At 41.1% G+C, this 128,624-nt stretch overlaps 2 protein-coding genes across 6 annotated transcripts; both read right to left on the bottom strand.

Moving 5' to 3' along the window:
- Positions 1–6,929: 6,929 nt before the first annotated feature.
- LOC125392867 (transmembrane protein 45A-like) lies at positions 6,930–84,063 on the bottom strand. 5 transcript variants are annotated; one of them, XM_087899920.1, is made up of 6 exons: positions 39,656–39,812; positions 28,115–28,307; positions 26,735–26,941; positions 25,595–25,779; positions 11,680–11,825; positions 6,930–7,445 (listed from the first exon to the last, which is right to left on the bottom strand). In XM_087899920.1, exons 2-6 carry the CDS (start codon positions 28,302–28,304, stop codon positions 7,352–7,354), a joined length of 822 nt encoding a protein of 273 aa, XP_087756046.1. In that variant the 5' UTR covers positions 28,305–28,307; positions 39,656–39,812; the 3' UTR covers positions 6,930–7,351. The 5 variants fall into 5 exon arrangements, with proteins under 5 accessions (XP_087756046.1, XP_048278806.3, XP_048278809.3 ...); XM_048422849.3 differs by lacking the exons at positions 6,930–7,445; positions 39,656–39,812 and adding exons at positions 7,452–10,195; positions 83,741–84,063; XM_048422852.3 differs by lacking the exons at positions 6,930–7,445; positions 39,656–39,812 and adding exons at positions 7,452–10,195; positions 83,478–83,694.
- Positions 84,064–105,423: 21,360 nt separating this feature from the next.
- Lnp1 (leukemia NUP98 fusion partner 1) lies at positions 105,424–123,484 on the bottom strand. Its single transcript, XM_048422555.3, has 3 exons — positions 123,028–123,484; positions 108,418–108,648; positions 105,424–105,831 (listed from the first exon to the last, which is right to left on the bottom strand). The coding sequence occupies exons 1-3, from the start codon at positions 123,181–123,183 to the stop codon at positions 105,682–105,684; spliced, it is 537 nt and encodes a 178-aa protein (XP_048278512.3). The 5' UTR covers positions 123,184–123,484; the 3' UTR covers positions 105,424–105,681.
- Positions 123,485–128,624: the final 5,140 nt, after the last annotated feature.

Raw genomic sequence — 128,624 nt, 5'->3', positions numbered from 1 at the left:
CCCTAAGAAGTAGCAGCCATCATAATTCACTAGGATCCTTGGAAGTGGAAGAGCGCCCCCTTCTGATGTCAGAAGATGTTTCCTCCTGTGAGCATGGGAGGCTGAGAGATTTTGAACCATCATCAACACTAATTCTGGGGTTCTTTCCTGAAGGCTAGTGGCTGTTGGTGAATGCCACGTGTGATGTTTAGACTTATTTAAGGAGGGAGGGGAACCCTTCCTTGTCTCAGGTCCCAGCGTGTTTAAGTGTCCTCTAAACCTCCCTGTTCTAGGATACGATGAACCCTTAACTCTGTGGACAAACAGCTAAGGATTTTAAAACATTGTGCTATTCGCATATGCACCCCCTTTCCCCGCGAAACGATCAGGATAGAGGGCCCTGCACCTTGCCTGGGCAAAACAGTAGGGTTGTCGCTGACCGTATGAGCTAGGGGACCCCGATCTGAGGGCTGGAGATCAGGAGCACTGCCCCACTCCTTGTAGGCTGCATTGGGTGAGCTAACTAACCAAGCTGTGCCCGAGAGTTCAATTGGGTGGTGACAATGAGGGAAAGCCAATGAGCTGACCAGCACAGCTACCACTTAGGTTCAGAACCAGGGCTATGAGCTGGGCCACCCCAACAGCCACCGAATCTATGAACTGGTGAAGCAGCCAAAATAGCAGGATCTCCATGACACAGGACGACAACAGGGTATCCGAGAGGAGCCGCAGTGAGAGCCCCATTATCTGTGGGGTGGTGTAGCAGAAATTAGAGGCCTCGAGCCAGACCGATGTGTGGCAACTAACACTTGCAAGTAAAGATGAGAGGACTCAAGGGTAAACTGTGTGTCTCAACGGGCCACACTACAGTTTCCACAATAAGAGTCTTCTTTTGTTGTTCTTGTTTTGTCTTGTTTCTTTGTTTTGTTTTTTTCTTTTAACTTTGGTTTTCTTTGGGGGTGTTGCAAGGGCAGAGGAGGCGCTCGAGGAGACAGGGACATAAGTGGGATCGGAATGCATTACGTAAAATCCATAAAGAAGCAATAAAAAGTAAAATAAAACAAACAAACAAACAAAAACCCTACTGTGTCCTTGAGAATGGCGGAAAGGAGATACTCTTTCGAAAAGAGATTGCTCTTGTCTGTCCCGACCCGTGGCATTAAAGAAACCCACAGAGGTGAGCAAACAGAACCTCACTCATAAGAAAAAAACCTCTCTGTTGGGACCTCCAGCTGAGTGTCTCAATGATACATTGATACACAATACACAATGATACATAGTGCTTTTCTGTGGGCTGTTATAAGCTCCCGATATAATAATGCCACCTCTGTTTGCAACAGTCTTTGTCACATGCTGCCACCTGACTTGATGTTTTGCAATAGCTGCTGCCTTTGTCCGTAGGACAATATTTGTTCTTTCTCTCTTATGTCTGCTCTTTGTTTACTGAGTGCACACTTTCCAAAGTGGAAATACGGATATCACATACCATTTTCTGGACCACAGGGAGCATGAGCTTTTCGGGGCCACCTTCTCTTCTATGCCCCATAGGGCCTCTCCACTGTGGCAGTGGGCAGAAGATTCCTTAGTTGAAAGAGTGGAGAGGGAGAGTATGGTCTTCTTCAGCCCTACAGAGTCGTGACAGGGAGCATTTTATTTCCAATGACAGAGGTTGCAAAGCATGCGACCCAGTGTTGGCTTAGTCTCTGGGCTTTGGAGATAGTGACAGGAGAAGGGAGTCTGAGGTAGCAGGGGAAATATTGTGAACACAGCCTTAAAGAACCTTCAAAACCAACCAGAGGCGGATGGCAGGAGGGTGGCTAATAAAATACAGATAAGGAATTAACATGGTCGTTGTTAGGTTTGGAGTCCAATATAAGGCATAGTTGTACATCTAATTACAAATCGGGCTAAGACAATTTAATTTTAGTTCTGAGAGTCAAAACTTTGAGTGTTGTGCTAATGGACTTAGGCTCTCTCTAAGAGACAAAGCAAACATGAAGCTATTTCTAAGCAGGGAATAAGTTGCTCCATCCTAAATTGCTATGGCCTACTGTTAGTTTCACGACCATATCCCCTGCATGTTTTGGATTCAATGTATTTTGCCTTCAGACCTAATCCGCAAATAGGGAATGGCTTTACCTCCACTTCTAGATATTTGTCAAGCCTTCCTCCACACCCTTTCAGGACATTTGATAACAGGCTAGTAGACTCGAAATGAGGGGATGAAAAACATAAGGAGCAATTTATTATTTTCATTTTGATATTTGTTTAGTTATAGGTTCTCTTCTGTAAGTCACATACAGCCTCCACACATATGTTAGACACCGCTTCAAGCTGTAACCAGTGAGAGCCAGCCTCCTCACTGGAGAATTCAAAGGAGAGTGCATCACAAGTCATCGAGATATATCACTTTAATAGATGAGAAGTTAGCGGTCCTATCAGACAGGATATGTACATGTGGAGAATGCAGGATTACATCAAGTCTTTATACCTCAAAGATGGTACATTTAAATCTCATGTTTAGATACATGTCTGTAATTGTGACGTTTTCCCAGTCATCTCAATTCCGGGTGCTTTGTGCGCTGCGACATTCTGAGAGAACACTCTCTGTGTGTGTCCTCCTGTAGCCTGCCAGAGAATCCCAGAGCAGCTAACACGTAAAGGTCCCATTAACCATTATACCCACCATCACCCCTTGAGCATGTGATATCCACAGAGCAGGAGATGAGAGTTGGGACCAGGCTCTCCTTGTAGCTCCTCTTGCCTTCTGTGTAGGAAGAAGGAGGAAGGGCTTCTGCCTAAGTCTGTTCTCAGGGAAGCTTGTCACCTTTAGGCCTAAAATTAGTGGCTAAGCAATAATGGAATCTCAAGTGTCGTGAAAGCCTGCAGGACTGGACTGAACAGTACACTCCCTATACACAGAGGGTTGGGACACAAGCTGTGTGAAGGATTTGACACTTGGCACAAACAGAATTCAGGTTATGTGCTATGAGACTCACTGTTAAAGGCCCTGTCCAGCTCGCTACCCTTGGTTTTAGTAGCTCACAGACATTGTCTGCCATAAACAAACTCATTTCTTCACAAATCCATTTTAACATAGAAAAGCCATAGAATAAAGAACAGAAGTAAAGGGATCACAACCATGACATTGGTGCCTTGTGTTAAAGGATTGTCAAAGACATGTGCAAAATTGTAGATGCCTATAATTTTAAAATAATTAACTAAAATGTTAACAAGGCAGAGGGAATTTGCTCAGTGCAGAGCTGGGATTATGGTTTGTTGGTACAGTGCTTGCTGAAAACACTAAAGGCCTCCCATGGGGAGTCAAGAGAGTTTGTCACATCACTTCAGGCAGGACCAAGGCCCTCCCCCCATCTGACACCCCCTTCCCCTGTATCTAGGCTGAGCAACATATCCCTCCATATGGAATGGGCTCCAAAGAGCCAATTCATGCACTAAGGATAAATTCTGGTCCTAATGCTAGTGGACTCAAAAACTGCCCAAACCACACAATAGGGGGTGGGGTGGGGAGAAGGTGGGGGGAGCGGGAGGACAGGACATGAGGAAGAGGGAATTGGGATTGGTATATAACATACGATTGTTTTTTTAAAAAATAATTAATTAAAAATACTAGAGACCTTGAAAAAAATAATTTTGTCTGTTCAGATTTATAAAGAGTTTACAGATGTACAATTGATTACTAAATTTTGGATCATAGTTCTACAAAATCATACCAGGTCCATAACACTATTGGAATATTCAGAAAGACTTAAATTTCTTCAATTTTACTAATAAGTTTAACAAACTAGGTCTGTAAAAACAATAAAGGCTTAGGAAAATTTGTTGGTGAAAATAAAGATATGTAAAATATTTAGTTGGTCACTACAAATGAATTTGAAGGTTTAAAGAAAAGTCTATTATTTAAGTCTCAAAGTAAGCCACTTAAAACTTGGGGGTTAAAATTTTCTGTGTTTAAAATTGGAGCAGCGGATATTGGGAGTGTCAGGCTACTGCCCTTACCGAGCATGGGAAAGGCTCCAAGTTGGATCCTTACCAATGCAACACTTAAATAGAAACAGATGTTTTCAAATTTAATTTAAAAGGACTCCATTTTGAGATTTTTTAAAGTAGGTGAATCTAGAAACCTAATTATTCAACCCATTAAACAGCTCTTGAAAGCCCACATCCCTCTACATATAAAGCAATACTACCTTTCCCTTGACATTGGTTTTGTGGAAGTTCGGATTGTTGTATATCTGTCCTCTATTCTTTTTCTTTTCTTTATCCGACTTTAACAGAATACAAACTTTTGGGGTCTATTCCCCATGTATATTAACTTTTCTTTTATCTATTCTAGCAATCATTTACTTGTGTTTAGGAGAGATCTGTCCTTACTTTGATTTCTGGTTTTTCCTAATTAATTAATTAACACCTCACCTAATTAAGTCACATTCAAAGGAGAATCTGCACCTTGATAATCTCCTATAGTGATGGGGTGACATCAAGGTTAATAAAAGTACAGTCAGGATCTGGCCCCCTATTTCAAGATACATTGCTAGGGTGAGGAAATTGGGAATCAGAAAAAGCGTGGAAGAGCTGGTGCCCCGCCAACAGTGAAGGTAACCGCTCCCCTTGCTCACAGTGCTGCCGGCAGTCAGTGCATCATTCCTGCTGACTGATTTCAAGGGTTTCTTCTCTGGTTTATGGTGATGTAGCCTGAGATACTAGTGAAGGAGGTACAGCAGAACTTCAGAAACTGACCCTTCAGGTTTGAGACAGCTAAGACAATGCAGACAATGCAGAGGGGTGTTTCCATCTCTGTCCTGTCTTTGATGAAGTCTTGTCCTGGCACAGTCTAATCCTTTGGAAATGTACACACCATAACTTCACATAAAGATGGAACATGGGTGCCATTTTTCTTCATAAAAAGACCTTTGGGGAAGGTCCCTTGGGAAAATGTCAGCCATGCACCTCCCCATTCTGGGTTCTCCTTACCAGATTTATCTTTCTTCACGACACTCATTGCCTTGATTTGTATGTAGTTTTCCATCTTACTTAGTTGTTGCCTGGTTCTCCCCCAGGATTTGTAGTTTTCCATCTTACTTAGTTGTTGCCTGGTTCTCCCCCAGGAATCTATGTCTGATGGAGACAGCAACTCTGGCTTGAGCATCGTTCTGTTCTTAGTTTACTGAACAACTTCCTAGCATTTGGAAATGGAATAATAACCACCTGTTGAATGAATGACCCCATTTCTATCCACTCCACAGGCTGATAAGCGTGACAGAGCTGCCCTTCCTCATCTCACCCTGTCATCTAGAGTAGAAACTCTTAATAGTTTTGTTATATTTGTCATTATTTTGGACAACTTACTGAAATAGATTTTTCGGATAAACCAAAATCTTTATAGCTTCTACGAATGGACTGAGACTTACTGGCACAAGATGAAGGAAATACATAAAAAAACTTTCCTATTTGAGATTCCAGTTTACTAGATTTTTCATGCTGTTCCAAAAACAGTATACCTCAACAGTATGGTCATACAATTTCAAGAAAAGTTTATTTCAGGAGCTGTACGAAAACATCCCCAAACGGGTCTAGGATCCAGGTGTTTTGGGAACTCTGGGTTATATCTTACTCATAGTCTCTGGGCTGGAGCCTGGAGAAGCAGTGGTCTCTGCACCTAGATATCAGTGACTTCTGTCACTGCAGCACTGTAACTGCAACTGACTGTTGACTTGTTGATCTGAAACTCAAATGTGACAGTCACAGAGGGTTGTTAGACTAGAAAAGGACCCTTAACTCTGGACACACATGGGTAGAACATGATTCCCAGAGGACCATGACACATTGGCACCTCATACTTCAAAGTGCTCAAGACATATCTCTGGGCACTTACATCAGTCACTTAAAAAGCTGTGTAACAAAATGAATACTCCCAGTTTGTGGGCCTGAAGAATATGATGGGGCAGCTTCTAGGCTTGTTGGAGTTCTGGAATGCCAGGGAGCCTGCTGGGTTTCATTATCTGTGTTTCAGCTCTGTGGGCACAGAGGCCATGCCACTTCCTCCAAATTTAGCTCATCTCTCAGGATTCCTGCATCTTTCCTTCTTGCATTACAGCAGGGCTTTCTGTGTAACATTGTGTTAAGTTAGTTCTCCACTTGCTGACATTTGAGATTTATAAAATGTGATATTAAGAAAGGGTCCCTGTGTTTATTAAGTAAATTTTACTCCTTGCTTTAGAATGGAGAATCATCTTTTTGGCCTTTTGATTATGGCCAAATGTAGAGAGGAAGATATATTTGTTTATTAGAGATGTGGAGAGGGGTTAAGAGTAGAGTCAGAATTATATGAATATATAATATTCATATGTATATGAATGTATATATATATATGTATATGTATATTACTCACTACTGGGAGATTCTTGGCCTGCATGGCACAAGGCTCTGACTTTTTAGCCTAGGATTATATGCAGTGGTTCCTAACCTTCCTACTGCTGTAACCCTTAATGCAGTTTCTCATGTTGTGGTGACCCTGATTGTAAAATTATTTTCATTGCTATTTCATAACTGTAATTTTACTATTGCTATGAATCATAACGTGAATATCTATGTTTTCTGATGGTCTTTTGGGGGTCATAACTCACACATTGAGAACCACTGGTATAAATGCATGTTGTTTAATCCTTTATCTGTTTAACAGAGCAAATGGCATGGTGATTGATCATGCTAGGCTATGCTAATACCACAATGCCCCTTTCCTAGTCTCCAACATCTTTGAAACCATGTATCTTAATGTCATTCACTTTTAGAAAGCTCGCAGGAAGACTTCTGATCTACCTTTTGCATCAAGTTTTCCATATCGAAATGTCTAAAAGAAAGGGACTTCTGTACATGCAGGTTTTTCTGTATCATGTAAAGGTGAGACAAACGTCAATAAAAGATGAGGATTCGAGGTTTTTGCACAAAGGTGCGTGCATTCGTTTATTTTTTCATTGTGACAACAAGATAAACAAATGCAACATTTAATGAGTTACAAGCGATGACAAGGCGATGACTCTTTAAGGTTTCCATCAGGAAAATAAAACAAATTTCATAGTATGAACATGAAGCTATGCATAACTTTGGAAAAATGATTGCTCTTGAACACCATGGCATGCACACTATGCAAACTGAATTTATCACCCAAAGTACTTTCAAAGATGTCAGAAAGTGAGACATTTATAAGTCCAACACTTTAACAAAACTGGAAATACAAACGACATGGAGTCAGCCTCAGACAGCTGTTCTTCAGACAAAGGTCAAGAAAGAAAGCCATGAACAAAGGCGATGCAACAAGAGAAGACTTATTTAGAATGGGTGCCCATCAAAATCACACTTCTTCTTCAGATTCGTGTTCACGTTCAGTATTTTTCAGCAGTCCAACCTCTGAGGTGCAGCCCTTCCTAAGTCTAGATTTAATTAACCTGAAGAAGAAGAAAATCATCTCTGGTTATATGATATCAAGGGTCAAAACTTTACAGCAATATGCAGATTATTCCCACAATGAGTAGAGGCAGCCCCTAAAGTGAAATGATTTCTATGTATCTTGGAGACACCCAAAAATGTGTATTGATTACAATAATGTCTAGGTAAAAAGAAAAGATGTGTCTCTCAAACGTGTTATGAGATTGCTTAACTATGCACAACTGTTTGTTTATAAGACCAGAAGGAGACTCTATTGACTGTGACAAATGAGATATTGGTGGAACATCTACATCAAATCCACAACTACCTATGGATTGCAAAGAGACGTCATCTCCTTTAAGGAAGCACATGACCTTTCCCTAGAGTGACAGATCAAGTGAAGTCACGTATCAAGCCTGGGTTGAATTTCTCTTTATGAAAAATTTCTTCAGCCTGTTTACATTCTGATTTTTACCGTCCCTCTTTCTTTTTTCCAATCAAGTTCTATTCTAGCCTGTTCTCTTCATACACTAGGTCACTCCTGTGCTCTGGATCCCGCACAAGAGCTTCACTGACTCCATCCCATTTGTTAGCGTAACCCTAGCCAGAGTCAGAAGTGATCCTAACCTATTACACTGACACATTTGACACAGCACTGACAGGAAATGTGACTCATCTATGAACAGAGGCTGCCAGCTCTTCTGCTACTGCCAACTGACACTAACACATCTAATAAACGGCAACGGGACAGAACCAACCACTTCTGGTGGCTCAACAGCCAAGAAAAACTGTTTGGTTGTTTGCCTCAACTGTTGACTATTGGTTTTGTTCATAGGTTCGGAACACTCCATGCCACCTCCTCTTTGGAAGGCTGATTAAGGGTTGGAGAGCATTTGTGTGATCTTACAAAGGCCCACACATTCTTTCCACATAGCCCAACATCAGTCCATGTAAGATGAAAGGGATTAATCAGTTATGTTCATTTCTGAAGACTCGTGTGGAAAACGCATGACTCGTGGCTGCTCACTGGAAATGAAATGTTAACAAAGACCCAATCACTCCCACTGTCTCCTGTTCTTTCTCTCTGGGTTGTAGCTGCTGTGTTGTGAGCCATGAAGTTCAGACACATTCACACCTTTATAGGGTACTAGGCATCTGTAGCCCACATGCAGAAATGTATCTGTGAGGCGGGGTGAGAGCTGGGGTAAGGAACTGAAGCCTGACATAGTCTCACACACCTTTAAACCACCACTCAGGAGGCAGAGGCAGGTGGATCTCTGTGAGTCGAGGCCAGCCTGGTCTACATTGAAAATTCTAGACCAGTCAAAACCACACAGTGAGACTCTGTCTTAAAAGCAAAATAAATCCCCCTCAAAACAACACCTGCCCCAATAATAACACAAAAGAAATACCCAGACATAATTGCCAGTTACTATAATGGGGGAAATTTGGGGAATCAAAATCAAGGTGTGTTTCTACTCTTGCTTCATGTTCTCATAAATTACTGTGAAAAAGAGCAGACCTGACACAAGAAACTTGTGTGCTTGGTGTGTTAACAAGCCCTGCTTTGTCCTTCACAATGGCTTACGTGACTCACAGCTTGGTAAGCCCATCTGAAAATAGGCAATGCTTCCTTACTCATAGGCAATGGCTATTGAAATAGTTATTTGCAACAGAAATATATGTGTGTATGACACATTAAATATGCAACAATATTTCCAAACAGGTTTCATCTACAAGCTTGCATAATCAAGGCTGCAGGCAGAGACTAGAATGTGGCAATCTTGAACCACTATTTTGCAAAACTGGGACATTTTGCATCATCTTTCAAGGATTTGAGGAGGAGAATTCCATAACTTAGATGTGCTTGTGTGCCAATTATTGTCCTGTGTCAAACAACTTGGATATAATGTCTGAATTTAATGACTTGTGGATAAGAAACTGCTTCATAGTCGAACCCTGAATAAAGGAGTTTCAATCCTTCTTATTCTCAAAGTTAGTACCTGAATTAGTTTTCCATGTGATCTCACTGAAAGACAATATTGAGTCTTTGTGGTATTTTAAAACTGTTGCTTAAATATATATCACAACAGTTCAGGGAAAGTTAAACTCTTGGATCTTATCTTTTTAAAATCAGTATTAAAGGAAAATCAAGAAACATATAAAATACAATTTCCAAACAAATGAAGTTTGTATTTAAATGTCTTTGAAATGGAGATCTACTAAACAGCTAACAAATGTTACCTGAGCCCTTACTATATGTCTGGTAATGTGCCAGTTGGTATGGGATACGAAAAAGATTGCTTTCACATGGGAATACAATCTAGCTGGCAGGGAGGGCTAACGGGCAAGTAGTCAACATCTCAATTGATATATAATAATATTTAAAGTGTCTAGTGCAAACGAAATACTTTGGGAGCTCAGGAAACACACATCAATATGGGCCAGAGGAATTATAGGAGGTCTCAAAGAAGAGATAGGTATTTAGTGTGAATATACCAGGTAAAGGGAACTGTCTGGTCAAAGAGATTAGAATAACATACGGTGGGGATTGGGAGAGGGTAAAAAATAAAACTGGCGTTTCTTGTTTCTAGGGACCCGTAAGTGGCAAGCCATTCATTAGGCATCTGAAGGCTTTTGGTACAGGAAGAGACAGTAGTCTTCTGTTGGCTCTGCAGGGGAGCTGACACGAAGTAGAGTTTGTCCTTGCATCCTGCGACTGTTCCTGAAGAGGCCCCAGCCCCTAAGAAGATGAGGCCCAGATGTCAGCCTGGAACAACAGGGGAAGAGAGCAAGACTCAGTAGCCCAGCCAGCCTTACCAACGTGCTGATGCGCATGCTCTGGGGGAGTGGGCCAGAAACACCCTGAAGGAGGAAGAAAGCATCTGCAGAGCAAAGTGAGCTGCTCCAAAGCCCAAGAGGGACATCCGGGAGCTGAACAATGCGATAGTTCGTGTTACAACTGCTCCAGCGTCAAACGCAGAGGAGGAGGGCTGATCTGGAGCCCAGGTCCAGAGGTTGCGAAGCTGGTTGCAGTAGAAGTCGACAAAACATGGTGCCTAAAAATAGCTACTACATTCTAAGGATCTGGAGAAGCTGCAAGGTGTGCAATACTATCTAGAGTTTCATATTTGAATCAGTTGAAATTAATATGGACCATGTCACATTAGATGTTCTTGGGAGCTGGTGTCCACCATACTGAACACTAGATACACATTACTGCCGTTGTAGAGTATTTTACTCAACGTATTAGTCTGAAGAATTGAGTGCTGGAGTCTGTATGTCCAGTAATTAGGATCAGTCAAGCCCACTGTGCATTGGCACTAAGCACCCCGGGAGCCACGATCATCCCCTTTCCTTCTTGCTCATCTTTTGAGCTCACATAATTTTCAATATGTAAGGAGCCTTCCTCGAGCTCCTTCTTCTCTCTACGACTTCCACACACTGTTCTCTTATTTTTATTGTCTATCTCTCTAATTTGCCCTGGTTACAGGACAGAACCATTTCCCATGGAATGGTCTCCACCTCATATTTTTATACCAAATAAAGAGGAAGAGGAGGATAAAACAGACAAGAAGACAAGAAAACTTGCTGAGTTTTCACATCTTCAGGAACACAAATATACACTCTCATTTAGCTTCTATTATCTCTATGTAGTAAAAAATAAGATTCATACTTAATGTGGCTGAGTAATGAGTCTGAAGTCATAACCAATGGGCAATAGAACTAGGAATATGTGTTCTCAGCAATCTGCTATGTTGCTCCTCACTTGCTCAGAAAGTTAGATCAGGATTCTTATATAAAAGGATGCATTATTCAACTTTTGGAAAATTAGAGTTACTGCCTTATTTAATTTGATTTATATACATTTGTCAAAAGAAAGTCCTAATGTTATGAAATGGGACAATTAAAGTATCTGCCCCTAAGTAAGTGGAGGTCTCACTGTACATAGGGGAACTGGCCATCCAGAATAGACGACTGTATTTGTGAAGAGAAAGAGGTTCAGAGAGTATACTATAGGGTAGGGCATGGGTCAGAGGCACTGCTAAACTATTATAAATTTAAGTCAACATCTACATTTTTGCTAGCCATTTCTTTCTGTAGAAATAATTTCCTAATGCCCTAGTCCATCTAATTAAAAGACAAGAGTAAAATCTCCCTTTTGAATTTGAAGTGCAACACTGCCAAATCTTGATGGACATATGCAAAGCAATGGACCATACATATTTTTTTTTAAAAAAACCACTAACTTACCAGGTGATAAAAGCATAATTTAATCCAATGATGATAAAGGTTGATGCATAATGCCACGTAAAGCACATGGTGAGAAACATTTTATTCTCAATATCTGACAGATTCCATGCAGGACTTCCACTGAGAGGATACAGGACAAAAGCAATCTGTAATTCAAAACAAGTGCACATCAGAATAACCAGCCACATTCTCAAAGAAAGCTCATTTCAAAATGTTGACTAACTAAGACGGCTCCCTTTAGCTGAGATGTCACAAACACAACACCAGGTTATTCTGTAGTCACTCTCCACTAAGGAATATTTTGGAAAAATAATTTTAAGTATATTTAATAATTAAAATTTTAAACATTCGTAGTGGTCCCTCTGGTCTTGGGTTCATTTCCAAATCTCTGGAGCTCTACACTGCACAGCCTAACTCCTAAATTTTAAGTTAGACTGAAAATACGTTTTTAAATAAATAAAAACCCATAGATAATGCTATGCTAAGTGGCAAAAGGTTGGAACTTTCTCCTCAGGATCAGGTACAACACAAAGATATTTTCTATTATCACTCTGTTGAGCATTGTACTGAAAATTCTAGTTAGGCAAGAAAATTAGGCAAGAAAAGTAAAAGACATTCATTTTGGAAAAGAAATTTTAAAATGATCTATATATACATATAATATGATCTCAATTATAGAAAATCATAAAGAACCAACCCTCCATTAGCAAAACTAATGAAGGAATTTCACATATTTGAAAACTAAAAATCAAGACAAAACCATCACATATATTTTTACACACAAGTATTGAAAACCCTACACTATAGTTTTTAAAAATGTACTTAAACTAACTCTGAACAAAGTGAAGAACTTAAGAACAAGACTGGAAATATAGCTCCATGGTAAAACATCTTACTAATATTTAGAAGGCACTGGTGTAGATGCCAGGCACCACAACCACACACATGCAGGTACACACATGAACATACACAACTATACACGCGCATGCAGGTACACACAGAAACACACACCAGTTGAAGATCTTTAAAATTTATATGCCAGAAGCTGCACAAGGTTGGTGAAAGAAATCAAGGACCCAAGAAAATGGAAAACCATTTCAAATAATGGACTAGATGTCTCAACATTATTGACACGGCAAAACACCCAGGGCAACCTGCAGAACCAAAATAACAGTTATTAATGCTCCAGTAGTGTTTTTCACAGACATTTCATAAAGACTGATCATAAAATTGATACAAAATTGCCCAGTATCCATTATTACCTTGGAAAAAGCATGGGAAACTATTATTAAAGTAGTAGGACCCAAACATTGTCAGGGTTTCTGTATACCTTTGTCTTTGTTGACTGAGTTTTCTGTACTGCCTGGTTTCCACAATCATTAAGTCCCCCCAAAAACACACAGAGGCCTACACTAGTTATAAATTGATTGGCCCATTAGTTCAGGCTTGTTATTAACTCTTATAACTTATATTAGCCCATTATTCTTGCCTATGTTAGCCACATGGCTTGGTACCTTATTCAGTGGGGCAGTCACATCTTGCTTCTTCTGTGATCAGGTCAGGTCTACAGAGGAATGGGCTTCCTCCTTTCTAGAATTCTCCTGTTCTCCTTGACCCACCTCTACTTCCTGTCTGGTTGTCCTGCCTATCCTTCCTGCCTGGCTACTGGCCAATCAGCGTGTATTTAAAATACAATTGACAGAATACAGACTATTGTCCCACACCACCCACAGCTTTAAATTTAAAGCTTTTTGGAGTTCATCAGAGGTGGTGCACTCACAGCATGGTGGAAATGATAAACATCACCGAATTATGTAATTTAAAATGGCTGTTTCCATGTGTGGTGTTTGGAATGGGAATGTTCACCATCGGCTCATGCATTTGAAATGCTCCGCCATTAGAGAGTGCATTACTTGGCAGAGATTAGGAGAATTTATGGTCTTTTAGGAATAGGCATGGCCTTAATTGGAGAAGTGTGTCACCAGGGGTAGGCTTTGGAGTTTCAAATGCTCAAACCAGGCTCAGTGTCTCTCTCCTCCTGCTGCCTGTGGATCTGAATGTAGAACCTCAAACTACTTCTCCAGCACCATGATTGTCTGCATACCACCATGCTTGTTGTCATGATGACCATGGACTGAAACTGTAAGCAAGCCCCAGTAAAATGCTTTCCTTTATTTTTTCATGATCATGGTGTCTTTTTATAGTACTTGAACACTAAGACACCATGTTATATGAATTTTATCCCAATAAGAAATAAGTAATGTTTCATAGACATACACATATGATATAGATAGACAGACAGACAGACAGACAGACAGATAGAAGACAGATGGTAGGTAGTAGAGAACAGGACAGGGTCATGTAGTACTTCATTTTCCTGTTCTTAAAATCAATAACAAACACACCCTGTATCTTGGAATATAAAGAAATCCATAAAAAGTTATTCAGAAGCATCTTTCTAGTTTTAACTGGCATAATATTCTAGGAGGAAAACTCATGACCATGAACTGGCTGATAAATGGGCATAGGACCAAGATGGGAACAGAAACTTTGATCTGCCTCTCTACTTTATCAGGGGCTGATGCAAATGATGAATTGATGGGGTATGTTTCCACCCACGACTGCCACTTTGGAATACAGACCTAACACTGCCAGATATTTCTGTTCTATGTTAAAAAACAGCTAAGAAAATAAATGCTTTAGAGATGTTTCCTACGTTTCAAGCATTGGCAGCTAACTCAGAATGTAATCATTACAGATTATATGTTGCTCAGGGCCTGTTAGTCTGAAATGTGTATTTTTCAGGACATTTTGTTGTTGTTTGTTTACATTTTTATTCTTTTCTTTTTCTGGGACAGGGTTTCCATGAATTACCCTGATTGGCCTTAAACTCACAGCCTTAGCATCTTGTCTTAGCCTCCCAAGTAGCCAGGGTATAGTTGCACCCTCATCTTGCCTGCTATAATCTATATTTATTATATTATATTATATTGTATTAGCACAGTGCTGTATTTTCATAATACCAGCTTCTACCTTGGTTCTGATTGTTTCCATCACAGAGCCCCTTTGTGGCTCAGCCCACCATCCTGACATTGTCCTGGGTGGAAGGCTTTGTAGTGAAAGGGAGCATGGATAGAAGAAAATGGAGGTTTTGGAAACTGGCACACTTTTTAGAATCCTACCTTTCAGCAGTTTTGAATATTGAGAAATTATTAACATTTATGTATAAACCCCAGTCGTCCCTTTAGTAATATGGGATATAATGAGTCATCTTATAGGAATTGTTTTTGAGACAAAGGATTATTGTAAAATTAAGCACATGAGTGAAGGTAAAGTGTGGCACCAGAGGGTCACCTTATGCATCAATCCAAGTGGTCGTTCTTTTCCTAACCATAAGCAATCTATACACTTGGATGCGTGATTAAGGCACAAATCTTACCGTTCTGACTTAGACTATTTGAAATCTCAATCAAAAGTTAGATATGTTACTATCATTATCATCCAGACAATTGGACTGTTCAACAGTTTGTTCGCAATTACACATTTAAATGCAGTCTTACAGAAAAATAGAAGTATTCTAAGATACTGAGTGAAGTCCTTGATCTCATTTCTTACTTCAAACTTGCTTGGAGAAAACTTAGGGCATTGTAAATGGGGCTTAATGAGAAATTCTTTGGGGGAACATAGGAGATCAGAATGCTGATTGAGATATGGAGAACACAAGGCTTTAATGATGAAGTCTCAAATATAACTGGATTGACTGCTGGATTATATAGAATAGAGGCCAAAAACTTGAGAAATTTAATAAATAAATGCCATCAAAAGAGAACTGTGGGAGCCCACAGATGCGAGCTCTGTTCTACCTTGACTAAAGATCATAGAGTTTGTATGCAGCTCTCCCTGACAGGTGTCCCACAACCCTGGCATCTCTACCACTTTAGGGTTTCCAAGGCAACCAGGCTTCACAGCTTCACTCAATGGCCTCTCTGGTCCTCCATGCAAGGACAACACTGACACACACCTGACCTCAGCGGCTTTCATTAGCCATGGAGGGAGATTTCGCAACCCCCTTCTTCTATCCTATACTCTAAAACCAGAACTTGGCTCCTCATTCAATTACATTTGCATCAGATGGTGAAGCTCCATTGCTTAAGTTTTCCTTTCATTCCCGCACCCCCACCCCCAAGTTGGAAGCTCAGCTGGGTGAGGTCTTGCCCAGAGGCCACCACACCACACCCTATATCCTATTTAGCAGCAGGCTTTTCTTTAAACTTTTTATCTCCTTGATCAGGGAAATTAGCTCCATTATACTTCCTGGTGCTCAGTGTAATCGAATGAGGGAGCCAAGTTCCAGCCCCAACAAACAGCAGAACCTGGCAACTGTGGTCATGTGGTTTCGGCTTTAGAGTAGAGGACAGAAGAAAGAGTTTATGGGGCCAGATGGCTTTTCTCCTCAAACTGTACATTCTTAAATTTCTCTTTGTCCAATGCTTCTTTCCATTATAGATCTGCATATGAGTGATTATTAATAACCACGAGACAGTCAATATGAGGCTGTCTTGAGATCTCTGTCAATGCTGTTAATCTAAAATTCTTCAATTTAGCCTCAGGGAGATTTCTAGGACAAGGGCAAAAAGCAGATACATTCTTGCCAAAATATCACAAGAATGGTCCCTAAAACACTTACTACTACTCTTCTCTCTGAAATTTGGTGAGCTGGGCCCCCACTGTTCAAACTCTCCTGAGCACTGTCTTCTAGGCTCCTAGTAGGAGGGCCCAGTAAAACTTGCTTCAAGTATGCAACTGCTTTTCTAGTCCAAAGTATCAAAGTCCTCCAAATTCCTTCAAAAAACAGCACGGTCAGGCCTGTCAGAGCAATACCTCAGTCCCTCACACCAATGTCTGTCTTAGTCACCATTCTATTGCTGTGGAAAGACACCATGATGAAGACAATTCTCTTTTTTTTGCATTTATTATTATTATTATTTTTCAAAGTTTATTAAATTATGAAAGTTTCCATTTCCGCCCCTCCTCCCAACACCCTCCCACTCCACCCCTCCCCCTCCTCCTCCCTCTCCATCCCTAAGAGCACAATTCTTATAAAGGAAGCATTTAATTGGGGCTTTTGTACAGTTTTAGAGGTTAGTCTATTATCATCACGGCAGGGAACAAGGCACTGGAGCAGCAGCTGGGAGCTTTAGGTCCTGATCTGCAGGCAGGCAGGGAGAGATACTCAGCCTGACTTGGGTTTTTGAAGTCTCCAAGTTTACCCTCAGTGACTACTTCTCCAACAAGGCCAAACCTCCTCAACAAGGCCACACCTCCTAATTCTTCAAATTTGTTCAAACAGTTCCACTCTCTGACAAATAATCATTCAAATATGTGAGCCCATAGGGGAGGAACATTCTTATTCAATTCTCCTATGAATATTCAATCCCTCCTATACCTACCTTGTTCACTATGAAAGGCCCCCCCCATACTTGAAAGACTCCCATGTCCACATACTATGTTAAACTCTGCTGAAACTTAACTGAGTCATAGAAAGAAAGCCCCCAACCTCAGCTAATGACTCTGCGAAATTTAGCTGGGTCATAGAAGGAAAGTCCCCCCAGCCCAGCTGATGCTAAAACAGGGTATCTATGGGTTGCAGACTCGCTGACTAGGCTGAGGAGAGGGAGTACCCTACCCCCGAGGCATTCTATCAAAACTGTCAACTTGCTGCAGTGTTCTCTATCTAGCTTTGTGGTTTTTCGGGGAAATTCGAGAATAGACATGCATGGGGGCCATTCCCGGGATGAGCTAAGCCCGCCAATTTGGGAACCGATGAAATGCTTGTTGCTATGTAGACTCTTATGTAACTCTTAAATCCCTATAAATACATAATGTGCCTTCAGCCCGGCATGCTCAGTCAGCTACGCTGCTGAAGCATCCGCAGGCGCCTGTGTATTCAATAAACTGCCTCTTGCTCTTGCATCCAGTGGACTGGTTCTTAGACAGAGGGTTCCAAGTGAGACCCCCTGATATTTGGGGTCTTTCAACTAGATGGTGTCCTTCTGGTCACAGACAGACCTAGGCAAGATTCCTGGACAAATGTAGCCCCTCCTTTCTCAGGTTCCCATGGAGTTAGTAGCCCCCAAATTGGGAAGTAGATCCTTCTTAGGCTACTCATTTCAGTGTGCCCACAGAAGAATCTCAGCCTTAAGGACCCTGTCACACTTGTGGCTTCATCTGCACAACCTAAGTGACTCCATGTTTCCCCATTCAAAGTACCTTCAGCCCTGTCATGTCTTTGCAGCCTGGCCTGTCTCTTCCAGATCACTGACCCTGTAGCAAGGAGTCCAGAAAAAGAAAACCACTCCTAGGTACTAAACAGTGAAAGGTGTGTGCTGAGGTTGGCGACTGGCTGCTGGGGTTTTCTAGCTACTTCTTCACTGAAATCTTCTGCAGGCTTATTTCCTTCCTCTTCATCTCACTCAGCTAGGGACAGAGTCCCGTATTTTAACCTGGCTCCTCTCTTTTGCAGGATCTTACAGATCTGGGTTCTATTTTACTATCTTACCTAGAAGCTACAGTTGCTTTTAGAAACTTCCAAAATGAACTGTCTCAAGTAAACTTCAGTTGTCATCCTTTAAAAAAAATAAATTAAAAACTACTATTTTACAAAATTATTTTGTTGTTATTTTATATCAGAACGAGGGCACATTTGAGTGCTTCTTACTGACTAGTTTGCTGGAATCGTGCCCACTAATGTTCGAAAGCTATGTATTTGACTAAAGGTCAAGATGGAGTCCATGAGCAAGGGCCATGAAGGGCTACTGTGGAAGCCAAGAGATGTTCTATCCTTTAAGATAAACTCAAGCAAATTAAGAATACATAACTAAGGACCAGAACTAACAAACTCATTACGTCATCTTTAAAAATGAATAACTACACTTTTATCAGCTGCTCTAATTTATTTTCTACTAGAACATTATAAAAGACCTATAAAAGAATTATTCCTACTATATTTTGTATACTACCCCCCAAAACAAAACAAATAAACAAATAAACAAAAAATATGTTTTGATTGGTTTAAGCCTCAGTACTATTAGGTTTCAACTGTAGTTATCAGTTAACTTTCTTTTCCAATAAGGAATAAGCCAGAGACTCATTTTTTATAGTTTGCGGTGTGAATTTTATATTGCTGTATGTTTTATTATTGTCATTTACTTCAATATTATAAGTACAAACACATGTTTTATTTACAATAGCAGTCTTTAGAGTACTACTGTGAGTGACTTTTCCATTTTGGAATGGACTTTCATTTTAAATATATATTTTTTATTTTCTTTTATTTAATGTGTATAAGTAGTTACCTGCATGCATGTATGAATACCACTTGCATGTCTGATACCCAAGACAGGGGTTACAGAAGGTCGTAGGCCACCATGCAGATGATGCAAACTGAACCTGGGTGTTCAGCTAGAGCAGCATGTGCTCTCAACTGCCATTTTGTTTTTCTTAATGTCCAGATGAGGATGCATTACAGTTTGGATGCAGCATCTGGGCAGCTGTCCTGTGAGCAGTCTCTGGGATGTAAGGACAAAGGGAGCTAGAGCATACACAGGAAACAATTGTCCAAAGTGACGAGAAGCAAAGCCACAAGAGCAGCTCCCCCTGCCTGACTGTCCCTCACTCTGAGGAAGAAGAGGAGAAGCAGAGGAAGAAAGAAGTATGAAGTGGACCTCTGGTGTGGGAGAATTGTCTGTATTCTGTCAACAATCATGTTTTAAATAAACACTGATTGGCCAGGCAGGAAGTATAGGCGGGAAAATCAGACAGGAAGTAGAAATGATGCAATGAGAACAGGAGAATTCTGGGAAGGAGGAAGTTGATTCCTCCCACTCCTGCCCAGATCACTGAAGCAGCAGGATGTGACCTGCCAGCTGACAAAGGTACAGAGCCATATGGCTAACATAGATAAGAATAATGGGTTAATATAAGTCATAAGAGCTAATAAGAAACCTGAGCTAATGGACCAATCAGCTTTATAACTTATAGAGATCTCTGTGTGATTTTTCTTTGGGGCTAAACAGCCATGGGAACCGGGCAGGACAGAAAATCCCAACAAGCCAGCCCATCATGTTACAGACCTCTGAGTTGCTCTCCCACAGGGAGACCAGGAAAAGACTGCCATGAAATGAAGGGCACAGGGAGTTTGTTTTCTTTCTTAAATTACACAAAATGGTTTAGTCATGAAATAAACATGTTTTAATTGCCATGTGGTTCAGAAAAATAACTTTTTATAGGTTAGGAGAGGAATTTCTCTTCTATATGCATATTATACACCGATTTCAATGGTTCATACATTTCCCTGATTCAGTTCTCATCTCCGTACATAGGGTTTCAAGAGTCCAAGTGACATTGCACTAGTCATTTGCACCAGTGTCAGCCATTTGTGGAGACAAGGTGAAAGACAAAAGTGATAAAATGCAAATCACAACACAATGTCATTATCTCAGGGAAGAGATTTGCTCCAGTAACAGAAAGATAACATAGAACCTAAAACTGAGCAAAGAAGTGATATACACTGCTATGGGATAATGTCCTTGTATACTGTAAAGATTTGTCACTCACCTTAGTTTAATAAAATGCTGACTGGCCAGTAGCCAGACAGGAAGTATAGGTGGGGAAACCAGATTAGGAGAATTCTGGGAAGAAGAAAGGCAGAGGTGCAGTCACCAGCTAAATACAGAAGAAGCAAGATGAGAATGCCTTACTGAGAAAAGGTACCAAGTCACATGGCAAAATACAGATAAGTATTGTGGGTTAATTTAAGTTGTAAGAGATAGTTAACAATAAACCTGAAAAATAGGTCAAACAGTTTATAATATAATATAATATAATATAAGCCCTTGTGTGTTTCTTTGGAGTTGACCAGGTGTGACAGAAACTTATATCAACAAATGACATTCAAATGTTTGGCAAGAATTTCCACATATGATGTGGAATGTATGCTGTAAATGTGTTTTGTTAATGAATAAGGCTACGTTGGGCCTATTGCAGCACAGAATAAGGCAAGGTGGGAATTCCAAGCAGATAGAGAAGGAGAGAGTTGGCAGAATCAAAGGAAGCCATGTGACCACCGAAGGAGAAAGAAGCCCACCCCAGAACCTTACCAGTAAACCACGAACCTCATAGTAAAATATAAAATAATAGAAATGTGTTAATTTAATATGTAAGAGCTATCTAGAAACAGACTTAAGATATTGGCAAAGCAGTGTTGTAATTAATACAGTTTCTGTGTGGTTATTTTGGATCTTGGTGGCCAGGAAATGAATGAGCAATCTCTGCCAACACACATAAAGCCTGAGAAAGTGTTTTTAAAAAAGGATTCTAGACAGACAAGAATAGAATAAAGGGCAGCTTCTTGGTAACCATCTTTTCTCCAGTAGGCTCTGTTTGCTGGTGGTGAGCAGACACAGCTTCTTTAAGAAAGACTTCCTGAGTCAGCATTAGTGGTAAAAACCTCACAGACCTTTTAAGATGCTCTGCTACCAAACACTTAAATGGTGTTTATGAGCAGCTTGTATCAGACTTCTTGATGGTGGCATAGACCTAGAAACTCCACAGAGTTGTGGCAATAAATGTGGCCCCATCCAGTACCTTAGTCATTAATCTAGACTCTCAAAAGTTAAGGAATGGGGTGGAGCCAGCCACCAAAGTCAGTTTTAGTCATAGCCACATTGCTTAACAGATTAAAGAAGCATATGATCAGAAAAAGATAGAGATATACAGTAAAGATATATTCAGACAAACAAAATCAAAAACAAACCCCTGAAAGATTACAGTTTGTTTAAAAATATATATAGGCTTGGAATTGCTGTGGGACAATGGTTTTACCCTGTAAACATTTATTTCTTGTACTTGTTTAATAAAATGCTGATTGGCTGGTAGCCAGGTAGGAAGTAGAGGTAGGGCAATGAGAACAGGAGAATTCTGGGAGGATTCTGCAGTCTGCAGGCATGACCCAGACATAGAGCAAGTAAGATGTTACTGCTTCACCGAAAAAGGTACCAAGCCACATGGCTAACACAGACAAGAATTATGGGCTAATATAAGTTATAAGAGTTAATAAGAAGTCTAAGCTACTAGGCCAATCAGTTTATAACTAATGTAAACCTCTGTGTGATTTCTTTGGGACTTAACGACTGCGGGAACTGGGCAGGACAGAAACATCAGACAACAGTTTGGGAGAGTAAAGAGAAAATCCTTTAAAAAAAAAAAAAGAAATAGAGTAGTCAGGTGGTGGTGGAGCACACCTTTAATCCCAGCATTTAGGAGGCAGAGATAGGCAGATCTATGTGAATTCAAGGCCAGCCAGGTCTACAGAGTGGGTTCTGGGACAACCAAAGATACATAGAGAAACTCTGTCTCAAAAAAACAAAAAAAAATTAAAAAAATAAAATAGAGTGGAAAAAAGCCACATAGAGATGGAAAATACAAAAAGAATGTGGATATTGTATGTTATTGTCTTGTCTTTGAATTATTTGATTGCTGAGAAAGGAACAACAGCTGCTAAAAGTTATTTGATTGTAAATGATGCTGGATTAATTCAACCTATATATTTTGGAAATGCCTTGACTTCAAAGTTTAAGTCAAAAGATATGTTACTTTGGAGAAGAGGTTTTGATTTGTTTCCACAGGAAATGAGAGGCTGTAGATTCATTCTGGGTTAAGAAAAATAAGGTTTGAGCAAAGAAGACCCCCTAAAAAGTCTCTGATAGGTGTGAATGGCCCAGATGATCCGATATTTTAGAGCACCTCTGTTGCAGTTTCCTCTGAGCTCTATATTCAGAACAGCTTCACGTCTGCTGACTGAGATGATCCAGCCTGACAGAATACTCCAGTCAAGACTTGACCATAAACCTAAATTCTTCTGGATCCCTATAAGACTATCAGTGCTCCAAAATAGCAAGAAGTAGCCTAGAAAACTATACTCATATTCCCAAAAAGTGGATTCTAGATGTTTGTCTTTGTTTAGTATGTTGGTTACAAACTGTTATGGATAATGGTCAGGAAAAAGATAAACAAAAGAAATTAGATTCAGGATCTTGTTTTGAAAAGAAAAATGGGGAAATATGGTAGGAAAATGCTCTTGTACATTTTAAAATTTGTCACTTGCATTGGTTTAATAAAATGCTCATTGACCAGTAGCCAAGCAGTAAGTATAGGTGCAGCAACCAGACTAGGAGAATTCTGGGAAGAGAAAGGCAGAGATGCAGTCACCAGCCAGATGCAGAGGAAGCAAGGTGAGAACGCCTCACTGAGAAAAGGTAGCCCATCACATGACTAAGCACAGCCTTCAGAATTATGGGTTAATTTAAGTTGTAAGAGATAGTTAATAAAAAGCCTGAGCTAATAGGCTAAATAGTTTATAATTAATATAAGCATCTGTGTGTTTCTTTGGGACTGAATGGGTGGCTCCAGGCAGGACAGAAACTTCCATCTACAATATGCCTTTTCAAACACACAGAGAATTCATACTGACATTAAGTTCTGTCCCAAAGGAAGTGTCAGCACCCTTCAAGAAAAACCACATTCTTTGCTCACAATACAATTAACTGGAATGAGTGATTCTTAGAAAAGAAATACTCTGAAATTTAAAATTGTGTTCCTAGACATGGACCTACAACTCAATTATAGTTGGTAAGAAGTAAGCAGATTTAACTTAAGGCCATGGTTTTAGTCCCCAGTGCCATTTTAAAAAAAGAAATCATGAATTAAAGATGAAAACACACTAGAAATGTAACATTAAAAATTACAGTTAAAATAATGTCTAGACTTAAAAGTGGCTTTTAAACAGAAAAGTTTGAAAATAAATGAAATTATCACTTAACCCCACCCCCAAAACAAAACCAGAGAAAAGGGATTGAAAGGCAACCTCACAACAGAGGAAAAGTGGAAACAGGAATTCGGTAAATCCATTCTAGTAACATAAAATTTCAAGAAATCACAATGAAGATGATCATAGATACAAAATACGTACACAGCAGAAAATGTTACAAGAGCCTGGCTTTCCCCCAACAGCTTCCATCACTGTCTGTCTGCCCTGGTCTAGCAGCAGCAGGCTTCCAGCTCAGCACTTCTCCAGGCTTGCTCCTCTGTGCTGCTTTTGACCCATAAGTCTGTATGCTCTGTTTTTGTCTTTTACCTGAATGCGGTTAGAGGTTTTCTATTTTTTTCTGTATTTCTTTTAAAATTTCTTTTTTATTTTCAAATTGCTGTAAGCATTTATCTGTCTTATCTGTCATTGTTATTTGTTCAGAGCAGAGAATATTCACTGAAGCATAGGCTCATGGTGTCAATTTAACCAGAAGTTTTCTCTTGGAAAAACATCTTTCCTTTTGACGACTAAACATAAGCACAAGGGAAAGCAGTGCAATGCAGTGCACACTAGTTCTTTACGTACCATTGTCTTTACTCCATAGAGGTTCCTTTGGAGGGTTTTTATTCTACCTAAGGTGGCTGTAGTCAGCAATTAATTGATTGATTACCTTACAGGGTATTTATAATATTTTTCAATAAAGCATACTTCAAACTGGTACACAAACGAAGTCCCACCTTGCTGGTCTCTGCATCACAAGGTCTTCTCACCCTGTGTGCGGATACCGCGTCATCAAACCCCGTTTAAACCACTGCACTTCTTTCACTATTACCTGCCAATTCTTTATTAGTGCTTACGGGAAATTCGAGCCCCTGACATAACCACATCACCCCAAATCCTGACTCTCTGGTGACTAAAAAATCTGTTCTTCAAAGCCTGACCTAATCAAACCATATCCTCACCTCATTCTAGACTTTGTTTACGTCTATATTTGATGTGATTGTGACTTGGTACTCTCAAAAAGTATGTGTTCCCTGTTTGAATTCATGCTCTCAAGAGCATGGCAAGTGTAGAGAGCTGATGATGTTGTAAAATGGGAAATGTCTGGGATCTGGGATTAGAGACGTCTAAATTTAGATCCTAGATATATTACTGTTTGAACATGAGAAAATATCTTGTCTTGCCGAAGATACCTATAGGCAAATTAGAGGTTGTAACCTAGCCTCTGGATCATTGTGAGGACACGGGATACAGTAAAACTAGAAGGGCTCTACCTCTGAGCCACGCCCCTAGCCCCTCACTGGGGAATTCTAGGCAGGGGTTCTAGCCCTGACCAGGTACCATCTGATGCCAGAGATGCTGAACCCCTGGAGTTGGTGTTACAGGAGTTTATGAGCCATGAGTGCTAAGAACAAAAGCTGACAAGCACTGTTCAGCACGGAGCCATCTTGTTAGCCCCACACTATTTCACAGACTCCCAAGCTCCATGGTGCAGGTCTGCATCACACACACAACACAGGACTTGTTAATCCCCTTCCCTCTCCTGTTCTGCCCTTCCTCCTACTGGGTCTCCCCGTATGGCCCCCTCCCTCACTGTGTTTTCATGATTTTTCACACCTAGATTTTATGTACAAGGTAGAACCTAAGATAATTGCTTTCTGATGAAAGAAAGATAAAATTAAGATGTACATAAAACCCATATGGTGGCCATCCCAGAGCTGTTTCTCAGTGTTTACTCTCTCTTTGGTCTCTCACATAGTTCATGAGCTTGTGGACCATTATTCTATAGGTTGCTCTAGTACTAGGAATCCCTTATAACCGTAATCATCAACTCAGAATTCCTACATAAAGGATACGTGAATCCATAACGAGGAATTACACTACCCTGCTTCCTTCAGGGCTGCTCTAATAGTAATCTCACCAGAACCACCAAGCCACTCCGAGAACATCAAATCTTTGATGCTCATAGAAGGGAAGTATTAAAATTGATTAAGAAGAGAATTTACAGATACTTGACACCAGGTGTATTAGCTCCAAGTCCCAACTCACCTGCCAGAACCAGGTCCCTTGTAGTATGACGAGGCTTGACCGTAGGAGCTCCAGAAGTACATTGTTCTTGGTGAGGAATTCCATGAAGGTAACCAGACCCGCCAGAATGGTGGTAAAGACCAGAAGCTGGTGCACAAACACATCTATCATTTCCCGACCATGAGTGTGGTTGTAGAAGATAAACGCTAATGGAGGGGGCAAAACACATGTTCTGATAAAAACCAAAGGCTTCCTATGGTACCACCCTCTCGCCATAGAATTTGAGACAAGCATAAGATTGTCCCAAAGAGGAAATCCCCACTGAGGCTCATAGCAATGCATTTTTACTTTGGGAAGAGTAAACATTTTCTATTACTTAGGAAGAGAGTCTTTGAATTCTAATCCCACTTTTCCCTTCTTTGCACCTTTGTTCTCTCATCTAACATACCATAAAAATCTCAACTCTTGTTCAAAGCATTATCTATGTAGGATAATGTTTAATAAACATGACTAGGGTAGGAAGCTAGAATCAATAAATTAGCTGAAGTCAAAGTCTCACTTTAAGGAATTCAGCAAACGCATACATAAATTATAACAAAATATTAAACACTTGCTTTATCCTCCCCTTATGATAACTGAGAAATCAACTAAAAAAAACCCATCCTGTTATTTTCATTAACCTCTCAAAATAGGAAGTCATTTTTTTAGACACTTATACCGCATTTTAGCAGAGTTTCTGATATTTGAAAAGCTTATTAGAGATTGCGAGCTATTTTCTATTGTGAGTGGTTGCCCTATTTCAAGTAATTCATGCACTATTATGCTGAGTTCAGTTTTCACTGTTAGAAGAAAAAAGAAAAACAAGCTCCACCATAACCAAGAGATAAGCACCCGCGGTAGATGATTTCTAAAGACAGATATGAAGTGTCAACAAAGCTTTTGAGTGACTGTCTGCCCAGATCTATTAAATTAGTCTATAAAGATGAAAGAAGGGAAGACTATAGGTATCTTCTCTAGGACAACCATATATTCAACTTTTGCCCAAACAGATAGCCCTGCTAATCAAGGTGATATAGAGAAACAAAAGGCATGTTATTAAAAGCACTATGCCAATGCCTACTGATAGCAAAAGAGCAGAAAATGTATTTCCCTCATACTTACACTCCACAAAGAAGGCATTTGATAACATTAACTTGCTTAAAGAAATGGGAACTAAGTTGGTAGTGAAACATAAGATTTGGGCTATCCCCATTAGCCCAAAGAAGAAGTACATGGTTGTGTGATGCCAGCCCAGAAGCTGGTTCCACTGGCCGTCTTTATACAGGTTCAGGTATGGTCCGCCTGTGATAAACTGCTCCCCAGCCATACCTGTGGAGGAACACACCACAGTTTTAGCAACCCTTCTCCTAACTCTCCTTAGTGTGAAGACACAGGGGCATGTGGTCATTGCTTATTCGATCTAAGCTTGTGGTGTCAATTGCTCCCTCTGAGCTTTCCACTAAAAACCTAGCAGTAGTGATTTAGACTTGATTCCAAAGTTCAGCTGTTGATTTGGATAATCAGTTTTATCTCCATATAGACAAATGAGCCAAACAATTGTTTAGTATCCTTAACACTGGTAATTTATTTCAACAACTGGTTCTAATTTAATGACTAAAATCCAGGGTGACATGGAGGTTTGGATTTATAATATGTGCCATACAAAGAATGTTTACTTCCTTCCTAGATATTGTACCCTTAGGCAGCTGTTACAAAGTAGGGTGTTGACAAAACTGATATAGAATTTAGATATTTTCCCCAATTAAGAAGAATAGAGATGATTCATGCAGACTCTACACATGGTTAATTATTCATGTAAACAGGTTTGTTGTTTTCTGGACACTGCCTTGTTAGACTCTAGAATGAGCAGGGAAATTCTTCTCCTTGGAAATGGTTACTTTGCAATGTGACAATCATAACAACGTCCTAGTTACATGAATGAAAAGAATCAGTAGAAAAATTAGAAGTGTTGCCATTTACAAAGGAGCAGCTACAGCCTTACCGTAAAACTGCTGTCTTTTATGGAATGTTCAATAACAATGAGAAGTTATTGAAGTTAAAAGTTACCTGGACTCTGCCCAACTCAGGAAACAAAGTGCATGGACATGGAGATTCAGGCCTGATTCCCTCTATCATTTCTCAAAAATAATTTGTTATTGAAGATTTTTCACAATCACTTATTAATGGTATCTTATAGAGTGTACTCTTTGAGGGATCAGAACAACTTGTGTCTAACTATTCAATAGGCTCCAACTCATGATTCAAAGGAAATTCACTTGGTTGGATGGGCAAATTAAATACTATGACTCATTAAGGATTAGGCTTTTGTATAATTATGAAATATCATTTTCCTAGGATTACATCAGTTATAAACTTTAATTAGGATAAGTACTAAGAAATATATTTGTAGAAAATTCATTTAGTATATACCAATCTTGTATTGACATTTTTCCCTCACTCATGAAATTCTCAAAAGGAGAAAACAGAACACAGCCAACTTACCAGTAAAAGCCATCAAGACTGCGACAATTCCTTCCCAAATCTCTGCTCGACGTAATAACGTTTTGGAACTCAGGTAGCAGGTCCGAGTTTGCTTTTTGTAGACATATTTCAGAATACTCTTTGTAAGCCACCAAAAGCCCATAATAGTGAAGAAGGTTCCAGGGAGGGCATGCCCTTTGAAACTCCCCATGACCTACAAGAATAAGCAATGGACATTTCACTTCAACTCAGCAAAAATAGTGTCCTCCCTACCAAAGACACTGCTACTTGAGGATTATGAGTATACTGTAGACCCTACTATAAGATGGACAATTCAGATAAAAGTAAAATGAAAAATTGCATTTGTTTCACATCTACCATGTATTAGGCACCATGCCAAGTGTCTTCCAATGGTATCCTTTACCTAATTTTTGAAATATATTCACAGATGAAAAATCGCTCTTCAATTTTCAGCTGAAAAGTGGGTTTGGAGAAGTTCAATGGCTTACAGACATCTTAGAATTGATAAGCAGAAAGTTTTCATTTCTTCAAAACACAGTCTATACGATATCATACAAGAACCATTTAAGCATAAAGGAAAACAACATGAAGGTCTGGGAAAGTCTGTTTAATTTAAAAAGATGTGATACTGCCTATAAATTTTCAGTAGATAATTTTAAAGGATCAAGAACGTATTAAAGACCATTTTTATTCCTGAAATATTTATGTGTTTGTCTGCATATTTTCGAGGCTTCTCATCTGGCTGAATTTGAGCCATGTTTCTAATTCTGGCTAGATGGCTGAGCAAGGAGTTGGTACGTCACTTTCAGGTTGAGTCACTACAGTCTGCTTAAATACCTTAGCTTTCTTCTTGCCTCAGCTACTCTGGCATGACACCTCTCCTGCACAAAGATGGGCAGCTGGTCTGATTCAGACTACACGAGTGTGTGTGTGTGTGTGTGTGTGTGTGTGTGTGTGTGTAGCCCTTTATTGATGTGGATCACTGAAAGTTTGAGGTTTACTTTTACAGCAACACAGCCCACGGACACCAACCCAAATCACATCACAAACGTTGCTCACATTCGTGAGATACTCTAACTAATAAACTGAGCTACCTTCGGGTTCTAGTCGAGGGTATAAAGCCATCTTGAATAATATGAGTTTTTAATTATTTGGAAAGTCCTTCTTTCAAACATATTTATTGTACTATTAACAGTGAAATAGAGTCTGTAATTATTCTGAAAATCTAATAGTAGGTCAGATTCAAGAAAACTCACAAAAGAGGATTTCACACTATTCCTAGTCTAGGAGACTAGAAACCTTATTTCTTTTAGTGAGTACTGGGATTCCTAGTTTGGGTTATTGCCTTTTTAATTAAAGTGATGACCTAAAAGAAACTGTGAAGCTGACCCAAATACTGCATCCTATATCTTCAATCAAGACCTCAGAAGTTCAAATCAAGCCAGTGACCTCTGTCAGAGCAGGCTCTCCACTGGAGCAGGCCCCAGCAAGCAACTTCAGTGGGAACAGGCCCAATGGCCTCCAAGATTGCAGAACAACCCCCATGAGTGAGGAGTGACCTCCAGGAATGCCGAGTGAGCTTTAGGGTGACTGGAACCATGGCCCCAACTGCACCATGAGGAACAAACACCTGAACATTGGATCTACTGGCATCTAGAAGATTGATCACCAGAGACACAGCCCCAACTCCATCAATAAGAAGAAAAGATGAGCAGACAAGGTAAGAACACACTCAACACTACAAAGAGCAACACGACACCAACAACTAGTGACTCTACAGCAGCAAAACTTAACCCAGTACAGATGAAGCAGAAAAAAATGACCTAAAAATATGTGTAGAAGAATGTTTGAGGCCCTTGAAGAGGGAATGAAGCATTTCCTTAAAGGAATGGAGGAAAAGATAAACAAAAATTGAAAGAAATCAGCAAATCCCTTAAAGAAAACTAAGAAAAAAGCAATAAATCAGATAAAAGAAACTATTCAAGACTTGAAAACAGAGAGACAATAAAGAAAACACAAATTGAGGGAATTATGAAAATGGAAACTATGGAAAAATAATCAGAAACCACGAATGCAAGTAAAACAGCAGAATATAAGAGATGGAAGAGAGAATCTCAAGAGTTGAAGATATAATAGAGGAAACAGACTCATCGGTCAAAAAAGAAACCATTAAATCTAACAAAAGCTTAATATGAAATGTCCAGGAAATATGGGACACCATGAAAAGACCAACCTAAGAATAACAGGGATAGAAGAAGAAGAAGCCCAACTCAAAAGCACAGAAAATATATTCAACAAAATCATAGAAGAGAATTTTCCCAACCTAAAGAAAGATATGCAAGTGAAGATACAAGAAGTTTACAGAACACTAAATAGATGGGATAAAAAAGTTTCCTTGCCACATAATAATCAAAACACTAAACATACAAAATAAAGAAGAATATTAAGAATTGAAAAGAAAAAAGACCAAGTAACATATAAAGGCAGACCTATCAGAATTGCATCTGACTTTTCAATGGAAACAATAAAAGCCAGAAGGTCCTGGTCATGTATTATGCAGACATTAAGAGACCATGAATGCCAGCCCAGACTACCCAGCAAAACTTGCAATCACCATAGATTAACAAAATAAGATATTCCATGACAGAACCACATTTGGCCAATACCTAACCATAAACCCAGCCTTACACAAAGTACTAGAAGGAAAACTCCAACCCAAGGAAGTTAGTTACATTTGCAAAAATACAGACAATAGATGATCTCACAGCAGCAAATCCCAAAGATGAGAATACAGACACTATAACATCACCAACAACGAAAACTAAGATAACACTAACAAGCAATCACTGGTCATTAATATCCCTTAATATACATGAACTCAAATCACCTATAAAAAGACACAGGCTAACCGATTGGAAACACAAACAGAATTCATCCTTCTGCTGCATACATGAAACACACCTCAACCTCAAAGACAGACATCACCTCAGAGTAAAGAGTTGGGAAAAATTTTTGCAATCAAATGGACCTAAGAAACAAGCTGGTGTAGCTATCCTTATACCTAACAAAATAGGCTTCAAACTAAAATTAATCAAAAGAGACAATGAAGGACATTTCAGATTTGACACAGGAAAAACCCATCAAGAGGAAATCTCAATACTGAACATCTATGCCCCCAAACAAGGGCACCCTTATATATAAAAGAAACACTACCAAAGCTTAAATCACACATTAAACCCCAAACATTATTAGTAGCAGACTTCTACACCCCACTCTCACCAGTGGACACATCTGCCAGGCAGAAACGTAACAGAGAATTAAGGGAATTAACAGATGTTATGACTCAAATAGACTTAACAGACATATATAAAACATCCCATCCAAACATAAAGAAATATGCTTTCTTCTCAGTACCTCATGGAACCTTCTCAAAAAATTGACCACATATAAGGTAATAAAGAGAACCTCAGCAGATACAAAAATTTGGAATAACCCCATGTATCTTATAGGGTCATCAAGGCTTCAAATTAAAATTCAACAGAAACACTAATTTCAGAAAACCCACAAACACATGGAAATTAAACAATGCTCACCTGAGTCACCAATATGTCAAGAAAGAAATAAAGAAAGAAATCAAAGACTTTCTAAAATTCAATGGAAATGACCACACAACATACCCAAATTTATGGGACACAATGAGAGCAGTGTTAAGAGGAAAGTTTATAGCACTAAATTCCTAAATAAAGAAGTTGGAAAAAAATCCCACACTAGTGAGTTAACAGAACACCTTAAAACTCTAGAACAAAAGGAAACAAACTCACCTAGGAAGACTAGACAACAGGAAATAATCAAATTGAGAGTTGAAATCAACAAAATAGAAACACAAAGAAAAAAAAGAACACAAAACAAAGAATCAATGAGACAAAAAGTTGGTTCTTGGAAAAAAAAATTAACCAAATAGACAAACCTTTATCCAAACTAACCAAAGGCAGAGACAATATGTCCAAATTAACAAAATCAGAAACAAAAAGGGGGACATAACAACAGACATGGAGGAAATCCAAACAATCATCAGGTCATACTTCAAAAACCTGTACTCCATAAAATTAGAAAACTTAAAGGAAATTGACAATTTTCTGGAAAAATATCACTTATCAAAATTAAGTCAAGACCAGATAAGCAAGTTAAATAGACGTATAGCTGCTAAAGAAATAGAAGCAGTCATCAAAAGTCTCGCAACCAAAAAAAGCCCAGGACCAGATGGTTTCTACAAGATTTTCAAAGAAGAACTAATACCAATACTCCTCAAATTGTTCCATACAATAGAAAAAGAACCTAAGTTGCCAAACTCTTTTTATGAGGCTACAATTGCCCTCTTGTAATTGGGTACTGTAATAATACCCAAACAACACAAAGACATTACTAAGAAAGAGAATTATAGACCAATCTCAGTTATGAACACTGATGTAAAAATACTCAATAAAACACTGACAAACCAAATCCAAGAATACATCAGAAAAATCATTCACCATGACCAAGTATGCTTCATCCCAGAGATACAGGGATGACTCAATATATGAAATTCTATCAATTTAATCCATCCTATAAACAAACTGAAAAAAAAACCAGGATTATTTCAATAGATGCTGAAAAAAACTTTTGACAAAATACAATATCCCTTCATGATAAAGGTCTTGGAGACAGCAGGGATACAAAGAACATACCTAAACATAATAAAGGCAATATACAGCAAGTCAACAGCCAACATCAAACTAAATGGAGAGAAACTACCAACGATCCCACTGAAACCAGGAACAAGACAAGGTTGTCCACTCTCTCCATATCTATTCAATATTGTTCTTGAGATTCTAGCTAGAGCAATAAGACAACAAAAGGAGATTAAGGGGATAAAAATTGGAAATGAAGGAGTGAAACTCTCACTATTTGCTGATGATATGATAGTTTACATAGGTGACCCCAAAAATTCTGCCAAGGAATTTATGAAACTCATAAATGCCTTTAGTAATGTAGCAGGATACAAGAGTAACTCAAAAAAATATCAGTAGGTCTCCTTTACACAGATGATAAATAGTCTGAGAAAGAAATTAGAAAAACATCACCCTTCACAAAAGCCACAAATAACATAAAATATCTTGGAGTAACTCTAACCAGACAAGTGGAAGACTTGTATGACAAGAATTTTAAATCTTTGAAAAAAGAAATTGAAGAAGACACCAGAGAGTGGAAAGATCTCCCATGCTCTTGGGTAGGTAGAATTAACATAGTAAAATTGGCAATCTTACCAATGGCAATCTACAGATTCAATGCAATGCCCATCAAAACTACAGCAAAATTCTTCACAAACCTCAAAAGAACGGTACTCAACTTCATATAGAAAAGCAAAGAAGCCAGGATAGCCAAAACAATCCCATACAACAAGGGAACTTCAACTCTACTACGGAGCTACAGTACTAAAAACAGCCTGTTACTGGCATAAAAATAGAAAGAAGGACCAATGGAACTGAATTGAAGACCTGGATATCAATCTACATACCTATGAACACCTGATTTTTGACAAAGAAGCAAAAAATATAAAATGGAGAAAAGAAAGCATATTCAACAAATGGTGCTGGCATAACTGGGTATCAACAATTAGAGGATGAAAATAGATCCGTATCTGTCACCATGGACAAAACTCAAGTCCAGATGAATCAATGTCCTCAATATAAAACCAACCACACTGAACCTCACAGAGGGGAAAGTGGGAAGTACACTTGAACACATTGACAGAGGAGACCACTTGTTAAATATCACCCCACTAGCACAGACCCTGAAAGAAACAATTAATAAATGAGGCCTTCTGAAACTGAGACGCTTCTGTAAAGGAAAGGACACGCTCAACAGAACAAGATGACGCCTACAGAATAGGAAAGGATTCTCACCAACTCCACATCAGACAGAGGTTTGATCTCCAAAATATACAAAGAACACAAGATATTGGTCATCAAAAGAACAAATAATCCAATAAAAAAATGGAGTACAGCCCTAAACAGAGAACTCTCAACAGAGGAATCTAAAATGATTGAAAGATACTTAAGGAAATCCTCAACCTCTTAGCCATCAGAGAAATGCAAATCAAAACAACTCTGAGATTCCATCTTACACCTGTAAGAATGGCCAAGATCAAAAACACCGATGACAACTCATTCTAGAGAGGATGAGGGATAACGGGAACACTCCTGCATTGCTGGTGGAAATGCAAACTGTTACAGCCCATTTGGAAATAAGTGTGGTGATTTCTCAGAAAATTAGGAAACAACCTACCTCAAGACCCAGCAACACTACTTTTCGGTATATATCCAAAGGATGCTCAATCGTGCCACAAGGACATGTGCTCAGCTATGCTCATAGCAGCATTGTTTGACATAGCCAGAAACTGGAAACAACCTAAATGTCCCTTGACCAAAGAATGGATGAAGAAGTTGTGGTTACATTTACACAATGGAGCACTACACAGCTGAAAACATAATGATATCTTGAATTTTGCAGGCAAATGGATGGATCTAGAAGACATCATATTGAGTGAGGTAACCCAAACCCAGAAAGACAAATAGCATATGTATTCATTCATAAGTCTCTTATGACATAAAGCAAAGAAAAACCAGCCTACAATTCACAATCCTAGAGAACCTAGACAACAATGAGGACCCGAAAAGAGACATACATGGATCTAATGTACATGGCAAGTAGAAAAAGACAAAATCTCCTGAGTAAATTGGAAGCATAGGAATCATGGGAGAGTGTAGAAGGGGAGGGGTAGAGAAGAGAGGGGACCAAAGAAAAATATATAGCTCAATAAAAAAGTTTTAAAAAAGAAAATTCCCTTTTATTATTATTATGATGATGATGGTGATGGCACATCTCCCGTACATCATACTCCCCCAATCATAAAATTAATTTTTAAATTAAAAATATTTAAGTGTGGGAAGGGCTTTGTATTCAGTACTAAGTAGGTATAAATATCAACTTTATAACTTACTATATGGCTTTTGGTAAGCCACTTAACCTGTGAATGTCTGAGTTCCCACCCATGTAAAATTGGATCAATAACAGTACTCATTTCTAAACAATTACCCCACGCTGATGTGGGATTCCTCTCTGTATGCTGTGATTACCATTGATTAATTAAAGAAACCGCTTTGGACCTATAGAAGGGCAGAACAGGGCTAGGAAAGGGGGGAAACTAAACTGAATGCTCGGAGAAAGAAGGCAGAGTCTGGAGTTGGATACTGACACACTGGACGGGACCTTGCCAGTAAGCCATAGCTACGTGGCAATACACAGATTAAAAGAAATGGGTTAAATTAAGATGTAAGAGCTAGCCAATAAGAAGTTAGAGCTAACAGTTTCTTACTACACCACGCTTCTATCAAACAACTTATGTTATCATCTACTTCAAACTGCTAGAGCAGTGGTTCTCAACCTGTGGGTCACAATCCCTTTTGAGGGCCCAATGACTCATTCACACGGGTTGCATATCAGATATTTACATGATAATTCATAGCTGTAGCAAAATTACAGTTATGAAGTAGCAGGGAAATAATTTTAAGGTTTGGGGCCACTACACAGCATTAGGAAGGTTGAGAAGCACTGTACAAATAAAAGGAACATGAACCTAATAATATCAAAACCATTTTAAAACGTTTTTAGAAGAAAGAAATGCAGAACATAAAAAGGTAAAGGGAAGAAGTAAGTAAGAAAGGATAAAAGACTGCCCAAAGGTGAACTGAACAAGGGTGACGCCAACGGACATACAAGAGTGGATGGGGAAAGCTCTTAAAGCCTCAACCCTGCCCAAAGAACTATGGGCCACTGAGGAAAGCTGGGCATGGGAAAGGTGGACTTCCCCAGGGATGAGCACACGGATTGATTGTCAGTGACAAATGACTAGCCCTGAGATAAAACACACAAGAAACATTACACTGACTGGACAGGTATTATTTAGCAATATATATGCATAAACATATACATATACGCATGTGATGGCAATTAGTGAAAAAAGAGGCAATGAGTTAGAAGGAGACGGGGTATGTGGAAGGGTTCAGAGGGAGCAAATGGAAAAGAGAAATGCTGTAATTATAAAATTATCTCAGAAATAAAAATAGATACATAAAAATTACAAATATAACATGAATATCTATCTCCACTTGAATACTGACTTTAGAAAACCAACCAAGAAGCATCTACATAATTCTTTAGGAAATTCTTTTTTTAAATTAAGGTTTATTTATTTATTTTATGTATCTTAGCGATCTATCTACATATATAACTTTATGCCAGAAGAGGGCATCAGATTCCACTAGAGATGGCTGTGAGCCACCAGATGGTTGCTGGAAATTGAACTCAAGACCTCAGGAAGAGCAGCTTTTAACCCCTGAGCCATCTCTCCAGCCCTTCTTTTTGCAATTTTAAGTGTTTAGATATTAAGTGTCATGGATGGTTACTGGGATCTTCTGTGGTATTTAAATAAATTCCTCAAAAGTGGAAGCAGTAGATGTATGCTGCCCTTTCCAACTAACCCTGGAAAATGTCCTAAATACTGTCAAGTTGTAAATTGACAGAAATCACTCAGCTCTTCTTACCAACAAGACCATCTTATCACAAAACATCTCTATTCTGTTGCAGAATAATCGTTTTGTACACTGTGAAGATGTGTCACTCTGGTTGATTTAATAAAAAGCTGAATGACCAATGGCTAGGCAGGATTTGCAGGCACAGAGGGTGCTGGGAAGAAGTGTGGCATCATGGTGGGACCTGGAGGAAAGAGACTGTTAGGAGATGAGGTAACAAGCCATGAGCCATGGGGTAGCACACAAATTAGTAAAAATGGGTTGATTTATGTTATGAAAACTCATTAGAGACAAGCCTAAGATACAGGCAAGATTTCATGATTAATAATAAGTCTCCATGTGGATATTTAAGAGGTGGCTGGAGGGACAGAGAAAGATTCACTATAAATGGCATCTAATGTGTACATGTATTTCCACATAAGACCTGAAAAAGTTAAAAAAAAAAAGGTTCCAAACACATAAAAATGGAGCCATATGTGGCTTCCTAGTCCTTGGCCACTGCCTGCCAGCTTGAGCTGCCAACACTTCATGATCTAACCTGTTTGGCAGTTTAAGATTTGCTCATGCCGACAGGAAAGGTTACAGACACACAGCACAGCAGTTTCAGAAGTAAAAAATCCTCTAAACAAATAACAGTGTGTCTAACAATGTTCATAGGCTTAAGAAATGGAAAGGATTATAGATAGTCATAAAAATAAATAATTTAAAAATAATAAAGTAAAGTCTTAAAAGAGAGAAGTAATTAAAAAAGAATAAGTCAAGTAAGTAAGCTACATAAGGATGGGAACTATTATAACACATGGAGTTTGGACCTTGTATGCAGCCTTGTTAATTTTGAATTATTATTGGAATGTTAACGAACAGACAGCACTGCTGAGAGCCATGGGACTGTGGAAGGGATTGTTGAATTAAACCAGTCTGTATGTCTATATACTTTGGTGTTATCTTGGCTTCTGAAATAAAGTTCAGAATGGACTAGGTGTTGCCTTGGAGGAGAAGTTGTGGTTTTGTTTCTACAGGAAATGAAATGCTGTGGATTCCTTCCCGGTAACAAACATCAGGTTTGACCCGGGGAGACTACAGACACCTCTGGGAAGGAAATCAAGACAGACTACAAGGTAGGCGACTTGTGAACTGAGCCCTCTGCACGGGAACAGCTTGGAGAGGAGATGAGACACGATAAATACTGATGGCTACAGAGTCCTTAAGGTTTATTATTACATGCCATCCTTTCATATGGTGTGGAGGGATATTTATATTGCAGTCTGGTTATGCAATCCAAACAGACTTATAAAGTTGACAGATAATTTTTACCTGCACAAACATAGAGCAAAAAAAAAAATCTTTAATTGAACTGTGCACATCGCACATTCCACACTTGTGTTAATGTAAATATGGATGTTACCTTTAAAATTACTGTATTTGCTTTTAAGTTTTAGTTTTACCTAACATACAAGTAACCTAGTCATAGTTAACATGGAATTAAAATCTAGGTTTTCCTGAATGTTTAACTCTATCTCAGAGTGTCTTCGGGACCCACCTCCATGACGACAGTGAATGGGTGTGTGTGTCTTAGCACATGTACTGGAATGTAATAAGGAATGTAATAAACCTGGAGTCACAGAATGTTTTTAACAGCTATCAGATGATCACAGTGGGGAAAAGAACTTGGTCCTTCCTAATTCAGTTATAGCGCCACTGTCCTTTTAACCTAAAACAATTGGGTGGTTCTGACACTGCTGTTTTTAAAAGACTCGGCAAAATAAAGACATAGCAATCATAATATTTGCCTGGAGAAAGGACCCAGCAGACAGTCTTTCCTAGCAATTAAATTGGAAATGATTTCACTTCATTTTCATGGTGGAGAGAAAAATTGCCCACATCCTCAAATATACCACTAGTCTCTTACCTTATGGAAACCATTATTTATTGATCTATCTGCTTTTTCCTGATCTACAAATACTGGCTGATGTCACTTATTTCTTATAAAAGTCAAGTCCAGTAGAAAAGTCTTGGAAGTTCTAAACCCACAAATAGGCATGTTTTTTGAGGAAAAACGTGGGGCCTCCATCTTCACTCACAAAGCAGAATTTTCCAGGCAGCCAGTAGTAATCATCAGAGAAATTGCTAGGGTAGAAAATAGAAAGACCCTTTGCCTTGATCTTTATTGATTCTATCTGAAATTTCAATCTCTGCCCTCCAGATATGGATCATTCTAAAGCAATTCAGATTCTTCCTCCCGCCCAAAGAGAACCTGTCACTCCAAACAACATCAAATATTATTCTTTTGGCAGAAGAAGAAAAGGAAAAGGAGGAGGAAGAAGAGGAGGGGGAGAAATAAGCAAAAGCAAAAACAAAACCCTTTTTATATTCCATTGTGTTCGTTTTTGTTGACTACAACACACACACACACACACACACACACACACACACACACACACACACTTACTCAACACCAAAAATATATATGTTTTTAAACCCTAGTACTGAAGAGGCAACGTCATATTATAAAGCCGTGTTAAAACCACACAAACCACAGACCGGCCCTGTAAACAGAGAAGAGAAACTCAGCCAAGAGTAAGAGATTAGCAATCTTCTTGGTAGAATCACACTCATTTCAATAGAAAGTGAGTATTATTATGAGAAAGAACATAAACTACAATTTTTTCTTGAGCCACAACCAAAAAACTACTTGTGACTTAATTAGTGATTCATATTTCAGGACACATTTGTAACTTCTAATTTACAAAAAAAAAAAAAATCAGCTATTTCTTGAACTTCACTGTGCTATTTGCCTCATTTGAAAATGATACAGGCATATGGAAATTTCTTGATCCTCCTTCATTCCATGCCAGCATTTTACCTCCCCAATGGGAACTGTCTTGAAGGCATTTTCTTAAACTACCCTTACCTTAAACCTCTGCTCAACGTCAGGTCCACGTCAGTTGTCTTCTCTCCAGAATGTGTGATGGTTCCAGATCGCAAAAGCAAAACCAGATGCTGACTGCCCTGTATCTAGCACGGCCTCCTCCTGCTGCTTTGATGCTTGGCCTATGTGCTTATCTTTTCATCATGAAGTCAAGCAGTTAAGTTTCAGATTGGGTCACAGGGTATTTAAGGCCAAGGAACACACCCTTTTGAACATCCTGCCTCCCACCTACCAAGCTACTATCCTGAGCCATGTGCTACCTGCTTTGTGGGTCATATAACCTCTCTTTAAGGAAATCTAGACAGATAGAAGACAAAAAAAAAATACTTATAGAAATGTTATTTAATTGTGTGCTAGAGGTCCTAAGGAGATAAACCAGTTCCTAATATGCAGTGCCTTAAGAAAGAGATTGAGCCAAAGACGAACTGAAGCTATAGGAGTAAAGACAAAAGGACAGAAACTGTTGCAAGTCAGCGTTGTAGCTCAAAGAGTTGGGAGCTCTGGCCTAACCACCGCTTGTATCGCACAATAGCATCTCCGGGGCCCAAAGCGCCTACAGGACAACTGACCCAGCGCCTGCTGAAACCAGAGGAGAAAAAGAGCAATATCGGAGAACCGCATTCCTTACTAATAGGTTGGCCACAAGTTATGTGAAAATTAAGATGCTGGCGCACCTCAAATGGGGTCAAATGGGGACACGGTTCTATGAGAGAAGGGTATGTAGGGAAAGAGATTATTGTAAAGCAGTGAAGTGAATGAGTGACCCAAGGTGAGCAAGGCACAAGGGAAAGGCAGCATCCTGACAAAGGAGAGGGACCTAAGGGGAACTCTTATGTACTGTTGACAAAAATGTAAATTAGTATGGCCGTTGTAGAAAGCCATGTGGCTGTATGTATGATCCAGTAATCCCATGATATATATGTGTATATACGTGTGTGTGTATGTGTGTGTGTATTCAAATGAAATGAAAAAAATGTAAAATATAAATAATAAAATAAAGTAAAAAAAAGAAGTATGTCAAAGAGACATCTTCACTCTTATATTGGTGGCTGCCCTGTTCACAGTAACGAATACATGGAGCCAAGCTAAGTATCCTTCAATATATGAATGGATAAAGACGGGGCTGGAGATGCCTCAGCTGTAAAGGGTGTTTGAAGCTCTTTTAGAGGACCAGAGTTCAATTCCCAGAACCCATAAGAGGCAGCTCATAACCACCTGTACTTCCAGTTCTAGACTCTCTCTTCTGGTCTTGATGGGCATTTGCATTTACGTGGGCAAACTGGCACATATATACAAACAAATAAATGAAATAACAAACAAAAATGTTTATACACATATACACAGCGAAATACTATCCAACTAGAAAAAAATAAGCCAGTCGCTTGCCACAACACAGATGAATACACAAGATTTCATGATCCAAGGAACAAGATAGATGCAGAAAGAAAAACGCCACATGACTTCACTTATTGTGCAGTCTGACAGAGTTGACCTAATAGCCGCAGAGAGTAGAACAGAGGCTATGGAAGGCTTTAGAAGGAAGGGAAGAGGGCTGAAGTCGGATAGAAAACTTGGATACAAAGTTACTTCTATGTAAGAAGAATAATTTCTGATAGTGTACTGCACAGATAGAAAATAAACTGAACAATACTGTCTTAAACTTCAAAATAGCAAAAAAATGGTTTTGAATATTGTGCTACAAAGAATAATCAATATATGAGGTGGTAGATATTAAAAAACCCCACTGATTTGAGTTTTATGCAATGTTTACAGGGATGAAAACATGTTCTTCACAAATATGTACAATTTTCAATTAAAACCAAAAATAATGTAGGATTAAAATCTTTTTAAGAAGAATAGGAAGGAGGGGCTGGAGAGACTAGTCAGAAGCTCTGTTGCCGAGCCTGAGTTCGATTCCTGGTATCCACATGGTTGACAGAAAGAACTGACTTCTGCCAGTTGCCCTCCAATATCTACACATGCACTGTGGCACATACGTGTGCACGCACGCACGCACGTGTGCACGCGTGTGCGCGCCCACACACACCCCAAAGTACTTTAAAAGTAACAGGAAGAATTACACAATAAATTATAACAGCTACCTAATCTGATCTTAGGATCAAACTCCGATGTTTCCAAATATTATTGAGTAATTTGGTTTAGATTACTCAACCCTGATAATTCTTGGGAAAATAAAGACAATATACTGTTTTCTGCATAGTGTAAATAGTGATAAAGTGACATTTAAATATACTTATCTTATTGTAAGATGCTTACCTTTGAAAATTTTAGTGGGTTTCAAGTAGCTCTACCCAATGCCACAAATGTTCAAGCCTCTGTGCTCTGAATATAATTTACATATCTTCCCACACCTACAGGCTGATGCCTACAGGCCGATCTAATGGAAATGATTCCTTAGATGAGATTTCCTCTTCCCAAGTATGTCTAGGCTTGTGTCAAGTTGACAAAAACTAACCAGCACAAAAACAAAAAGAAGGCAACGGACCATCTTGCCAGGTGGTACATTTCCTCTTACTGAGGAAGCTAAAGCCAGAGAACTGAATGTTCAAAGCTGAGTTCATCTAAAGTGTGAATTAGACTCCAGCTTGGTCAACTTAGTAAGATCCTGTCTCAAAATGTAAACAAACAAACAAGAGACCGGGGATATAGCACAGCACTACCTGTCATAGGGTACTTGCTAAGCTGTATTTGAGACCCTAGATTCAAGGCACAATATGGTAACTAAATAATATACATAGAAACAAACAAAAATAATAATTGCATGCAGGAAATACGTGATCTAGTAGAGACAAGTACATAAAGGACTCTAAACCACCATGAAGTATAGAGAAAGAAATGAGAACAAAGAAGGAGCAAGATTCTGACTGTAACTAACATCCAGGCCAATGGCTCTAGCTAGCTTCTCAGGACATGTCTCACTTCTAGGTGTTCCATTCATGCTTTGTTCCCAACTGCCAATGTTTGGGAACCACCTTGACGTCTTTCAGTGAGGAAATGGGTGCAAGCTGGCAATGGGAAATTATTCAGTGATAAGAAGAAATAAGCCTTCGGGCGTCAGAGAGATAGCTTTGTTTGCCAGTCTCTGGTGTTTGAGCCTTTGTATAATAAAGCACAAAGTTACTGTTATTCAGGGCATAATGCATGGCCCAAAGACAAGATGCAATGCAAGAGAAAAATGAGTGTATTTAAAGCATCATTTCCCACTAGAAGGTCCTTCCCTCTGTCTCTACCACTTCCTCTATGAAGTCTTCCCTTTTTCCTTCCTCCCTCCCTTCCACAACTGGGACTTGGTCTATGATTACAGGTAAAAGAGATGTGGGCAGGAGAATTGGGACTCAGGAGTGTTGGGTAGGGAGATGGCCTGTGAGTGTCTAGGGATTGTGCCCCCCCTCACTACTATCTCTCTGTTGGAGCGTTGAGATTGCATTTGCCTTCTACAGCATACCTCTTTATGTGGGTTCTGGGGATTCAAATTCAGGATCTCATACTTGCTTGGCAAGTGCTCTACCCACGGAGCCTGCTCCCCAGACAAGATCAGAACAGAAACCTGGACAGCAGTGCTTGACTTCAGGGAAAGTGAAGACCTGGAGTGGGGTTGAGCTGTCTCTCCGAAACAACAACAAAGAAGGCTCATGGGATGGTCCCAAATATTTCAGCTTTTAAGACACAGTCATGAAACTCCAAAGAGTCATTTTATTGGCACAGCTGTGTACATCTGTAGGCTGAATCCCTCCAAGCGTAGCATCTGCCATTCAGTCTTAAAAGCCTAGCCTGTGATGGCAGTCTCCCCCATTCAAGGTTCTATTTTCTGTAGTTTAAGATATCAGCAGCCAGCCATGTTCAGAAAAGAGCATACATAAAGTTCCAGAAGTCAATAGTTCATAAATTTAAGTGATTTCATTGTGTTATATTGCTATCTCTGTTGTATGAGTTATTACCCTCTTAGTGTGTCTACTTTATAAGTTAAACGTTTAAAAAGAAACAAGGAAGACATGGAGAGAACTGCATGTATTTCAGTGAAGCTCCCAGAGAGCTACAGACCGCAGAGTTATCGATATGATTACTCGGAAAAGACAAGGTGTCGTAAAGAGGTCAGATGTTGCCATGATTTCAGAAGGAGGAAGGATTAGATAAATAGATGTAACACCTGTGTTTAATAAATATTATTATAGTACAGTGTAATATGGATAGGTGACATCCCACATCTGTCAAAGGTCAAAGAATTTAAAAACAAAAAGAGCACTACTATAACTTATGGATATAATTAACAATATACGAATGTCAGTCGGTCTGCCATAACAAACACGCCACATCGCGGCAAGATGTTAACTATTAGGAAACTGTGCAGAATATAATCTCTGCACAACTTTCTGTAAATTTAAAACTATTCCAAAAACAGTCTACTAATTTTTTAAAAAAAAATAGTGAAAAGCACCATATTGTAGGGCAGGCATTTGCTCCAGCTACAAAACTCGCATATTACATTACTTGCTGAAGGGTTCTTTCTTTTAAATAAAAACTCCTATTTTAAGTGCTTCTTGGCAGAGTCTCACCCCACTCCAGTCCCTTTCCCTCTCCCGGAAGAAGTCAGTCACTAGTACCCGGGTTTCTGTTCTGATGTATTTCATTTTTTCTCTCACCAGGACACTGTCTTGGTTGCTGTGGTGGTGTTTTCTTTTTGGCTTCATTCCCCGCCCCCACCTTGGTACTGTGAAAGAAACCTAGGGCCTTTGTAATTGCTAAGCAAGCACACTGCCACTGAACTTTGCCCCCATCCCTTACAATATTGTTTTGAAGTCAGCAGTTTTTATCCTTTGATACTGATTTTGCTATTGGGCGTCATTTGCCTTTGCGTATAAACCTTAGAAGCACTGTCCTTTTCACACAATGATTTCCTAAGAGTATGGTTGGAATTGCAGAAATGATTCTAAAGATCCAGGTGGGAAGAACTGATATTTAAACACTACCCATTTTTATCTATAAATATGGAATATCATTCCCCTTGTTTATATTCTTGATTTCTTGTCAGAAGTTTGGTTCTTCTCATGCATACCTTACAGATTTTACTAAATTTATGGATTTCTCTCTCTAGCCCTCTCTCCTTCTTCCCCATCACACATCTCCCCCTTTCCTTTCTCTACCTCCCTCCCTTGTGTTGACTCCAATGCTACTATGTTTCATCTTTAATTGGTGTCTTTACTGTATGACCTAATAAGTTTGGTATGCTAGGGGATCCTTGCCATGTTGCCAAGCCTTAGAAGAAGGTGTGTAGTTTTTGATCATTAAGTATGACTCACTATGACATTAGCTGCAGATTTTGTTCGGATATCCTGAATCTAGTGAGGGCATTCTCTTTCTATACTTCATTTGCCTTCCGTTTGTTTTCAATTGTCACACAATACAATGAAAATCTACAAAGTTAATTTAGAGTCAGCTCAAAGACAGAACATACTGAACACCATGATAAGAGCTGCAAGGCGGTGCAGCATTGCTTTTTCATTAGGACCACAAGTTCATAAACAATGACATGAAGATTTAGTATTAATTACGAAAGCTCAGCCTTAGCTTAGACTTGTCCCACTGCTCTTATAACTTAACCTAACTTGCTTCTATTAATCTAGGCTTTACCATATGTCTTTTTACCTTTCTTTCATTCTGTATGTCTGATTCCTTCCCTGTCTGGTTGGCATCTCACTGGTATTAAGTAGTGTACCTAGATTCCTCCTCCTCTTCCTCTCTCTCCCCAGAAATCCCACCTACCTCTCCTGCCCAGCTATTGATCATTCAGCTCTTTATTAAACAGATCACAGTGACATTTCTTCACACAGAGTACAAATATCCCACAACAAGGTGAACAATTCAGTAAAGAAGGATCCTTTAAGGATTTAATCATCCCACAATACAAAAGTCTAGTTTCTATTGAAAGATGTCCAAGGAGAGGGCTTCTCTGAAGGGCTTCTGTAACATAATGTAGGGACACAAAAATCTCACTCTCAGCCTTAAAGTGGGTATGAATTCCTTGTAGGCCCCAGTAAATTTACAGACTCTTTGTCAGCCTCTGAAATGTTTCCATGAGGACATTACTTCCCAAATGCGATCATGCCACTCACTGTGAACACAGAAAAGGAAGCTACTAACTCTGGTTTATGCTGGAGTCACAGACGTCTAGCAACCCAAACTAATTTACTTTAAAATGAATAAAGTATCTAATTACCAGTGACCACACCTGAATCACCAGTGTGGAGGACATCTATCTGTATAATATCATTTCTGATGATAGAGTTGAAACCCGCAGCAAACCCATTACAGAAACTGCCAAGAGCTGTTGAAAACCTGCAGGAACTTCTGGATGTCCTTGGCATATCTAAAAAGAACATCTTGCAGATCTGTCCTCACAGGCTTGGCAGTCTTGATGATCCTTTCCCTGCCTGCTTGCCGTCCTGTGTTCTCACACCCTCCCCTCTTCACACGTCCACACCCAGTTTTCAGAAGGGCAGAAAAGAAACAGAACCCACATAAGCATCTCCTCCACTGCCTTTATTTTAAACCCGTTTATGGCTGCCATGCTGCAGGGATGGATTTTGGCAGATTTCTGAGTTTCTTGAGAGAAAATTCCATGTTCTTCAGAAAAGTGCCTCTAAGGTTCTTTGATGGGTGGATATGGGGAAATTGAGCTTTTGTCTGTCTGCATATTTACTCACACCCTCAATCCTCCATCTACCCGCCCATGATGTCAACAATATTCATTATAAAACTTTACTGTGCTAGGAATAGCTTTAGCCATTGGCGACGAGACAGCCAAGGCATGTGCTCCCAGAGTAAGAAAACAGACAAGAATCAGAGAAGATTAATACTTACAGCGGAGCCCTCACGTTAACAGTACGTGCACGGCATGGGGGTTAGTCAGAAGAGAGGCTCTTATGGCCCTCCCTAGTCCTAGCATTTGAATCCTCATTTGAATAAGATCCCTGGATGATTCACAGGCACACTAAAGATTGCAAAACCCTAGTCTAGGACAGTACTTCTCAGCTGCAGCATCGTCGGCCTTTCAGACTGGTTCATTCTCTGTTGCGGCAGTGGGGTACTCTACTACCTAATGTATAGGTATATAATATATTATATTGTATACAATGTATTGATAAAGATTCCTGATCTATGCGTACTAGGTGTGACCAACACACAACCAAAAAAAGAAAAAAAAAACTTTTAGAGATTGATAATGTCCCCTGGAGGGCAAAACCATGTTTTATTTCCCAATTAAGAAAGTCTGATATAAGAGACTTCTAGTCATATCCTCTTAGCATCAAAATATTTCCTTTTTAAAATCTTTTTTAAGGAAAAAGAAGTCACAAATTTGACTGTCACTTACTATATTAAAATAAGTTCAACCAAGGCTGGGTGCACTGATTTTCAGAGATATTAAGTACACATTATTACAATGAACTGAAAAAACAAGAAACATTTGGAGGAACGTTTGTATGATTCTCATGTGAAATATTTCACCCAGAAATCCTTTGAAGTTGGCAGTTTAATGTTACAATTGAGGATAAAGGTGAGCATGGCATTAAATACAGCACACATCACATCAAAGCCTCGTGATTGGCTGTCTCCCCTGGCAATTACATTTGCACTAGCTGCAATTATATAAAGATTTTTATTTTGTTTTAGTAATGGCTTTTGGGCATCATAATGTAGGTCTAGGCTCAAGCAGCAGAAGTCCGACACGGAGATGGGAGCTTCACGTTCAAATCCAGTGAAAGAAAAATTAATAGACTCTCTAAGCAAAGCCTGAAGCCATAACATTCAGTTATGACTGGAGTATGGTGTGGGGGTGAGAGATTCAAGTAAATAACAGACTCTGAGCCTGCGTCAGGAAATTAGATTTATTTTTATTTTCAATGAGTACTTAAATGATATAACCATGCTAGGTCATAGTAACTTCTGAATTTGACAAATGCCTAAGATAAGGCAACAAAGGAAATTATTCCCACTAAGGCTAAAATAACACAGGCAACAAAACAGCAAAGACTGAACCCCATGTGATGAGAGAAAGGACATGTAACTTTGGTGGCAGCCTGTGGGGTTCTCCTTGAAATGTAAGTATCAGGAAGAAGAAACCAGCAAGGCTGTAGCTCCCAGTGGGAGTGTATGTGAGGTGTGCGGTCAGTTTGACAGGGATCAAGACTTAGTGGTAAGGGTTCACTTATACAAAACATCTGGAGAGCAAGAACATCATTCCGTATCTAGTCCATTCTCTAAACCTATTAAATATGAATCTCTGGGGAAAGTACCAGAAACTAACCTTTTATTTTCTTCCTTTCTTTTTCCTCCCTCCTTCCCCTCCTTTTTTTTCTTCCTTTTCTGCCCTCCTACCCATCCGTTGTTACGATTTTCTGTTTTGAAGTCTTCAGTATTAACTAGAATTGAAGTCACCTGGGTCCCTTTAATATCTTTGCTATCGATACACATGTGTTCTTACCTACTGAACTACCGTGCTAAACTTGGAGTCAATCACTTCGCATTTGTGTGTACAGACTGCATGCAATGCACTATTGCTGTGTATGTGTGTGTGTGTGTGTGTGTGTGTGTGTGTGTGTGTGTGTGTGTGTGTTAATCTTCCCAAAGACTCTCTTGGTAACATACAGGTCTGGCCTAAGATTCTCTATTCCCCAAGTTGTTTAAGACCCCATTGAAAACTACAGAAGGGGCAGCCAGCCACTTCTGTTTCATGGCTTGAGGTGATGTAAGGGCAAGAAGGAAGCACGGGTGCTCCTTCACTGATGCAGCTCTGAGTTTCCCTCTAGCACACAGCATTCGACTTCAAATACCAATACCAGAACCACCAATTAACAAAACAACTGCTAGCTGATATCTGTAGAAGCAGGAGGGAGGAAGCAGAATCTCTTGAATGTGTCACATGCAGACTTCTTGCAAAAAACAAGTCAAATCAGAGCTTTCATGTTGGCTCAAATTAGTATTATAATTTTTTTTGCTTTTTAGCATTTTTATTCTACATATGCATTGTAAACTTTCTTAAATAATACCAATATTTAGTGACCTAGGAAAATAAAACAAATTTACCGACTTAAGAAAAAAGTGTAACTGCAAAATTCAACACAATTCGATCATACAAATTAAATAGAAAGTTGCTATAAAGACAAATCACCTTACACAGGATGGCGATGGCACCACCATGGATCATTTAACACTACTGTAGCAGAATACCCGAGAGTGCATAAATTACAACCAACAGGAGCTCGCTTGGATTATGAGTCCTGAGATCAGGATTTCCAGAGGCAAGGAGCAATGTCCAGGCCATCATGCTGTGTCACAATATGGCAGAAAGGCAAGCAACCACATGCAAGGCAATGAACACGGGGCAAGCTTATGACAAACTAATAGGAACTAAGCACACCCACACAGTATTACCATTGATCCGTTCGTGAGGGCGCAAGGTAACTACCTCTTAAAGTTCCTGCCTTTCGTACTGTTGTCATGGCAATTAAATTCACAGTGAGGGAACATTCAAACCACAGTAAGCACTGATTGCTACACTGGATATTTCTTTGGATCCAGAATATATATACCACTATGTGATCCAACTTTACTCAGTTTTCTGTATTCAAGCAAACCTACTGAAAGGTTATTTGACATATTTTCCCATCTCCTCTCTTCCTTAACCTTGAGAATGAAAACAGTACTGTTTGCCACCTTCATAATCCTAAATATAAAATAGAATCCCAGCACACATTACTGGCTGAACTCCAAGAACACATGAATCTTGTCTATATGAGCAGGATATATACACCTGGAACATTTCCAAGTCATTTTAGAGATGGAAATGGAGAAATAGGTTATTATACTTAAAAACTGGCAGACATCCAACACAGGACAAACACAAGAACATATCAGCAGACTCCAGAATTGTACCTTAATGAGGGCAAAATCCTCTTTATGGGATTATATCAGCTAACACACGAGAAAAAAATAGACTTTAAATTCTATAAGTCCCAAACTGAATCAATAGATTTGGTCAATGTGAATGAAACCAAACAGACAGAAGAGGAACAACCCAACAAGCTGTGCCTAAAGTCTTCCCGTAGAAAACAGTTAAATCAGAGTGTGACCTGGATAATTAGGCAATAACCTATTTACAGGAAATCCAAGGTCAAAGAAGCATGGTAAATAATATCATGGGAATGCAATCAGTGAAATATAGATGATGCAATATTCTACAAACAAACTGGTATTTTAATGACAGGTAACTTGTTGCTACTATCTTAAGTAATGATAGAAACCATAGACCACAAATCTCTCCTGAGTTATAATTATGCATTTAATGTACAGTCTTTACTCGGATCCTAATTTATTCGGATCCAAAAATAATTTCCTGTTTTTTATTTTCATAGATATAATAATAGCATGTGTTTAATTTTCAATTGTATTTTCATTGGTGTATATTCATAACACATAGTACTGGACTTCACAAGGACATTTTAATGCAAATATATAATATCCTTTGAGCAGAGGTCTCTCTTCCCCTTTCTCACTTCCCCCTCTGCTTAATCTCTTTTTATCTTAGCTTTGCTTCTACCTTCCTCTCTCTCTCTCTCTCTCTCTCTCTCTCTCTCTCTCTCTCTCTCTCTCTCACACACACACACACACACACACAAATTTTATGTACCTATATAAAACCCAAGATTCACAAATGAGAACTCAGGCCTGATTCCCTTAATATGATAACCTCCAGCTAAGTGCATTTTTCCTGAAAGCAACTTTGTTCTTCTTCATGGCTGAAAACCTCCACATACAAATCCCCTTTTGTTTATTCATTCCTCTATTGATACAGACTTAGGGTGGTTCCCTAATTTAGCCATTGTAAATAGAGCTGCAATTAACATTGCTGGGAAAGTGTTTCTCTGATCTATTGACTTGAGTCTTTCAGGTAAGTCCCAAACAGAGGGTCATATGGGAGAGCTGCTTTTCATTCTGGAAGACTCTCTCACCATACTGATTAGCATACTGGCTAGACCACTTTACCTTCACACCAGCATGGAATAAGGGTTTTCTTTTGCCCACCTCTTTACCTGCACTTGTTATATTTGCTTTCTTAATGACTGCCAATCTGATCTGGGTGAGAAGAAATGTCGTTGAAGTTTTGATTTGCATGTCTCTGAGCTGACTGATTTTGAACCTTATCTCATACATGCATTATTCACCTGTATTTCATTTGAGAACTGTGTTCACTTCATTAATACTTTTTTTTTATTTAATATCACAGTGTTTTCAGCTCTTCGTGTATTCTAGATGCTAGTCATCTATGAGACATCAAATTAGCAAAGAACTTATACTCTGTATATTCCCAAAATGAAATTTTCTTTTGTTCCACGGAAGCTTTTAACTCCATGGGTCCCATTTGACTTACTGTTGGCAAAATTCTGTTGCCTACGCCTATATTTTTAAGTGTTTCCTCAGATGCTTTCAGATCTTCTGGCCTTACATTAATGTCTTTAATCCATTTGGAATTGATTATTGTACAGAGTGAGAGACAGAGATCTTGTTTCATTCTGTATGGGTAGATATCCAATTTTCCCAGCACAATTTGTTAAAGAGGTCATATTTTCTTCAATATACATATTTGGCATCTTTGCCAAGACTCGGGTAACTATAACTCCATGGCTCCATACCTGAATTATCTAGTCTACTCCGTTGATCTACACATCTATTTTTATGTTAATGTTTATTGTTTCTGCTGCTACTGTGGCTATGCAGTACAACTTGAAACCAGTATGATGATGCATCCTGACTTGTTCAGGATTGATTTGGTTATCAGGAATCTTTTGTGTTTCATGAGTTTTATTACTTTTTTTTCTATTTTTGAAGATTGACATAAGAATTTTGATAAATATTACACTGAATCTGTAGATTGCTTTTGGAAGAACGGCCATTTTCACAATATTAATTCTTCCAATCCCTGAGCAGGGAGGATATTTCCATCATCTAGCGCATTGTTCAAATTCTTTTTTATCTGCTTAGGTTTTTCTCTCACACCGGGGAAGGATAGACCGGATGGGAGAACTAGGGCACCGAGAGCTGGATTCTCAGCACAAGTAGCGCCTCAGAAATTAGAGCTGTTAGAGAAACTCTGTGGCCCCAAGAGGTGAAGTGAAACTGTTTAGCCTGAGAGCCCTGAGCTCAGAGAAGACTTGTGTTGTGCCCTTCGCCTTCCACTCTTATTACCTGCAGTGTCCTCCTCTGCCCCCGCAGCACCTGCACTGCTCTCCATCAGAGGATTTCTCACGCATAGCATGTTGACATGACCTCCTTTAGCCCCGTGTCTCATCGCCAGCCCAGAGCTCCTAGTTCATCCATACACCCAGCTGCCCTCAAAGCACCTTACGTGTCAATCAAACAATGCCAAGAAGGAGGCTAGCTCAGAGCCTTACGAAAGCACAGGTGGAATGAAGTAGCATTTCCCAGACTCATGTGCTCTTGCCTCTAGCTCCTGTTTCTTCTTAATTATGAGAGGCTTAAGCAAAGCCGCCTTTCAATGTCACCACACACGAAGTCCACATTGGACTCCATGACCAAACATATGTCACCGAGAAGAGAACAGTCCACCCAACAACCAGGAGCTTCATCATTAGCATTTTCTTTCCAAACTCATAAACAGCAAGGTTTTCTGATGCTTAGGATGGGTGTGTGACCCAAGTTATTTCTGCATGTAGGTCTGCCCTGTGACGACAGAACTCCAATGTGAACATTTGTTTACCTTGGCGAGTTCTTTGTTTTTATCATAGTGTTGTACATGATTTCTGGGAAATATCACTGGTCTTACCCCCTGAAACCATTTTAAAGATATGAGGCTATTCCATTTATAAATGAAATCAGTTGAAAAGGTAGCTTTTCTTCTGAATGAGAGAGGAAGAGAGTGAGCAAGTGAGGGGTGTGTGTGGTGTAAATATAAGACAGACAGACCTGTAAACCCTAGACCCCTCGAAATTCAAGTTCAAATAATAGAAGGTGGAGGGTTTCCGGGCCTGCTATTGAGAACGCTTTGCCTTCACTAAAAAAAAATGAGAATTCTGGTGAACCAATGCTGTCATCTGCCCTACATCCTTCTCTCTCCTATTGTTCAACACTTAAAGCCATAATTCGGTCCAAAGAAATCTCCAACTTTGATTCTATATTTGTCTCACACACTAAGTATGCAAGACAGTAAAAAAAAATCTTGAGCTCAGTGAGAATAGACCAAGGGACCAAAGAAGAATCAGTGACTGCGTTAGGAGTCTTAGGAGCAGGAACTAAAGCAAGACTCCCTGAAGCAATCCACCCTTCTAGCTTGTGACATTGATCTCAAGTGTCCCAAGAGAATGAATCAGCGCTCTGTGTAGAGAGCTGTACAGGAAGTCATTGCTGCCTTTTAGCGCTCGTGACCGCTATGGATACCTAAAGGCAGAATAACAACATTTAGCAATCGCGACAACAGCAAGAAATGCACAGGTTTCCAGGTTGGGCATTTAGCTCAGTGGTAGAAGGTCCAGGTTACTCAGTGGAAGTTCAATTTCACATAGTGCATGCAATTTTTAGCCTAAGCGTGTCTTTATATTTCATGAATGATTCAATGTTCAAATTCCATGAAGCATGCTGTTTTTTTTTTTCCTGGAAACTGAGAAGAAGGGATTTCTAAATTGTGATCTCTCAGGGTGACTTCTCAAGCAATTCCAGCATCTCTCACTCACTGCCCTAAGCTGACTAGACTATGACTGCTGGGTGTTCTTACCACAAACTGCCCTTTCTTTGCCTCACTTGTACAAGGAAATGCTTTATATAAAATGTTGTTGGTATCACCAGGTAAGATGGGTATAGCTGGGCCAAGGTTTCATTTCCAGAGGCCACATGAATTGAGAATATGTCTTTTTTCATCAACTAATAAACACTAAAAGTATATCCCAAAATTGCAGGATGAGGTAAGATAGGATCCTAGAGGTCTTCCAATGTAAAAATCTTCTATATAATATATATTAAGGATGATTTTATTGGTTAACAATAAAATCAATAATGATTTTATTGATTAACAATGATTCCCATTCTTCTAAACTCTTTAGGATTGTCAGCACTCTGGCACCAGAGCCATTAGATCATTGTTCTTTACTGGATCAAAACAAGTCGTATAAGGTCCAGCTTCCTAAAGTGTGCATCACAATGCCATGCAGAGTTATGTAACAGAGCACAGAGGTTGTGGAAAACTTGCTCAGAGTAAAACGGTTTTGAATATTCAATTACCGATAATTAATTAAACAGTAAAGCATGTAATTAAGCCCAGATGTTTCTGAAAGTGTCTGTCTCTAGCTTCACTGCATCCTCATTGCTAAACCTGAAATAAGTGCATGTTACCCTGAACCTGCTGTCATGTGACTCAGCACCAATGGACCTCGAAACACTTCAGTTCAGAGTCAACACCATTGTTTTGCTATGACTTATAATGGGTCTTTTCGGGGTATTTTCAAAGTTTTCTCTTATGAAACATGATGGTTTAAGTATGGAAAACAAAGACTTTTAATGTTTTTTTACTGTCATTCATCACCATGCAAATATCAAAAAAGTATATCTTTGACTTGGTATTAATGTTAGAATATTTGATTTAGAAAATTGCTGTTTGAGCTGCTAGCTTGAGTCTTATAAAAATCGCTATTAAATTAATTTTAAGTTGGGAATTAAGCAGACGTTCCAACAATTAATGAAATAGTCCTACGCACACTTCTGCTATTTTATATTACATATTTAGACAGAGTGGCATCCTCAACATTGACAATTATCGAATCAAAATATTGATTGATTTTGAAAAATGCTGAAGATATTTAGTGTCCTGCATTATCAAATATTTGACCAATGTGTGATTCTTTTTATTCATATTTAATGTGTATGGATGGTTTGACTGAATGCATGTCTGTGTACTACATGCATTCAGTGCTTGTGGAGACCAGGAAGGACATCGGGTTCCCTGAGACTGGTGTTACAGAGTCAAGAAACTAAGTCAGTGTCCATTGCAAAAGCAGTTACTACCCCTAACCTCTGAGCCCTATCTCTAGACCCCAGGATGCAACTGTTTATGCAAAAATAAACAAGCACATCTGCTTCACTGGTATAAAAATTGTATTTCAATCTTTTTGTATACATATTTGATGTTTATGAGCATGTGTACATGTGTTATTCTCAGGTTCCTGTGGCAAGAATATTATTGACTCAGTTATCTTCTACCTATTTTGATGATGAGACATTTATACGTACACCAAAGAATTGTTTTAAAATAACTTTCATGATATATTATCAATAAACATTTGTCCTGTGTATCCATTTCTTATTCCTGCATGTCTGAGCCAAAAAAGATTTCTTTTTTATGGACAAAAGGCAATCATAAATGGAAAAGGTTGGGAGCAAAGTCTTGGGGTCCAGGGTAAGGGGGCGGTCCTAGGGGTGTTCTAGTGTGGTGAGAGCTGGGTGAACTGACTGCTCCTTTCAACCAGTTCGCAACACACAATAGAGAACTGCTGTGGCCTAAATATTAAAGCCTATCATTGCCATGCATTTCATGGTGGTCTCTAGCTGCTGGCTCGATTTTCTAAAGTTTTGGAAGCAAAAATGTGGAGCTTACTGGAGCAGGTAGGTCACTGGGACCATACCTTTGAAAGTTATACCTAGTCTCTAGACCTTCCCTTGCTCTCTCTTCTTCTTGTCTTTCATGACATGAAAACACTCTGCCACACTCTCCTGTCCATGTTGTTCTGCCCAAAGGGACCATGGACTAAACCTTCTGAAACCATGAATCAAAAATACTTTCTCTTCCTTTAAGTGTTTTCACTTCAGGTATTTTATCACAGTCATGCTAAATATATGAATGATAAATGTGATATATAAATACTAGTTAGAGCATAAAATTACCAGTACATTGTTGGCATTTCTGTGTCCACTTGACCATGTTAGCCAGAGACCATCAGAACTAGTTTACAGGAGAAGTTTAGAAGATTATGGAGAAGTGGACATCGAAGATCAGGAAGTCATTAAATACTAGAAAACTTGTTGAGTAATTCTAGCAAAATGACAGATGATCAAATGGCAATGGGAATGTAGAGAGTGAAAGTCAGCCAATGGAGCTTCAGATAAGAAGAAAGCAGTAGGCAAGGAGTAGAACCAGCCCAAAAGAGAGGCCCCTGAGGCCAAAGCACTTATATCAAAAGGTTCAAGTTCTCAAGATGGAGTTTTATGAACCAGCATTTGTGTTGTGTAGAATGTTTATTAAAATTATATTCTCTCTCTCTCTTCCTCTCTCTCTCTCTCTGTGTGCATGTGTGTGTGTGCAACACAGCAGAGAACAACTTATGTTCAGTTCCATCCTTCTACCACGTAGGGCCTGGAGATTGAACCAGGCTTGGGAAGTACCTTTACCTGCTGGCCCATCCCACCAACCCTAGGTTTTAGTCTTGCTTTGGTCTACTGCCTGGTTTTTATCTCCCATTCCTATCATTTGGAGTGAGAAAGTTTACTTTGTTCCATAGTATCTTAGGGACATGCAGCTTTTTATTATTATTATTTATAAGTCACTCAGCTGAGCATTGTACAAGACATTGAATTTGGCCTTTTGAGTAATGTTGGACATGTTAAGGCTTTGGATACTCTTGGAGACTATCTAAATAGATTGTACATTATGAGGTGGCCATTAGCCTTTGAAGATGAGAGGAGGAGAGTTATAGTTTGAATATGAAATGTCCCTAATAGACTCACATGTTAACCGATTCACTTCTATCCAGTAGTGCTGTTTTGGGATGTTCTGGAGCCCTAGAGGGTAGGGCTTGTTGGAAGAAGCAGGATGTCCTTGCGACGATCCTAACTCCCTTGCTTGCTTTCCCTGCTGTCTGTCCAGCACAAGATGAAACAACCTCTACCACACACAATACCATGATGCAAGCAAAGCCAACATTTCCTGCTGTTAACTAGTCCCAACCGGGTATTTTGTCATAGTGAGACGAGAAATAACCAGCACAAGAATGGAAAGTACAAGAGAACTTCTGAACCCCTGCTGGTGTTTTATTTCTTTTCCTGTCACCAGAAACTAAATTAATACATAGACAGTTTTAAAAGAGTTGTTGAAACTTTACCTTTTCATTGGTTTTCATTTGTTCTTATTTTACAGACATTTATTATTCATTGAGTCTAAACCACATGTATGCCAACTCCACGCACACCATATTCCCTGAGGAAAGTGGAAAACACATTGCTGATGGAGCTCAGTGATTCCTTGGACGGATGCATCTCATCATTTTGAGTGATGTTGATGCATTTTAACATCCTAAGTGGATGACATGTGATTTTTATAACTGGATCTACAAACACTGAGAAATGATATTCTTCCTGCAGTAACTCCTTTTCCTTCTGTGACTTCGAGGATGTCAATGCTTTCCTTCCCCATAGAGTCACTACTTAAGTGGCTTAAAAGACCTTAATCACCTGGTTCTTTGTACATGGATTGGTGTGGCGGGTCTACTGGACTCTAAAACTTGTACATGGGGGGGGCAAATATACAAATCCAGCAGGCCGTGCTTCCCTAATAATGAGAAGAGAAGGGAAAACAGGAAAATAAGTACAGCACCTCCCAGCAAGCTGATCCTCTGGCAGGATGCTGCCAGAAAAACTTGTGGAGAAAGGAAGGTACGTGCTTCAATGGCAGTTCAACAAGATTCAGATGACAGGCATGCCTGGGATATATGAAGAGGAGAGAAATGCTGCAGGCGAGGAAACCAGTTATACATTTATGGCAGAATCTTATTTCTGAGACGAGAAGACTGACTCAGACCAGGGTGGGAAGAGGAAGTAAAGGGGCTAATATATGCATGCTACCTACCAACTGCTTGGAAGGAAGAACACACTGCTCCAAGGAATTTGCACCACTGAGCCTGCGCTCTGTGATAGCTCTTCATGAGAAGAAAGGAGAGAGGGGAGTCCAAGTCCCACCCTCTGCCCACAGGGTCCTTGCCTTCAACCTTTCTTCTCACCAGAATACAAGTTGCAAGGAGTCAGGGAGCCTGCATGGATCTGTCATCACTGAGGGTTTTCCCACTGCAAATGACAAGCAGATTCTGGGTGAATCAGTAGGTAGCCCCTAGCAGGCTGTCTCTACTTTCTTCAACTTCATATGGGAAGATGCTCTCTCAAGGCTCAGCATTACTGAGTCTTCCTCTGGAGGCTTTCTTCTCAAGATGTTCTAAGTTGAATCATTATCTTTATATCTATAGAGACTTATTTTCATGGTAAGTATTAAAATGTGAAATTTTACATTGCTTGTTTAATTTGTGCTGCTTTGTCCAACCTTTTTCTCCAAGACTGGTGTGTTGGTTTGAGAAAAAGTTGCCCCCAAAGAGAGCAGCAGTGTGGCCTTGTGGAGTAGGTGTGGTCTTGTTGGAGGAAGTGTGTCACTGTGGAGGTGGGCTTTGTGGTCTCATATAGGCTCAATATACCACATAGTGTCTCTGACCATTTCTTGTTGCATGCAAGATGTAAGGCTCTCAGGTACTTTTCCAGTATAATGTCTGCTTGCACACCGCTATGTCCTGCCATGATGATAATGAACTGAACCTCTGAACCGCAAGTGAGCCACCTCAATTAAATGCTTTCCTTAGTAAACCCTTAGATTTGCCATGGTCATGGTGTCTCTTCACAGCAACAGAAACCCCAAGACAACTGGTAATCTCAGCTATGTCAGTTTTCATTTTCACTGCAGAATTCTCAGAAATCAGAACCACAGCACCCAATGGAAGCAAAATCCTCAGTAACCCAGAGCGAGTAAAGGAGCTTGAAGTCAAGCCTCGCCACCTGAGTGCAATCCTAGGGACTGACATGGTGGAGAAGGGAAGGGACTCCTGAAAGTTGTCCTCTGACCTCTGCCTCTACACAAGCATTCCACAGTATACCAGCTCACACATGCATACTGACACATACACACACACACACACACACACACACACACACATACATACATACATACACACACATACATGCACTCATATAAGATAAATAAATATAATAAAAATTAAATTTGCAGTACCACACTCATACGCGATATGCTTCACAAAGTCAGTTTAACTTCTTGGCAATATATGGAATTCCACAAACCTGTGAAATATGGTCATAATGTGGTAAGGTAGGAGGAAGCAATGGTAACTGTAGTGTGGTCAGAGAGCTGAGCTGGTCTGCTGGCCTAAGAGAGAGCATACAATGTCATATCCTTCTGCTCTTCCCCTCCACCAGGGCACAGGTGCTGTCAGGCATCTCCAAGCACGGATACGGCAAAAGGAACTTAATCCCTCCTTACTTCCAACAACCCAGACAAAAATGTTCACTTTCTGGAGTTAGCGTGAAGGACGTTCATGAGTGGCATTCATGGATGCTTCTTAAATCGTCTGTGTTATAACTCCTTAACTTTGCTTTGGAACATTTATTTGTTCCCCTGGAGAGAGCTGTACCAGAGGGAAATCTAAATCCCCCTTCCTAAGTACCAGTAACAACAAGGTGAGGGTAAGGAAGAGCCAGAAGAATCTAATAAACAGACATAAATGATTCTCAATCTAAAAAAAATAAATGAACTCACTCCACTTTGCAAAATAATACCTTGCCCATATATTCTGTAGCATAGAGACTCAGAAGTGGGCTGGAGAGATGGTGCAGTGGCTTAGAGCACTTGCTGTCCTTGCAGAGGACCCAGGTTCAGTTCCCAGCACTCACATGGCGTTTTACAACTACTTTTAACTTCAGCTCCAGGGGATCTGACAGCCTCCTCTAGCCTTTTTGAACAGTTGTACATAGGTGGCACACATATTCAGGCACACATACATATAAGATAAATAAACAAATTATTTTGAAGAACTGGAAACTGGAAGCACTAAGTTAAGGCAATAAGAGATGAATGGGGAGCAGCAGGGAGTTAGGATCTTTAAAACAGATCCCTATCTAGGGTGGAGCAAAATGACATATGATAGAGGCACCAAGAACTAGCCTGCTCCTCTATGGCATAGAAATAGACAAGAGCATATCTTCTCGTTGGGGTTTGGAGTTGTGCCAGAGGCATGGAATTAAACTGCAGGCAGAACCCACTGAAATCCAGTCTTGGGATAACATCCTAGTACAAGAAAGGGTGTGTTCCAGAATCTACCACTTGACACTATGGCTGCTGGGCAGATGGAGCCCCACTTGGTTGGGAAAACAGTTAAAGAGAGAATCCCAGTAAGAGAGAAAGTTCTAGTAACAAAAAGGTTGACATCTTGAAGACTTACTGCCACTATAGATAAAAACAAAATCAAAGCAAACCCTGTAGTCTACAGAGCAGGCTAGCTTTAAAGGAGGTAGGTACTGTATCTTGTTGGAGGAGTCACTTGTTCGTTCCCAGCCACCTGGCTAGCTTAGACCTGAAATAATCACACAGAAACTGTATTAATTAAATCACTGCTTGGCCCATTAGCTTTAGCTTCTTATTGACTAACTCTTACATATGAATTTAACCCATTTCTATTAATCTGTGTATCGCCACATGGCAGTGGCTTACCGGCAAGTTTCAGCATGTCTGACTCTGGTGGCTCCATGGTGTCTCCCTGACTCCGCCCTTCTTTTCTCCCAGCATTCAGCCTATCTTTCCCTGCCTACCTAAGTTCTGCCTTGCTATAGGTCAAAAGCAGTTTCTTTATTCATTAACCAATAAAAGCAACCCAGAGACAAAAGGATCTCCCACATCAGTGTCTCTTGGTGAACTCTCTTAGTGTTGAAGCCCTGAGCTGTTTTGAGTAGGGTCCTGTAGTTTGAGCTGATCCTATTTTAGATTGTGGGAAGAGAGGACACCATATTCTCATTTTAGGACCTCATGGATATTACGCCTCATCACCTGAAGAGGGGGCTGCTCAACAATGTCTTGGCTTTGAGAATAACTCTACCCTTGGAGGTCTATGACACAGGGTTGTGAGCTACAATGCTGTGGGAGAGAGTAATATTGGCCTCTAGAACTGGCAAATCATGGAACTTCCCATCGGCCCTGAGGCGTGACTACTTACAAGTAGAATCCTCCCCTAGATCCCATGACTGAAGATACCAGGATAAAAGGCAGCAAACTCAGCAGTCACTTCCCTACCCTTTCAACTTAGAACTTTGTGGCTCTATTGGCCTTAACTGCCTTCAGAATGGCCTAGGAACTATCTCTGGCATTATTTCATACTGTGAAACAAAATAAATAGGTACATATGTACATACATACATACATACATACATACATACATACATACATACGATGCTCCATAATCTTGATCTGGCATAGCCCACATTGTGTGCTAACTCCTTTCACCCTGAAACCCAATTAAGAGCAAGTTTAGGTTTGCTTCACCTGCAACTCACTCCTGCTTGATATTTGCTGGGTGCAATGACTAAAAGAATTCGGGGTGTGTGTCTGTGTAAATGAGTGTACATGCACACAGCAGTGCAAGCCCCTGGCCAGTACCCAAGGCACCCAGCCCTAAGAAGACAGAGAGAGAAGTTGAGCTTAGCATAGATAACAATCTGCCCCTTCCATTCTTCACTGGTCCCAGCATCTCTGCCAGGAGAATTCGTCTTCTTTTTCTTTTTCTTCTTTTCTTTCTCCTTCTCCTTCCTCTTCATTCATTGTAGTATTTGTTACTTTTTCTTCTTTTTCTGTTGCTGTTGATGTTTTTATTTTTTTGTTGGATTGTAGTTCAAACCCAGTGCCTTGCAAACTGAGCTCATTCTCATTGTAGTTAAGATGAATCATACACAACTCTTAACTTATTATTCAAATCCTGAAAGATGCTTCGACCTACAGGGAGATGGAGGGGAGACAGGTAAAAGCTCTCTGCAAGCAACTTTTTCTCAAGTGGGCGCAGCTAGGTCTTACTCCTCAAAGACACACCCATTTAGCCGGAGAGAAGAATTGCACAATTTTTGCTGACATTGCACTTGTGTGGGTCTCTATGCTTGTCAAACCCAAGCCTTATCAGATGTGCCTATTGACGAGGCTGTACGTGATTGTCACGCTGGAAGAGCTGTGACTCCAGCCCTAACATCTCCCCATGAATCTGCTGCATGTCTAATCAGTAGATAAGTGCTTCAAGTCCTTTTCATCATGATCCATAATCACTTTAACCAGTATCAACACTGCCTAGGGAAATTTCCATCACTTTATAGGCTACCAATTCCACTGTGTAAGTAACCACAGAGAGTGCCCTCCTCATATATTGCTCTCCTGACCATAGTTGCCTAAATGACTAGGTGTTCCAGCTCTTGTAAGTCCTACAGGGAAGTGAATCATACCAACTCGCATAGGGTAAGCATTGTGCTGTGACCTACCAATCACTAACAACAAAGCCACAGTGTTACTACACTACAGAGCCCAGCTGGCAATAAAATCGACATTATGTAACAAGCCAATGCATCAAGATGTGCTGTTACTTCCACTTAGTAAGAAGGCCATCACAAAGGAAGGAAGGAAGGGAAGGAGGGAGGAAGGAAGGGAGGGAGGGAGAGAGGGAGGGAAGAAGGAAGGAAGGAAGGAAGGAAGAAATGAAGGAGAAGAGAAGAGAGGAGAAGAGAGGAGAGGAGAGGAGAGGAGAGGAGAGGAGAGGAGAGGAGAGGAGAGGAGAGGAGAAGAGAAGAGAAGAAAGAGTCATCTTGGCAGACATATAGAGGTTTGGAATGGGATAAAGAACCCGGAATAAATAAACCCACGCATACTCAGCCAACCAATTTTTGAAGAAGTTAACAAAAATGAATAGCAAAGGATGGAGAGTTTCAGTAAATTCTGCTGAAAAAATTGCATATCCACATGGGGAACACTGAATATTATCCCTTACCCCCTACAAAAATTATCTCCAAACAGACCAAAACCCTAAATACTTAAAACCTGAAATACTTAAAATACCAGAGGAAAACATAAGAAGACCATTTTATAGCTGGCAGAAGCAAAGATCTCATTTCAGGGATTTCAAACAAAAAGAACAGGAAGACCCAACAAATGGGATTATCTCAGATAGAGGCTTCTGTGCCATCAAGGGAAAATCGGAAGAATGAAGGAACAGCCTGCAGAGCAGGAGGGCACTTGGCTACTGACAGCTTTCTCAGAAAGAGCATCAACACCCAGCGCGGATAATTTACTTCAAGAGCTTAACAAGAAATATGCGATTAAAAATGGTCAAATGGTCAAATAGACACCTCTTAAAAATATGGGAAAACGGTTGACAAACATATTGGGAAAATGTTAAATATCTTTTGCCATTAGGGAAATGAAAATCGAAATCATAATGAGATATCATTGCATGTCAACGGTTATCAACAAGAAACAACAATTCAAAGGGAAAAGGGTGGACAGAAGGGAAAGGTGGAGAACATGGAGAGAACATATTCAATATACAATTTATTCCAGTATGAAATTTTAAAAATCAATCAACCAACAAGAAAATAATAAATACTTGTGAGGGCATGAAAGAACACTTCTTCTGTTGGTGGGTGTATAAATCTGCACTGACTTCAGAGATATTAACACGGAGGTTCTTCAAAAACTAAGAACTGAAGTCCCCTATCATCCAGCTCTACCACTGCTAGATACACTTATCAAAGGAAATGAAATGAGCATATTAGAGAGACCTGTATGGCCATGCTTGCCAAACACCAATCAAATCAGATAAGAAATAGACCATGGCTATGGGACTTTCCAATAAATGCATAAAATTATTATAGATGAAATATGTATGAGGAAGTAATCCAGTCATTTGAAGAAAAATGGATGTGCAGGACAGAGTCACTTTAAGGGAAATAAATCAGAAACAGAAAAGGTGAGAGAGTTTTAAAGGGGAAGGGCAGACAAGGGAAGAGAGGAGAGTAGGAAGGTAGATGGATACGATCAGTGCATAATGTACGCATGCCCAGAATGTCAGTGAAGCCTTAATGTCTGCTATCCACATGCTAATAGTTAGAGCAAATACAGGAAACGATTCCAACTGGAAAGGGCCGAGTTGATAGAACACAGTGGCTGTGACTCCAGGCAGGATCTAGCCTAATAGCTCTGAAACAACAGTGCAAGGCAGAAGCAATCTGCGTTTGGAATTCGGATGGAAGGTGGGGCAATGTAGCCTCTGCATTAAAAATAACAACACTCACAAGAGTAACGTCAAAGAGAGCAAGAAAAATTAAGTTCTGAGACACCAACAATTTTAGGGTACATCTCCAACCTAGCCTTGAGTAACAGATGAAGGTTAAAGCCAGCCTTTGCCCAGTCCATCCCACCTCCATTTCTAATCACAAAAGGCCCGGGGGGCGTGGCCTCCAAAACTGAAGTGACCACAAACCCCAGTGAGTATGGAAGTAGAGAGGGGTAGACGAAGCGTTGATATCCTCAGGGAGGTTGAGTTACAATCACCAATGTTCACTTTTCAATACTGTCTGTTCAGTAGCTGAGCAGTCTTTTTTTTTTTAAATTGTTTTTTGTTGTTGTTTTGTTTTTACTCTTTGCTCTGGGGTCCTGCCACCCAGCTCCCAAATAAATACACGGAGACTTATTCTTTATTATGAATGCCCAGCTTTAGCTTGGTTTGTTTCTTGTCAGATTTTCTTGAATACCCCTGTCTACCTTTTGCCTTTGGGATTTTACCTTTCTCTATTCTATATACCTCTTTCCTTCTTACTCCATGGATGGTTGTGTGACTGGGTGGCTGGCCCCTGGTGACCTCCTCTCCTCCTTTTCTCTCTCCTCCTTCTCCTCGTTCTCCTCTATTTATTCTCTCTTCCCATCAGCCCTGCCTATTTCTTTCTCCTGCCCAGCTATTGGCCATTCTGCTCTTTATTAAACCGTCAATCGGTGTTTTAGACAGGCACAGTAACACAGCTTTACAGAGTTAAGCAAATACAACATAAGAATGCTACACATCTTTGCATCATTAAACAAATATCCCACAGCATAAACAAATGTAAAACATCTTAAACTAATATTTCACAACAGTTTGTCCTTATCTTACTTGTAGGCATGACACCAGGATAAGCCATCAGAAGATCACTGGAGAACAATAGCTACCTCAGAAGAGGCTTAGGAAAGCCCTGTGACAAAATTCCCAAACAAACCCCAGACAATAAATCAGCATTTAAAAAATCCATACCACTGTTTTCTATATGAGCTGGCCACAGAGACACTTTGCAGTCATGAGCTGAAAGTGTTCAGTAATTCCTGATGACCCCAACCAGGAGCCAGGCCACCTGTCTGAGCGACTCTGGCCTCATTCTCTTCCTATATAGCCTGCACGGGCAACAAGATGCCAGACCCGGCTGGCACAATGTGACAGGATAGACAACCACAGGGCATGTGTAGAAATACTCAAGCTGACTTGCACTGCCCCCGGTCCAGACAGGAAGATGCCACAACTGAGAGGAAAATAAGTCCTGCCATGGTGAGCTCAGAAGAGCCTGAAGTTTGCCCGTATCATGTCCCACTTCAGTCAGAAACAGCCTAGGCCTGGGCCCTATTTATCCACATTGCTGTAGGGGTCTGAGCACATGGCAGACAGAACTTAGCTCCTAGCAGGGTCTTTGCCTCCCATCCTAAGGTGGTGTGCACAGCCATGCCATGAAGGACCTCCTCACGATCTGATCCATGGCAACCTTTTTGTCACTGGGCAGAGATGGAAGTAGTTGCAGGTTCTGGACTCAACAGAGGCTGTAGACAAACTCATCTAGCCAGGAATCCCAGGTCAGCTCCTTCCAAGAGGCTGACAAAGAGAAACAGAGTTAGCAAAATAAAAGAGAGAGAGAGAATGGAACTCGGAGGGGTTAGGATCTTCTGTTTGGGGGCAGCAGGAATCTTGCCAGCAGTTTGAGGGCCTCTGCCTTCACTGTGCCCCGCCTCATTCCGAGATCATTTGTCCTTCACCAGAGGTCAACAGGGCTGCCATTTCCCCGCTCAATGGCACATCTCACCTGAGTTGCTAGCAGGACTCAGCAGAGCCCACCACTGCCTCACTCCTGAAAAACCGTTTCCCATCTGTTTTTGTCTGTCTGGCCACCTCTTTTCTTGTCTCCTAATTTCTGATTTCCAATGTCTAATTTCTCAAAACTGGCATTTCTGAGGGGTGCTTCTGCTGGGCTCTTCTGTCTTTGTTTAGTTCTGGGGGTTCATGCTGCTTCACAGTTTGAAACAACGGTGCCATATGCCCATTGCTCCTAAATCCCTAACCTCAGGCCAGACTTCTCCCTGAATACTTAGCTTCTTTCTACTCAGCTTCTCTACCCAAGTGTGTAGCCTGTCTCCTCAACTGATGACTGCCCAGAACACACCTCCTAACACCTGACTAGGGTGGACCTGCTTACTACAAAACTTAGTCACCCTTGTTTCTGCATTGGCTCTCACCTCCCAATCCAACCCACAGAAAATCACCCCCAACTGCTACCACGCCTGTGCTGGCCATGACAATGGTCCTGAGGTGGTCTAAATTGCTAATAGGCACCATTGTCTCCTACATATAAATACTAGGCCCCTAGTGGGTGGAGCTGTTTTGGGAAGGGTTAGAAGACATGATGGTCTTTGTGGAGGATGTGTGCCACCAGGGCTGTGTTTTTAGATTTAAAAAGCCCATGACAGGCCGGGTCTCACTCGGTCTCTGCCATGTGCTTATGGATCAGGTGAAAGCTCTCAGTTGTAGCTACGCTCCAGCACCCGTACCTGCCTGCTTGCTGCCTTTCTCCCCACCGTATTGGTCACGGACTAACCCTCTGAAACTGTAAGCAAGCACCTGATCAGATGCCTCCTTTTATACATTGACTTGGTCCTGATGGCTCTTCACAGCAGTCGAGCGGTAACTAAAACAATCTCCCAGATGGACTCGGTCTTGCCTTGGCCCTTGTCAGACAATTCTCAGTGCTGGAGTCAGCGCTGCTGTGCTGATGCGCAAGTCAAGCCCGAGTCCACACAAGGACTCGGCCCTGCCATGAGCCACAGAAACTAGATCATCACTGCTTCAGCCTCTGCTACTCAGAGTCCCATTCCCAGCAGCAACTCTGCCTTCCTGCTCCTCCTCAAACAGGCCAGACTTGCCTCCTCCTCAGGGCATTGGACCTTGCAGCTCCCCTGCTTGGAATCCCCCTCCCTCTAAAGCTACGTTCAAATGCAATTTTCTGACATCACCGCATTTTAAAAATTGCCCCGATACCTCATCTCTTTTTTCTCTACTTTATTTTCTCTATAGCAAATGTCTTTTAATATGCCGCATAACTCACTTACCAAGTCATTGTGTTATTATATTCCACACCCTTTTCTTTATAAGGAAGAATGGCCTATTAAGCTTGTCTTAGGAATGAAGGATTTCTTTTGTATTCGTCCTCACTGCCAGATTCCTACTGCTCAGACTTGCTTGTACTAAATATTTCCATATGAAAGCCTTGGATACACAGATGGGTGAAGTATGAGGCAGATGGATGAATAAATGATGGATGGATAAAATGAGGGATGGATTGACAATGTGGATAGAAAGTTAGAGTGGATGGCAGACTTTATAGTTCAGTTTTAAGACCCTTACAGTCCCAGAAAGGGAAAATGTCACAGAAATCATATGAAATAAAATTCATCATCAAAGATATATAGCTTTAATGTCTTCTCTGCCTGGCAAATAGCAATGGTAGAGTCTAACATGGAAATAAATGGTACTTCCACAGGCTCATTAGAATTATGTAGTTTCAGCTTTGCCTCAGTTATCCACAATTCACAAGAAGACAACTGGGGAGATACTCGTGATTCTAAGAGTCTAATTGGGTAGGCCAAAGTCCTAACGCCAGAGAATGGAGCTAGAAGAGGAGTCAGCAGACTCTAGGTTTCATTGTGATGCTGCCATGTGGCAGACGGTGTGATAGGCTGTTTGTTCAGTGCCCTGAGATGCTGACCTCAAACCCTTTACAAGTGAAAGAACTGAAGTCCAGAGGTTAAGTTGCTTGCACAAGTTCTCCAATGCACGGTAAAGTCTGCATTCAGACTATGCTTATGTGAACCAAAATATGTATTTTGTATATCATGAATTGACCTGTTTCTTTGAGACACAATAAACTGTTAACTGCCACAGTCCACATCTGTCTACGAAGACGTTTATCTGGCTCAGTTTCCCTCCACAAGCCCTGCAGACTGGCACAAGAGCGGTTAGACTGGGGCAGCAACAGTCCAGGCTTTGTTAGGAGTTATGGCTGAAATAACTCCTATGGAATTAAAAATGGAATAAAAAATGATAGGCTAACGTGTCTCACCTTACAGTCACACTCACACCCCCCACACACACTCTCACACCCCACACACTCACACACCCCACATTCACACACCCCTCACCCCACATACTCACACACCCCACATACTCACACACCCCACACACTCACACACCCTACACTCACACACCCCACACACTCACACACCCCACACACTCTCACACACCCCACACTCTCACACACACTCCACACTCACACACCCCACATACTCACACACCCCACACCCTCACACACTCTACACTCACACACCCCACATACTCACACACCCCACACACTCTCACACACCCCACACTCTCACACACACCCCACACTCACACACCCCACACCCTCACACACTCCACACTCACACACCCCACATACTCACACACCCCACATACTCACACACTCCACACTCACACACCCCACACACTCACACACCCCACACACTCTCACACACCCCACACACTCACACACCCTACACTCAAACACCCCACATACTCACACACCCCACACCCTCACACCCCACACACCCCACACACTCACACACACACTCATACACACACACACCCCACACATCCCACATACTCACATGCACCCCACACACTCACACATACCACACACACTCACACACACACACTCACACACCCCACACACACTCACCCACCCCACACACACTCACACACATCCCACACACTCACACACACCCCCCACACTCACACACACCCCACACATCCAACACACTCACACACACCACACACACTCACACACACCACACACACCACACCCCACACACTCATGCACTCTTAGTCTCTTACATACATTTTCACACGCACATGCATTCACAGACATATTAAAGCACACATACACACACATTCACTCTCATTCATCTCTGTGTATACAAAAAAACTAATTAAGAATGTTTAAAATTTCTGCACGTTTAATTTTGCAGGAGTCCCCACAGGTTGTGAGTGCTAAAGATGCACTGAAGAATGACTCCAGCCTGAGAGATGTTACTCGTCACTCAGGAAAAGTTGGTTCCACCCCATCAGCCGTGCACCAGCTCCGCTTCTCATTCTCTTGCCTTCCTCCCGCTTGCAGTTTTTCCGAGCATCTCACTTGCTGCCAGCGGCCCCCACCCCAACTTGTCCTACAGAAACCTGACTCGTAGCACTCTTCAGTGAATGCCATCGGACACACAAACCTCGTTATCGATCCAGGTGTGAAGCTGCCGGTTTGCAGGAGGACGAGGAGTTTTTCGTCAGGAAGTGAGGGTGAGTCAGTTAACTGGTGCTTCCCCATCACTGGAGGGTAATTACTCGCATTTGCTTGTCCTCTCACCGAATCTGCGTTCTGATTAGCCATTTCAGCCATCTCACTTAGGTCCCACGCATGTAAGCAGAAAAAGGACGAGACTACCATTGGAATGTTGCCCAGCTATGGGTCTGCATCTCTTACCTGGGCCAACCAACCAAGTTAACCACCTCACATTCATTCCAACCCAAAGAAGGGGAAGAGATAAATACTTCAGACTGCACCCTCCACCTGAGCTGTATGTGTAGAAATTAAGAAAACCCAGGAACAAAACTAAGAGTCAGTGAGTTCAGCATTTGGGTCTACCAGTAAGACAAGACTAGTGGAGTGTAGGTGGAACATGTTTGTACATGGGGGTATGTCTTATCATAAAAAAGAATTATTTCGAAAATGATTGATTTGTGTGTGTGTCTGTATGTGTATATGCGTGTGTGTATGTGTAGGTGTGTGTGTTTAGAGGTCAGAAGATCCCCCTGGGGCTAAAGGTAATGCATATTGTCAACAACTGAATAACTGGGTTAGACACTCTAAATAAGTATGTAATTTATTCTAGAAAGGAAATATCCTCCAAAAACATATTAAGGGGGATTAACCCAGTTAAGACAAAGGAGTGGGCTTTCCAACTCTTTGTCTAAGTTCTTCTCGGCTCACTTAAGGAAGGATGGCAGTTTATCCTGCTCACATACTCTATGAGCCAGTAAGAGGAAAGGACAGCTGGGCTCCAGGGAATGTGAAGGAGATGATTGCAAGCGCCATTTGCAAAACCCAGCATAGTAAATAACTGAAATTATGCCAAATAGAGAAGGAAAACTGTTGCCCTTCCAGCCCCTGATATTTCCTGCAAACTTGCCTTCCCAGGCCTTACCACGTTCCTTATCAATTATATCCCATAGCCTTGTCTGCCAACAAGTCTCATGACTTGACATTACCAGGAAATGGTAAGGCATGAAAACCTAGTTCTGCAGCAGTTCAGTGTAAGAGCTGGCACGTCCACGTTCACAGGAAGTATAAGTGGGTACCCTCCTCAATGGCTAAATTCCACGTCTGGGACAAGGGCACCTCAAAATCATCAAGATGTCCCCTTATCTGAGCTCCTTCCATTCCAACTTATCGAAATCTGTATAACACAAAAATTTAGGTTGGGGAGGGTCCCCTTTCTTTCAGGAGAACTAAGGAAGGCTCTCTGCAATGGCTTGCAAATTCTCCTATAAGTCCAACACAAGATTCACACAAATGAGAAAGGCCATCAGTTAGAGTCTCCAAAATTTTGTGCAATTTCTGCACGAATGGGACCAGCTGGAAGTTCTCAAAGACAATTGCAGGTTTGGAAAACGGTATGAGAATGTAGAAAAGAGAAACTAGTGGGGTGGTAAAAACAAGACTGGGGACCCGGTTCTTCAAAAGGACTGTAAGAGTCAGTAGAGGTGGAAGACACCAAGAAAGCAATGCCTTCTAGACAAAAGACGGATGCACATGTGACCTCACAGAGCCTGTGGCAGCACACATAGGGCCTTCCAGGATCCAGGTCACATGGGGTCTTGGTGTTGAGAGGGGAAGTGGATATGAGCTCCCATTCATAACCCAGAAGCTATGTCCAATTGACAACAGTTGGCGAGGAAAATTACTTTTCTCCAATAACATATCACTGCTTATACAAACTCATCTTGAGAAGGCCTCATGCCCAGCAGTGGATGGTCAGCACAAAACAAACTCAATGATAACTTTTGGAGAATTTTCTTTTAGTCTCATAACACTTTGTTTGTTTGTTTGTTTGTTTGTTTAACTTACTAGTCCTTTGTCTGTATGGGTTTTTTTTTTCCAAAAAGAAAAGGGAAAAAACCCAATTTGTGTTATGTAGAAAACAGCCTACATTGAGTATACAGGGCAGAATGTGGATGGCATCTAAGTAGAGCCACAACTAATAATTAGTAGTCATCACATTGCAAGGATAGTTTGGCTTAATTGGGTTTATCTTGTCAACCTTCTATTAGAATTTCAGTCTCAAGCCTAATAAATATTGTCCTAGTCTTTTTCTCCTTATTATGCCTAGAAGTTAATGTATTGTAAGAAAGATACTAATTAAAACTACGTGTGCAGGTTGAAAAAGAAAGGAAGGGAGAAAAAGAAAGAAAGCAGAGAGAGAAAGAGAGAGGAAGAAAGAATGAAAGAGAGAGAGAGAGGAAGAAAAGACGGGGGCTGTAGTAAAGCCAATGCTTTTGACTGTTTTCCCACGGTCCGGCTAATTCTCTGACAGTACCACCTCCCGTCTGAGGACCTGTCAGCACGTTGCTGCTTCTCTGAAACAGTTCCATTCACTCGCCCCACCCTGTTTTGCTTGTCATCACCGGAAAACATAATTATCAACCAAAGCAAACCCAGCAAGATGTTTCGTAATTAGCATCGCCTAGATTATATCAAGTTTCAGCGCATTTCTCTGAAGACGGTTTTAAGCTTGTCCTTAGCTTCGCCGTCTTAGACGTGTCAAGAAATACAGAGTCCTGAGCTCATGAGACGGTAGCAGCAAGAGTCTTAATCTCCTCTCATTGTCCCTTTCGTTTGGGGAGGGGGGAACCAGAATCTCTTTCGGCGCATGACTGCTGGAAACTGAAATTCTAAGCGCTCCTGAGGCACTCTGTCTGGGATTGTGCTGTAATTGGGAAATCCTAGAAATGGATCAAGGGAATCGTTCTGATGGTGAAGTCCATCACTATGATGCTGCTGCTGACTTCCACTCTCCCTACATCCCTCCATTCCTGTTCAATCTCCCATCCACAGCAGTTACCACTGGGAGTGTCCTAAGCACTCCAAGACCATTGGCATGAAATCAGTTTTCACCAAGACTGACCCTTTACTTGAGTCTGAATTTCCCCCAAGAGTAAAATGTTGATTGCATAATGACGGGGACACCCCTTTGTGATATACGAGTCAAAACTTTATACAAATGGATTTTCTAGCCAGCAAGAATCTAATTACAGGGAGTAAAAAAATATCCCATTTCTGCACAGGCAGCGTCAGAAAGAACATCTGGGCCCAGTTTGTATCAATCTGAACAAAACGTGTTCTGGCAGGGAAAAGTCTCACAAAGATAAGCAGAGATTAGAGTGTCGGGCTGACCCTCGGAGCTGGGGAGGAATGGCTCAGACAAAATTACAGAGGGAGAAGAGATAGCCAGGTTCAACCTGTGGAGCTCAGTTGTGGACTGCAGAGCCACTGTCCAGACAGGGACCCGTGTAGACTCTAACCTCCGAGAATGAAAACATCCAATATCATTAGCCTCTGCCACACGGCTGACGGGATAAGTAAGGCTCTCTTCACCCTTGGCATGTACCACACCGGGATTAAAAGGCTCTGGACCTGAAACCTGCTGAGCTTTTGCCCCACCCTGCTAAGATCTTTGAGTATTCATCATTCCATCATCTCAGAAAATTAACTCTGCCTTACTTACATACTTTTACTGACCATTATTCAGAGCATATTCTGTAGTTGAATAATATCTTAGTTGACTGTAGCTCACTGTAATTCAATGCAGAGGTAACAAACAGAGGAAAATGTGTTTGTTCCAACAGTATCAGACATCAAAGATGAACTGTTCCTTGGGAGCCAAAGCAAATATTAACACAGACAATAGTCTGGCAGCCTCTGGTTTGTTATGTACAAAAGGTTACACTCAAGACAATTATTTGACTTAACCAAACATAGAAATACTCCTCCTTGGGGGCAGCTTGGCATAGTGACCTTACTTTTAAATACAATTGATTTACTATTGAGATGCCAGACATTGTAGATTTTACCTAAATTGAGAGTAGATTATTTTTTAATTCTTATAAATATTTTTTAGGTTTGTCAGGGATAAGGCTAAGTGACTGGAAACAGTTGGACTTTTGGAGAAAGTGCTACTTTACAATTTGTTGGCACAGGTAGAGGCTGAGACTGGTACTAGTAATTCCCCACTACCCAGGAAGATATTCCAAACTGGTCTACTCCATGACTGAAGGATTAGGGGCCTTCTAGTATGACTAGGTTGGACAACCTCCCTAGCCTTGTCTGATTACCAAGCTCATTTCTCATTTCCCTTTGATGTTGCTATCACTAAATGATTAAAATTAACTAATATATGATGAGAAGAAATTTATTTCTCACAGACCAAGAGATAGGGAAGTCTGGGAGCATAGCACGGAAAGTTGTTCCAGAGGATGAGAGACTTCGTGCTTCCTCAGAATGAGTGGGGGACATATCGTAGACAGACAGAAAGCTAGCTAGTACAACCTCTCCCCTCCTTGAGAAGCCATTAATGCCATTACAGAGACTCTGTCCTTATGACCTCACCTCATCCTATTTATTTCCTACAGGACCCATCGCCACACGACCATCAGCATAGAACACTTGGAATTACGTTTCCACAATATGAATTTGTAGGGACTATATTTAAACAGTAACAGCCCTCAATCCTGGCATATTGTTCCCTTGGGTTTCCTCAAAAGCTTTTGCTCACTAATATAATGCTGATTCCTTGTGGGGGGATCTCCTGGAGTGATCTAAGGTTCCCCTTTCTCTCTACAGCTCTCTTCATTTCAAATGCTTGTTCTAACTCTACCCCCACTTCAGTCTCCCCCAAGTTCTTACCAATGTTTCAGCTCAGGACGTCTGAATTCCACCTGTGTGACAATCTTCTTACTTGGATTCTCTCCAGGATGATCTGAAGCAGTGTGATCACCCCCCTTTCTCTCTCTCTCTGTCTCTCTGTCTCTCTCTGTCTCTGTCTCTCTGTCTCTCTCTCTCCCTCCCTTCCTCCCTCCCTTCTTCCTCCCCTCTCGATTTTTTAAAAAAGAAAACAAACTATCTTTTTTCATTATACATACCAATTCAAGTTCCCACTCCCTTCCCTCCTTCCATTCCCTTCACTCACCCTCCTACCTTGCCCTGCCCATCCACTCCACAGAGAAGGCAAGGCACATTGCTTTGGGGAAGGCCCAAGGCCCTCCCTATTATATCTAGGCTAAGCAAGGTATCCATCCAAAGAGAATATATTGTTCCCCAAAAGCCAGTATACACAGGAGGGATAAATCTTGGTGTCACTGCCAGTGGTCCCTTATTCTGCCCCGGTTATGCAGCTGTCAACCACATTCAGAGGGACTAGTTTGATCCCATGCGTGTTCCTTCCCTGTCCAGCTAAGTTGTTCAGATCTTTTCTGGGAGTTGGTTTTCTGCCTCACATTTTGCTCATTCTGAAGTTAATGAAAGGTTCTCACTGCCTGAGAGACAGTGGTGGAAGCGCTTGTCCATGCTTGATCTAATAGATGAAAGAGCAAATCAAAACGTATCTCATGTCCTCAATCCTTGCTCATTCTCTGTTTAAACCTAATTTTTGCCAATACCTGAACACTCTTTATTAGCACTAGGGACACCTAGGGACCAAAGGGATGGAAGCTGGAAGAGGGTGGACACTACACACTTTAGACAAAGGGACCAATGGCCCTTGAGCTGGAACTGACCTAAAAGCCTCCTCTCTGAGGACTAGATTTCATGAAACCAGACGGCACCATGCAAGCTTCCAAAGAAGGGAAGCAACCAGTAGCCCTACCCGGCTATGATGCTCATGGATCACAACAACAACTAGCAGGGTACAGTAACCCTTACGGCACACACATACCCTGGTAGTGATAGTTCTTTAATTGGGCTGAAGACCTGCTCAACAAGAGGGAAATCATGCTGGAAATGTTACTGGAAACATAGCCAACTACCCAGAGCTAATGAAGTCAGAGACCACGAAGGAGAAGCTACAACAGCCACTTTATTAAATCAGCATGGTCCCTAACTGCATTCTAAAATATGTGTCCTTCTACCCACAGACTTGTGCGGTCCTCATTCCCTCCCCCCTCATCAAGGAAACTTCTGTTTGCAACAGAAGGAGACCACTTAAGAAAACCACAACCAATGAGATGCAGGGTTGTGGAGCCCAGTCTCAATGGATACGTCTACAAAACAACTCCCACACTCAGGCTCAAAGAGGGGATGGAAAGATTGTAAGAGCCAGAGGAACAGGGACTTAGCTGTCAGATTGGATCTTCTCAAAGTGCCTGCAGCTACACCCATCAAGTTTCAACACCTTGGCTGCCTAAACACCAGCAGAACAGCGATGGCAACAAAGACGTGGCGTTGTGAACTGAGGAAGGCTCAGGAGGCCTCGGCCCCACACAAGGAATGCTGAGGGTGGAGAAAGCCTTTCCCAGGGAAGAACAAACCAACTGATTGTCCAAACCAAATGTCGGCCCTGAAATTATATTCCTACAGGTAACTCTACACAGAACAACCAAGTTGTATTTATGTATTTAGAAACACACACAGGTAACAATGGTTAAAGCAAACAGACACCGTGAATTTGAAAGAGAGAGAGGTGGGGGGGTTATTTGTTTGAAGGAAGTCAAGGGAGAAATGGTGCAATTATATTATAATCTCAAAAAAGAAAAGAAAAATTACAGATACAGAAACAAAGCCAGATGAGCGGCCTAGGCTTCTTAGGACAGGGCGAACATCTGGCTTTATTTCAAATGAAATTCAAAGTCATGGGGTCTAAGAAGAAGAAGGGGTGTGTTTTATTTGCACTACTTGTCTGCTCGTTCTGTCTGGATACCTTGTGGTCTTTTCAGGAAGCTAGTAGTGAAAGCGTCATTTAAATTGGTCTGTAGACCAGTGTGGTCTGCAAAAGAGTGTGTTGCTACCTTTGTGAAATACAGAAATTGAAAGGAAATGTATAGGAAGAATCTAAATATTTTTAAGTTATTTGAAATAAAAGGAAAATTTAAGCAGAATATTCCTTTTATTTTTTAATTTTTACAAAGCAAAAATAGGCTGCAAGTACCTGAGGAACAAAATCCAAATGGTCTTTTACAGCTACTCTGAGATCCACTGTAGTGATTCAGGCGAAGAGTGGTGGGTGTTTAACCAAAAGAGATGGATCAGGCCCCAAAAGACAATTACGTTACTACCCCGGGATCCCAAGACACTGAGAAAGAGATCTGGGCAATTAAGATAAAGAGGTAGGTGTACCTAGGAATGCCTGGAATGCCTGTGCCCACACTGAACGTGAACTTAGCCACACCCTGGAAAGTGACAAGCAATGAGAGAATTTAGTGTTTAAGAAGAATAGTATACAAGCCAGGTGGTTGTGGCACACGCCTTCAATCCCAGCACTTGTGAGGCAGAGGCAGGCAGATCAAGACCAGCCTGGTCTGTAAGAGCTAGTTTCCAGGACAGGCTCCAAAGCTATAGAGAAATCCTTTCTCAAAAAACCAAAAAGAAGAGGAGGAGGAGGAGGAGGAGAAGGAAGAGAAGGAAGAGGAGGAGGAAGAGGAGGAAGTGGAGAAGGAGAAGGCGTGTCCGGTCCCTTCTCTTGTCGTCCCCCTGGTTCCCATTTAGGCTCCTTTGGATTGTTTTGGATCTCCTCTCCATCCACCATTCAAGCAGAGAATCCTGGTTTGTAAGTTTTCCCCCTAAATAAATAACTGTCTATCTCTCAATTCTGAGCCAGTGTGAGATTTCTTTTGAGCGCCCAATATCTCTACCATCAGAAGAAGAAAAATATAATAATATACAACAGTACAGAGTTCCGGCAGTGGAAAGAGGCAACCTTGGATTTAAATTCTCATTTTACCACTATATGATCTTGGAAATCTTACTCTTCTCTAGGTTTCAGATACATCATCTTCAAAGTGAGGACCCAGTCTCTGCCTTCTAAGGTGTTTGTTACAGTGATAGCTCGTGCCTCTTTCTGTGAAGAAAGAACTTCATAGCAACTGCTCAGTTCTGAAGCAAACGGGGTAGACAACCCTACACATCACTTCATTGTCTTTCCCATAGAGACCATCAGGAACAGGGACAGACAAGCCCGCATTTCTGATGAGGAAAATAAGGACTAATGTCTATAGGAAGTCTCCTTCTTGTGCTGCAAGTGAATTCAGTATTGACTCAACCATCTGCTCCTCAGTGAGAACAGCTCATCCAAGAAGTCATGGACGCAGTACAGGGAAAACAGTTACTCTGCTTTTGTCCATATGCAGGGCACACCAAAATGGAGCTCAGAATTCAACACCAGGTTGATTAAGAACTGAGTGAGCCTAACTTCCATGGTACCTACTTAAAGGTAAGACGCCACCAGGCCTCTAACCCCATTCCTCCATCTGTCCTCAACATCTTATTTCCCACCATCCTGACTTCCTTTATCTCCAAGTGGATGTGGTAATTTTCAATAACCCTTTTTTCTTCTCCACCACTGGTTTTAATATTTAAATATTTATTACTTATTACATTAAAGTACATAGGAAATAAAAATGCCTAAGTGTACTACATACAACCAAATCTCTCCTCTTCCTATTTTGGCTTCTTATCGGCCTTTAACACATCTCTACAGTCATTAGTATTATGCTTAGTTTGTAAATAGAGAATAAAAATCAAATAAATGGGAGAAAAAATCCTAGTGCTGAAGGAAGGTCTTCAAATTAAAAGGACATATCAAGAGTATTAAAGGGGAATGAAGTAAGGGAATTCATTCATACATACATACATAGACATACACACTTCCATAGCTACAAAATCAAAGTGGCATGTGACATTTTAGTCTGTTTTCACTCAAAATTAAAATGTAAGGTCTAATGGCTATGAGAAATGTCTTCTGAATTATGAAAAGGTAGTTACAATTTGGGGGCCCTTGCCTAAATACATGGGAGCAGAAATGTTTCCGCTTTCCAAGGTTCTCAGCCTTAGTAATACTTGTATAGATCTTATAGCATTTTTAATCAGAAAACCAGAAATCCAAAATATTGTGACATTTGAAATTTTTTTGACCATCATGTGTGTACTTTAAATTTTTAGGATTTTGAACCAGGCATGGTGGCACATGCCTATAATCTCAGCATATAAGGGACTGAGATAGAAAAGTTCATGAATGAGAAATCAACCTAGGCTAGGTAGTGAGATTCTGACTCAGACAATGAAAAGGCTTCAGATTTTGAATTTACAGATTAGGAAATGTTCTGCCTATAATCTCAATATTATAATATTTTAATTGATTTTTTAACTTTAGAGGGATATTTAAGGTACTAATATTTTTTAAAGGAATATTTATCTGAAATTATAAAAACTTACTTATAAACTTTGGATTTGATTCTTCTACTGAATTGAAATCAAATTAAATGTAATACTCATTTCAGAAAATGTATTTTCTGATAGACTCTGGGGCAGAGATAGACAACCTTTACATAGAAGGAACAGTGTCAGTTTGGCAACTGATTGTTGATTCACATTAGAAATGGACCAATTATACTTTCAAGTCACCAAGAATGAACAGGAAACTTCTCACACAGGTTACTACTACCAAGCAATAAGTACGGCACTCAGGAAACCACTGCAGCATGAAGTTAATGGGAGCACAGCATAAATCAGGGCTTCACCAAGTGAGTGCTCATGGGAAGGAGGCTGCAGGATGAAAGGCGCCCTCTGGAAACATCCTAGAAGAGGTCTGACTTAATTTTGTTCATTTATTTGTTTAGCTAGGACCTTGGGTGGAACTTTCCCCCAACAGTGCCTACTGGCCTGATTCTAAGTGCTGAGAATAAAGGGTACCAGCCCACTGACGGACTTTATGAGCCCCAGTTGGAAACTCAACAGGGAAGCTGTGTTAACACCACAATGCTAGTCTGTAGAACAGTCCAAAGAATGGCGGGATCTTTTGGAGGTAACAAGGAAAGAGGGTATTCAATAAAAAGGGACTGAAACCAGACACCTTTAAAATTCTTACTAATCAAGTAGCACAATTTCCTTTCACAGAGATTAACTTTCACAGACATTATTTTTCTAAAAGCCCATTTTCTCTCTGCTAAAGAGAACAGTTAAATATTGTAAATATTTTTTTCTAGAACCTGTGGAATTTCAGATATAATGGGGAAAGGTGCAGACAAAGTCACCTTGTTTCGTGTTCCTTGTCAAGGAAAGTGACACCTTGTTCCAACTCATCACCTTTAAATTTTCTTTTTCTTAAAGAAAAAAAGTCACAGAGGACAATCCTCTCTGCTCAGGACAGCAAGAACAAGTATCTGCCTTTGTCCCCTTTTCCATATTAGATCATCCACGGCATCTTAGAGAAACAGGCTGGTCCAAAATGGTGATGGCTGGTTTGGGAGAAAGGCCTCATTATCTTCCAAGGTTTTGTTGAGACTTCTGAATGTCAAAGTCCATAGCAGGCTCTCTAAAGTCAAGGGCAACTTTACACCAGTGGTTCACAGGCCAACAACCGGAGAGAGGATGCGATGCAAACAAGCCCCATTAGAAAAGCTTCTCCTGATGCCAGTGTGACCTTAGAAAAAGGACATTCTTTCATCTGAGCAGCAACATTTGTTCTCTGTGACAAGATATCACTCACAAAATTCTGTGCGCCTCAACTGTCTGGTTGAGAAGAGTATATTATATATTGTTGAGATCTTTGGTGAAGCGAAGTCAGAGGAGTGTAATGAAGTCCTGTTCATAACGTTTAACTAAGCTGAGGAGAGACTCTTAGCGAAGGTCTGCAAGGAGAAGACCCAGCTGTGAAGAGGAGGCTGTGTGTTGGCCACTCAGCTTTCTGCCACTGCCCTGCTGGGTGTGCTAGCACACACCTGTACTCCCAGCGAAGCACAATTCATAAAAACTCAGAGACAGATACTGGGGTTCACCCTGAAGATTCAAAAGCAAAGCGGCCAGTCACTAGCCTTGACCTCAGTCCCAAAACGGTGATCCTGCCCCCCTCCAGGAACCTCAGAATGAGACTGTGTCTGAGAGCTGTCTCCTCCCATTTTATAATTCTCTCTAGTTCTGGGATTAAGGGCGTGTACCACTACTGCCCAGATTCTATGGCAAGCTAGTGTGGCACTGGGTTTAAAGGTGTGTGTCAGTGCTGCCTGGTCTGTAAGGCTGGCCAGTGTGACTGTTCTACTTTTCTGATCCCCAGGCAAGCTTTATGTATTAAAATACAGGTGAAATGCCACCACAACACAGAGCGCACACTTGCTAACACACCTGTAAAAACTGAAGCTGAGGCAGTAGCTTTAGGTTCACAACAATTAGCTCTGTTGATTTGTGCCTTTGATGATGCAGTATACATGGCAACAGCATTTAGAGGAAAGCATCTATTTATGTCAAGTCAGGGTGCAGAAGAGGGAGAAGAGAGATCAGGACCCCAGTAACTTGCTTCAAACCCATGTTAATATTTACTCAGTTTCAGTATTTGTTTCATTCTGTTTACTAACTCACTCATTGACAAATATACATGGCAGGGAGATTCTGGTGAAAAGAATAGCATATGTAGTTCCCCAGCTGCTATATATTATGGTAAATCACTCTTGTGAAGCTCTGGGGGCCGACGTAAAGCCCCCAAAGTACAGGTGCTTCTGTATCTAAAGATTTAAAAACACATCAGGGGTCTCCTAGGTCATGTTTTAATGCAGATAATCATCTGATCAACCCGGCTGACATTTATTGTCTACTTTAAATTCAGATGCCACCGTGAGTTCTGTTCAAACAAGACAAGAAAACAGATGTTCAGCTGCAATGAAATCCACTTAACATGCAACACAGTGTCTCCAGTCACCAAGAGGTATGGAACATCCCTCCCAGACAGAATCCTGTTGCCAGAATGGCCTCTGCAGGCAAATTTTTTTCAGTTCATCCCTGACTCCAGGGATCCTCTTTCCATTGTCTGGTTGACTCTGACAATCACACACTACAATGAAGCCTGGCATGATGAGAGCCTGTGACTTAGGGAGATCCTCGGCAGAAGGAGCACCTGTTTGAAGCTAGCATAAGCTGCATAGCAAAACTCTGCAACTAAGAAAGGAAGACAAAGTGGGTAACAAGAAGAATAATGCAGGGAAGGAGGAGTAGAGAAAAAGGGGGAGGAGGAAGAGCTAGTTTCTCAAATACCCAAGACTGTGTAGCCTAATGGTTAAAGCTTGAAGGTTTTTGTGCTAGACGTAGTCTATGACTGCCGCTTGTTCACTCTGAATTGTGGGCAAGTATACAGTCCATCTGTGCCCCTGTCTCCTCAATAACAAAAGCAAGGTTCTGTGGGGTGGTCGCCCTCAGAAGGTTTCTGTGAGGGTGCCATGAACTGTTCACCAGAGCACTTGCCAAATGTTAAGAGGTCAAAAATAACACCTGTGGACAACAGACTATTCCCAAGTCAGTAGGTGATGAGTGTATGACCACCTATGGTAGAAGATCACTTCATATGTGATATCCCAGAGTCATACTGATTCAGTGTCTTGGCTGAGGTCAACAACCACACCAGAACCCAGCTCTCTGTCAGTGCCATTGGGACAAAGCACAAGAACTCAAACCTGGCTCTTCACTTTAATGCATATGATAGGGCATATCTACCTCAGTAATTGTAATTTTTAAACTTCTAAATATTAGCACAGGAATAGATGATTTTATTGGCAGGATGTTAAAGATCTCTTTTGTATACACAGGATCTATATGAGAACAGGATAGGGTTCTAACCATCACACACACTCCTGTCAAAGACTGCCAAGTAGCCCTTGTTAATGAAAACTAGCCTGGGTAATGTCCCAGGGTACCAGACCACAAGAACAAAGCTGGAAGACATCACTGCATACGCTCACACTGCCAGGTCCTGGTGAACCGTCCAATCCTGCCCACCCCACTGCAGGAGGAGGGCATGTTGGACAAGCGGTCGAGACCCCAGAAATGAACCATTTCACAAACCCTCCACTTGGCTACTGGTGTCAGCTCAGCTTACCATACCGATCTACTTCACAAACTCTGCTTCAGTGCCTGACAACCCAGCCCCTCTCATGGCGCTTGGCCTGTCAACAGAAAGCTTACGCCAGCACCACCCCACACCCGCCCAATGCCCCCAGGATGGCTCCACACTTCCCAGCCACCATGCTTCTCCCTTTGCTCCTAGATGCTGTCACAGCTCTGTGACTCTTAGAACTACCACCCCTAAAGCAAACTGTCAAAATCCCTTCCTAGTAATAACAGCCGTTCCGTGAAACCAACCTGCATTCTGATGCCCTTTTCTACCATCGGCTCTCCAGACCCTTCTACATCTATGGCCTCCACCAGTTCATTTTTGCTGTCCATTCATGATGCTTTCTCTTTTACAGACTCATGTTGAGCCTGACTAGCAAGTGGTCAGAAGTGGATAAGCCCTAGTTTCTCAAGAAGCCGAATGGCACAGAAGAAATCCATGTACAGATGCTGGCAAGGAGGGTAATAAAGAATGAAAACACAGCGAAGACACACGATATGCCAGGCTGGCCTAACAGTTAACATATTTTAACTCAGTACTCTAGACACCATCAGTATGCAATGACTGTTTATTATTAACACATTACGAAGGATTACTCTGGGGACCAGGTGGGCTGTTTCATCCTAGATCATGCTGTGAAGCTGTGAACTGATTTTGATTATCTCTTACTGCCTGTTTATAACAATGTCCTTCTAACCCTGCATCCCTAAGTCTACTTTAATTGTTCTTCTTTCGTGAACCAAAACATACACTACAAGTAACAATTTTTGTATCAAATCCTTGCCCACAGCTTTAAGAGCCAGAAATTAAAGATTGATTTGAGTCAGATCTCCCCCAAGAGTAAGCAGCATGCAACATAATGTTGAAGTTCAAAACATCCTTGGGATGGAGGAAATCATAGAAGGCAGAAGGAAAGAGCTTTGGGCCACTCATAGCTCAGCATTTTCCAGCAGCTCACTTCTAAAACCTGTCATATAAACTAGAGTCATCTGTAAGTATGCATGTGTAACAACCACTGTGGATATTATTTTGATAGAATTGCAGGTTAAGTAATTATAAGATCACAGACACACAAAGTGGTCCATCACATGTTTAATTACTTTGTTAATAACCATAAAGGAATTTAGGTTTCCCTCTTTGCAAAATGACATTTGCAATTTCAACTACATTCCAACTTAAATGAAAGGATCCAGTAAGTCCTTTATATGATTCAAGTTTTAAATAATTTGTCAAAAGTTATACTAATTCTGAATACATCAGAGTTTTCTCTGTCTTTCATCAAAATAGTCAGGGAGGATAGTTATCATTCGAAAATGTACACAGTGTTGTACAGGAACGGGAGGAGAAGGAAGAACTTACCTTTGGGATGAAGAAAGGTTTACCACAAAACGCCAGTCAAACTTCGGTTTCCAAGTCTCATACTAGCACCACCCTCATAAATGTTAAATAGCAAACAAACAAAAACGTCCACAAAACAAAGAAAGGAGCCCGATGCTCCCGCAGTTTCTCCCCGCGTGAGACAGTTTTCTCCCCTTACCAAAAGAGGTCCGGAAGAAGGGCAAAAGCACAGGCTAGAGATCTCAGCAGGACAAGGATGATGTCCCCGAGTCTTCAGAACTTACCCAGCTTGGTTCGTTCTCTCAGCACCCTACTTTCCCCACTGTGACAGTTAGGATCAGACGGCGGCTGGGTTTTTGTTGCTGTTTCTATTCTTTGGATCGCAAAGCCCCATTAAAGTTAGACAGTGTTGAATGTGATGTGGCCTCGCCTAGCATGGGGAGTGAGGGTGACCGGAATAAAAAGGTTCAAGCTTGGATTGCCGATTGCTTCTTGGGAAAAAATAAATAAGTAGCAAGTGGCTAGCAGGAGGCGACGTGGGAGACGTGCCTTGCGGATGGCAGGCCGGGAAGGGGCCCACAAACTTTCTCAGCACAGCTGTCCAGATGTGCTTCATCTATTTTCCTGGCGGGGCACTGGCTTGGGCTGCGATTGGCTGTCAAGTCTCCTCCCTGGTCTCCGATTGGTGGAGCAGCCCGCCACTCCTGCGGGCTCTTGTCTGCCTCCGCCCACTGGGCCACTCGCATCCTAGAAAGGAACCTAGCTGGGCGCGCTGTGCAGTCGCTGATGTGGCACTGCGTGGCAGCGGGGGTCTGGGGAGGGGCAGAGGAGAGGTCGCTAGAACTGGGAATTTGCCTCTGTCCTCACCCCCTTGACAGCAGGCCGTGTAAGTAGCTACGTTTGAACTAGGTGATCGCTGTCGTTTTGGGCGACAAGCAAGGCCAGCCATCGGTAGCTTAAGCCACCGGCATTTCCAACTGGAAGGGGTTGGAGATGCGCGCTGCCCACGCCTCCAATAGGGCGGTCCAGGCCCTCCTCGAGGCTTTCGTCATCTACACTTTCTCAGGGGAGAGAAAAATAGATGTCAGTAGTACACTGTTTGGTGGACAGTATTCTAGTGACGGAATTGTGAACTTTTTACGAAAACCCGAACTCATGAGAAATGTGTTCGTTTCTGTGGAAAAATCCTGGGTGGGTGCTAGAAGGAGTGCTTGGGGTTCATTTACGGTTGAGGTGGTTAGTACCTGCGAAGAGAGAACTCTTACTTGGCCTGTGAGAACTGTATAATTACAAGGACGTTTTGATTCTGTGGCAGCAGTTGTAGGATCACGGGGAAAGGGGTGGGGAACAGAAGAGATCTGCAATCAGCAGCCACTGGAATGTGGATGTTGACAGAAACTTGATCTCTGAAATAAGAAGTCAAGGACTCCATTCAATGGGCTGAACAACAGGCCCTGTGCCAGGCCGCTTTTACCTGCACTGTTCTGAATTCCCGCACCCACCTTATAGAGTAGATAAGACCAAAACTCACACCTTATCCCAGCACGCCACAGACGTCTCTAGACAATGTATACTGCATTACTTCACTAGAGTATGTAAACGTGTGTGTCATGTGTCATCAATGTGAGGATGAGGATCTCTTGTGAATGCCTCGTTTTACTGTGTCTAAAGTTTTTGCTACAACGATTATATTCGGTGGGTGTTCCTGTGTTCACTATCTACTGTTATGTAACAGATCACCATAAAGTCGGTACTTGAGGCAGTACACACATATTACGGCACAGTTCTGGAAGACACAAGTCCAGGCTTGACTGGATCATCTACTTTGGGTCTCACAAGAATGCAGATTCAGGCCTGGCGGTGGTGGTGCAGGCCTTTAATCCCAGCACCTGGGAGTTAGAGGCAGGTGGATCTCTGTGAGTTTGAGGCCAGCCTGGTCTATAAGAACTAGTTCCAGGATAGGCAACAAAGCTCCACTGAAAAACCCTGTCTCAAAACAAAACAAAAGATTGCACATTCAGGCAACTGCTGACTTCATTTTCATATGTGGGTTCCAGGAATGGCATTGGGGGGAGCAAACTCTCTAGAAGATTCGCAGCACTTCATCCCTGTAACAGCAAAGAAAACCCACGAAGGAACAGTCCTTGAATGTGGCTGTATGACGTCATTTGTGTCTTATGATAGCTTTCTAAATCATTCGTAACCAGTCATTCTATGGTGGAAAGCAGCTTTGCAATCACGGATGAATTAGATTTTCATAAATTACCATCTCGGGGCATCAGATTTATTGACTACCAGGACAGGCTCCTGTTTACAGGAATGTAGATTTTAGTTTACCCACAGCTGTGCATAACCAACACTCTTGGACTTATACGTAGGCTAGCATGGAGACTCCGAAGGGCTGGCAGTAGAAGGTAGCCTCACTGGAAACCTCAGCATTCCAGAGAACACATCATGGTGAGGCTGTAAGTTTTACTTTTGATCCATCATCTCAGACTTGAAGCTGCGATGCCCTTTCTTTCATCTGAATCTAAAATGTCCCCCAAAGGACATATTGAAGCCTGAGAAAGTGAAACCATTGCAGGAAAGACCTGATAGTAAGAAGTCAGGCCACTAGGGGAATGCGATCTTCAAGTACACCTTGGGCCCCAGCCCTTTCTACTCTCTCTCTCTCTCTCTCTCTCTCTCTCTCTCTCTCTCTCTCTCTCTCTCTCTCTCTCTCCTTACTAGACACAAACAGACTTCCTTTATCATGTGTTTCAGTCGTGATATTCTGCCTCATCACAGGCCCAAAAGTGACTGAGTCAAACACCCATGGGCTGAAATCTCTGAAACTATGAGCCAAGTAAATGTTTCCTGGTTTAAATAGTTTATTTTGTCATGGCGGAAGAAACGCTGGCTACAGAGAAAGTAACTAAAAATGCAAACAGGTATATATATATATATGGGGGCCTAGTAAACTTACTGTTTGCTCCTTCAGTAACCAAGGATGAGTGAGAGAAGGGGAAGTCTAGAAAAAAATATTTTTATACTTCATTTTATAACCACATCACTCCAGCCAAACATTAGCAAAAACCGTAGCCTACTGATGCTCACACATCAGCAAAGTCCAGTGAGCATCCTGCTGTTTGCTCTTACCAGTCTATGATGAGGTAAAAATGCCCAAACTCCTTTAACAAAACAGCAGCAAATATAATGCAGCAATAGGTAAAGAGAATCACACAGAACAAAGTGGGGTTTTTCCAGTGATGCAAGTCCTATTCTGTACCCGAAAACCAATCAGCATAACCCTGCTATAGGTCATAAAATATCCATGTGTGTAGACAAGTACTTAGCAGAATACAGCACCATAAAAATTCCAGAGAAGTGGGAAAACAGAGGAACTTTTAAATTTTGATAAGAGGCACGTACCAGAAAGCTCTTCATGTTTAATGTTTGATGCATGCTTCATGATTACATTTAAGTAACATTTTTTTTTCAGTAGCAAAATTGAGAAAGAGAGCAGACAAATGGTTGTTCAGGTTTAAGGAAGGCGTGGGGTGGGAAGGAAGTGGGTGTGGTTATAAAATGGCATCGTATGAAGTTTTGTGGTGATGGAAGCATTCTGTCTCTTGGCTGTGCTAGGATGTTGCTAGGAAACAACGTGGTGCAGCACAGTAAAGCTGAAGTGGGTAATAGAACCACAGATCTCTTCAGTTTGTTCCTGCTGACGACCTATGCACCTACAACTACTTCAAAAAAACACTTAATTTAAAGAAAGTTTCCGAATCTCTCCCTCACCTCCTCCGAGGTCACATTTCTCGGTACAGCAGTTTGGCCCCTAGTGAAGCCCTCTCCAGAATGAAATCCTCTTTCTGCTGCTCCTGGGTAAAGTCCTGGATGAAAGAGGATGAGGATTATTATTTTTTTAATTGGAAGTTTGGGGTTCTGCCCTGACTATCATGGAGCATGATGTTCATTATTCCTTTAATGGCAACACCAGGCCAACCGGATTCACCCTGTAGTCTGTAGTCATACTTACTATATTGACATTGTCCGAGATAATAAGCATAATTAACACTTGGCTGAGTGTTCTGCTCACTGAGTCCTCCCACCGGAGGTTGTATGCACCCAAGAGGGGTCCTCCAGAATTTCTGTAGGCTTTATTGCAAAGTACTTGTCCTTCTTGTGACTGAGCCTCTGGACAAAGACGCTTGATGTGAATAATGAGTAATGGAACCTAGATGAGGCTGTGGACGCCTTGGTTTTGCTGTGGCAGAAGCAGACCAGAAACTGTCGTGAACATAAGCAACACCTTTGATTTTGAGACAAAGAGGAAGAAGGGCATTAATGATACTGGTTTTTTTCTCTCAGAGTTGTCCTGAAGCCTCCCCTATCCGTTGAACATGCCTTGATGCTGCTCTCCCAAATCGCTGCAAGAACCTCACGTTCTCTCATCCCAACGATATCCATTACAATTTAATAGCCATTCCTTTTAGCATTGCTAGGTCTATCTAAAACATCAAACAGCAGGGATGGCATATACTTCCCATGGGAAGCACGTGTTCACACCCTTGGATGTCTTCTTTACTTTTGTCAATCACACTTTGGTATAAACAATGCCCCTCAGCTAGTGACAGGGACAAACAGGGCAACTTGGACCAGCTACCCTGTAATCATTCTTCACCCAAAGACCAGCCCCAAACATTGTAACTTAACTGGAACTCCAACTTACTAATTAGTGAGTCAGCAGGCCACACTGGAAACACTGGCGTATGTACCTGACCACCCATTCTCTACTGATACAGGCTGCTCCAAGAACACCAGTGATTGTCAGCAACATTGGCATTTCTAGTAATGTCCTGTATGTCTCCAAAGCTGTATTCCTTTTCTTTCTTTCTGTTTTATCTCTCTCTCTCTCTCTCTCTCTCTCTCTCTCTCTCTCTCTCTCTCTCTCTCTCTTCTATCACCTATCTATCTATCATCCATCCATCCATCCATCCACCCACCCACTTATCCATCCACCCACCCACACACCCATCTATCTATCTATCTATCTATCTATCTATCTATCTATCTATCTATCTATCATCTATCATCCATCTATCTATCTATCCATCCATCCATCCACCCACCCACTTATCCGTCCACCCACCCACCCACCCACCCACCCACCCACCCACCCACCCACCCATCTATCTATCTATCTATCTATCTATCTATCTATCTATCTATCTATCTATCTATTTTTTGGTTTTTTGAGACAGAGTTTCTCAATAGCTTTGGAGCCTGTCCTGGAACTAGCACTTGTAGTCCAGGCTGGTCTCAAACTCACAGAGATTCACCTGCCTCTGCCTCCCGAGTGCTTGATTAAAGGAGTGTGCCACCACCACCCGGCTAAGGCTGGCTGTATTTCTTAAGTGGAACCAGTACTAACTTCTTTCTCTCCCTAAAACACAGTAAGCTCTACCTTAAAGGTGATCAAAAAGTGCTTTAACAAATATAACCATGCAACTTTGATTACTGAGATGGTCTCTTTGGAAAAGAAAACAAAGGGCTGGAGAGATGACTCAGTGGTAAGGCACTCACTGCCAGGTGTGATGCTGTGAGTTTGATCTCCCTTGCTGGGACAAGAAAACTAACTCCCACAGTTTTCTGGTGTGGGAGAATTGTCTGTATTCTGTCAATCATATTTTAATAAAACACTGATTGGCCAGGCAGGCAGTATAGGCGGGAAAGCCAGACAGGAAGTAGGGGTAGAGCAAAGAGACTGGGAGTATTCGAGGAAGCAGAAAGCTTCCTCTGCACTCCTGCGCAGACCACCGGAGAGGAAAGATGTAAGCTGCCCTACTGGAAAAGGTACTGAGCCATGTGCTAACGTAGATAAGGATAATGGGGTAACATAAGTTATAAGAGCTAATAAGTAGCCTGACCTAATGGGCCAATCAGTTTATAATCTTATGGAGTCCCGTCTGTGATTTTCCTTGGGGTATGCCAGTTGTGGGGTACTGGGTGGGACAGAAACCCCAACATGCCGGCCCTCATGTTACAGTTTTCCTCTGACCTCCACATGTGCATTTTGCGTGTGTAAACATACACACTAAAAAAACCAAATAGACAAATAAATAAAATTTTAGAGAAGGGGATTTCCTTCATTATTTGGAGGAACTTTCTAGAAAGTTAAGTGACAGATTACTTCGAACATCCTATTGGCAGTTTTATTTACACTCAAAATTATTCAGTTAGAAAAGGGGTATAAGCTTTACTGCTTACTTTAAATGAAATAATTACCAACATCACCTTGATCCTTACAGTTAGTTAAAGTTCAGGTTTCTGGCATGGATGTTGTGGATTTAGCCCTTGCCACTCACAATGAACTCTGCATAATCACTCTCTATCCTGTTGAATCTGTGTAAATGCTGTGCACTAAGTGAAATGGTAAAGAACGAGAGAAACAGAGAAAGACATGGTGTGGGGGTGCCATTGGCTTTATAAGGCGGATCGTAATGGCTTCTGCCATTTATACACCTGGTTTGATCCGAGGGGTCTCTGCAGGAAGAGAAATGGGTCTTGCATCCATACTATAGGGCAGGAGATGTTTGAAGTGCTGCTGATGTCGCTATACAAGACTCGTGAGATAGACTTTGTCCCTGCCTCCATTGATTGTATTAGTAGGCTGGTTAATATATAACAACAGGAAGACATGTTTCTAGTGAAGATGGTGTAAAAGCAAGGGATGGATGTTGTTAGGAGACATTTTTCCCATAAATGTCCCAATAACAGAAGAATTGACAGCTCTTTCCCAAATATCTTCTCCATAATGTTTATGCAACCTAAAAAAGTGTCTCCTGGTGAAATTGCCCTTTTATTTCATAACAAAAATAGTGTCTTGTTCCAGTGCAAAATATGAAAGATTTTCTTTCAGTATTAGGGCTTTCTATGGTTGGGAAGCCACTAAATAAATAAATAACCATTCATCCCCTGATCTTCGTTGTATATCCTGTAGGGTTGGGGATCCTGGGAACCAGCACAAATACTGATGCTCTAGCTACTGATGTCATTGTGAATGATAAACTCTACTTCATCTCTGACTCCAGAGTATCCATGAAACTGCAGCAGAGTAATTTAAGTACAGCACAAAATCTCAGGACTTTCTCCCAGATTTCCTGGCTCTCAGCGTGGATACCTATTGATCAAAACCCTATCGTTGCTACTCTAGGTTTTTGCTTCCAATTACTATCTTTCATGTTTTTCATGATCTAGATTCTTTAAGATTCCTGGTCACTTGCTTTGCATAGTTTCTCTCAATTGAGATTTTCTTGATTCTCCTATGACTTATGCAGTTTTGAAAGCAATACCACAACAGCAAACCTGTACCCCTTTCAGTGTATCTTCCCATTCATCTGTCCCACCTCTTGTGATTTTCTTTTTACCCCTTAGTAAGATGTCGTCTACCAGGCTTTCTACCATGTAGTAAATTGTCCATGTTTGTATAATTATATATGTCAATTATGCATATTTGTACTTCTTAAGTAGTAAATATTTTGTATGAGAATATTTATAAAACATGTCTTTATTTGTGAACTGGCTTTTCCTTGTACCCAAATGATTTGTTTATTTATCTGTATTATCTATATGGAATCCCAGATTCTCATGTTAATGAGTAACATTGCAAAATTATTATTTTTTGAGTCTTAAAATTCCCCAGACTTTACAAAAAGGAGTATTTTAATTTAGCGGCTCATAGTGTTTTGAGCCACATTTCATGTCTCCCAGGCTGACCTTGGTATGTAACTAAGGATAATCTTAAACTGCTGATCCCCATACATCCACCTGCTGAGTGCTGGGGTTGCAGGCATGAGCCATCACATCCGGTTCATGTGGTACAGGGATCAAACCCAGGGCTTTATGCATTCTAGCCCAGCACAATCTCACATTCTCAGCCTCTAATGTGTCTTTTCCACATGTCCTGAGGTGCAATTGTGCATTGTCTTGTTTTCTGGTTCAAGAATACAATACAGGTTCAATGGATATTTTCCTAAACCAGCATTGGTATCTGTCACTTATTTCTGTGCTATCTGTGCTTCCTTTTAGTGGAAAATAGTACTTAGGGAAAATAATATCTCAAAGTGAGGTGTATTCCTTATTGAGATGCCATTGTTTTCGTCTCTCTCAATGAACAAGCATGTATGTATAAAATACATCATTGTTAATTGATTGATCTAGATAGTTATGGTTTGATAGCATTTAAGAAAGGTTGTCATAATTTTTAAAATAAGTAACGTAGCACAAAGTATAATGGGCATTTTGTGTGGGCATTTTGTGTGAAATTTCAAAGATATGTGCACATATATGCTTTTACATATATATACACACACATATTTAAAATCTCCTATTTTAATTTAACATCAAAGGGTATTTTCAGCATTTCTTTACAATATGCACACACATATACACCCTAACACACCTGCCTACTTTTCATATATATGTAACTCTCTGATAGTGAGAAAATTATCTCAAACTAATTCCATATTTATTTATGTACATACATAATTAATACTCTTGAATTTAATGAATTTTCTAACGGTCCCAGATGAATCATCAATTCTGAGACATACAGACTACTACATAAATCACACACACACACTTCTGTATACACATACCTCTTCATAGGCACAGATCAAAAATAATTACTCTAATTCGTAGCCTCTTGGAAGAAAAAAAGATATGTGATAAAGAAGAGAGGAGAGAGGAGGGATGGTTTTGGACCATTCAGTATGAGAAAAAAAAGTAGAGAGGAATGAAGGAACTAAAGAAAAAAAGGGAGGAAAAGAGGAGAGATGAAGGGAGAGGAGAGAGAGGACTAGGTGTAGAAGGATAGAGCGACAGAAATAACACAGGTTACTACTATACAATTTCTTAATGAACTCAAAACTGCTTCCCAAAACAACCACAAAAAAAAAGACCCAGACCTTTGACAAAATCTAGTATCACATAATGACCAAATTCATGGAGAGACTAGAGATGAAGGGAACAAGTCTCAACATAAGAAAGTCTATATAAGAAGCCTATAGTCAACATTGTGCTTACTGGAGAAAAACCAGAACCTCCCTGTTAAGGTTAGGGTGTTTATTCTTTCTCTATTCCTATTCAGTATTGTACATGAGGCCTTACCTAGAACAATAAGAGAAGAAACTAGAATAAAGTGGATATAAATAGGAACAGAAGAAAATAAAGAACCTCTATTTGAAGATTATAGATTCGATGTATATGATTCTACAGACTCCATCAAAAAATAAATAAAAATAAAAAACTTAGAGCTGAAATAATTCAACAATGTAGCAGGCTACAAAATTACCACACCTAAATTAGTAACCTTACTATGTATCAAGGGCAACCATTTTGAAAAAGAAATCAGAACAATAATCTCTTTACAAGAGATATGCAAACACTCACAACCTGCCAATAAACCTACATAGCATAGAAAATTTAAAACATTTATAATAAAAATTGCAGATATTGACAAAGAAGTTGGGGAAGATGCTCTTGGAGGGAAAGACATCCGTATTCATGGATCAAAATTAATGTTGTGAAAGTACCCATTCTAAAAAAGTAATCTACAGCCTCAGTGCAAGCTCTATCAAATTTCCAGGTTCATTCTTCACAGACATAGAAAAATCTTAAAATTTATATGGAAGAATAAAAGGATGATCTCAGAGAGTTCATAGCAGTTGAGGGATTCTGGAGGAAGGGAGTCATTGTCTTCAGTGACATAAACACTGTTGAGTTTCTCAGGCTCCAGCAGATAGCTTTACACCTATGCCCATAAGACGGGCCCTGTTTAAACAAAATGGTTCAAAAGGTAAAAACAAAAACTCATTAAAGTGGCATTAAGAATTGATAAAAGAGTGCGAGTTATGGGGTCTGTGTTTGTCACATCAGGCTCTGTGAGCCCCCATAAGCCCTGCTTAGTTGATTTTTTACGCCATATTCTCTTGGTGTCTTCAACACCATTGGCCCCTACAGTTCTCCCTCCCCCTCTTCTTTGGGGTTTCAGGGGCTCCAAGGGGAGGACCCTGTTGAAGAACTTCAATTTGTTCTCTCTCTTCACTTAGTGCTTGACTGTAGCTTTCTGTATCTGCTTCCATCAGCTGCCAGAGGAACCCTCTCTGATAACTGGAGACACACTGATATATGAGTATAGCAGAATATCCCTAATGGCTAACATTTTAAAGAGAATCTGACAAAAAGTTCATAGGACATCACTTAGAATGCTGTGACCTTGGAATGCAGGATCGTGAGGAACGATGGACGCCACAGCTGGTTATTTCACAAACGTGGGACTGTGCCCCATCTCAGGGAACTACAGTGACATCATTCAGGAGCGGAGACAGATCTTTTCTCCTGCAAACCTGAGGGAAAAAGAAAATAAGGAATGAAATTCTACCAATGGATAGATTTCAATTTAGGATTAAGAATGTCCATGCTTTATTTGAGGGAGATAGACAGAGAGAGGAGGCAGGATATTACCAATGCCGATTATCAAAATTCTACCAAGCTGGATATGTCTGGTATATCAAAAGCCCAATAGAAGTTTCCCCTGCCTCAGACAGTTACTCTAGAATCCAGTGGTCTTTAAAAGTCTCTAATTTTGTTTTACTCATATCCCATCTTTTCCATTTGCTCCCATACTTCTCTGAAAACAGTGACTAATCATTTTACTACAGTTACAAACCGAAGGATACAAAGGAAAGCCACTGTTGGTAAGAACACAGTAAAGGATGGGTACCTAGTAGCTAGCCATGGTTAACAGAGACGTGTCAGAGATGACAAGAGGGTCCTGGAGCAGCATATGGCTCCTTCACCATATTAAAAGGGTTCATGATCTGTGTAGCATCTCTTTTGCACCTTTAATAATAGGTTAGTCGATGCCCACCCCTACTGGAGAGCCTAAGCAAATAGACACAACAACCATTTTGAACATTTTATGTGTTTATACCTGTCCTTCCACCAAACTGCTCGGAGCCAATTTGTACGCGGCAATATGTCTTGTGATGGGAGACAGACTTTTCATTCAAGAGGGAGAAAGAAGGATGCAAAGGAAGTGAGGAAGTGAGGGGTTGATGGAGAATCTTTGCCAAGCAATTATCTTTAAGAGGTGGGACCAAGTTAGGGTGTGGTTTTCTGGAACCTGGAGAAAAACGGTGCAGCGCAGGGCCCAGGTGCCCTCTCTCTGTGTCTTTCCCTTGCAGCACAGCTGAGCTTGAACTTCTTGTTCCTGTTTCATGAGTTTCCCCCTTATAATAAATAAAAATATAATTGTTTTATCTTTTAGATAGCTTGATTATTTTCCGAATTGAGCTAACTTCTGCAAGGGATCTTAAAAAAATAGTCACCTTCATTAAAGTTTCAAAGGCAGCAAAACTGGGTATTTGAGACTATGGCAATTTTATTTAATTTAGTTAATCTATAATTTATTTAATTCTATAATTTATAAAGAATCCACCACAGTCTTCAAATCTGAGAGAGACATGGTCTTCTTTTTTGCTTTTTTAATATATTCCCTCAATTATTGTAAGGTGAGGGCCCTCTTATTCTTGTCGGCCACCAGGCTAGCTTACACCTGAAATAACCACACAGAAACTGTATTAATTAAGCTACCACTTGGCCATTAGCTCTAACCTCTTATTGGCTAACTCTCACATCTTGATTTAACCCATTTCTAATAATCTGTGTATTACCACATGCCAGTGGCTTACCAGGAAAGATTCAGCATGTCTGACTCTGGTGGCTCCATGGTGTTCCCCTCTGACTCTACTTTCTTCCTCCCTGAATTCAGTTCTGTCTTTTCCACCTATCTAAGTTCTGGCCTATTAGGCCAAAGCAGTTTCTTTAGTCATTAGCCAATACAAGCAACACATAGAAAGAAGAACCTCCTACACCACTCAATGAAGATGATGGTGGAGGATCATACAGTATGGAAAAGACTAACAATTGTGTTATAAATATAATTCAGGATTGAGTGCTTGCTAGTCATGTGCAAGATCTCTACTGCCCCAGTTCAACCCTTACTGCTGCAAACAAAACAAAACTGTCCCAATTTCCCCAATTAGCTCTGTCAATTTGATACAACCCAGAAGAGAAGTTTCAAACTGAGACATTACCTAGATCAAATTGGCCTGTGGACATGTGTTGGGGGATTGATATAATTGTTAATTGATGTAGGAAGGATCAGCTGTGGGTGGAGCCATTCCCTACACTGCTGGTGATCCTATATAATTCAGCTATCGAAGCATGAGCTGAGAATGAACCAGAAAATAGCACTCTTCCATGGTTTCTGCTTCCAGTTCACACTTGAGTTCCTGCCCTGACTTTCTTCAGTGATAGATTATAACCTTGTAAGCTGGAAGACACCTTTTCCTCCTCTAAGGTTTTTCTTGGCAGAGTTTCATTCACAGTACAATGAGACAAGAACAGCGACAACAACAGCAACAAAATAAAACTAGTAAGGCGCAAAGGCTAAAGGTTATTGAAATGGTTGAGATAAATAACGGTATCAACTTGTATGGTATTTGATTCAGTTGTCAAAATGACTTGAAACTGCAAACTTCACTCATTTTATATTTTTAGGGCAGACCACTGAAGTCCCTCCATTATCATTGACCTGTAGACCTCTTTTCTCACTCAATGCTATGTAAAAAGATGAAAAAAATTACTTTTATCTCTTGGGTATTAAATTCATATGAATGTTTTTTAGCATTTTACTGTAAATTTTGTGAATGAGTGTGTGTAGTGGGAGACTGCTTATTTGTTCCTGGCTGCCCAGACCCAAAATATTCACATGGAAACTATATTAATTAAAACATTGCTTGGCCAATCACTTAGGCATATTGCTAGCTAACTCTTATGTCTTAAATTAATCAATTTCTATTATTCTATGCATTGTCATGGGGCTAGGAGATTACCAGTATGGTTCTAGCATCTGTCTCCTTTGGCAGCTACATGGCATCTCTGTGACTCCACCTACTCTCTTTCTACATTTCTGTTCGGATTTTCTGCCTGGCTTTACTCTGTTAAGCCATTGGCCAAAAGCAGCTTCTTTATTAACCAAAGGCAATAAAACATATTCACAGCATACAGAAGGGAATCCCACATCACCTCCCCTTTCTATCTAATTAAAAGGGAAGAAATGTAGGTGGGGTGACCAGAACAGAAGAATTCTGGGAGGAAGAAAAGCTCAGTCAGCAGTCGTTACCCAGACACAGAGGAAACAAATGGGAATACCCCACTGATATAAGGTACCAAGCCATGTAGCTAACACAGACAAGAATTTTGGGTTACTGCAAAATGTAAGAGTTAGTTAATAAGAAGCCTGAGCTAACAGGCCAACCAGTGTGTTTCTTTGGGACTGAGTGGCTGCAGGACCTAGTAGAACAGAAACCTCTGTCAACAAGCATGTGTCTGTGCGTGGGCATGTGCAGTTGAATTCAGATGTCTGTAGAGGGCAGAAGGGAGTGTTAGAGCCTCTGAAGTTGGGTTACAGTCAGTTGTGAGCCCCCTGATGTGGACTCTTGAACAAATTTGAAAGCTCTTCAAGAGCAGACTACACTCTTAATCACTGAGCTGTCTCTCCAGTCCCTCACAGGAATTTTTAAAGGCCGTTTAATAAGTCACTTGATACAAAAAAAAAATGAGATCTCAAAAAGTATAAGAATAAGAAGATACCAAATTCTTCTGTCCATTCACTCACTCAATAAGTAAAGACTGCTTGCTGCTGGTGCCAGGCAGTAGGGGCACAAAAATAAATGAGAAATAGAAAGTTTTCAATTAAACTCTCAATTTACAACAGCATAATTTGTTCTAGCCTTATGGGAACAGCTTAGGAATTGAGAATTCAAATTCAAGAATTTAAAAATAAAGCTAGTGTGTGGTCCAAAATTCCCACCTCTTACACTCCCAATGGAAATTTTAAAAGTCTACTCCTGGGATGCTTTGTTCCTAATAGCCAAGAAATAAAACAAAAACAAAAACAAAACAGTGTACATTCAATCAGTGACCATATGGATAAAACCAAACAGAAATCCAGAGAGCAATTCAGGGGTTGGTATCACTCTTAGAACAACCCTGTCTCTCCTGAGCTCAGAGATTACAAAGAAGACACCTCAACCCCTTCTGAGGGTGGCTTCCCTCGTGACAGACCTTCCACTAAGGCTCCCACACCACCATGCTCATGGCTAGGCCTGTGATGTATGAGCATCAATGTACACACTACGGCCAGACCATAGCAGTTCTTCCTAGTAGCTTTCTTCTCCCTCCAGCTCCCCCTTTGCTATCAATTTAATCCATCAAAATTCTTATCTCTTAAGTGAATTTGGGGGTTTGTTCTTTACTGTGAAAAGAAAACACTTTATCAAGTTTCGCCTTCTTCCTTTCCCTTTCCTCCTTTCCTAAGTTTGCATGTTAGCATACATTTCCTTCACGGAAAACTGTTTTCCTGTCCCTAATTTTAACAATTACAGGCATTCTGTATATTTAAGGTAGACTTAATAGATAATGAACACCTAAAGGTAGTAAGGTGATTGCTATAGAGAAAAATTAACATTTCCATTATCTCACATTTACTCATTATTTTTGTTTTGTAGAAAAAGCATATAAAGTCTACGCTTGGCAGGAATCCAAATACAGTACAATCTTACTACCTCTGCATCTAAGTGGCACAATCATTTCTCCAAATTGTGTTCATCCCACAAATCTGTGGTATACTCTGTACTACATATTTCCACTGTCACCCTCACAACTGACCCTTTGTAAACACTCCTTTATTCTCTATGTATGCTACAGTTTGAATATTAAAGGTTCTCCAAAGCTGACATTTTAAAGGCTTCTAGTTTGTGGCACTGTTGGAAGAAAGTCAGAATGCCTAGAGACGGGCTTAATGAAAGAAAACAAGACTATTAGTTTTGGGTGGCAATATATTAGAAGACAACATTAGAACACTAGTTTCTCATCCCTCTCTGAGATGAGAGGCTTTGATCCACCATGTGTCCTCTGCTGTGAAGTTCTGCCTTTCCATAGACAAGCAATCATGACTACAAGCTCTGGAACCAAGAGCCACAATGAACCTATCTCCTTTGAAATTGTTTTCCCCAGGTATTTTGTCACATAAACTGGAAAAGTGACTGACACAATTAAATACACCAGCCTGGTGCCCAAGAGAGTTTGTCACAAAGGAATGAACTTGGGAGTTCTGAGTACAGTGGGAGTGATTCTATAGGAGAGAACAGGAGAGTAATTTAGGTATTGTGGCAGAGAGCACAGGAAACTTACTGCATAAAGATCCCTCACTGAAGACCAACCAGGAGTGATCAGAGAAGTACAGAGAAACTCAGGAAAATCTACGCTCAACAGTCAAATAATCCAGGACTTCAAGAGTAAGAGATGATCAACTGTGTTAACTGCCTTTAGTAAGATTTTGATTTTTTTCATGACTCATCACCAATGTATGTAATGTCTACCCTCAGGTTCTAGGGGGAAACCAAGAGCAATAACAACAGCCTATTTCATGTTGGGAAGTCCTGGAACATCCTTAACTATCCACTAGATGGGAGGGATCTCACACTTGGTACTAGGCTTTTTACTTGGCAGCCTATGGCTTCTGGGAGCAACATAGTTCCCTGCATATGCTAAGTCCTAATAAACTCTTTGAAAAGAAAGAAATATGTATGTAGTGTATAAAATATGGAGCTTCTATGTGGCTTTTTCAAACATGCTTAGAGTTGACTATCTTTCCCCCAATCTTCTCCCCTGCCCTTCTTTCCCATTCCTCTCTCTACTTAAACTTCTCTCCCTATTATCCCCTTTCCCCTTCTTCTTACATGTGTTATACTACCACCCCTCCTGTAAGACCCCTCTTTTTTTCCCTACCAATGACCCATTCTATTTTCCTAGATTCTACAGGCATTCCAAATTAAACTTTTGAATTTTAAATCTAAAGTTTCAAAGCTAAGATTCACCACCCCCTCTTCTCTCCCTGCCAATCTTCCTCATCTCTGCTACTATGATTCTCTCTTTCCTATTTTCATGTGTTCTCTCTCTCTTTTTTTAAGGGACATGGAATCCACTTAGTATTGTCGATATTTGTATGACTATAGGGCCTTCTCCTAGAGCATAAGAGCCTCTTGGGGCCACATCTGTGAAGAAGACTGACTTTCCTCTCCAGGTTGGCACCAACAGCTAGGGATGGAATTTCCTGACCACCTCCCCATTCAATGTTAGTACTTCGTCTGTCTTGGCATTATGCAGGTCTTTTGCATGCAGTCTCTATCAGTTCACATGTGTGATAGCCATGTTGTGCCCTGAAAACACTGCTGTACTGTAGCCATCCATTATCTCTGTCTTTTACAGTCTTTCAGTTCCTTCTTCCACAATGATCTCTGAACTTTGAGAGGGAGGTGTTGATGTCACATTTAGGGCTGAAGAGTCTACAACCCCTTATTTTCCGCATGCTGGTCAGTTGTACGTTTCTGTACTAATCTCCACCTACTGTAAAAAGAAGCTTCTCTGATGAGGTTTGAGAGAAGCATTTATCTATGTGAATAGCAATAACTCTTTAGGAGTCAGACTGATACTTTTTTATTTATCAGAAAACATAGTCACAGTTTCTTTCTTAGGACCTATGACCTATTTAGCTGCATGTTAATGTTACTGGTATCAAGAACTGTTTATGCCTTGTGGAAGTGTCCTTAAATGCAACAAGAAAGTAGTTGGTTACTCTAGTAGCATTTGTGCCACTATTGTTCCAACGGTCATCTCTTGCCAGGCTGGTTGTTACTGAAGGTCCCAAGATTTACAGCTGTGTAGGACTGATGATTACTTATCTGTCTCCAGTATTGTACATAGTACATGTCAGTACTATGGAAGATAGTCAGTAGGGATTAAGCTCCTGGTCAGTACCACCTTGATTTCTTCATGTCCTATTTCTCAAGTATGTGGTTTCTCTGGCAATCGGGTGCTGTTGTCTAGATCTTAAGGATAACCAAGGTCAGTGACAATATCTTGTAATGTCTGTGGGAGTCCATGAAACCCCATTGACCAACACCCCACCCCTGCTAAGAGTTAGCCCAATCCTAGCACACAGCTTTTTATCTGATAGCCCATGATGTCTGAGAGACTTTTTCCTGTGGTTTTAAAGGTATTTTATTTGCCTTTTGTATAAAATCATTCTCCTTCCTATATGTCTACAAAAGAGGAGGGAAGGAGGTAACCTCAGTACCATACACCAGGGCAGCCTCTGGGATTTGGGAACTGTCACCGTGAGAGGAGTGAGTATGGGGGGAAAGAAAAAAAGGGAAGGAAAACTAAAAAGAAGAAAGAGAGAAAGGAGGAGCAGGGGGTATGGTGGCCTGAACTATAGAGATAAATATCTATATTGTATAGGCAGGGTTGAGAACAGAGAAAGGAGGAGATAATGGAGTTTCTGACAAATAATAGCTGTAGGAGAGCAGGAGAGCTGGGTTGGAACATAAGAGATACTGGCCTGAGTATTGGTTTCCATTCTGTGGCTTTATCTGCCACTTTACCCTTGGTCCTGGTCTGGGCTGCACTCCGTGCTGTTTTTAAATGACCAGTTCTCATATGACCACCCCCACCCCTCACCGTATGAAGGCTGTTTCTCCTCTTTTCTATGTGGAGAACTGAGGTAAACTCTGACCAGCTACGGTTGCTGTGTTCTTACAGAGGCAGGAGCTGGCGCTAGCTGGGCAGTGCCCAAAGAACTGTTCAGAGTTTGTGTGTAGTTTCTACAGCTTCACCTTTTCTGGATATGCACTGATGATGGCTCTGGTGGTAGCTGCTGGCAGCCCCTTCTATGGAATCCTTACCAGCGCCCCTTCTGTAGATTTCCTGATAAGAGTCTTTTGACCCAGTTTGCGGTCTTCAGTCACAGCAGCAAGTCCACTGCTGTTGTCAAGGTTGTTCATGGGTCCAACAGCAGAGAGGTTTATTGGGGCAACGATCAAGTTGGTCTGGGACTGGAGTGATTAAAAAAATTACTTTTAAATTTCCAACTTTAATCAGCTACCCCTTCTGATATGGCTTCTAGTTCTTCTCTGAAGTCCTTGTTCTTTCTTAATCTGTATTTTCTTTTCATTGCAAGATACATTGTTTGTTATGTAACTATAGCAAACAAAACAAAAATTCCAAGAGATTCCACTTTCAGGGTCTCTCTCTCCTCCGTGTAACACAAATCTTAAAACAGGTAAATGCCTTTCTTCCGGTTTGGTAAAACATAACATTTCTAGGCACTCCCCTGTGCCGTCATCCTTGAATCTAGAAATAGAAAAGTCTCACAGATATCCTGGCTAGAGGAGGAAACGACTGCTGAGAGCCAATCATCCACGGAGCCAAGGTGGTCCATGGAGGCCTCTCTCTCTCTCTCTCTCAATGGATGGGCATCTGTCCTCAGATCTCCCTCTAGAGACAAAAGTGGATGCATAAATCTGAAACTTGATTGGTGTGACTGAAACGCAGCTAAAGTCAGGGCAGGAAACAATGTGATGACAGTACACAGCTGACCTCCAGGCCTGCTGATGCCTCATCATGTCCCTCAGGCATAACATTCTCCATCTGACAGTTTGATATTATCACTTCTTTTACACGCACACACACACACACGCATACACACATATACACACATACACACACGCACACACATACACAACCCTAAAAGCATAACATTATGTTTAAAAGACATTATGAAGATACTAATATTGAAAGAATGAAAGTATAGCTGTATTAAAGTAAAAAATGCCACTCAATATAATTAATATTTTGCTTTTTAGACCTTTTTCCTATTGTTTTGTCCTGTTTTACCTTCATTTGTGTATTATCTAATGTATTGTCATTACCTTGTATAAATGACCCACCACAATATCAGGGATAAGTAGTAGATTTGAGAAGTTTCCTTTATAAAATAGAAAATCACGCTGCTCTTAAATCTGAAGATTTGAGTTGGAGACAAGAAATAAACAGGAAATTATCAAAGAGCTGAGGGATTCCCCTACAACACACCTCAGGAAGGAAAATAATGAAAATAATGATAAAATAGTTCTATACATTTCAAGCCCAGACTACAAAGATGGCCTCAGACAATTGGCACCAATATAATCAAACGGTAACAAACTCAACTTCTCTCCCACTCCCGACTCATTGTCTTCATGCACATCACTTCCATACCAAGTATTGACCTGCTCACAGAGGGAAAGGGAAATCCTGCCTCACGCGAGGAGAGTGAGTGAGCTCTGTCATGGAGCGAATGGGCTCTGGCCTTAACTCTTCCTCCACACCAGCAAACCACAGAGCGTTCCAGACCTCAGGTTCCTCAGCAAGAGAGTAGAGCAAAGAAGAGTTTTGTGACCCTGAAACCACACACCCAGATAGCTAGGTAAGTATTATTTGGGGGTAAACCTGTTACTGGAAGAGACAGGTATTTGAGCCATTGGGCCAAGTGGAAAGAATCTGCTCTCTACATGTGAGTGCTGGCCACAGACAGAAGGAAAGAGAAATAAAAATAAAAAAAATTAAAATAAAAAATTTGGGGAAAAGTCAAAGCAAAAACTATCTAGAGGAATGAAGAGAACTAACTGAAGGGGGAAAGGATGAAAAGAAGGAGGGCTGGGAAATTCATGATAGACTTAAAGTACAGAGTATACTTGATGAAAATGTTCTGTCACCTGGCACCATGTACAAATGAAAACTTCAGAATGTTTTAAAGGCTAAACACATTGTGTCAATTAACCTATAAAGATGCCGATACCCGAATTCCAGGAATGTACTGTGTGCTGAATGTAATAATAAAAAAAAAACTAGCTCAATTTTATGTTGATACTTCTCAACATTAAAGATAAATTCAAGCCATCTTAAAACAAACAGAACTGGGTCAAATATGCCTCCAAAAGGAATTCACGTCAACAGTTAATTCTAATGAGCATAGTTCAGGAAGAAAAAACATCCCAGGGGTCTTAGAAATGACTCAGCAGTTAAGAGTACCTGTGGAGTAGGGGCAGTCATCTCTTTGGAGATCAAGACCCCACAGAACCTGCTTTACCACTCTTCAGTAGCAGCAGCTGTAATTAAATTTGATTTTCTGTTGAAATCTGTCGATCTCAATGTGTTTGTTTTCTGTTAGTATGTTAGTGTTTTATATCATAGAAAAACTGTATCAAAATTAAAACAAGCCAAAGCATTAAAGTCATAACATAAACATCTTTTTCGCTCCAGAAAGCTGAGTGCTTAGGTAGTTGATAGAGTGAGGGGTGGTTTTTAGAAATGGGGAAGAGAAGGGAGGAGGTGAAATAGAACAGAGGCAAAGTCTCTCTGTGAACCCGGGCTCACTGATTCAGCCTGTCCCAGGAACTTGCTGTCTCCATCTGTGGTGGTTTCAATGGGCACTGCTCCTACAGGCTGTCATTTGAACACTTTGCCTTTAGTTGGTGGCACTGTCTGAAGAGGTTTAGGAAAGGCAGCTTTGCAAGAGGAAGCATATCACCTAGAGCCATCTTGCCCTGTTCCCAGCACACCCTCGCTGCTTTGCTCTTGCAATTCAAGATGTGAGCTCTCAGCTTCCTATTCTAACTGCCATGCCTGCTCTCATGCTGCCTTGTATCTCCCCTATTTCCTCTGTAACTGTAAGCCAAAATAAACTCTTCCTTCTCAAGAAAAAAGAAATAATCAAATTAAAAAAGAAGAAGAAATGGAAAAGGGCCATTCATTTTCAGCGAGCTGGTTTAACTCGGTGTACCATCCCTATGTTGCCAGTCAACTGATTTGGATAGAAATCATAAAAAAGTACATTGTTGCTCCTCCCCTGGCTGCTAGCCACCTGGAGCACCAGCAGCTAGTGTTACCAGCTCAGCCTGCTTTGCTTGAGATTGGAATCAAGGGCAGCCGAAATGTAAACATCTAAGAGAGGCTTCATCTGGACTCCTGCTACAGCCCAAAGGGTTGCAGAGTCAACTTACTCCATGGGAGCCAGCCTGCTGCTCTTTATAAAGGAAAAGGGAGATTCATGCATGTGCAGTGTCTCTGGGTGAGAGAGGCATTCCTCTCGTTCCTAATTGGAGGTGTCTGAGGTTCTTAAAGTCCTTCGGTGATCAGAACCATGACTGAAGTTTCTGAAACAATCATGGCTGCCAGGACAGTTTTCTCGTACAGCATTTGAGGCAGCCACACAAAAAGTCAAGTACCTAGGTAGGGTCAGGCCCTTAGGACTCAGAGAAAAATTACCAGCAGCATCCCTGGTCCTCAGAGCTTTGAATTTAGCCTGGCCATACTACCTGGTTCTTTAGCTTGCAGACAGCCCATCACGACGTTTCTCTGCCTTCATTAGTAAGTGTGCCAACTCCCTGGTAAATCCGTTCCAGAGCATTTCTGAGTTAGGATTTGAGGATGCATCATGAGGGATGCCTTGTCCCCAGATGGTGGTGATGTTTTTAGAGGTGATGGAGACTGAAAAGTGAGGCGTGGTGGAAGGAAGCGAGTTATTAAGAGTGAGAGACTATGTCTTTGAAGTAAGACCACTCCGGTCTTACTCTGCTTCCTGAACACCATAATGTGGCTTTCTGTACTCCACCGTGCCGTCTTCCATGAGGAATTGAGAACCCTTACACTGTTAAACTGAAGTTCTGCATGCCAGGCATTCTTCTGCAGTGACCAGAAAGCTAATGTGTCCCTTCAGTTCTGACTTTCAGAGAGCCCCAGTACAAGGTCTCACTTCAGTGTGGTAAGGGTTGTTTTAGGTAATGTGTGAAGACATTCACAGTAATACTTGGCAAGCCAATTACTAATTTTCATTAAGTAATGGCTACTACACAAGCTTAATTACTTGGGATAAGGACGTAAAGTTATAGACAACAAGGACATTTTTTTAGGATGATCTGGGAGGCCGATATGGAAAAGGCATTGGTACATAGATGGCTCATTAGAAACTACATTTTACAATTTCAGAAATGCTTTTATTTTATTCAAATACATTTTTTCTTACCATAGAAAGACATAAAAAGCAGATTGCACACACAAGTAAAATGCCAGAGTCCTCTGGAGGGTGGCACAGGTCATCTTGAGAAGCAGCGGTTCCAACTGCCCACTTTAGTCTCAACATCTGTAGACTCCCCTTCCAGCTGCCATTCTGGAGGAAGAACTGGGTCTCAGAACAGCCAGTGATGTCAGCCACTGAGATGTGGAAACAGCATTATTCAGGCCCCTTTTCAACCAGGGGAGCCATGAGTGCATCTCCACGCGCTTCCTTTGTTGAGTTCTCTCTGTCCTCCAGTGTCTTGTGGGAGCTCACGTCAGTTCCTAGGCAACGCCTTTCATCTTTCTCCTTCCTGCCCTTGGGTCCCTGGAAGAGCATCAGAAAGGGGTTAAATGCACCAGCAACTGACCCTGTCCCACGTTTGTCCCAACAACTAAACTGGAAGAAATCTCTGATTTTGTAGCAGACTTCTGCATCTTACTTTCTAGTAATAAATTACATCAACCCAGTTTAGCATATTAACAAAGGTTTTAATCGTTAGAAGAGTTTTTACTAAATTTTAATGTAAGAGCTATGGGAAGAAGGCAGTGTTTAGGAAGGACATCCAACCAAATCAACATTCTCCAGTAGACTGTCTAGGATGGGAGTGTTGGAGCCATTTACAGTAAGTGCTTCACCATATCGAACACACTGTTGTCCTGGGAGCAGAATACACAGCAGTAAATAAAGTCTACCTTCTAGAAACTCCACATACAGGGAGTGAGACAAATACATAAGCCCAGGTAGTTCATTTCAGAGCAAAACAGTGGCATTGATAACTGCCTTGTCTATGTGTATTTATGTGTCTACTTAACAAACCAGAGAATTCTTTTTCCCTCCTCTTGCATTACCTGGGCATCAGAATGAAAGAAATCTCCCACAAAGTTCCTTATCATCTAGCCCTGTTGGAGGTACCGCTGCACCGCCAGCTATTCGCTCGTTTCCCTTTAGGCTTATGCATTTGTCTCAGATTAGCTTTCCTCTCACTGAGATTAGATTACCTGAGAAATACTCATCAATAACAATCTCACCGAGACTGACTGCAAAAGCAAAATCAAGCCTGTCAATGGACGGGGGAGGGATTCATGAAGCCCCATCCTGAAGTGAGGAGCTATTGACAGCTGATGGTTGCTAGAGAAGGAAGAGTCAGCTTTCTTAGGGATGTGGTCCCTAAGAAGCTGCTGATGCTCCATCAGCAGATGGTCCTACACTTACTCACACACACACACACACACACACACACACACACACCCTACACACACCCCACACACACACCATACACACCCCTACCCCCACCCCCACCCCCACCCACACACACACACAGAGAGAGAGAGAGAGAGAGAGAGAGAGAGAGAGAGAGAGAGCAGGGATAGAGGGAGAGCGAACAAGCGAGAGGCAGCACTAAGAAGACTCAGTAAGTTTCTTAAAAACAAAGATGGAGAGAAAGAGAGCACAGAAAACTGAAAAGAAAGTGGTTAGAAGATAGAGAAGGATTTGGAGGGGAGGAAATAGCGGGCAGATTTGATCAAAATATATTATACGCATGTATGAAATCACAATAAGAATGCTTAAAATAATAAACCTAAATTGTAACAAGACTAATGCTGGCTGATAATGATACAGCTTTAAGGATATGTTCTAACATTGAGCATACCCTTTACTTGAAAGGATTTTAGGGTATGTGCATCCGATCTAAAAAAGAGGTTGGAAAAACTACCAGAACGATATACTTTTTATTTGGAAATCAGAATATTCATATTTGAGTTTTAATACTAAAATAGAAGAATTTACACAGACAAGTTGGCATATGCCTGAAATTCCAGCACTCGGAAGGCCGAGGTAGGGGAATAAAGTGTTTGAGGTCATTCTGGGCTATCATGCAGACTCCAGGAGAGCTGGACCTTAACAGCAAGATCCTATCTCAGGAAAGGAGGGTAGGACAAGGAGAAGGAAGAGGAGCAGAAGGATGAGAAGGAAGGGAGAGAAGGGAAGGGTAGGGAAGAAAAGAAAGGAATTAATTATGATCTAGCATCACTGGTGAAGAACAGGCCACAGATGCAGCTTGTGGCTCTTTTTATGCTTTGATTTATAAAAATATGAAATCTACAAGTTAGTATAATTGGTCTTTAAACAAAAGGTAACATAGTCAACCTTTCCTAACCATGAGTTCCACACTTGTGAATTCAACCAACAAACTATCAAAAATATTCAGGGAAGGTGTCTATACTGAAAACACAGTTTTTTTTCTTGTTCATATTCCCTTAACAGCACACTGTACAACTATATTCATAGCTTGTATATTGCGTTAAACAGCAAAAGTAATCTAGAGACAGACTACATGAAAATATGTTTGTATGTTAACAAGAACTAGTACGACATTTTGTAAAAGAGAGTTGAACATCCTTCAATTTTGGCATCCCGTATTCTGGCATCTTTGCTAAACCCAATAGTTTAGAATCTCTCTCTCTCTCTCTCTCTCTCTCTCTCTCTCTCTCTCTCTCTCTCTAACTCTTTCCTTTTTTCAACCTCCCTCTTTGTTTGTGCATGTGTATAAATTTACCGATAAATCCCACTGTTTAATATACACGCTTTAAAATTTATTGTCAAATGCCACTATTTAATGCAGCTATCTTAAAACTACTACGTAGATTATTAAGAAGGGGAATGTATAAAAGAATATGCATTCTAAAATTTTTATTTTGCAATGACATTGTATAATATCCTTTATTTGGAGCTGATATGAAATAGATATTTAATACTGAATTGTCATAAAAAACCACTGAGTGTTTTCAAGGTGCTTATCATAAGCTATGAGTATAGAAGTTAGAGTTGGCCTCCTCTAACCTGACAAGACAAGCGCTTTGGCTTCCTTCCCTATGGCGTAAATAACGGCGGTCCTGTGCTGCCACATACCGAAGAAGGAGCGTGCTTGGTTCGAAGGCACAGGTGCTGCTCAAGGGACTCTGAAAACTCCTGCATTCTGGAATGAGCTCCTCTTTGTGATCCCATTGGCTCCTTCAGTGACCCATCCATGGAGAATTTTCTGTGATACTGCATGGGAAGATGGCTTCGGGATCCCTGGTCCTCATGAGAATGTCGTCTAGGGTGGCAGTCAGCTGATGTAATGCTGGAAAATGCAGGAAACTAGGAATATAGAGAAAAATTAAGTTTACCTCACCATGGATATGTGCAATTCTAATACAAAGACAGGCTACATACAAAATAACAACCAAAGAAATCATACGTTCTGGGAAAATTTTGTCTTCTTTCTCAGTAAGAGCTTCTTCTGCCATAATCAGTGGTTACAATACAGTCCAGAGCATCTCCAGACTAACATTACTGCTCAACCTTCTACCAACAGGACAGTGGAGGACTCCAAGCCTTGAGTGAAATTGCCAGAGTAATCCTTTAAAACATTTAGTGACACTAAAGACATTTCAGAAATAATGAAAGATGAATATTTATGGAGTTCTAAAATAGAAAATAATGGAGGAGTTATGAGGAACAATTATCTAACCTATATGTAAGAAATCACTAATACATATCAAAAGCAATATAAAATTAAGAATATATGAAAACCTTAAAATCCTATGCATTACCAATACCTAGCAAATATCCAGAACATACATAACCATATCATGAAGGTTTCCAGACATGGAGGTCATCTACTATAATGATAACAATGTTGAAATCACAATTGAAAACAAACAAAGGGCAGAGTTCAGAGAAGCCAGATTTCTGGGCAGACTGTGATGCTCTCTGTTTTCCTCACACTCCAGCCCACGTCAGTGTAGACTCTGTACTGAAGACATTTATCTCCCTGTTGCCAAATCCTGCACTGTTCAGTCTGTCCCAGTCACTGGCTGCTATTCAGCTTAGTTTCCCACGGGCCCTCCTGGGGACACCCTCTCCTCTCCCTGCCTCTACATCTTCAGCTTCCTTAGATCTTTCTATCATAGCAGCTCAGACATTTTGTTCACTTGTTCCTCCAGCTTTTAAGTGTGGGGAGTCTCCAAGGCTGTAGTTAGTCCCTTCCTTTTCTCTCTCTTTTCATTCTGCACTGTCCCCCTACACCTGTCTGGACATCAATTTCTAGCTATAATCCTAATTTATTTCATTAATGCTGAGCTGTGTGTTCCACTTACCACAGTGTTCCATAGACTCTCAAACTGACATGTATATCTCAGTTGCTCTATGAAACTGTAGAAGGATACTGTTTTGGACCAGGCTTCCAAACTGGCTCTCAACAGATCAGGCTAAACTAGAAATGGAGTCATCCAAGCTAAATCTTCAAGTCATTGAACTAAGAACCCAAAAGAAATGAGACAGCTGAACTTCTCAAACAGGCTAGTTTCAATGGGCTACTAATGAAGTAACTCCTAGTTTGATCCTTATGCAAAGATAAAGGCCTAAAGGGTCTTCACATTAACCCATCAGTCATTTTCCTACTGTTTGTCACCCTACCCAGTCTTTTAAGTAAAGAAAGAAATATCGATCTGATTTTATCACTTGTTTCTGCTGCTTTCGTTCTCTCAGTGTCTTTACAACCAATCTCAGTCCATCAAAACCTGCGTCCCATATGTCTGTAGAACACAGACATAGAGCACGGTGATGAATCGACTAGCGATGTCTTCTCAACTGATGCATCATCAGTTTGAATGGTATTTGTGCACTGCACTTCAAGAGCTAAGGGAGTCAGGAGAGAAAGCACATTAGCACCTAATTTCAGAAGGTAAGAGGGAAAGACATGTTGAAGAAGACAAGAAGAATTGCCTGTGTACTCCCTCTGCCAGCTCTAAGCAATGAACACCCTGCGGAGGGGAGAAGGAGGAACTGAATCAAGTCCTTAGACTTGAAGCCCAGTATCAGGCCCCTACGGTGAAATCCAGCGCCAGGAGCCCCACAGCCTCTGCCCCTAGGACAGTGCACACAAACCTCTGGAACCATGTGGGACAGGTACCAAGGCAGCACCTCTCCCTTAACTGTGAGGAGCAGAGGAAGAAGCCAGCACATTGTAGAGCAGGAGAGTTACTACAAGGCTTTGCATTCTAGTCCAGGGCCAGGGCTTGCTTCAGTGAAACACTCACCAGACAGAAACTAAAACCCCAAGCCTTGGGGGTAGAAAATAAGTTCATAGAAATGGGTTAATTTAAGTTGTAAGAGCCAGTTAGTAATAAGCCTGAGTTATCAGCCAAGCATTTATAATTAATAATAAGTCTCTAAGTAGTTATTTGGGGAGGAACAGAGCTGATTGCAGTCCTGACAAAAGACTCCACCTACATCACTGTAGCTGGTTATTATAGTCTGGAAGTGATGAGTCTACCCGAACAACTGGCAGTATACAGCAGTGTGATCCCGGATCTTGCATGGGTGCTGCACTGTCTCAATAGGCTTTGAATTTGGGCTGAGGTTATGAGCCAACATTCTAGTATCAGTGATCACATAACTAACTGCTCATTGCAACTTTTCCAAAAGTCCAAACAGCATAACATGGACAGAATACTTTCCACTTAGAGAATGTAAAGGAAGACAAGCGCTAAACTGTGGCTTGAGAACTTAAAGTTGATCCTTCCACAGTAAATTTTCCAGGAACTGAGCAGATTCCCATAGTCTAACTATAGGTCAGGGACTGTGGACAAAACCTCTGATCTACCTCAACCAAGGGGAAGGCTGTGGGAACACAGCACCTTTTTTAGGCACTATTTGATTCATTCTATGGCCAATTTAGGGTTTGGAACAAAACTGAGCTATGTTTCCCTCTAGTGTTGAAATATAATAACACACCAACAGTGAGACTTCAACAATATATTAGTGCCATCTAGTGATAAAATAGCGAAAGTCACTTTAGACTTGGGGAAAGAAGCAGGCCCAAACAAAACCATACAATAAAAACGATACAACAACAAAAAATAAAAACTATAAAACAAACAAACAAAAAAACAGGTACATATAGATACCTGTCTCTTAAATGTGCGGACAGCATTGCACACTGTACTGGCTGGTTTTGTGTGTCAACTTGACACAAGCTTGACATAGAGCCATCAGAGGAAGGAGCCTCTGAGGAAATGCTTCCTTGAGATCCAGCTGTAAAGCATTTTCTCATTTAGCAATCAATGGAGGAGAGACCAGCCCATGGTGAATGGTGCCCTCCCTAGGTTACTGGTTCTAGGTTCTGTGAGAAGGTGGGCTGAGCAAGCCTGGGAAGCAAACCAGTAAGCAACTCCCCTCCATGGTCTCTGCATCAGCTCCTGCCTCTGGGATCCTGCCCTGTTTGAGTTCCTGTCCTGACTTCCTTCAGTGATGAACAGCTGTGCTGAAGTGTAAGCTTAATGAAACCTTTCCTCCCCAACTTGTGTTTTGGTCATGAAGTTTCATGGCAGCAATAGAACCCCTAAGACATCACATCAGTAGGAACTGCCAGAAGTTTGTGATCTCATCTAGCGTTCAAAATATGATGCCAGAAATTGACTACATTAGTCCATTTCTTAGTGGACTTAATTTCTTAGCTCTTAGTGGATTCCTCAAAGAGAGATGTTTCAGTAAACCCAATGAGCTTCCAGAAAACACAGAGAAATGATACAATACTCTAACAAAGGAATTTCACAGAAACATGGAGGCAGTTTTTAACAACACAACTAAAATCTTTGGGGTGAATAATACATTAAGCAAAACTTAAAACACAATGAAAGGCACCAAGAACAAAATAGACCCAACAGGAGAAAGAATAATGGGAGTGAAGACAGGCTACTTGGAAATAGAGAGAAGTTAAAAAGAAGGAAGAATGAGGAGAGTGTGGGATTTGTTGGGTAACATGAGAAGAGAAATATTCAACTTGCCAGGGCTCAGGGGAACTTGTGAATATCAAAGGGAAAGCTTGCCAGAGTTGTAAAAGGAAATTCCCTAAACATAGAGATGAAATCAGACACTCAGGTCAAAAGTCGTAGTCTGCCTCAACTCAAAAGAGTGTACTGTAATTATAGTCAGTTTCCCCAAACACACGACAGGAGTTAAAGGGAGTTTTTCAAAGGTTAAAGATAAAACAGAAGACTCCAACGTCAGAACAAATAAAGAAACAAATAGCAGGCAGGAAGGGTTATTCAATGCATGAGATGCCTTATTTCTCAACAGAAAGGTTATTTTTCATGGGATCATGGAGAAATCAAACCTATATATCAAAAATACTGTACCTATTACAGCACCTCTTTAGAAATGATGGCAAGGTGGAGTCATTCCTAGATGAATGAAACCTGGATACATACATTTCCCTGAACATCTCAAAAAAAAAAAAAAAGACAAGGAATTCCTTAAACCGAGAAAGAAGAAAGCAGCAGGTGACAAAATTACCTGGTAGGATTCAGTTCAGGCCGGTTCAGAGTGTTTGAGTGTTCTAATACTCTAAACCTGGTGTGAAACCATGCATGTGTTTGGTGTGAAGACAGCTAAGCTAATAAGTGCGTTAGCATGTAACCAGGTAGTCAGCATACAGACATGCAAAGGGGGCATCACGAGTGAAATTATGGGGAAACAGAGTGAATATGCAGGGTGTTGTACTAGGACGCATTTATATACCTGTTTCTTTTGTTGGTTTGCTTTTTGTTTTTCGAGACAGGGTTTCACGGTAGCTATTGAGCCTGTCCTGGAACTAGCTCTTGTAAACCAGGCTGGCCTCGAACTCACAGAAATCCACCTGCCTCTGCCTCCCAAGTGCTGGGATTAAAGGCATGCACCACCACTGCCCAGTTTATACACCTGTTTCTTATCTTTACAATGATGGCAATTGCTATCATTTCATATTAATTTATTATAACTAAAGATTTTTATTTTATGAACTGAATCGCCGTTGAATTCTAAAACTAAAAATGAATTCAAATAATATCTTCTCATTATTATAATTTTGTTCTTAAAGATGTTCCATCATGAGTCGACTTCCTGTTGTCTCTGAGTCAAGATGTAATGACTCCCAGCTCCAGAACCATATCTGCCCATATAGCCATGCTCCCCCAGGATGACAATATACTGAAGTTCTAAAACTGTGAGTGAGTTTAACCCAATTAAATGTTTTACTTCTTAAGAGTTGCTGTGGTCATGGTGTCTCTTCACAGCAATAAAAACCCTAACTAAGACAGAAGCTGGCACCAGGTACTTGGGTATTCCTGATGATAGGCCTGACCATGTGTTTGTTTGTAGGAATTTAGGCTTTGGTACTTGAGAGTTTGGAAAGCATTGAAATGCTTTAAGCACTGCCTAATGGGTCATACTAGTAGGGGCATGGAAGACAGTGGTGCTTAAGAGTTATTTGAACTATGGGGGGCTGGCTCAAGATGTTTCAGAGGAGAAAAATTTTAGCATGTTGCCTAGAGATTTTTCTTGTAATATGTTGATGAAGAAAGTGACTGCTTTTTGCCCTTGTCCAAAGAGACTACCTGAGGATCACATCAAGAGTTTTGGATTAACTGTTTTGGCAGTATAATGGATTAATAAAAATGCTGTGGATCCCTGGATCCCCAGTGGCTGCAGTAACAGAAATGCTGCAGGTCCCAGAGCGGTGGCAAGATCTCACCCAGCTAAGTTTCTGACTTGTGGAATAGAAACTAAGGAAAAGTTTAGAGTTGGGTGTGGTAGGACACACCTTTAATCCCAGCATTGGGAAGGCAGAGGATGGTAGATCTCTTGAGTTTGAGGCAAGTCTGGTCTATAGATCAAGTTTCAGAACAGTCAAGCATAGGCAGTGAAGGACAGAAAGCCAGTGAAGATAAGTGAACAAAGGGATCATTTTCCAGCCCCAGCAAGCAGCACAACTTGGTAGCTTCAGTCTCGTGGTTCTGGCTTTGGAGTTAAGGACAGAAGAAAGGAGTTATGGAATATAGCCGCTGAGGCTAGGCATGTGTCAGGACTGTCCCAGAAAGGAGGCCTAGTAGAGAGGCCATTGTGTGAAGCTAAAGCCTGAATTGCCTTGAAGAATCCAAGTTGTTAGAGACGCCAGAGGTGTGGGATACATGCCAAGGAGATCAGCTAGCAGGGAGTGGAACCATTCCAAGAAAGAGAAATATGTTGCAGTCAACAAAGCTGAACAGCATTGGAGATCTAAAGAGTGTTTCGACATCAGAAATGAAGATGCAAAGTTTTGAGTTTGCCCAGCTGGTTTTCAGTCTTGCTTTGGTCCAGTATTTCCTCACTGTGCTCCCCTCCCTACATTTTGGAATGGTAATGCCATTATATGTTGGAAGTATGTGATTTTTGTAATGGTCTGCTCTATCCCTTTAAGAGACAAGCCACGCCCACTCCCTCTCCAGTCCGTGGAGGCAAGCTGATCTTCAGCTTCCAACCTGAGTCCCTTCTTTTCCAGCTCCCTCTCCAAGAGGCAGCTTCTGTCTCTCCCTTCGCCCCACTTCTCCCCTTCCCTGTTCTGTTTCCTCTCTCTCTTTCTTTCTCTCTCTCTGCCCCTCTCCCCTTCTCCCCTTCCCCTCCCTAACTCACTAAATAAACATCCAACCTCACTTTGCATGGTGTGCCCATCAGTCAGTCTCTCCTTGTAGGACTGGCTGCCCCGTCGAAGTCTCTCACCCACCACTTGGCTCCCTGCCTGGGACTCGTTGTTTCTCATGGCCCACTGCAGCTGCTTGAGGAACTGCACTGTCCCTGCCTGAGACTGCCTGCCATCACTTCGGGAACCTATGGCATGGTCTCATAGCCCGCTGCCCACTGCAGCTACTCTGGGACCTGCAGCATTTTACTTTTACCATTACAGATTTGCTTTTTGATTTTGATTTTACAGAGGGTGTTAAGTCAGAAGCATAACCCCAGTCCCTGGCATCCATCCCAGCCCCCTGGCCTGGGAGTCGCTTTGGTCTGGACTCCAAATCCCAGCATGTCAGGTCTTGACCCCTCCCCAGAGGAGGATCAGGACTACTCCCACAGGATATTTAAGTGGACTCCCAGAGGAGGAACATGTGGTTTGGGGTTTGCATGTGCTCTCAGCTTTCCTGTCTCCCCGCCATGTGCTTGGCCACCCGAGAGCACTATATTTAATAAAACAATGAGCATTTTAATTCGGTTTAATCTAACCTAATTGGATTTCTTTGTGCCAGTGGAGCAGCTTGCTTTAGGATTTCTTCCTAACAGAGGGATTACAGTTAAGAGATTGCCATGTGTCTCAGAAAAGACTTTGGACTTTGAAACAAGTTTGAGACTATGATAGACCATGGGGACTTTTTAAGTTAGGCTAAATGCATTTTGCATTATGACATCGTTACAAGATTGTGGAGGGCCGGGGAGTAGAATGTAGTAGTTTGGATGTAATTGGTCCCTATAATCTCATAGGAAGAAGCATTATTAGGAGGTGTGTCTTTGTTGGAGTGGGTGTAGCCTTGCTGGAGAAAGTGTATCACTGTGGGGGTGGGCTTTGAGGTTTGCTATGATCAGGATACCACCCAAGTGAGTCGGTTGATTTCCTGTTGTCTCCGAGTCAAGGACTCTCAGCTCCAGCAACATGTCTGCTAGTATGTAGCCCTATGCTCCCCTCCATGATGATAATGGACCGAACCTCTGAAACTGCAAGCGAACCACCTCATTTAAATGCTTTACTTCTTAAGAGTTGCTGTGGCCATGGTGTCTCTTCACAGAAATAAAACCCTAGCTAAGACTCCAATGGAATGAAAAGGAGACAAAGCAGAGAGAGTATTTGCTCACTCTTGTGCTGCCTTGCCTCCTGGCCAGAATGTTTCCTTTGTTTTTTAAGTTACTCTTTGGTATTTGTTGTGGCAGTGAGAAAAGTAACTAATACCAAGGGGAAAGAAGTCCTCTTATGCCAGATGATTTGTCCTTAACAAACCTCCCCTGTGGGATAGAGTAGTCAGCCAGAGCCTAACTGACCAGGGGACACAGACACTCGGCTTCAGCCACCCCTCTTCTTTCTGTGTCTGCACCACCTAAGCGGGGAGAGAGCTGGGAGGCACCTGTGGAGCCCAGCACCTGTGGAGCCCAGCACAGAGGTCTAGGCTCAGTAAACACCGACACTCGGGAGGCGCAGACATGTGGATCTCTGTGAGTTCTAAGCAAGCCAGAGTCACATAGTGAGGCCTTAACTCAATAAAATAAAACAAAGAGAGCCTCTGACACAAAGGTGTCCTCTATCATGCCAAACCCAGACAAAACTCAGCAAGCAAGGCTGGAGAGAGATGTGTTCATACTCTGCCTGCCTAACGATTGTTGCAGGACTTTCCTCACAAAACCGCCACATGTACAAAAAAAGGATGGCTTTCATACTTCTTACACAAATCCATACTTGTGTAAAAGGGTTCAGACTTTGTCACAATTGCACCAACACGGACAAGACACTTTCCAACAATGGCACCTCCACCAACAAGCAGATGGCGCCTCCTGCTTTGTGTACTCAAGAATAAAGGCCTTTGTTCATAACCAGGGCATGTGAGTTCCTCCCTTTCCGCTAGTAAAAACTTCACTGTTTCTTCCCTCATTACATATACCTGAGACTTGACAGAGCATGGACCCCAGATTGTAATTAGTGTCTCATTCCTGACACTAAAATTTGTTTGTGTTGTTTGTTTATTTTCTACCCATTGTTTCAACTTTGACCTGGGTAATCATGTCCACTCTCAGAATAAACAGTAATTCCCCATAAAGCCTTTCTCAGCCACTGTGGTTGGGTCGGGTCTCTAGTAGAGGCTGTCCTAGGATCCCGCAACTCTCCTCTGTGACACTACACAACTGTAACCAATGTTCTGGCCAACTGTCCAGTGTGTCTCTTTACCATTTGGCCATTTACTCTACCATATCAAGGGCCGTGTTGTAGATCCTGGCCCCTTGACTTGTTCATACTGTGGGTTAGATGTACACAGAATGGATGGACACATACAAAATTGAAAGAGGCAGAGGACTAGGGAGTCTGCTGTGAGACTGTGTCTCCTATGAAAGTCAGAACCTACTCCTATACAGTCTCACCAACACAGCTGTCTACACAAGAGCTGAACAAGGACAACACCAGCAGACATGCTAATATGTACAGGGGGAAAGCCCAGGAGGCTGCAATCCTACATGAAGAACTACAGGCAGCAGCAGAATAGTCTTCTCCAGGGATGAGCACACCAATTCATTATCCAAAACCAATGGCCAGTCCTGAAAATACACACTACACACACAAGTAAAATGATAAAGACTGAGCAGATTGTACTTATGTATTTATGAATATATATTATATATAAATTATATATGTATATAATCAACAATTAATGAAAAAGAGGTCATGAAAATTTGAAAGAGAACAAGAAGGGAGGTGTGAGATGATTTGGAAGGAGGAAAAAGAAGGTGTAAATGACAGAACTGTATTGTAATCTCAAAAAATAAAGATACCAGTGAAGTGGGCTCATTCTAAAGGCCTCGTTAACCAAGCTGTCTGTAAAGGCCCTCCTGCTAAATTGCAGCCAGATCCTGAGTTACTGGGAGCGTCAATAGACTAGCTTCAGAGCAACACAACTCACACTGTAGCAATGCCCAGTGGCTAGATCTAAGCAGCTTGTTCACACACAGATCTCAAGGCTTTCAGGAAATGCTCTACACATTGACAGTCCTATGTACAAGATGCTGGGTCTTGTACTCTTGCTAGTGTTGCTGTTATTTAAATAAGTTTTTAAATGCTAACCCAACAGATACAGCTGTTATATTGTTAATTGTTATATTGTCATAGGACATATGACTCTATTCTGGCTGAATGACACACATTCTTTTGGAAAACTTGTCCAACTTTTTGACATTGCAACACAACATCACCTTTGAAGTTCATGCTTGGGATCTCATGACCAAGTTACCAAAACAAAATGCTGGGAAATAAATACTTTAATGTTTTAAATAAGTCTACAATTTTGTATTGGGTGGCATTCATAATTCAGTTGCATTATCAGACCAAAACATACAGGGGAAAGAACAAAACCTAAACATGACCATATGAAGCAAGAATAAGGTCAGCTATTTATAATTACACAGTGCTGGGAACCTGGATGGGGGAGTAAGGGAGACTTCTGTAAATGTGCATTGACTGGGTTATAATCTGAAGAGGCTCAGGAAGGGAGCCGGGGTGGGACACAGACTGCTTTGCACCTGAGGATGAACCCCACAGTTGGGTAGGGACACTGTCAAAAAAGGTTCTTGCTGGTGGGCTAGGGGGTAAAGAGGGCCTAGGAAGAGATGAAGGGCCGGGGTGAAGGAATACAATGGGATTCCAGCCCTGTAAAGAAGGTGGGCAGTGATAATGGCGTCTAAACCAACTCAGGTTTGCTGTGCGATGTAAGGATGTTTTCTTCCTTCTCTTTTCAGTAGTCTAGCAGTTTTCTTTGGCAATTATTTTATGATCTCTGATAATAGTGAGTACTTACTGGGTACCTGGTGCTGTATTGAGCATTTATGTATATTAGTCACTGAAAGTCATGGTACCTTCATGATGGAGGTATGACTACTACTGGCCCATTTAGGGGAATCTGAGCAAGAACATTAAGGACCTTGTTTGGAGCCACGCTACCAGTGGAAGCAGAAGACAACAGCAAGAGTTCCTTCCACCTGTCACCCTCTTTCCTGCATAACAGCTTCCCCTCATCCTAGAGAGGAGAGTAAAGGCCACTGAGCACTAGGCTAAAGTTCTACTATTGCCGTTCCCTCTCTTTAACTACAGAATGACTACCTATTAAAATTGAATTTGAATATAATATAAAATATGAGAAGCCATTCACTGCCAATCATAAAATATTACAATATCTTTTCTTTCCAGCTTTTTAGAGATACCTTTGGGATCAGGTTCCAGTGTACCCCGAACTGCTATAGGAATGAGTATGTAACCACCCTTAGGAGCATAGTGGACAAAGATGAAAATTTTGAGAATTTATTACTTTAATTTGAAAATATCCTAAAAGAATATAAAATAGAGAAATGGGATCTGAAGGAAGAAAAAAAAATGCTGAATGTGGATTGTGGAAACTTGCTTGTTCCCTTCAAATGACGTCACAAGGACAGTCACACATGGCGTCTACCCTGGAGCACAGACGAACTGAAGATTTTTCAGTCAGCACTCGGTCTCTTCCCTAAATGATGTTTCATAACTACAAGACCCCTCACACAGGGCTCAGGTGATGCAGAATAAGACTGCAGGAACTGTAGTGAGCTGCGAAGATGAGCAGACAACCGGATCCACTAAGCTATCAGAAATGGATTCATACAATGATCAGAATAAATGGTTAACATGGAAACAGGTTTGCCTCTGTTTTGTATCCCTGTAGTGATGGAAAGGGAAGGTGGAATGTACAATAACAGGCTGCATCTTGTCTTCTTTCTTTTCACCCAAAGCTATAAGTTACAGCTAGAGTTCTCCAGTTCTTTAAATCGGCAATCACAGATTGGGTCTGAACAAGAAGCATTGTTCTATGAGGACCGACTTCACCCTGATTTGTACTTCATTCTTTATGTCAGCTTATATTTCCTACTAGACTAACATTTCCACAAGCATCAGAGATCATATGTCTATTTTTACTTCATAATCCCCATGTTTGGCATAATACTGTGAACAAAATATGTGTTCGATCAATATGTTGAATGAATTAATGTTCTGTTGCTGTGTTAGTGAATAAGACCGAGAAAGATGGATTAGAAAACACATGCAGTACAGGCGAGAAGGAAGAAACTCTGCCTGTTCATTTAATAACAGTGAATCAATTATTTAAATTTCGAGAGGGAAGAGGTTTTGATTAGAGCAGTGGGTAAAAAGAAAAGAGAGAATGAGAGAATGCATCCTTGTTAATCATTATTAATGAGATTAAAAAGCAAAACACAAAAACTGAAAACCGCTATTGTCCAGAACTTGACAGACCCTGTTCCTGAGGATACCACATCCTTGAGACGTAGAATATGGAGCCAGCAAGCTGGTGCTCACCTAGAAGCTATACCCCTACTGGCTTCTTTTCACAGTGCTGGGAGGCATGCTACTGAGGAAGAAAAATAACCATTATTCTCATCCAGATGTTTCCCTCTGTGCGCTGCAGTAACAACGGACCTGGGAAGACATGTCCACTGGCGTGATAGTGGAACGAATGTCGCAGGGTGATCAGCCACTTTCTGATTGGATTTAAGACTCACTCAACAAGATGAAACCCTTATCTGGCACCATTACTGGGTCAGGAACCAACCGCTAGACTGAGCACAGACCCTAAAAGAGAACCTACTGCTATTCATCATTAGCTCCTGTCATTATACCGTAGATTAGCGCATCCGCATCCTTCAACAGAGAAGCTTCTGATCGCAGTAGATGATCATCAGCACAGCCACCCACAACCGCCCACAGTGCAGGAAAGAAGTGACATCAGAATGTCCAGCCTAAATAGAACATAAATCCCAAAAGCTGGGGGTCACTGTGAAAGGGGGTGGCGATAATGTAAGACTTGGGGTGGTGGATGGCTATGAGGAAACATAGCAGAGAAACCGAGATGTGAACTCAATGGTTGTGACAGCACAGAGAAACCTGTGAAAGCCCAAGCTAAACCAAATCCCCACCCGGGCTTGGGGGCAGGGGCAAGACATTCCACCCCTAGTCAAGTAGCTACCGGCAATTCTTAGCTGCAGAAGGAAGAGAGGCTGGTTTTCTCTAATAGCATAGAACATTTGAGCAGCACGGACTGCAAACTGATCTTCACTGGGGGAAAGAGACACAGAGTGGGGTAGGAAGAGAACCTTGGGCAGATGTGGACGGAGTTAGAGGAGAGAAGGGCAAACACGGCTAAAACACATGGTGCGAAATTCTCCGAGAACTAATTTTAAAAGAAAAGTGAAAACCATGTTATTCCAAAATGAGGAAAATCCTAGCACATTTTGGTAATAAAACACAGATTTAATTTACAAATATACAGCATTATTTATTTAAATGAAAGAGAACCGGAATGCTTGTTTTCTGGACCTGCGGCCATATCGACTCTGTGTCCTCTGACTTGTGCACTGTCCCTAGCCTCTTTTCTGGCAATTAGATTTTAAATGTTATTCCACATTTTTTCTCTTAAAGTACCAACAATCATGTTAATCCGTTAATTACAAAATGGATTGCTTATCTGGAGACTCTAGCCAGGCTAAATTAAGGAAACAGTCAAGTTAGAGACAAGCAGAAAAATGCAGTATGTGTATACCCCTGAGAAATGCTGTTGACAGTAAATCTATGGTTCGACCCCCCAAATGCTGCAAGCTAAGCATGAACTTCCTAAACAAAGTAGATGATATGTATTTAAAAGTATTAGAAACTCAAGTTTATTTTGTATACTTTGTAAAGCAGCGGGCTTCTCTTCTTTCACACTCCCCGTGACACCAGGAGGCCATTGCAATAAACAGTCAATCACGATTTTTTCTTATTGCCTTTGCCTGGTCCTCATACCTGGAAGCCTCAAGCTTCCCGGTTCACAGATTTTGAAGATCTCATTAGGTCTGAAACATTTAATTCTGCTGCGATTGCACGAGAGCACACCATACTGGCATGTATTTTAAAAGAGAGAAATGGTTGGGGCTGAATCTCACAGATTGCAAGCAGCCCCACTTCATTCTTCACCTAAAGAAACGGAAACGAGGAAGCACTTTCACCGACCCTGCGGCACTGCCTGTTCATGTGGTGAAGGGATTATTTGAAATGTCTGTGTCTCAGAAAAGTCTCATCCCTCAAGCTGTTGACCAATGATAGTAAAAGTAATTCCTTGCATACGTTATTATACATTCATTGTGGATATGGGGCCCTGGGACTGACCTTCAATAGGTTTACCCACAAGCTTACTTTATTCTGGGGTTGGCAACGAAGGTGTTTTCGTAAACTGTCTGTACTAGCTGGAATTCTAAGTGACTAGTGAAAAAGAAATGGCATTATTACTGCTGTGTACCTGGGAAGTGAACGGCGAGTGTGTGAAGCCCACCAGCACAGCAGCTGAAGAAGGCACTGTGCCAGCTGGAGTCCTGACCTGGCCCAGCCTGCCCACCCGCTCCTAGGCGCTTCCCTCTTGCATTGTGCCCGGCGCCTCTAGCTGCTATGGGAAGGGATTGACAGTTGTTCCTTCTCTAATCATAAAAGCTATGGAAACCAAAAGAAAAACGTGTATTATATTTGTCAAAGGCAGCGATTTGCTGTTTGGAATCTCCAGTCCCTTAAAGGTCGTCATATACCTGATCTAATTTCGCTGTTTCAATACCTGTACAGAACAACTACAAATTCCTCTCCTTCGGCCCAAACACTGTCACTCAGGGATATGATTTCTGATTTATCAGGGACTCTGAGCAGTAGTTCAAGATACTGTAGGTTCCTGAAAATGAAGAAACTGTTACTTAAAACTTAAAAAGATAGTTCTCTTAAAAGGCAACTCAAACACAGAAAAAGAATTTTTTATAAGAATGGATAAAGGTTTGGAAATTATTAATTTAAGCCAAAGAACTCCTCGAATATTCTCTAAGAGAACCCCCTTCCCTGCCACTCCGGCTCCCCCTGACTTTATGATAACTCACTGGGCATGGCAGGGAAGCCTTCCTGTAGCTGGCTTCATGTGGTCGGTGGTGGTCCCGGAGTCCTCGCTCATCCTTGTCTCTCCAGCTGTGACCCCAAAAGCTGCTCATCCATTTGGCAAAAGATACATCATCATCATCATCATCTCTGTGATCCATGGAGATGTGACTCAAAATATTAAAAGCCTGCCCCTAAAACTGGCAGAAATAATAACCCAAGATCTGATGAATCCACTCAGAACACTAAACGAAACTGGTATCTGAAATGGTCTCTGATAATGGTATCCTTAAAAAAGAAAAATTTACCAAACAACCACTTCATCATCAGGCAGTCTGGAGCAATGTCTATTTATAAACTCTGCAGCCCACACTCCCCTCCCCCTTGTCTCTTTAAATTGAGAGGCTGTTTAATCCTCCTGTTTCCAGGGCTGTGCCTCGCAGCCTAAGGGCAGACAGCACAGGCCACTGCCTGGTTTTCTCTGAGCCTTTCTGCCAAAGGCATGTGGCAGCAGCTCCAGCTGTCAATGGTGATGAAGCGTGACCCTCACAATATGCTTGTCAGTTCCAAGCTGTCTCTGAAATAGGACCACATCCAAAAGGCAGAAAACAGAAGCTCTCAAGGTAGTGAGCTGTTGGCACGTCATGTCTAAAGCTAGATGCTCTTCTAATAAATAAAATGATATAGAAAAAAATCTGTCTCCAGGTCAAGTTGGACAGCTTTTTATTTAAGCATTACCTGTACATACTAAGATATAAGTGACATAAGATACATGTAAAATTTGAATATTTTAAGTGTACAACTTAATAAATTTTTATGATGTATACTCCCATGCTGTCAGCCACTGTAACTGGCTAGTCACAGAACATTTCTAGGATTCAAGAAAGCTCCTTATAACCCCTTCTAATCCAGAATTCTTTGAAAAGGTTTCTGTATCTGGCTTCTTTCATAAAACTTCTATAAACGTATAACTCCTGAGTCTTTCTATTCTTTCTAAAATTAAAAGAGCTACAGTTCCAGAACTCACACTTGTCAGTACATATGCAAGTATTTTAGAAATGTTATTTTTTTATTATAACAATGCTGCAATTGCAAATCTTGCATCATACTTTGTAGATGAAGAAATTGGGATTCAAACTGATTTGTCCAGATTTGAAGTACTGCTAAGCACCATAGCCAAGTTTAAGTCATGAGACTTTTTATCATCCTGCTGATGTTCTACGAGATTTGAGGAAATGCTGCAGCCTCAAAGAGAAGGATGCCTAATTAGCTGCCATGTGGAAATCCTTCCAGGAGCTGGAAAAGAAGAAGGACTTGAAGACCGTGCCCGTATTCCTAGAGCTTTGATTGTAAAACGTGACTCTGGGTAGACCTGTCTTTGATTCTTTTTATGGTGAGTGTTATATAGCTATTAATCTGCAAATGAAATGTTGCCCTCTGGAAGATAAAGGAGGCTTCGAAATCTTAGGAAGCAAACAAAACTTACAAGGCTCAGGAAGCACATGGAACTTACAAGACTCAGGGAACCCCTCAAAGTCGCAGGCTTTTCAAAGGCCTCGCAGAAGATGATAAAGCAATAAATTACAAATACTAGCAGGACAGTTTCTGACTGGCAAGCAGCCTGTAAAGTGTGCACGGAGCTCCATGGATGACACTTCCATGACTCATCTTCCACGCTGGGCTTTTCAGTGTTCTATTGACAGCATGGCCCCTGTAATGTGTTCTGAGACAATTACCTTTCCCTGTGTGGTATGCGATGACGTTCTGGCTAGTTTTATGCCAACTTGACACAAACTAAAGTTTTCAAGAAGATAGCCTTATTTGAGAAAATGCCTCCTAAGATCTGACTGTAGGCAAACCTGTAGGGCAGTTTCTTAATTAGTGACTGATGGGGAGGGTCTAGCCCATTATGGATGATGCCATCCTTGAGTTAGTGGTCCTAGATTCTATATGAAAGCAAGCCATGGGGAGTAAGACAGTAAGCAGCATCCCTCCATCGCCTCTGCATCAGTTCCTGCCTCTAGGTTCCTGCCCTGTGTGAATTCCTGCCTCACAGCTCTTGATGATGAGCTGTTATATGGAACAAGAACAAAATAAATCCTTTCATCTCAAGTTGCTTTTGGTCATGCTGTTTCATCACAGCAACAGGGACCCTAAGACAGATGGTGCCATTCTTCACTGTGGTGGCAGCTGCCTGCTTCCTGCAATGGGTGATACAAGCAATCCAAACCAAGCCATCTGAGAATGAAGCACCCTTGGGGGAAGCTCAAGATATCCATCTTTCTTTATACGATATGGAATGACATGCCCTCTTGATAGATGATGTCTACCATGCAAGTACGAGAAATGCCCCCAACTGTCGATACACTGCATAATATATTGCAATCTCTAAGTGACAAAATCGGTATGATATAATAAGGCTGTGGTGTCTGTTGTGTGGCCTTTGTTGTGGATAAGAAATGCAACTGAGCCCAGATGCCTTTCCAGATTGAGTTTGCCCTTAATAAAGGAGGGACAGGGTAAACATATGTGGCTGTTATCCATTACATTAGTCTCTGACTTGACAGGAATGATGTGGGGAAAAGGAAAGAATTAAATGGATGTTTTGTAACTTGAAAGATGCAATTGAAAGAGAATGTAAATTAGATCTATGCTAAAAAGCTCTTTATGGCCAAAGACTTGGAACCTGTGAGAAGAATTGAACAATGAGGGTAGGGGAGAAGATACTTTTTAGGTCTGATTTTTACAAAACCAGGAGAGGAAATCCATGATTTATCCTGTAGACAAGGGCTTTTTTCTTTTTAAAATTGGTTGCTATTGTCCCGATAGACAATAGATAGCAATTTGGGGAAAAAAGGAATTAGTTCTTTGGTGTAGGACGGTCTTCTTTCTATGTGTTACTTTCATTGTTTAAATAAAGAGACTGCCTTGGCTGTTTGATAGGGCAGCAGCTTAGATAGGCGGACTAGACAGAACAGAATGCTGGGAGAAAGGAGGCAGAGACAGAAAGCCACCTGCCATGAAGCTGCCAGATCAGACATGCTGAATCTTTCCCAGTAAGCCACGAGCTCGTGGTGAAACACAGATGAATAGAAATGGGTTAGTTAAGATGTGGGAGTTAGCCAGTAAGAGATTAGAACTAATGGGCTAGGCAGTATTTAAATGAATACAGTTTCTGTGTAATTATTTCGGGTAGAAGCTAGCTGGGTGGCCAGGAGCAGAGCAGAACGAAAAGCAGCCTGCACCCCTTTACAACATTTCATCTTACAACTCCCAGACCATGTTCCATCACTGAGGGAAGTCAAGGCAGGAACCTGGAGCCAGGAATTGATGCAGAGACCATGGAGGAGTGCTGCTTACTGGCTTGCTCCTCATGGCTTGCTCAGTCTGCTTTCTTATAGAACTCAGGACCAACAGCTCAAGGATGGCACCACTCACTATGAGCTGCCGTCTTCTGCACTAGTTATCCTCAAGAAAATGCCCCACAGGCTTCCCAGCACGGCAATCAGGTGGGGTCAACTGAGGTTCATGCTTCCCTAATAAGTCTAACTTATATCAGGTTGACATAAAACTAGCTTACTTAGAGGTTTTAATGTCAAAAACATAATAAAAAACCATGCTAACCAGGCTATACTCAGCTTCTGAGTTGCTTTAAATGGGAGAAATTTAAATAAACAGTGGAAAAGGCTCACAGGGCCTAACTCATGCAACTGTGAGACATGGCATCAGATGGAATCATTCTGAGTGTCACAGAAACAGAGAAACAGCCATATAGATACTTAACCCTCCTTGAGATGAAAAGTACACAATCCGAAAAAGTATAAAGAGAAATCGGTCTCTGATGAGTCATTAGGAATACTTAGTAACTTCTGAATGAGTTCCACATAAAAACCAGGGACTAGAAGAAAATAAAGAGAACTGGTCATAAAGAGGCGATGTCTGATGCCCACTTCACTGGGGCAGCCAGGGCTGCATCTGGGGCACAGCTAAAAGAAGATTCTGGTGGTTTGCGGAGCCTTTTACTGAAATGGTAACTTTAAGAAACAGGTGAGACTTTGGCTTATCTGATTGATTTACACAGGCATAAACATTGGTATTTTTTCATATGGTATTAAAGCCGGTGGAAATAGGCAACACAACAAACAGGTCTGTCAGGCTCACTCAAAGGCAAATTTGGCAACATTTGTGTTGAGTCATGTTTCCTAGGAGAGAGGAGACAAAGAGCCAAATCCTACATTGTTGAGATTATGAAAGGTTTTGAAACCTGCACAATAGTTCTGAGGAGACATAAATTATCAAATAATGCAGATAAGAGAGATTTAGCTTGCCCTAGGATGAAAACTTCTCACCTCAGAGCATGTGGTACATGCTTTTTTTTTTTCCTCCCTCACTTGGGTACGCTTAGGGTAAAGATTATTTTGTTCAGCAGCCAAGAGTAGCTGATGAAAATTCAAAGGATGAGGTACCAATCACGGATCCAGAGACTGTTAGTGTTGTGGAGTTCAAGACCCTCAGGGGAAGACCACCAAACAACACTTAGTCAATTTATATTTTGGTTGTGAGCCTAGACATTAATGGCTGAACCATCTCTCCAATCCAACTTTTTCAATTTAAAAAGATTAAAAACAAGTTTATTTTATGTATATCAATGCAGCATTGAGACAAACAGCCTCCTTTGCATTTTTAGAAGCACAAACCACAACTGTCTTAGCTCTGAGAGTTTTTCTACTATGTGCATTATCATGTTATGTTTTGTTTTCTTCTGTTTTGAGCAAGCAGTGGTTAAGAGATATTACAGAAGCAGAATAAACATCTGGTTAATATTTTAAGATAATGATTGCCCAATAACTGAGAGGGGGAACAATTTTGGGAGATGAGCCACACGGCTCTGAGATCAGTCTCCTTTTTAGATTGCTGTCAGGACTCAACTGCTGATCGAGCTGACCTTGAGGTCACAGTCTAGATATCCTGTGTTGACAATCCTTAGGATAAGAATAAGGTCCTGCTGACTCTCAAGTTTTTCTTTGTACACAGTAACTGTTTGAAATGGGGCTAGTTTTTAAGCATTAAATTAGAATCATTGGTGAGCCAGCTCTAGCAGCAGAGATGGCCAGCAGGAGTGTAGCCCTGCTCCCCCTTGATCTGAACCAAGCCAAGCTGTGCAAAACAACCTTGTGGAAATTACTTGGGGATGGATCCAATATATGCTTGCTCTATGGAAACAGCAGCAAAATCCCAGGGAAATGAGGTAGACTAGGTCCTGGAGAACAACCATTGATTGTAGAGGGTTGGGGGAGGGTAATCTTCTATCCATGCCATTGTAGCCAAAAGTGCTCTTTTGACAGAATTGTCGATATAAACGATAAGATCACTTTGGTCCATATATGTGCTTGCTAACATCTTTTTTTTTTAAAAAAAAAGAAAAGCATTTCTTTAATCTTCAGAGATTATCTGTCACTTTCTTTTGAGTGCACAGATACAGCCCCTCAGTGATCTTGCCAAATCTCTAGAAAGTTTTCTTTATCTGTTATTAACTTGTGTTTTATAGATTTGTAAAAGCATCTAGAGAACAGCAAAGACATTGGTTAAGGAGGGAATATGC

The sequence above is a fragment of the Myodes glareolus genome, chromosome 2 (genome assembly GCF_982192425.1).
Source record: "Myodes glareolus chromosome 2, mMyoGla1.1, whole genome shotgun sequence".
Classification (NCBI taxonomy): domain Eukaryota; kingdom Metazoa; phylum Chordata; class Mammalia; order Rodentia; family Cricetidae; genus Myodes; species Myodes glareolus.
Note: the sequence above shows the minus strand (reverse complement) of the source record. Positions and strands in the feature narration are given on the sequence as shown.

Coding starts and splice junctions, on each gene's coding strand:
- Lnp1 (XM_048422555.3), bottom strand. CDS start 123,183: ATGGATCACAGAGATGATGATGATGATGATGTATCTTTTGCCAAATGG. Junction 108,649..123,027: donor AGGCTTCCCTGCCATGCCCA/GTGAGTTATCAT, acceptor CTATATTCCTAG/TTTCCTGCATTTTCCAGCAT. Junction 105,832..108,417: donor CCAAGCACGCTCCTTCTTCG/GTATGTGGCAGC, acceptor ATGCTCTTCCAG/GGACCCAAGGGCAGGAAGGA.
- LOC125392867 (XM_048422849.3), bottom strand. CDS start 28,304: ATGGGGAGTTTCAAAGGGCATGCCCTCCCTGGAACCTTCTTCACTATT. Junction 11,826..25,594: donor AAGGGACCTGGTTCTGGCAG/GTGAGTTGGGAC, acceptor TTTGAATTACAG/ATTGCTTTTGTCCTGTATCC. Junction 10,196..11,679: donor AATTATGCTTTTATCACCTG/GTAAGTTAGTGG, acceptor CTGTTGTTCCAG/GCTGACATCTGGGCCTCATC.